General features: G+C 33.9%; 9 protein-coding genes across 16 annotated transcripts; 4 read left to right on the top strand and 5 right to left on the bottom strand.

Moving 5' to 3' along the window:
* Positions 1-5,963: 5,963 nt before the first annotated feature.
* On the top strand, positions 5,964-7,620 carry LOC114190071 (basic 7S globulin-like). Its single transcript, XM_028078836.1, has one exon. The coding sequence runs from the start codon at positions 6,050-6,052 to the stop codon at positions 7,454-7,456; it is 1,407 nt and encodes a 468-aa protein (XP_027934637.1). The 5' UTR covers positions 5,964-6,049; the 3' UTR covers positions 7,457-7,620.
* Positions 7,621-27,711: 20,091 nt separating this feature from the next.
* LOC114191594 (uncharacterized isomerase BH0283-like) lies at positions 27,712-29,968 on the bottom strand. Of its 3 annotated transcripts, none has more exons than XM_028080861.1 (6): positions 29,805-29,968; positions 29,493-29,717; positions 29,091-29,402; positions 28,705-28,866; positions 28,157-28,240; positions 27,712-28,011 (listed from the first exon to the last, which is right to left on the bottom strand). In XM_028080861.1, the coding sequence occupies exons 1-6, from the start codon at positions 29,832-29,834 to the stop codon at positions 27,904-27,906; spliced, it is 921 nt and encodes a 306-aa protein (XP_027936662.1). In that variant the 5' UTR covers positions 29,835-29,968; the 3' UTR covers positions 27,712-27,903. The 3 variants fall into 3 exon arrangements, with proteins under 3 accessions (XP_027936662.1, XP_027936661.1, XP_027936663.1); XM_028080860.1 differs by having other exon boundaries at positions 27,712-28,026; XM_028080862.1 differs by lacking the exon at positions 27,712-28,011 and having other exon boundaries at positions 28,233-28,349.
* A 1,274-nt stretch (positions 29,969-31,242) lies between these two features.
* LOC114191595 (R3H domain-containing protein 4) lies at positions 31,243-34,192 on the bottom strand. Of its 2 annotated transcripts, XM_028080864.1 has the most exons (7): positions 33,939-34,191; positions 33,718-33,785; positions 32,963-33,071; positions 32,612-32,694; positions 32,285-32,443; positions 32,029-32,130; positions 31,243-31,681 (listed from the first exon to the last, which is right to left on the bottom strand). In XM_028080864.1, exons 1-7 carry the CDS (start codon positions 33,997-33,999, stop codon positions 31,538-31,540), a joined length of 726 nt encoding a protein of 241 aa, XP_027936665.1. In that variant the 5' UTR covers positions 34,000-34,191; the 3' UTR covers positions 31,243-31,537. The 2 variants fall into 2 exon arrangements, with proteins under 2 accessions (XP_027936665.1, XP_027936666.1); XM_028080865.1 differs by lacking the exon at positions 32,029-32,130 and having other exon boundaries at positions 31,288-31,681; positions 33,939-34,192.
* Positions 34,193-49,191: 14,999 nt separating this feature from the next.
* Positions 49,192-51,529, top strand: LOC114192694 (transcription factor UNE12-like). Its single transcript, XM_028082479.1, has 8 exons — positions 49,192-49,409; positions 49,515-49,900; positions 50,023-50,103; positions 50,222-50,362; positions 50,458-50,523; positions 50,754-50,819; positions 50,963-51,022; positions 51,165-51,529. The coding sequence occupies exons 2-8, from the start codon at positions 49,517-49,519 to the stop codon at positions 51,348-51,350; spliced, it is 984 nt and encodes a 327-aa protein (XP_027938280.1). The 5' UTR covers positions 49,192-49,409; positions 49,515-49,516; the 3' UTR covers positions 51,351-51,529.
* Positions 51,530-57,838: 6,309 nt separating this feature from the next.
* Positions 57,839-59,151, top strand: LOC114192358 (adenylate isopentenyltransferase 3, chloroplastic). Its single transcript, XM_028082057.1, has one exon. The coding sequence runs from the start codon at positions 58,068-58,070 to the stop codon at positions 59,040-59,042; it is 975 nt and encodes a 324-aa protein (XP_027937858.1). The 5' UTR covers positions 57,839-58,067; the 3' UTR covers positions 59,043-59,151.
* A 6,349-nt stretch (positions 59,152-65,500) lies between these two features.
* LOC114190022 (protein WHAT'S THIS FACTOR 1 homolog, chloroplastic) lies at positions 65,501-67,266 on the bottom strand. The gene has a single exon (XM_028078770.1). The coding sequence runs from the start codon at positions 67,200-67,202 to the stop codon at positions 66,048-66,050; it is 1,155 nt and encodes a 384-aa protein (XP_027934571.1). The 5' UTR covers positions 67,203-67,266; the 3' UTR covers positions 65,501-66,047.
* Positions 67,267-88,517: 21,251 nt separating this feature from the next.
* LOC114191549 lies at positions 88,518-93,065 on the top strand. 5 transcript variants are annotated; one of them, XM_028080784.1, is made up of 11 exons: positions 88,518-88,765; positions 89,092-89,163; positions 89,666-89,990; positions 90,097-90,212; positions 90,330-90,543; positions 90,622-90,881; positions 91,119-91,292; positions 91,375-91,491; positions 91,768-91,947; positions 92,187-92,233; positions 92,553-93,065. In XM_028080784.1, the coding sequence occupies exons 2-11, from the start codon at positions 89,116-89,118 to the stop codon at positions 92,881-92,883; spliced, it is 1,812 nt and encodes a 603-aa protein (XP_027936585.1). In that variant the 5' UTR covers positions 88,518-88,765; positions 89,092-89,115; the 3' UTR covers positions 92,884-93,065. The 5 variants fall into 5 exon arrangements, with proteins under 5 accessions (XP_027936585.1, XP_027936582.1, XP_027936584.1 ...); XM_028080781.1 differs by having other exon boundaries at positions 90,097-90,543; XM_028080783.1 differs by having other exon boundaries at positions 90,330-90,881.
* Positions 93,066-98,248: 5,183 nt separating this feature from the next.
* LOC114192256 lies at positions 98,249-98,921 on the bottom strand. The gene has a single exon (XM_028081916.1). The coding sequence runs from the start codon at positions 98,619-98,621 to the stop codon at positions 98,529-98,531; it is 93 nt and encodes a 30-aa protein (XP_027937717.1). The 5' UTR covers positions 98,622-98,921; the 3' UTR covers positions 98,249-98,528.
* Positions 98,922-101,115: 2,194 nt separating this feature from the next.
* On the bottom strand, positions 101,116-120,192 carry LOC114191281 (protein HUA2-LIKE 2-like). The gene is made up of 16 exons (XM_028080452.1): positions 119,717-120,192; positions 118,545-118,621; positions 109,367-111,367; positions 108,513-108,969; positions 107,813-107,921; positions 107,594-107,706; positions 107,303-107,487; positions 106,774-107,221; positions 106,220-106,655; positions 105,927-106,094; positions 103,624-103,703; positions 103,468-103,544; positions 103,310-103,371; positions 103,117-103,235; positions 101,611-101,778; positions 101,116-101,208 (listed from the first exon to the last, which is right to left on the bottom strand). The coding sequence occupies exons 1-16, from the start codon at positions 119,837-119,839 to the stop codon at positions 101,176-101,178; spliced, it is 4,656 nt and encodes a 1,551-aa protein (XP_027936253.1). The 5' UTR covers positions 119,840-120,192; the 3' UTR covers positions 101,116-101,175.
* Between the last annotated feature and the right edge of the window lie 1,704 nt (positions 120,193-121,896).

Consider the following 121,896-nt stretch of genomic DNA (forward strand, 5'->3'; position numbering starts at 1 on the left):
AAGAAATGATGAGAAGGTATATAAGAAAACTACCACCACCTCGTTAAAAAACCCTACGGTTACCCGGAGGGAAAAAGAGTGTGGGGATTTTATTTGAAGATATAGTTCATGCCATACAAAGGAAAATGGAAACATACTTAACTAAAATAAAATCGTAAATTCGCCGCATTCCACGTTCTTGGGATTGCAATTCCATCTAAAGTCTCCATTCGATAGGCGCCACTTGGAAGAACTTCTCGTACTCGGAAAGGGCCTACCCATTTGGGGGAAAGTTTATCCCCTGATTCTACCAGGTGTGCCCGCCTCAATACCAGGTCATTCTCTTGGAAGCTTCGGGGTACGACCTTCGTCTTGTATTTGCGTTCCATTCTTTGTTTAGTTGCTTCACCAGTGATTCTTGCTAATTCTCTAACTTCTTCTAAGACGTTGAGATTTGCTCGTATACCCTGGTCATTTTCCTCTGTTATGGACCGATGTAATCTGTGGGTAGGGTTGTTGACTTCAGTTGGTAGGAGGGCATCGGTCCTATACACTAGGCTAAAAGGTGTTTCGTGTGTCGTTGTTTGTGGAGTGGTGTGATAAGCCCATAAGATTCTTGGTACTTCTTCGGGCCACATGGATTTTGTTGTAAGGACCCGACATTTAAGAGCCCTAAGGATGACCTTGTTTGCTGCCTCAGCTTGGCCATTTGTCTGTGAGTGTTCCACATAGGAGAATTGTTGTGTGATGTCTAGCTCTCGACATAGTTCTCGCACTTGAGAGCTCGTGAATTGCGTCCCATTGTCAGAGATTATATGGCGAGGTACTCCAAATAGGCATACAATGTTCTTCCAGATGAACTTTTTCACTGTCGATGCTGAGATGGAGCTAACTGGCTTTACCTCTATCCATTTTTTCAAATACTCTATCGTCACAATTAGAAACTTTAACTGACGAGTCGCTATGGGAAACAGACCTACTATGTCTATTCCCCACGAATGGAACAGCCAAGGAGGATTTATTGAGTGCAGGACCTCTGGGGGAGCGTGATGGAGATCCACATGACGTTGGCATCGATCACAATGCTTAACATGATTTAGACAGTCGGCTTTCATTGAAGGCTAAAAATAACCAGCTCGGACAACCCTCAACATGAGGACCTGACCTCCTATGTGATTGCCACAAATGCCTTCGTGTAACTCGGTCATGATCCTCTTTGATTCCGCCAAGTCTATGCAAGTCAGGATTGACCGTGAATACCCAAAATGAAAAAGATGTCCGTCGACGAGGGTATAACGAGAAGAGTATCTCTGGATTCTCTTGGCCTCCTCTGCGTTTGCTGATAGGGTTCCATCTGCTAGATATGCTTTAAAGGGGGTCATCCATGATTCCAACGTTTCACCTACCTCAATATTCATCACAACTATTCCATCTGAAGCATCTACCCTAGGTTTTACCAAAGTTTCCTTTATGACGGACTTTTGTTGACCTGGCTTTGTGCAACTAGGTAGCTTAGATAGAAGGTCGGCACGGTTGTTATGTTGCCGAGGGACATGAACTAACTCGAAGGTAAGGAATACTTTGCTTAGAGTTTTCACATAGTCCAGATATTTCGCTAGCTGATGAAGGATTATGTTGTTCCTTTTTAAGATTGTTGAATATGGTGTGAGTTGATTAAGAAAGCTAAGTGAAATCCCCACTGGACATTAAGATAGCAAGCTATCTAGATGTGAAGGTTCCTTTCACAAAGCTCAAGAGAAGAAGATGATGGATTGATTCAAAATGAAAAGGAAATGGAAAGCACATAAACCATAGAAAACCAAGAACAATTAAAGGAAGAAGAAAACATAAAATGGAAAGGAAAGAAATGGTAAAAATGTGAGAAGCACGCCACTACAAGGCTAGGCTAGAAGCCATGACAACCTTGAAGATGAGTGGATGTGTGCCGCCACTTGCTATGCAAGATAAGGCTTAAAAGTATTCACTCCTTAGGGAGGAAACTCTCACAAATGGTTGAGACACAAGAGTGTTTTAACTTCAAAATGTTCAACCATTTTACATGTCTAGGAGCACCCCTTATATAGAAGAGTTTAGGGGCCTCTAAGTAAATAAAAGATACCTAAGGATGTCTCTACAAAAACCTAACCTTAGCTTCTAGAAACTAGGTCAAATAAGGTTACAAAAAAGAGAGACAAAAGAGTTAACTATGGTGTGTGCAAGGCTAATTTCGTTCTAGCACAAAAGGAGACAAAGAATGTGTCTCACATGTCTCCAAAATGTGGCCAAAGTGTGCTAAAAACAAAGGAGACCAAAGGTACATAGGTACACTTGTTTTATGCCTTTTACTTTATGCTTTATGCCTTTGCTTTACTCTCTCCTCCACATCATTTATGCTCCCCAATCACCATGCACCACCTAGCATTGTTTTTTTACTCATAATTAACCTACAAAGCAAATAAATATAGATTAGCATGTTGGCTTAAGTCAAGTCAACTATAGTCAACAAGTCAAACCTAGTCAAAGGTCAACAAGTCAACTAAAGTTGATTCAACTAAGTCAACTTAGGGAATCAAAAATAACAAACACAAATGAAAGGGGTGAAGGATTAGTGAACTTCCTTTCTAAACATGCTTAGTCTTATTAAGCATGTGCCTCCATCCTTGGTTGAGGTCAATCCTTCATCACTAGCTGAGGATCCTTCGTAGAGAATTCACCATTGACTTGCCTTGTGATCAGCAGGGAATGACTCCTTCCTATCAAGTGTTGGACCCCCATTTCTTTGGCTAATAGCATGCTGGCTATCAGTGCTTCATATTCAGCTTGATTGTTGCTGGCTTTGAAAGAAAACTTCAGGGACTGCTTAATAAGGACGCCTTCCGGACCTTCCAACACCACTCCAGCTCCACTTCCCCGCTGGTTAGAAGCCTCATCAACGGACAGTACCCACACTCGAGGATGATCGTTCTCACCCAATGTGACTGCCTCTCCTTTAGTCTTAGGAAGCGTGAGCTTGGCTACGAAGTCGGCCAAGACTTGAGCCTTTACAGGTCCCCGAGGTTCGTACGCAATTTCATACTCTACGAGCTCCATAGCCCACTTCACTAGTCGTCCTGTCATGTCTAATGTCTTGAGGACCTATTTCACTGGGAGGTCAGTTTTCACTTTGATACTGAAACTTTGAAAGTATGGTCTCAACTTTCTAGCAGATACAACTGGGGGTCGGCCAAGATGTCCATTGGAAATGTTGTAAGGCTTCTTCGCACTCAGATTTCCATTGGAACTTTTCATTCTTCCTTAGACATTGAAAGTAAGGACAACCTTTGTCTCAACTTCTTGATAAAAACCTGGATAAAGCCGCCATCCTCCTTATAAGTTATTGAACCTCTTTGATGGAACGAGGACTGACCATGTTTAAGATAGCCGAACATTTGTCAGGATTCGCTTCAATTCCCCATTCTATCAACATAAAGCCTAGGAACTTTCCTGCCTTTACGCCAAATACGCACTTCTTAGGATTCAATCTTAACTGATACTTGTTGATCGTTCTGAATAGCTCATCTAAATCTTGGGCATGGGTCGTATTTGAGGCCGATGTTATTACCACGTCGTCCACATATGCTTCGACAGTGCGGCCGAGTAGAGGCTGGAGGATCCTATCCATCATTCTTTGGTAGGTTGTTCCTGCATTCTTAAGGCCAAATGGCATAACTTTATAACAAAAATTTGCTTTGACTCCCATAAAAGCAGTTTTGTCCTCATCTTCAGGGTGTATTCTGATCTGGTTGTATCATGAATATGCATCCATGAAACTCAACAAACCACAACTAGAAACTCGATCCACCAGGATATCGATGTTAGGCATTGGATAAGAGTCCTTTGGACATGCTGAGTTCAAATATGTAAAGTCAACGCACATCCGCCACTTACCACTAGCTTTCTTTACCATGACTATGTTGGCAAGCCATTCTGGGTATTGAATCTCCCAAATGTGACATGTTTCCCATAATTTCCTGATCTCCTCGGTTGCTGCCTTGGACTTATCCTCATTAAGCCTTCTTCATCTCTGGATTTTTGCTTTAATCTGGGGATTAACGTTGGGACGATGACAGATCACCTCAAGGTTGATCCCTGGCATATCCTTTGCCGACCAAGCAAACGATACCAAGTTTTTCCGGAGCACCTGACATATTCCATCCTATGTCTGAAGGTCGAGGTCGGCCCCTAATTTGAGCTTCCAACCTGGGGCAATCTCGAAATTTTTAAGGTCTCTTATCGGCTGAGGGCCTTGGTGATCTTGCCGAGTTCTTGGGTCGAGCTCAGTATTGTCGCCGTTGATCCCAGAGGTCGTTGATGCTTGGGCTATACTATACATACTTTGTCGCGCTCGAAGACTGTTTTCATAGCACTTTCTGGCTATTTCTTTATTTACTCTCATCGTTACAACTTTATCATCAACCGCAAACTTCATCTTCAGGTGTGTAGTGGAGACTACAGCTCCGAGCTTATTTAGAGAAGGTCTCCCTAATAGTAAGTTGTAGGCCGAGGGAGCGTTGACCATTATATAACGGATTGTGATTGTTTTAGCATAATGTTTATCGGAAAAGGTCGTTCTTAAATCCACATGCCCCCTAACTTCTACCTGCTCGCCAGAGAAACCTACCAACACTCCGTCGTAGGGACGAAGTTGGTCACGAGAGACTTGTATCCCTACAAAGGTATCCCAAAACATCACGTCCGCCGAACTTCCCTAATCATTCAACACCCGATATATGTTCCTGCCCATCATTATTACCGATAAAACAATAGGGTTGTCTTCATGTGGGCTAATGTCTTTGAGATCTTCGTCAAAGAAAGTTAACATGGGTGAGGTGGTTTCCTGTTGCACCATACTCGTCATCATCACGCTCCTGACATAACGTTTACGGGCCAACCTTGTGGTTCCACCTCCTGCGAAACCCCTAGCGATGGTATTAAAGTCGCCTAACATGGGAATTTCATGCTGATTTTCTACCCGAGGGGGCGAACTTCGACCCATGCCATCCTTATCCCTCTTACGGTCTTCCGATCTGAGATAGTTTTGTACCAGGCCTCATCTAGGTAGATCAGCAAGTTGGCTTGTTAGTAAGAAACATCCCTCTGTGTCATGCTCATGTGTTTTGTGAAATTCACACCATTCTCGGGCGTCCTTCCCTAGCAGCCTTGTGGTTTCCTGTGGGTGAAGTAAGTGGTTGGCTACCTCCTTATCTCTTAATAGGTGAGATTTGGATTTGCTGAACTGCGGAAAGGCAGGTTTCCAGGGTCTCTTTTCAGGGGATTTAAGGGATTTGTAAGGAGCGAACTTCTGGTTAGTTCGACCACGAACAGAAGACATCTCCAACACTTGTCTTCTGGATTCCCTTTCCTTGTGGTCAGAGACAGGACGCCTTTCCTCTGATCTCCCACGTGCATTTTGCATATAAATGTCTCCTTCGTCCAAATAATATCCCCAGTAATGGTTATTCATTATGCTCTCTAACTATTTCTTATTCTTTAAGGATTAACTTCAATAGATATATACTAGGATTGGACTTGAGAGTATGATTTCTTTCTTCCAAAATTAACTACTCAAACCCAAATATAAACGTGTTCTATTTCTTGCTAAATCTAATGCAGAGAGAATGAAAAAGCCAAATCTGCTCTAAGTAGATACAATCTTAAACAGCTGGCTAACTTTTGCCGGTTGTCTATCGACTATTATTGCAATAACCCGTTATAAAAAAATGTAAGGATTAGAAAATACCAATAAAAACCATTTTCACTGTAGAATTATATTAAACTTAAGTAACTTTGTAGTAATTGGAAAAAGTTTGACTGACACCCTTTCTTTTTATACACTCGTTTAATATTATTTTAATAACTTTTTACTTCTTTTAATTGCAAACATAACTCTTGGAATTTGTAATTAAATGAAGAACACACCTCTCGGGGTTATCAACATATATTATTTTGAAAAAGTTAGATAGAGCTGTCATGTTTGAAGAATCTAGTGTGTGAGTTGTCATTGGCTTACTGCACCGCATAAACCAATCAAATGTGGCAACTCCCATTCACAATTCACGTATATAAATACAGATACCGCTGCACCATTTCTTCCACTTCATTTCTATTTCAGTTCTCATACACAGCCATGGCTAAAACTCCCAACTTTCTGCGTCTCATCGCTCTCTTCCAACTTTTCTTCATTGCACCCTCTTTCGCTCAACAATCTTTCAGGCCTAAAGCCCTCGTTGTCCCCGTTACAAAACACGCATCAACTCTCCAATACGTAACTCAAATCAACCAAAGAACTCCTCTTGTCCCATTAAACCTTGTGCTTGACATTGGAGGCCAATTCCTCTGGGTCGATTGCGACACCAGCTACATTTCCTCCACTTACCGCCCTGCACGGTGCCGCTCCGCCCAGTGCTCCCTCGCCAGATCCACCGCCTGCGGGGACTGCTTTTCCGCCCCCAGACCCGGCTGCAACAACAACACCTGCGGTCTCACGCCGGACAACACTATCACCCACACCGCTACCTCCGGCGAGCTTGCTGAAGATACCGTCTCTGTCCAATCCACCAATGGCTTCAACCCGGGACGAAACGTCACCGTTTCCCGCTTCCTCTTCTCCTGCGCCCCCAGCTTCTTACTCCAAGGACTCGCCACTGGAGTCTCCGGCATGGCCGGTCTCGGTAGGACGAAAATCGCTCTTCCCTCACAGTTCTCTTCCGCGTTTAGCTTCCACAGGAAATTCGCTGTCTGCCTCTCCTCCTCAAAAGGTGTCGCTTTCTTCGGCGACGGCCCTTACGTTCTTCTCCCCAACATCGACGCCTCTCAGTTACTCACCTTCACCCCTCTCTTGCTCAACCCCGTCAGCACCGCTTCCGCTTTCTCCCAGGGAGAACCCTCCGCCGAGTATTTCATCGGCGTCAAATCCATCAGAATCGACGGCAAAGCTGTGCGCTTTAACACGACTTTGCTATCCATAAACAAACACGACGGCGTTGGCGGAACCAAGATCAGTTCCGTTAACCCTTACACTGTGTTGGAGGCTTCGATCTTCAAAGCACTGACGGAGGCTTTTGTAAAAGCGTCAGCTGCGAGGAATATAAAAAGGGTGGTCGGTGTGGCACCGTTTGAAGTGTGTTTCAGCAATGAGAACGTGGGGGCCACGCGGTTAGGGGCGGCGGTGCCAACCATTGAGCTTGTTTTGCAGAACCAGAAGACGATTTGGAGGATTTTCGGAGCGAACTCGATGGTGAGTGTGAGCGATAAGGTGCTTTGTCTCGGGTTTGTGAATGGTGGTGAGACGCCGAGGACTTCGATTGTGATTGGTGGTTATCAACTTGAGGATAATCTCTTGCAGTTCGATCTGGCCGCTTCAAGATTGGGTTTCAGTTCCTTGCTCTTTGGAATCCGAACTACATGCGCAAACTTCAACTTTACCTCCGCTGTCTAAAAGAAACCTTTGTTTTGTATTATTATCATCGTCTCATTTTCATTCCTAATAATGTTTGCTGTGGAATTTGAGTCTGCATAGTTTCGTGTATGTAGACATCTTTAAGTTTGAACATTTTATATACATATTTTTCCACTGATTAAAGTGTGAGAAACCTTCGTCCATGCCTCTATGTTTTCTGTCTGTTTATCAGCATTCATCATACGTAGTTTTGCATTTTTTAATAACTTAATACATGTTTATAGTCTCTCTTTATCTTAATTTTTTAGATTAATAGTATTAAGTATCATTAACATCTTTTATCTGATTGGAGGTTTTTTCATAACATTTTTTTTAATATTTTTAATATTCAATTTTAGGAAAAACTAATTCAAAGTACATTTATTTTAAATAAAATAAATACAATTAAATAACTTTTTTTTAACTGATGAAAATGGAAGAATAGATTTTCACAAGATTATTTTAGATATATAATGGATTTTTCATTGAATTAATAAGTATTTGTAATCATAACTTCACTGCGAACAGGATCGGATTAATCAAGGTAATATTGAAAATCTTAAAGATTTGTGTTAAATCGATTGTGAGGTTTCTTATTTTATAGATAATTTATATAATCTCTTAAATAATAAATATTTGTAATATTCTCCAATTGGGTGTGTCAACTAACTATATTTTTGTCGTAAAAGTTGACTAAAAGCACGAATAAATTTTTTTTCTAAGACATGTATATTTATTGTTTTTAAGAATTTATTCACGTGTTGCACAAGTTTTCTACAATAGATTTTCTTTTTTGAATTTTTCGAGATCTCCGAACTAGTAAAAAAATTCAAATTCTTTTAAAGAATAAGTATACTAAAAAAATTCATATTTTTTGTTAATTTTGTTTTGAGTTTTTTTTTATAGGAAATGCTTATAAGTTTTGTTATGAAAAAAAAAATTTGCAGGAAATTGCTGTCATTTTTTTACAAAATATTTGTATAAAACACTTTTCGTAACAAATTTTGTAGGAAATACTTATAAATTTATAATTTTGTAGGAAATAATTAACATTTTTAGAAAAAATAGCATGAAAAAGATTTTTCTTGCAAATTTTTTTAACGAATTTGCAAAAACATTCTCATGTAATATGAGATGTTTTAGTAGTGTACCCGATATTATAAAAGAAATATAAGAGATAAGAAACGAGAGTGTGAAAGTGTTTTTCTTAGGAGAGTAAAGCTTTATTTCTAGGTATTTTGGAGGCTTGCAATTATCATCATTGCAGCAACGTTCCACATCTCGCGACATCAAATTTATAACTTCATGCGACTCTTGCGGCTCAAGCTCAACAACTAATTTGTACCGTTTCAAAACCACAAACTAAGACAAGAAATAGCAACGTGTGCAAGGCATGAAACTGAATCAAGGAAACGAACTCTAGGTTTACTCAATATAGTGAAGGGAGCAGAGATATATTTTGCGATACTTTGTTTTCCAACAATCCCCCATATATCGCAAAAGATAGAAAAGAAAACAAGAAAAAGTCATAGGTCTCATATAAAATGTAATGCATCAAAGTTGGTATAGCAAGCTATATGAACCAAAGATACTTGAAGTGTGTTAGCGGTTTATCAATCATAGTACACCCTCCACAATTCTTGTTATTATCGTTGTGTTGCACTTACTAGGCCATGTGCGTGCTCGATATTCATGAGTGCTCTAGATATCATACCAAGATCTCATGCAAGCAGTCCCACCTAACACTCATATATGTGATTTCATCAAGCATATGCTTCAAATCATATACCACTTGTAAAGGATATGAAAATAATTAAAAACTTTTTTTAAACTAAAATTCTTACACCACAGAATTTTAATTACAAATTTTAACATCTTAATAATGCAATCTCTAGCACTTTCTCACACATCATAAGAATGAACATAATTGATTTAAAATTAATTTAGTGTTATCAAAACTAACAAGTGACTTGTTTTTAGCCATATGAACCTTATTCATAGGACCTTCAATCACAAAGGTTGGGTTACCATCACTTGTTTGTTTACATGTGGCTTAAGTCTCGTTTCGCTCAATGTTTCTAATATCATGTTTCTTCCTAAGGGTCTAGTAAGAGGATCTGCTAGATTTCGTCTTGACTTCACATACTCAATGCAAATAGTTCCACTCTTTAGCTGCTACTTCACCAAATTATGTCTCAATTGTATATGTTTGTTCTGTCCATTATAATTCTTGTTTTTAGCTATAGTTATTAACGATTAGAAATCACAATACATTGACACAGATGGAGTTTGTTTCATTCTTAGTGGAACATTTGCTAAGAAGTTTTTCATCCACTCAACTTCACTACCAGCCATTTTGAGTGCAACAAACTCAGATTCCATTGTTGATTTTGCAATAATTATTTGGTTGGCTAATCTTCATGTAACCGCACCACCCCCCAAGTGTGAATACATAATTGTCATAACCTAAATCGCGATAGGATGACGAATATAATTTAAAAGATACAAAGGAGCCGTCATCATAGTTTATTATGAAAAACTATAGAAAACCCTTAAAAAAATAATATTCTTTGAAACCAAATTTGGGTTCGAGAGTCAGTTGCATGTGGGGAAGGTATTAGCACCCCACAACATTCGTCCTAAGACGATTCCATTTAATTAAGTGTATAAAATAAAAGTAGATTTTTAATATATTTGTTTTCCCAAAAAATCAAACAAAATAATGCATAAACAAAATAATAAACAATATACCTTTTAGGTTGAAGCATATAAATTTCCTCCTCTAATTCATCATTCAGAAAAATGATTTTAACATCCATTTGATGTATCACTAGCTTATAGATAACTATTAGAGCTAACAATACTCAAATGGAGGAAATGTCAGTCACAAAGGGAGAGGTATCAAAGTAATCTATGTTGGATGTTTAAGTAAAACTTTTTGCTACTAATATCGCCTTATATTTGTTTATGGACCCATCAAGGTGATATTTTTTTTCTTGAAGATCCACTTACAACCAAAAGGTTTTACTCCTTTAGATAAATCTACTAAGGTCCAAGTATTACTTTTCTAAATTAATTCAATTTAAGTCCTAATGACCTTGTCTGACTGTTTTTGCATCAAGAGTACTAATAGCCTTATTGGGTCATTATCAAGGAGATAAATATAAAAGTCGTCTCCAAAAGAAGTTTCCTTCCTCTATCTTTTACTTCTCAAATCCTTACACATGATATTACTTTTATTATCTATAGGTTGTTTACATGTCTCGCTAACTTCAAAGAACTTAATATGTTTAGTCTCCACTATAGTATTATGCTCAATTACATCACTTTTAAGAATAAGGAACCTATAGGCAGCACTATGTTCCGCATAGCCTAAAAAATACAATCAAAGGTTTTAGACCTATTTTCCTTTTCTTAGGATCGGGTAACATTACCTTAGCCAAACACCCCCACACTCTTAGATATTTAAGATTAGGTTGATAACTTCTCCATACCTCGTAGGGAGTTTTATCAATTATCTTATGAGGTATCATGTTTTCTAAAAACCATGCAGTAAGAAGGGTTTTCCCCAAAGGTTATCAGGTGCACTAAAACTAATAAGCAAGACATTCATCATTTTCGTATGAGTTCTATTCTTTCTTTCAACTACTCCATTAGACTCAAGTGAATATGGTAGGGTTACATCATGGATAATACATTCTCTAACACAATATTCATTAAACAATACATACTCATTACTTCTATGTGATCTAATCCTCCTAATTTTATGATTCATTTGATTTTCAACTTTCTTTTTATTAGTTAAAAACACATCAAAGGCTTCATATTTATGTTTGATTAAAAACACTTTAGTGTATCTAGAATAATCCTCTATAAATGTTACAAAATAACTTTTACTACCTTTAGACATGGTTTGTTTTAAATCAGTTAGATAAGTATGAATTAGTCCTAACAATTCAGTTTGACGTTCTACAGAATGACAAGTTTTCTTTATTAATTTAGATTTTACACATATATCACATTTACTACTATGATTATCATGCATATTAATTGATCTTATTCGTTGCAATTTCATAACATATGAAGAATTCACAAATCCTAATCTAGCATGCCATACATTATTCAAATCAATAGTATACATAGAAGAATAAGATTCACTAATAATTTCATAAATGTTGAGTACAAAGAGACCTTGATCACAATATCACTCCCCCTACAAACACATTTTTCATTGTTATAACAATCTTGTCAGATTCAAATGACACTTTAACTCTAACTTTTCCCGGTAGTGCTACAAATATTAAATTAACTATGGTAGATGACACATGTATCACATCACTCAAGGCTAGAGTCTTCCTAGATGTGTGTTTTAGAAGAACTTTCCATTTTCCAAAGATAAAAGTTGTCCTAGAATCACCGAGATACACACATTCATTACCCTTAAGAACTTATTGCGCAAATCCCCTAAGATACAATAGGAACTTTTTTGGATTTTTCAAGGATCCAAATCTAGCAAGAAAAAATCTTTTAAAGAGTTAATATACCCAGAATATTATAAAAGAAATATAAGAGAGAAGAGAGTATGAGAGAACGAGAAAGAGAGGAAATTAGAGTGTGAAAATGTGTTTTTTATTGTCTAGAGGAGAACAAAGCTCTATTTTTTGTCGGTTGCGGTTACAACCTTTGCAGCAACATTCACCACATCTAGCGACATCAAATCTACAACTTCATGTGACTCTTGCGCCACAAGCTTATCAACGAATTTGTATCATTTGTATACCACAAATATCGATAAAAAAACGTGTAGGGCCTTATCGACCATCAAACACTTAGCGTGCATAGTTATCTTTACCTTTATCCTAGTGAGAATCCAGTCACAACATTGGTTTCTTCTCTTCTTGATTCCACCAATTATCATTCCTGGAGTTGATCTATGTTTATTGCTCTCAATTGAAAGAATAAGATAGAGTTTATTAATGGCACTGCACAAAAATCACCGCTTTCTGATCTGATGCATAACTCTTGGGAGTGCTTCAACAACATGGATTTGTCTTGGATCGTGCATTTGTTAGGATCTCATAGGGAGATCTCTTACGTGTTTTCGATTTGCAATATGAGGACTCTTTGATGAAACAAGGTGATCTCCCTATCATAGATATTTTCACCAAAAGCTTTGAGTTGTGAGGGAGACAAACTCGGTAATTTTTTGCCCAGATCCAATGTGTACCTATACCCATAAGTGCTCCTGCAAGGTATTGTCTCTTCTTACTCAACGAAAACTTGAAGATAGAGCAATGCAGTTCTTACGAGGGTTAAATGACCGATACAGCAATGTCCGCTCTCATGTTTTACTTATGGACCCACTCCCTCCCATCTCTCATGTTTTACATATGCTCGCTACTCTCATTATTTGTTCTACTTTTGAATATATTATTAATGTTGCTACTATTGTTTTATGCACCCATTGTAGTTGGTTTGGTCATACGGAGAAAGTTTTTTATCGCAAACATGGGTTTCCTAATTCGAGGAACACTAAATATCCTAATGCTTGTGGTGGCAAATTATGTACTCATTGTGACAAATAAGGACATATTTTTTATGTTTGCTACCGTAAGCACTATTTCCCTCCTGGACACAAATTTCATGATTCTAAACATGTGATTAACAATACTATGACTAGGGATGGCAACGGGGCGAGGCGGGGACAGGTTTCATTATTTCATACCCATCCCCGTAGAAAAAATTCATCCCCATTCCCATATCCAAATCCAACGGGTATCAAACTTTTGTCTCATCCCCATTTCCATCGGGTAACGGGGTATAATCTCGTACCTATACCCATACATGTTTTCTTACTAATTTAATATTAATTTTAATTATTTTTTATAAAATAATAAAATTTTATGGCAAAGGAAACATAATATTATCAAATATTCAATTTTGATATGAAATACTTTGAAATAAATTATAATTATTTACATTTTAGATTAGAATACCAATTTGCAAACATTAATGAAACCTAGTTGAAAAAATTTAAAAATATTTAAAAAATATATATAAAAGAAAAATAAATATTCAAATTAAAATATATTTTAAATGTTTGTTTATTTCAAATTTTTAAATTCTAATGAATCTTTTTTTATACACTAATAAAAGTGGTAATATATCACTTGATCAAAATGACGCAAACAACAAATAATAAACATAACAATAAAATCTTGACATAAATCTTGTATCTTTTAAACTCCATTATATGTTGGATGGTGATAAAAAAAATATTCATGGCAATTACATTAAATTTTTATACTGTAGTAAATAAAAGTTATTTATATAATTATAGTGAAAAAAATATAATATGATTGAAAATGAGTTAGAAAATAAAAAATAATTAGATAAAATATATCGAAATAGTATTCTACAAGATGAAAATAAACAACAAATAAAAATGTTAAAAAATTAACAAATGCGTGTCTTTGAAACAATTTGAGAGATTATTGAAAGAAATCACACAAAGAAAAAAAATGTATAATTAAGGGTATGATAAGATGAAAAATACCTTAGAGATCTAATAAAATTTTTCTAATATCAACATATATACTCAATAGTTGACAAATAACGAAAATTGTTTTAACGAAACAAAAAAGTTCTTCAAATGAAACAAAAATTAATAATAATAAATAAATACTTTTTTTGTATTACCTAATAAGTGAAAGGTTTATACTATTAAACATTTAAATTGAGAGTATTGAATATTCTCATGTGAAAGGAAAATATACAATAAATAAAATACTAAAAATAATATAAATATTCAAATGTGAGACATAATTTTTTTTTAATTGACATACATCATTTTAACATAATTACATAAAGGTTATGATAAGATAAAAAAATATATTGGAGATGCGAATGAGTTTCATGACAAACCAAATAATTAGAAGAAATAAAAAATAGAAAGTATATATATATATATATATATATATATATATATATATATATATATATATGGTTACTTAATTAATTGTAATAATTTAAATTAGAACGAAGATATGGCGGGGACGGATATTATGGCGGAGATATGTACATCTTCATACTCATCTCCATACCCAATTGAAAAAGTCGGAAAATCCAAAATGAGGACGGGTTCGGACAATATCCACATAAAGGAGTTTATTTGTCATCTCTAATTATGATCGAGAATGGTGACATAACGGGGAATGATCAACGTAAGACTCTTGAGACTCGAGATTTTTGTTTCTCTCCACAACTTATCAAGCACTACTGCATTAATCCAACAATCAAACAACACACTTCAATATTGTCTTCATCATGTCAATCTGATAGGGTCTATTTCCTCTTCGGGTAAACTTTCAATCCAATCCAAAGCTACCCTGAATATTAGATTTAGGGGCTATTGATCACGTTTTCTCTTCATTAGCTCATTTCTCTTCTTTCAAGGCTATTAAACCTATCATTGTTAACCTTCCCACTATTCAACGCGTTTATGCTACACACTCAGGAAACGTTCATTTTACCACTTCATTATATCTCACTAGTATTTTGTATATATCAACTTTCACATTCAATCTTATTTCCATTTCTAAACTTGTGACTTCTCTTCAATGTGATTAATTTTTTTTTTTTAATTCTTGCATTATACATGACACAGACAACAAACAGAAGATTGACACAGTTGATATAAACATCGGATTATACACTCTTTTTTTCCTGTTGATGTTGATAGTTTAGTTTACACTACCATAGCTCAACCCCAATGTAATAAGATGCCCATAGGTTTGTGGCATTTCGGCCTTGGTTACCTTTCCCTTGCTTGTTTACAAATTATGAAACAAACAGATTATTTGTTAAGTAGTAGCTACTGCATCTTTTGAACTATTTCATATGGACATTTAGGGTCCATGCTCTACCCCATGCATGTTTGGTCACAAATAATTTTTCTCATGCATTCCAAGGCTTAAACATGCTCTAATATTATTCATTTCATTACTAAATTGGAAAATCAATTTCACAATACTGTTAAAGTAATATGTACTGATAATGGTGTTGAAATTTCTATACATGATTATTTCTCTTCCAAGGGAATTATCCACCAAACTACATGCATTGAAACCTCTAAACAAAATGGCATTATTGAACGCAAACATCAACATCTCGTAAATGATTATCGCATAATATCTCACCATTTGTAAAAATTTACAAATACCTTTGTGATATTTCTAACCTCCACATTTTCAGTTGTCTCAGTTATGCAAGTTCCCCTTATTGATCAACGCAAGAAGCCTGACCTTTGTGCTTAACCTTCCATTTTTCTAGGCATCTGTAATGAATGAAAATGAGGTGGGACCCAAAGTAGGGGTTGACATGCCAATAAAGAATCAAAGACACGTGACACAAGATCTTCTAGAAGATAAGCGCAGGAAAAGCACACATACAAAGTTTGTTAGCTCAAAATTGCGTGAATTTGAGTGATGCAAAAGGAGGGGTATAAGTTTTCGGTTAGAGGAGAGAGGAGGGGGCTGGCAGTTTTCTTTTCTCTCTCTTTTGGAATTCTGTTTTTGCTATATTCTCTGTTTTGTTGATGGACTATGCAGACTCCACTATTCTGACTATGAGAGAATAGTTTTGTGCATGTTTATAATAATATCAGTCCCCTTGACTGATGTTTTAATAGCCTTTCTGTTCATCATTTATTGTGTGCACTGTTAGTCCTTGTTCTTTCATAACAATTGGTGCTTTCACATGGCTGAAAACATGCGTCTCAAAGACCTTGCCAATGACGTAAAGAGGATTTTGGAACTCGTGGAATCTCACAATGCTGACTACAATCTTCGTTTTCACACCCTCGAAAAGGCTATGGACGATCTTGTTTAGAAACCTAGTGATGGGTCGTCTGGTTCAACCCCTAGGGGACCCCCATTTCAGGTGCGTAATGTCAAAATCGACTTTCCACGCTTCGTTGGGTCTGATGTACTACAGTTGATCTTTAAGTCTAACCAGTTTTTTGAGTATTATAATACACCGGATGATTAGAGATTAACCATTGTGGCTATTCATTTCGATAAAGAGGTAGTCCCATGGTATCAGATGATGTCTCGAAATAACTCATTTGTATCATGGCTTGACCTGACCAGAGCTCTTGAGCTAGAATTTGGGCCATCCACATATGAATGTCCTAGATTAGATTTGTTTAAGCTGTTACAAAATAGGTTTGTTCAGGAATATTATGTTCAGTTTACTGCCTTAGCTAATCGGGTGCAGGGGGTTACTTCGGAGGCCTTGCTGGATTGTTTTATTGGCGGTTTAAAACCGGAAGTTCGTCGCGACGTTATTGCTCACAGCCCCACCACATTAATGTGATCTGTGTCTCTAGCCAAGCTGTATGAAGAACGCTATGCCTACAAAAATAAACCCTATAACCTTTCAGCCACTCCAAAAATACCCTCTACTCCATTCACTCCAGTGTCCCAAACCGTGAAATCCACTAGCCTCCCACCACTCCTTCCGACACCAACCCACTATACCTTCAAACCGAACAATGTTAAGAAACTGTCTCCAGCGGAGGTCCAACTTCGTCGGGACAAAGGCCTGTGTTTCACTTGTGATAAGAAATATTCTCCGACTCAGAAATGCCCCAATAAACACTATTTCTTCTTGCAAATTGTTGAAGATGAGAATTTACTATCTACTGAGGATAATAACATTATTGCACCTGAGCCTCCAGATCTGGTTACACAGTCTAAAATGCTTGAGCATCATTTATCTTTTAATGCCTTAAAAGGCTCTTCTACAGTGGGCACAATGCGATTTAAAGGCTTTATCAATGGTATTATCCTGCAAGTCTTGTTGGATAGTGGAAGCTCTGACAATTTTATTCAACCAAGATTAGCCAGTTGCCTTAAATTACCTGTTGAGCCAGTTCCAGATTTCCAAGTGTTGGTGGGAAATGGGCACTCTTTAATTGCTGAAGGGATAGTTCGACACTTGGACGTTTTGATTCAAGGTCACCGTCTCAAGTTATCTGCGTATCTTCTGCTATTACGGGTGCTGATTTAGTATTGGGAGCTGCATGGCTAGCCACACTTGGTCCACACATCTCTGACTACAGCACCTTAACACTAAAATTCTACTTGGACAACAAATTTGTGACTTTTCATGGTGAAACACTGCCAACAACAAGTCCTGCCCAATTCCATCATTTAAGACGAATGTCTCATACGCATGCTATTACTGAACTATTTACATTACAGGCTGAACCTTTTCCTTGCTCTCATGATGAGTTGTTGGACATACCTCGTGACATGAAACCTGCATTGGCTATTTTGTTGCATACATACCAACAAGTCTTTACTGTCCCTAAAGGTTTACCTCCTCATAGATCTCAAAACCATGTTATTCCTTTGATGAATGGAACAGGACCGGTCAAGGTGAGGCCTTATAGATACCCCCATAGTCAAAAGCTGCAAATTGAAAAAATGATTCAAGATATGTTGGAGGAGGGCCTCATTATTCCTAGCACCAGCCCATTCTCGTCTCCCATAGTTTTGGAAAAGAAAAAAGATGGCACATGGAGGTTTTGTACCGATTATCGAGCTCTAAATGCCATCACCATTAAGGATAGCTTCCCCATTCCTACTATAGATGAGTTACTTGATGAATTACATGGTGCCAAGTTTTTTTCCAAACTTGACCTCAGATCTGGCTATCATCAAATTCTGATGAAAGAGAAGGATCGGCATAAAATAGCTTTTAGAACTCACCAAGGCCATTATGAATGGCTTGTCATGCCCTTTGGGTTATCCAATGCCCCAGCCACATTTCAGTGCTTGATGAATGATGTGTTTAAGGGCTTGTTACGAAAGTTCGTACTGGTTTTTTTTTATGATATTCTCGTCTACAGTCCTTGTTGGAACTCTCACTTACAGCATCTGGAACGCGTTTTGCAGCTCCTGCTGCAACATCAACTATATGCTAAGTTTTCGAAATGCTCATTTGGGTTGCAATCGGTTGACTACTTAGGCCATTCGGTTTTTGGAAATGGGGTGTCCATGGTGCCAAACAAGATTAAAGGTGTTAATCTCAAACACCTTCGAGGATTTTTGGGCCTCATAGGCTACTACAGACGATTTGTTAGAGGATATGCGTCTATAGCTGCACCTTTAACTCAGATGTTAAAGAAAGACAATTTTCATTGGAGCACAGAGGCTTTGTCCGCATTTGATTCCCTCAAATTAGCTATCACTCAAGCCCCTATTTTGGCTTTACCTAATTTTGATAGACCTTTCACATTGGAGACTGATGCTTCGGGGTTGGGCATAGGGGCTGTGTTGAGCCAAGAAAATCATCCCATTACCTTTTTCTCAAAAAAACTAAGTCCTAGTCTCCAGAGGAAGTCCGCATATACCAGAGAGTTCTACGCTATTACGGAAGCTATTGCCAAGTTCCGCCACTATCTGCTCGGACACAAATTTTTCATAAAAACCGATCAAAAGAGTTTGCGGAGTTTAACTGACCAAGCCATTCAAACTCCGGAGTAGCAAGCTTGGCTTCACAAATTACTGGGTTATGATTTTATCATTGAATATAAACCTGGTAAAGACAACATTCCTGCTGATTCTGTGTCCCGATCATTTCACATGGCATGGTCTCATCCTCAGCTTCCTATTGTCACTAAAATTAAACAGGACATGCAGACTGATACGAAAGTCCAACACCTGCTCGAGTTATGTGTGACAAACGAATCCCAGGATCTCATTATAAGGTGAATGATGGTCTCTTATATTGGAAGGGGCGTTTGGTTATTCCTGATGATCTTGCTCTAAAGCAACTAATTGCCCATGAATGTCACAATTCTCTGGTTAGGGGCCATGCAGGATATACCAGAACTTTGGCTCGAGTTACAGCCCAATTTCACTGGCAGGGCATCCATCAATTCATCAAGGAGTATGTTCGCAATTGCTTAGTGTGCCAACAAGCAAAAACAGCCACTACATCCCCTGCAGGATTGTTGTAGCCATTACCCATTCTAAATCAGGTTTGGGAAGACATTGCTATGGACTTTATCACAAGGTTGCCCTTGTCTCACGATTACACAGTTATTCTAGTGGTTGTTGATAGGTTGTCTAAGTATGCTCACTTCTCTGGTCTCAAAACTGATTATTCCAACAAAAGTGTAGATGAAACTTTCATGAGGACAGTGGTCAAGTTACATGGAATTCCTAAGACCATTGTTTCTGACAGGGACAAAGTCTTTACTAGTCAATTTTGGCCACAGCTATTTAAACTGAGTGGTACATCCCTAAACATGTCGACAGCTTATCATCCACAATCGGATGGGCAATCTGAAGCTGTCAATAAATGCCTCGAAATGTATCTTCGTTGCTTCACGTTTGACAGCCCGAGGGATTGGTATAAATTACTGTCGTGGGCCGAATATTGGTATAACACAACGTACCACACTAGTATTGGTATGACTCCCTTTCGGGTGGTATATGGTCGAGAACATCCTCAACTGCTCCGCTACACTCCGAATAGCCAAGATGTCGCTACAGTACAAGAGCAACTTATGCTTCGAGATGCTACTCTAGCTAAATTGAAGTGTAATTTACAACGAGCCCAACAGGTCATGAAAAAATATGCGGATGAAAAGAGAATTCATAAGGAGTTTGCCATTGGTGATATGGTTTTGGTTAAACTCCAACCCTATAGGCAACACACTGTTGCTTTAAGAAAAAATCAGAAGCTCAGTTTACACTACTTTGGTCCTTTTCCTGTCGCAGAGAGAATTGGTGTAGTTGTTTACAAGTTACTGTTGCCCAATTCCACCAAGATTCACCCAGTGTTTCATGTTTCCCAGCTCAAACTCTGTCATGGAAACCATGATCAACCTTATGTTCCGTTGTCGTTCACTTTTCATGATTAATCGACAGTCATTCAACCACTAGCTATCCTACGGGATCGGGTTATTATCAGGGACCGACACAAGTGCAACAACTGTTAATTCAGTGGGAAGGTTTTGATGAGTCTCATGCAACATGGGAAGATAAGGACGCTTTCATACTAGCATATCCACTGTTCAACCTTAGGGACAAGGTTGGTTTCAAAGGGGGACGCATTGTAATGAATGAAAATGAGGTGGGACCCAAAGTAGGGGTTGACATGCCAATAAAGAATCAAAGACACGTGACACAAGATCTTCCAGAAGATAAGCGTAGGAAAAGCACACGTACAAAGTTTGTTAGCTCAAAATTGCGTGAATTTGAGTGATGCAAAAGGAGGGGTATAAGTTTTCGGTTAGAGGAGAGAGGAGGGGGCTGTCAGTTTTCTTTTCTCTCTCTTTTGGAATTCTATTTTTGTTGTATTCTCTGTTTTGTTGATGGGCTATGTAGACTCCACTATTCTGACTATGAGAGAATAGTTTTATGCATGTTTATAATAATATCAGTCCCCTTGACTGGCGTTTTAATAACCTTTCTGTTCATCATTTACTATGTGCACTGTTAGTCCTTGTTCTTTCATAACAGCATCAAACCTCGAAAAAGTAGTGGAATTTTTAAAGAGAAAGTAGTGGTGAAAAAGAATGAGTGGGGAAGGCAAGCCGTGGAGAAGACAAGAAGAAAAGGGTTTGGTGTTGTGTTGGAGAAGTAACAGTATGAAGCATTTGTATAGTAGTACGTCAGTAGAAGGAGCCATAGAGAGTGATGATTCCAAGCAAAAAGGGAGAAGATACTAATGAGACTCCTACCCCACACCCCACCCAATTGTAGTGTCACCTCCACAGAAGTTACGTTTTTTTTATATTTGTCACGTTAATGTTGTACAGTACCACCTTAACAAAAATCAAACGGTATTAAATAATATTTAACATAATGTATTAAATTGAACCCGCTTAAAAATTAAGGTATCAATTTAAATATTTCTAAAATTCAAATACTAAATTGAACAAATTCAAAAATTTGGGATACCAAATCAATAATTATATCTTAAAATAACTATTTTATTAATATTACGATTTAAATGACAATTTATTTAAAATTAATTGTTGTTTTTGATTTGATATTTTTCTTTTAAATTTAACATTTTTTTAATTAAAAAAGCACCTAGAAAATAAATTAAAACATAGAATAAAATTATAAAAATGATTTATATACTCAATTTTATAATAATAAATAATAATAATAATAATTTTATTAATTTTTATTATCATAAAAAAATAATGCATATGTTTTTTGTAGTAATAATAATGATTTTTTTTAATTTATTAAAATAATTATTGTAAATTAGTACAAATTAATAATTATAATATCATTTTATAGTTTGATTATCCAACTAATAAATATCCTAAAATAAATTATGATATTATGAAAAAAATTGTCTTGTGACATGTTATTAAATAAATTAACACATTCTAATTTTCAACATGTTAAACAATCAATAGCAATTTCTCATAATCAAAAAAATATGCTTTAAAAATTTTCACTTCTTAAAATCAAACTTAACATTAAAGAACAATTGTTTTTATGATAATTAGCAAATAAATAATGTGATGTGAGAACCTAGAAAATTGTATTTTAGGAATAACAATGTTTTAAAATAATAAGATTCTATTGTTTTAATAATAAAACGCTTAAATAGAAAATTTATAAAGGGATCTTATCACTCAAAAACACTTTATCTCTCTAAAAACTCCTCTATAAGAGTTGTCTTCCTTCTACCTAAGATATCTTATTCCTCTTTCATCCTTTTGAAGACTCGAGATCTTAGGATTGTTCCTTGCGGCGAATTTGTTAAAATTAACCAATCAATTTCTTCATTTGGTGTAAGTTAGATTTTCTCCTTTCTCATCTCCTCTGTTCGTTCTGGTTTGCATGCAGAGTTTTCTAACTCGCATGTGTCCTTATGAGATCTCTTTTGCATCCATTGACCCATGTCCTTGTTGGCGTGGTTGGATCATATTGATGTTGGTTCTAGGTGTAGAAAGGGTTACTATGTCATCTGTCATGAGGAAATTTCTCTTTTTGGGTTATTGTGAAGCTCGATCGAGGTAAGGGAAGCTAGTTACAATAAGGATTCATGAGTTTATCAAATTCATTGTATTTGAAGATTAAATTGAACTGTCTGATGAATCTAATTGGTGTGTATGTCAAGGGACCATCACAGATGCAACCTTCGGTGAATTTGTGTCAAGAGCATGTTTGGATAATTGGGTTTAGTGTCAATTGCTTTATGTGCATATACATATCTATTTGATCTATGTTGGCGTGAAATTGACAATTAAATGGGATGTTACAAATAGAATAGGGAAAAAGAAAATTGCACAAGGTATTTTTGTATTGGTTCAAATTGAAAGATCCTACATCTAGTTGTTAATCACTCTTAAAGAGGAATTAACTAAACACTAAAATAAACTAAGATTACAAATAAGAGTAAGAAAAATTTAGGAAAGACAACACCTCTCTTAAAGCCACAAGAGATAAAGACACCTCCCTTGAATCAACAAAAAATGAACACCTCCTTTGAATCAATCACACAATGGATGAACAACTTCTCCTAGCAAGTATAAAAACACTCAATCACTCAAGATCACACTTGACAAAAGTTATCGCTCTATCCACATTAGGTTTTTCAAAACCTTTGACAAAGAGTTTTCAAGTTTAATTGACTTTTCTAACTTCTATATTTTTCAAAGAGAACTTCCTACTTGATTTATAAAAGCCAATTTCATAATTAGGTTTAGGAAATGAAGATTCATATTACAACTCCCACTAATAATTGATTATTGCAAGTAATAATAGATTATTGCTGCATTGTTTTTCAAAAAGTGTTTTACTACACATTTTTGTTTCATCAATGATTGATTATTATAAAGTGATAATTGATTATTGACACGACTTTCCCAAAAGAATATTTTCTCGACAATAATTGATTCTCTTAAGTGATGATATTATCATTGATGAGCCATTATGTACCCCTATTTTCTTACCTTTTTGTACCCATCTAGAAGAATGTTTAGTGCTTAATTATCTACTATTAGTGCATTTTCATTTATTGGGCTTTATTGGGCCAATAATTCGAATTTTAATTAATTTGAATTTACTTGGGCTAATTATCATTTCTTCATTATTTCAAGTTTTGTTGTGAAGCATTTTTGGGCTTGGACATTTATTTTGTGAAGAGAAAGCGCCTCGTCAGTGCCACATCATTTGCGTCACATCAGCCCTTATTTCCACATTAGCATTTGGCCCATAATGGCAGTTTTATAATTATGTTGCCTAGAATGGTAGTTTTGTAATTAGGTACATGTTTGTTGATATGACCACGAGTTTTGTAGGGCTTTAAGGTTCATAACCATTATTTCTCGTTTTTGCACTTAGTTTTTGTGTTTTTAGAGAGCTTGAAGAGTCATTGAAGGCAGTAACTCTACTTTCACGTTTTGGTTCATTTTGGACATAACCCATGTTAGGTTTTGTAACATCCCTAGAGAATATTACTTAATTAAATAAATAAATAAAAATGAAATGGAAATTAATCGACAAAATATTATTATTCCCAAACGTGGGAAAAATTTAAAATATTTAAACACGCGCCAAAATTTATAAAATAGCGGTATTAAAAGCATTACAATTTCCAAAATTCATGTTCATAAATGAAAACATAATAGAAATCCCTAGCTCTAATCCCAGCTAGCCCTCACTCTGTCGCCTGAGCATACTCAACATCACTTGTATCATCATCTGCTCATGTGTAATGAATCACACGATCATCGCCATACACAAACAGAAATGGTGAGCTGATAAAAATAGAAATAACATATAATTACAGAAAATAATAAGACACCCATCTTATTTAACCTAATTAATTCTTGGCCAAGACCTTAATCCCCAAGGCTTTTCAACCTTCATAACACACAAGTAGTTGGCCTTGGATTCAGGGTTTATGATGCTCACACGAACATGCTCGCTCGTGGTCCTGCCTCTACAAACCTTCCCACTCGTAGTCCTGCTCTATGAACCTCCCCGCTCGTAGTCCTGCTCTACGGACATGTCCGCCCGTAGTCCAACACATGTGATCCACCAGCCACGTACCTCCCCGCACGCGGCATCTCTCAAGTGTGAGCACAGAATATACAAACCTACCTCGCTCGTATCTCCACATGAGAGTAACTGGATATGAACCTCCCCGCTATATCATTACATGTTAACCACCATCCATGAACCTACACGCTCATGGCACAGCATCTCCCCATCCAAGTATAGTATCGTTGCGTTAAAACATCACACAAACCAACCAAGAACAGTAGTGTTATCGCCTGGCGCAGCTCAAGTGCCGCTAGGCGAAATCTGCACATATAGCCTGGCGGAACACCTTTGTCGCCAGGTCACTCCCAGACCCTCTTGTTTCACGGACATCGCCTGGCGGAACCCACTTTGCCGCCAGGCACCACACGCTGCAGTGTCCATCTCTGATAGTCTATTGCCTGGCGTGTCTACCCGTGCCGCCAGGCGCTATACCAGTAGCGTAAATCCTACTGGTTTTTGCACCCAAACCAATTTATCTAACAATCCATTAACTCCTCCAAGGTATCACTACACTTTCATCCATCAAAGTCTTATTCTTGGTTCCCTAGTACTCCACAAGTAATTCCTCTACTTGCACTTCCCATTCCCAATCTCATAACCATCCTAAGATTTACCAAGTTTTTCCCATCCTTATCCAATGACTCCACCTAACTCGATTGGTTGCCACACAGCACAGTAATCATAACACATAACCTGCCCAAATCACACTACAACAGTAATACACATTCTACTCAAGTAGTGTCAAATCCATATTACACAATTCATAACAAATACTTTAACTCACTAAGACATACCATATCGTGTTCCAATTGTACACCTCCAAGCAAACCTATGCTTTCCAAACCTAGTCCTTTTAATTAGAGTTATCATCCTCCCTTTCTTTAATTAACTTTCCTACAACCACACCATAATATGATCATACCTTCAAGCCTTTTCCCAATTTGCATACTCAATTGCTATAATTCTATTGTTCCTTACAGTTTCACCAATACATTTCCATTACTAATCACTCACCTAGATTTCTCTCTCCCTTTTCCACTGCCTAAACTCACAACCTAGTAACTACACCTCGCCATCGCCTAGCGGCAAGCATAGCCCCGCCAGGCGGTACACCAGTACCCAGCCTAAACATAGGCTTCTCCATACCTGCGAGTGACTTCAGGCCTTTTCTGGAACCCATCCCTGTTACCTCACACACCAAATTTCAACAATGTATATATGATAAACTGGACTTTCTATTCTCAATTCAATTCTTAATCTTTTTACTTGGCTTATACCCTCTGGAATCAACCCCAATTCAATCCCTTCTCACACTTGAACATAGGATCACATGTTCTCTTACACGGAGATGTCCAAAACTTTGTCATACCCACAATTCTAATTAATTTCATATCAACAAGGCATCCAATAGGGGCTACAAACATCAATTCCAGAAACCACATTGATTTCCGTACAAACAACATTAAAACAACCAAAAAGAACGCGAACAGTGTCGCGCTGCCTGGCAGATATTCATCGCCGCCAGGCAGTTCATGCCAAATTCAAGAACAGAGGCAAAATCTTTTATGCCGCCTGAATACACCAGAATTTCATACAATTATCTCAAGTAGGGTCCAATACAATATGTGCGAAATTAAAACATATACAAACAACTCCCCTTACCTCGAATCCTCGCTCCAAATTCGAATTTGATGTTTGTCTCTAACCCAAAACTTCTATCAACCTTTGCTTCTTCTCCAACAATTCTAGTCTCAACTCACATCCCATTAATTACCAAGTCAAATGCACAACCAATTCAACCAATTCATATTTGAGATAATTTCTATAATTCTAGGATTACATTATCACTTCTAACATTCAAATATATCAACAAGATAATGCACAAATTAAAATAACATACAAATGGCATACATAGGACTTGAACCGAAGTCCTCACACACAATAAAGTACTCTCAACCACTTGAGCTAGTACTTTTCCACATCATAGTACTCCGCATTAAATGCTTTAAAGGCTTCTATTACCCGCATTTATTAAATAATTATTTAATTAACTACGTAATTTTCTCGGGTCGTACAGGTTTCACATTCTAGTATGATTATTTACGTTTCTAGTTCAGTTTCTCCCTTCTATGATGTATTTTCATTTTGGTTTGTGTTATAATTTAAATCCCATGGAGAACCAATTTTGATGAGAATGTAATTAAATCTTGAGATTTTGTTCATGTTTTCCACTATTTACGTTGCTTTTCATCATTTTAATTGGTACTTTATTGTTGAATACAAATTCTAGGCATGTTGTTAGGGTTTTTGTTCTTGCATTTGAAATAGACTTGAATCATGCTTAATGTTTCTAGGTTGTTGTTTCTGGATGTTCTCACTAATGCTTAATCAATGGGGGTTGATTAAATGATGTGTGCTTTGTTTAATTGTATAATGAAGTCGCGTTAATCTTTGCTTAGTGATTTAATTTCAATTTCATGAGTTATCTGGACAGAGTGTTTAATATGGTGATTTGTGATAGGAGGAATTACATTCAAATAAGAGAATCAATACCCCTTTAATCACTCTTTTATTGAATTGTTTGTTATTTTATGAATATGCCAAACCCCCTATGTTGCATCTGGAACCATTGATTGAAAACATAAGTCACTAAGAGACAATCTTGGGTTAACTCTTGAATACTACATTTAACTATTTTATTTAGTTGGGTACAACCTCGATCAATCACCATGTAGTTTAGAACAAAACAAAAATCTCTTTAAATGACTCAATGATGCTATGTTGTTGCATACTAAACTAAACTTAAGATACTTTAACAACAACTACAACATATTACAAAAGCAAATTATATCAAAAACAAAATACAAGACTTCCAATTTCTAATTCATTTGTGGGCTTGGTGTCATCATCAAAATCAACTTTCTTGAAGAAGCAAGTCCAGCAACTGCTCCTTTTGTCAACGTCTTGTGCTCAATACAATAAGACGAAGGCACATTGTCGTACATTGTCGTTCATGGATGAAGGATTTGGCCCTTATTCTTTCGTTTGCGTCTCCCATGATTGCTTCTATCAGATAATTTTGTATCATATATCATATAAGTATTATGTTTAGTAACGGATCTAACACAAATTTTAAGCTGCAAAAGTGTGATGAGATAATGCTAGATATTTAAAAAATGCTTTTAATAACCAGTGGAGCTCAAAGATCGAATACATAATTGGATTAAAACAAACATACATAGAAACGACTCAGAAGGTTACTGTGTGATAATAATAAAGTATCGCCACAGTATAGTGCTTGGTGTCATCTAAAACATTGGTGCTATTACAAACTCTGCAATGTTAACAACAGGACTAGACCAGAACACAGCCTTCCATTACAGTAACAGCCTTTCCACGCAAAATCACTCTTTGGTTCTGTTCATCAAGATGACCATTGAGAACTCCCCCTCTAGCTGATGCCTGCACGAATGTAATCTGCATGTTGTTAGTATGACGGTAACAATGACAAAGATAATCATTAGTCACAATATGCAATCTGCATGTTAGTATGACAGTAACAACAGACAAAGATAATCATTAGTCACAATGTGGCGAAGAAGAGTACCTGGTAAGCATTGAAATCACACTTCCCTAGCTTCTTGCTCCAGTAGGGTGCTAATGCACAATGAGCACCCCCACAAACAGGATCCTGAATGGAAATATTATAGTTATTTGATATTATGTCTTTAATTCTACTTTCATATATTGAGCTGGAATGTACGATTGGTCTTGCTTTCCATTGTATCCTTCGCTTTATTCTAAATGATCCAACAATGGACATGGTAAATATAGGTAGTAAAATAATATTATGTGTCTTCAATTAAAGATTTTTTTTCTAATATAATTGAAAACATTGAACTGGATGCTGTAACTAGTAAAACTTGACCCCAGATGAGCTAGAAAAGCTGATGGTTGTAAGGTAAAACAAACGAAAGGAAAGAAGAGAAGTGGCATTAATAAAAGGATTTTGCAGTTCCAAAATTGCATCCAGAATGATGAGTTCATAACCAATTTGAACCACCCATGCTTGGACCCCAAGGCAATTTTGGATGAACATTATAGACTAAATTGTCAACCACTTCTTATAAATACAAATTTTTCTCAGCCTCTAACCTCATTGACTCCATATTTTGGGCAGAAGAATCTACTACAGAAGTCAAATCCTGAGCCGGGAGGAGCAATCGCGGAAACAATTATCCCCCTTCCAGGACATTTAACTATTGCATCAAGTTGCGGCAGTAGTTCTTCGACAGCTCTTCCAGATTCGACCACAACCTAGGAAAATTTGCAACTTTCATAATGTTCAATGCACACAAATTGCTTAAAACGTATTTGCTATTTTGCAGGTAAAAGTGAAGTTACATACTAACAAGAGATACATATTGTTCTTATTTCAATAATCAAGCTGGTTAACAAACATGGAGATTCATCCAAAAATAAGATCTATGAAAGATAGTAACAATAACAGAAACCCAAAGAGAACAGACAGGAATTATTACAAATAAGTCATCTCCATCTTGTGTCTTCTTTAGATCAATTATGGAAGCACCATTCAATGCAGCAGAAATTTGGGAAGTCTCCTCAGAGTTGAATTCTATAACAGGATCAACAGGGAAATTCACTTCAATATAAAACCCATCCTTAGCTTGACCCTTTTGCAAATCTAAGTCCCGGGTGATATTGATCGCTGGGATCTTTTTTGCAGTCAATACGCCAGAAAGCGTCACAAATTCAATAACATCAGTATCCACCAAACCAGATGAAAACAGAGTGTGAGCTGAAGCTAAGGTAGCGTGGCCACAGAGCTCTATCTGCAAAAGGGTACATGAATAAGATAAAATAATTCTTAAAAAATCATAAATTTTTTATTATATCCATTCTGGTGAAGCCGGTAAATTTACCTCAGTAACAGGAGTGAACCATCGGAGGTGAAAACGAGGATTGCTAGAGGTTCCATGGAGCAAGTTAAGGTTGTGATGGGACTCGGTGATGCGAGTTACGTAAGCTGTGACAGATAAATTAAACTCAGCTGCCACTGCTCGAAACCACTCTTTATCCCTCTCCTCTTCTAAGAGACACACTGCTGCAGGGTTTCCTTTGAACACTGACTCAGTAAACGCGTCAACCTGGTTATCGACTCGAACTCAGCTCACTATGATTCATATTAAGGATGTAATGAGAAAGGGGAAAACTGAATTGGGAGAGACACATACCAGAGTGTATTTCACAGGTTTCTTTGCCATTGACGTGCCAACTGATTTTTTCAGTGCTCAAACTCATCAAAGTTCAAACCAATGAGACGTGTTTCATTTGGATTTCTCGCTTTGTAAAATCTTCAATTTTTTAACGGGTCACTTTAGTCAATCCATAAATAATGTAACCATAGATTTTGTTACCGTGCTAAATCGTAATTTTATAAAGATTTCTAATAACACCTAATTTCACTTTTAAATTAATTTATTTTCTAGTCAAAGAATTGTTAAGTATTCAGTTTTATTCTCTTTGATAAGATTATAAAATGGGTGAACGAAAAGAAAATGTCAATTAATCACACCAGCAATATACAAGTAACCAACTCAAACAGCAATCACCTGTAAAAAGTAATACACTGTGTTAAAAAGTTGAAATTTTTAATAAATTTAAATTATTTTCTAAAAATATTTTTAAAATAAAATAATTTAAAAGAGATTAATTTAAATTAAATTTATTATAAATGTTTTAGAAATTGTTGTAAAAACATAACAAATACAACATGTGAGTAATTACTTGCTACGTGAAAACGGATTTACTCACATGCAACATATCTTTCAGCAGCAGCAATTGACGTAGTCAATAAAAGTTGCCATGGATAGTGATCCAACCATGTTTTTCAATTACAAATTGAGTCTTGTACGAAAACCAATTCATGTGTAGAATTGTCATATTCAGCAGTAATAAACGACCATAGTTCTTGCTTAAAAAAATAAAAATACATTTCACATCTCTCCCAACCTTTTTTAAATTGCAATTTACGATCCCAAACCGTTTAACTATTTTAAATGTAGATTAAAAATAGTAATAATTATTATTATTATATGTACAATTATTAAAATAGTTTTACTCTTTCGATAAACACATTATATTTATTTCACTTATAATTTATACGTTACCAACTGAGAAAATGAATTATTCAGGACCAATTACAAATGTTAAATAGATCATTTCGGTTAGAGGCACTATATACTACTTCTGTAATTAATTTTAAAAAGATTCTCAGTTGTTTTAATTTATTTTTTACACTTGATTTTATAAACTTATTATCATTTTAAAATTATCTTTTCATTTTTATCTCTAAACTGAATATCAATAATTTTTAAAGGATTTATATATTTAAAATAGTATTTAATACGAATTTTAATTATACAAAAAAATAAGCATTATCCTCCTTCGTACAATTTCTAAATGAAAAATGTTCTTACACGAAAACTAATTCATACGTAGAACTTTCATAGTCAATAAAAATGGGTAATGCAAATTCTTTGACAAAATAGTTCCTTCAAATAAACTAATCTTTAAAAGAGTCAATGATCAAACTTAGATTTTACTCTTTTCAATGAATGTCAAGATAAGATACTTTTCTGACGAGATAGTAATACAAGAATTAAGTTATCATTTCCATCCTGTTGTTAAACCACTCAGAATTTGGACCCTGATTCATATCCACATAATAATAATCCAAACTTAAAATATGATATTTGTTGAAATCAGAATGATGAGCTACAACAATGAAAACCAACAATCAACAACTTGCGTTGATCGATGGTATCAGCCAATCAAAGTACAGGTGATGTCAGCAATTTACAATGATATTCTAAAGAAATACTAAATATTCTACATTGTTCATTCTGGTACAACACTATGTGATTCACCCTTTATTGTATGGACCACCACACTCTGCCTCAAGAAACTACCAACTTCCTTCCTTGGACATCTTCAGAAAATGGGACAGAGTGATATTTGGGAGCACAGGAGAACCCTTTTTCTTCTTCTTTATCTTTGTAATCTTCGAACACTTGTAATCTGTCACTGTATCCGATGCCAGATTGTAGAACTGTTCACAGAATATTTCACCAAATTAAATTAAATTTCGTCCAAATTAAGTGCACTCCCTCAAACAAAAGTCTTGGTTTGTTTAACATATCCTATGAAAAATATTATCTGATTTTTGGTTTGTAAATCATTTTCTGTTGTCCACGTAAAAAAAAATCTGACATTTGGGGTTAACATTCAAAACAAAAACATTTTCCAGGTTACAGCTCTTTGATGATTTCTTTACCTGAACAAAATGTTGTTATTTGTATTTGCAGTATTTCTCAAATCTTAATTTTCTGTGCATGAATAAAGATAATATAATAGAGTGTTTAGCTGTCACCATTAACAAATGGAGCAGCATATTACCTCACAAACTCCATGCAGAAGCAATCTATGGAAAGGATCCTGAATTTGCAATTCAAGAACATCTCCATCTGTGCTTGCTGTTATGAATGTCCGTAAACATTCCTAAAGCAAAAGGTTCCATACATGCCAAAATGCATATTTGTAATTAGTTCAAGCAAATGAAAAAATTAAGCACCAATATTGGCCCCTTTTCTGCACAACATAATGATTTGGTGATGCAGAGGGGTAAAATATCAATCATGAATAAGATTTATACCTCATAATTGTCGATGAGCTCAGAAAGAGAACTGCGGCGAAGTGCATCTCTTGTTCTACAGTCGATTCTATGCCAACCATTCAACACCGCCATCTTGTCAGCATCAATGTGACCTTTCCTTTTTTCCATGGAGTTCTCCATGGAACTAATTATATTAACCTGCCAAAGCAAACAAAATCTATCATGAGATACTTGCGAGTTGTCACCACAGCAAGTGAAGATATATGTTTGTTCAATTGCAGGTTCACCAAAATGCTTTCTTAAACAGTAAAAAATTACAAAGATGGAGTCTACAAAAGAGAGAAGTTAAAAATATAACTATATAACCTCTTTATCCATGTCTATATTCCTGAATCGGTCCCATTCCTCTATGTTAGTCATGGAAAATGTAGAAGGCGGAACTTCATCACCTGTAAAATGAATCCAATCACCTTTAACATACACAAAATTATATAGATTTCATTACAGAAAGTTCAAAGTCACTTCACTTCAACGTGTTCTATATAGATTTGATGTAATAAATTGTTTGCTAAAAAAGAAAACCATGTAATTTAGTAAGATATCTTGCATTCTGTGGAAGAGTTCAATTCTTGTTGGTCTAAATGCAATATTGCCTTATCAAGAAAAGAAACAAGGCAGCTATGAATAACACATACAGCAGATGAGTCAGATAAATACCCCATGGTGGTGGGGCAAATAAGCCTCTAATCTCATCTGCATTTAAACGCGGTACTAGTTCCATCAAGAGACGGTCATTTAACCACCTACGGGACCTTCGATTTGTGACCTAAACAGGTAACACAAGTATCAATAACATAATATAGTGAAATCAAAAAACTAATATCTTGTGATTGTTATCACTCAGAGAAGGTAAATATATGAACTCACAACAATTAGCAAAGATCAGCCCCATACAATGTAGAGAAAAAACTTTAACATTAACCTAAATGCTGTAAAAATTCTAAAACGAGAGATCCACGAAACAATAACTCATATTCCATACAAACAATAGCTCACGTTCGACTAGTCAATGATTCCTTATGCACCCTTTTAAAATACAATAATAGACAAATTATTAAACCGTCTTGACTTTAAAACATTCAAAAAGACAACATTTGTGATTAGAGTTGTTAATTTAAATTTTTGTCCTCCAAACAAGAACCACCCAGTCATAAAACACCGTGCCACTTAATGAAAATAACAATAGCTCACTGGTTTCATAATGCGATTACCAAATGTATTAAATTAAATGTTTTGCAAGTCCATATACAAAAAGAAGACAGATATTTATAGCCAAGAATCAAAAGAAAGTGATAACATTAATCAGTTTCTCAAAAACAGCCATTACATTTCCATATCAAATAGAAGATAAACACCAATAGTTACTGAAAACACAGTATACACATAATTATGAACATACACAGAATACCAACCTTTCCAGTTAAGCTCTCAAGGAACTCTATCTTCTTTTCGATGGACATGCCACTGGATTTCAACCCATCTAATCATTTCCAACAAAATTACTAATTAATTTAAGAATACGATAAACATCGATCTGGCCACGCAAGATTCAATCATTGAAATTCAATAAGCTCAAATTTTGAAAAATAAAAAAAAAATGCGTTTTTTATTTCCTAGAAAATAAAAGAGTTACCTTTGGGAGGGTCGCTGAAAGAGGATAAAAGAAGATGGTCTAGTTCTCTGTGAAGAACCATGATTAGTTGACAATGGTAGAAGCAAGCCGATCTAGGAAATGGGATCGAAGAGAAAGATTGAAAAGAAAGGGATTTAGAATAGATAGAAGACAATCAGAGATTCACAAATGCAAAGCTGGGAGATAATATAGTTGGAGAAGACGAAGGAATATTCTTGTGTTTATTGGATTCTCATATTTTATGCCTCACATGATGGCGGTGTCCTTGGACTGCAAGTAATGGACCGGATTAGACATCTCATCAATATAATTGGGCTAGATTTTGGGTCAGTACCTTCCTTGTTGCACCCTGTATTTTCGTCATACACCTCCGTCATAGTTTAATGTAATGATAAAAATCTTTTAAAATTCCGTATAATGTGTTCAAGAATTTACTCTACTGATACATTAACCCACATGTTCAAATCAACAAAACAAAACATATCATGTATTCGTTTTAAGTTGTAATCTTTTAGTTTTATTAGTAAGTAAAAGTTAATTTTGGTCATTGGGGGTATTTCCTCATGCACTCTAGTGGTTTCTTCATGAACTTCTATGGGTATGGGGTATCTAAAAGAAAAAAAAGGTCGTAATATTTTATCATCTTTTTTTTCTGGTCTCTTTTCATCTTTTTTCTAATCCTATATTATTTATCTCCCATTTTTTTTTTTTCACTTAGAAGAAGATAACATATCAGATTGCATTTTGTGGTGGCTCTTTCACTCCTTGTTTGAAAGTGACTTTTGAATTCTTTTTATACAATCCAGAATTTAGGATTTAGGATTACACAATCTAAAAATTTTCTTTTGTGAAAAAATATTTTCAAATCATGTTATCCGAAACCTTTTTCATACAAAACAAAATATTTAGATTATGTAATTTATAAGTTAAAAATAATTACTAAAATTAAGAATACTTTTCATACAATTTAAAACAATTTTTAAGAAAAATAACTTTCAAATTATTTAATCTGAAAGTCAAAAATACTCTCTAAATTACATAATCTATAAAAAAAATTCTTATACAATCACTAATTCCGAATTGTAAAATAAAAAAATATTTTTAATTCTGATTTGCATAATCTAAACATTTCCAGATTACAAATCTGAAAAAAAAAACTTTAAACTAAAAGAACAAATTAGTCATTTTCATATTTATGAAATGTATATATAAATATAAAGAAATACCTTGGTTAACGTCAGCGATAGAAAATAATTTCAAGTGGTAGAAAGATGAAATATTATGTATCGAAACAGTTTATAATAAATTTTTAAATATTAAAATCAATGTATTTTGAAAACTAAAGGATATAATGAAAAGTGTAATAGAGAATACAAATTTCAAGTGTGTATATTCCGGAACAAGTTTCTAAAAAAAAACATTTAAGAAGGTTTTAAATTTTCCTATTTTCATAATATATTTTAAAATAGTTAATCTATAATAATATATTAAGGGGATTCTCCTTGTGTCAATTTTTCAAAATATCGATTTTACCATTTAAATATAATAATTTATTAAATTTTTAAAAATTTATAACAATATATAAAGGGGATTCTCTTTTTTGTGTCCATTTTTCAAAATACTGATTTTACCCTTTAAATATAATAATTTATTAAATTTTAAAAAATTGACTGTTATTTTTACAAACTTTTTATAAAATCGGATGTTATTGCTTCTTCTCTTCTTCTTTATTTATCAATGATTATTATTTTATCTGTTCTGATATATTTTACTTTATTTTTAATAAATATAATTTTAATTTATATATTAACTTAATAACATTATAATATCACACATATTTAAAATATCATACACGGGCATGATAGCGCAATAGGAGTGTTTCAAAATTATCAATTATTTTATTTAATAATATTTTCCAAAATTCTTCTGAAATATTAAATCAATTATTTTACAATATTACATATATTAGCAATATCGATAATCAACAATTATTTTGTAAAAGCGAAAATACTGTATACTTCTGTTATGTCTTACAAATCTATAATTCTCATTTTTCATTTGAATTTTTTTATTATAACTTAATCTTTTTAAACTGCTTTGAAAAACAAAAATTGCACTCTTACTTTAATCAAAACAAATTGTTTGACTTAAAAAAATAGTATAAAATTGAAAAAAATATAATTAATTTTATTGATATAATAAATAATTTTTTATAGTAATATCTTTAAAAAATATTTTGTTAAATAATTTTTTTAAAATAATTTGATACAAAGAAATATATTTTTGAAAATATAAACGAGGCTTAAAATAAATTAAATAAATGAAAAATTTATATTTCAAAATAAGAATATATTAAAAATACATTAGTTTAAAGAATATAAAATTTAAATTAGGTATTTTTTTATTTTAATATATGAATTTATTTTAATTATATGTTTTATCATCGTATAAAAGTTACTATTAATAAAATATTAAATTAATTAATTATTTAATTTAATCTATTAATCTATTTTTTAATGTATTATAAAGAATATATATTTATATTTAGTTATAATATAAAATATTTATGGTATAATTAATAAGATGAAAAAGCTTAATTAATTATGTGGGTTAAATATTTTTATTTTATAAAATATTTATTTATTAGAATTAATGGTATAATTATTAAATACATTATCAATGTTTATAATCTGTATGTAACCAACATAGTTCACATCCATTTTCGCCTAATAAATTGTTATAAATATTTCATTGTTATTTAGTTAAATAATTGGATGTAAATTGTCTTGATAAATTATTCATTTTATTGAAGAAAATTTGTTAATTAAAACCTATATTATTTTTGGTGTTTCTAATATATTTTTCACACTTTCATTTCTAATTCATTTCCATGAACTTTATATCTTTATAAACAAACACAACATAACTGAAATAATATTTTAGTAAATAAAATTTGCAAAATCTTCATATTAAAAAATGTTGGAGGGTTGGTCTTGAATTGAGTTGTGTATTTGTTTTCTTGATATATGTTCTTTTTTTATTTCTTTATTAATTCACCTTTCCTTAACTCATCATATTATTTTAACAGTAATATAATTGATCAACAAAAGTATCTTTCTAGGATGTTTTAAAATACATATCTCAAACACAATTCATAATAGAAAAGAATTATTAAATTAACATTCTAAATTATATAAAATAAATATGTGAAACACTACATTTCAAAAAGACTCAAACTTATTGGAAATAATGATATTTTAAAATAAATAGTCGGAAATTGTATAAAAGAAACGTCATTTATATAATTTTAAGTAAGTTGTCTGGGTAATTAATATTTCTTCTATTACAAAATGGATCACCCACTTTCTTTTGATAAACAAAAAGGGTACTACACGACAAAAAGGACTGAAATGACAAAAAAAGCCGAAAAGTAATTATCTCCATTTATTTATTTTAACTGTTTAAGGTGTAAAGAATGATTTGTTTTCAATTTTTTTTTTTTGTTTTTCTTTCACACAATGGTGTAATTTAGTTTAGCAATTATTAAAGTTGTGCAGAAATTTTTTAAATTTCAGCGAAAAGTAAATTGTGCCAAAATGGCACAATTTTATAATAAAAAAGTTGTGCCAACATAAATGGATTTCAATTAAAATGAGTTGAAGTCGTGCCAACATAGAGAGACTTCTTTGTTGTTGAGAAGTCGTGCCAAATTGAGATGACTTTAATTAAGTTTCTAAGCAAAGTCGTACCAATATGGGAAGACTTCAATATTAAATTGTTAATAAATAAGTCGTACCATATTAGAGAGACTTTAGTATTATATTGATAATGAAGAAGTTGTACCATATTGAGACGACTTTGGCTAAATAAAAATTAAATATTTTTTTAGTGATATTAATTAGTTAAATAATAATGCATATAAGTATTTAAAAATTTCATAATGATGTTGGTTTCATGAGGTGCAATTTCAGTCTGTTCAAAATGAAGATTATTGGTCTACTTATACTAGTCCAAATTTAAGGTCTGACCCTCACATACGACACGACAAACCAGGAAGACGAACTATAACTCGTATCCACAACGAAATGGACTAGTCACTGCCAAATAAACCAAAGAAATGTTCTTTTTGCAGAAGTATTGGTCACAATAGAAGCAACCGTCCAAATAAATAGTGAAATTTTATTTTATGTAACTCTCATAACTTCAGTTTGCCGACTTTGTTGTTCACTTTTATTTTAATATATATCAACCAAAAAATTATTGGATCTCATATATTTGTTATTAAAAAACTCTTTTCTTTTTCTTTTCTTTACCATTGTATATCTTGTATAATTTATATATATATATATATATATATATATATATATATATATATATATATATATATATATATATATATAATAAAAAATTTAACTTCTTTATTTAATTTAATATTATCATAACCAAATCATTTTTTCTTTTTTTTTAACTTTTCTTTTTATTTTCTTTATTCACTTTTGTTTTACGTAAGTATTGTATTTGTTTTCTATATTAGCAATGAAGTCGTACCATTATGGCAAGACTTTCTTTATAGCCCAATATACTGAAATCGTGCCATTATGGCAAGACTTTCCTTATAGCCCACTACACTGAAGTTGTGTCATTATGACAATACTTTCCTTGTTAATGAAATTGTCTCATTATGGTGAGACTTTGGTTCAATGAAGTCATATCATTGAGGCACGACTTTGATTATTCTCGTAATTAATTTAAGTGAAGTCGTTTTTGCCTCTGACGACTCCTATCAAACATATTACAGTTTCTGCGATTTGGTACGACTTCAACACAACTTAATTAAAATCGTCTCATTTTCGCACGATTTCTTTAGGACAAAGTTGTGCCATTATCACACGACTTACCTCTGCAGGAAATTTAAACAAAAAGTGCACCAATTTAGGAAATAATGATTGAAATTGCACCATTCGGGGAAAAAAAACTCTTTTTGTACTAAAACTTATCTGTGTTGGTATTTGAACGAAGCATTTTAATAATTTTAAGAAATTGAAATATATAGTATTTGAAATTTTTGTAATAGAGTAATTGGAATATTTTATGAGATACAATTTTATTTTAACTGTATTTATTTTAATATATAAAATTTTTAAATTAAATTTAAAAATATTAGTGAACTTACAATATGTAAATAATATTTAATAATTTAATTTAAAAATATTAATCAACTTTCTAATATTAATTAATATTAAAAATCTTGGATCAACAATAATATACTTTTATATCAATATTGATTCACTCTATCAAAGAAAAATAATATTAATTACTAATTACTTCCTTTACAACAATAATATAATTCATTATAAAAATCACAAGCTCAATATATAACATGAAAACACAATATCATTAATGTGATATAATTAACTCACAAATATAAAATAAATCCTGAAATAGATATCACAATTAATCAAACTCATTATCCAAAGTTATGATGTCAATCATTTTACCACTAAAAAAGAAAACTAAATAACTTGTTAAAACAAGTGTTTTCTTATTTAATATGTTTTTTTTTATAATTTTTCCACATCCAACTAGCAAGTCTTTAAACACCTTATTTCAGTTCTCTTCAACATCCTATTTCAGATAAAGGTGACAAATAAACTCGTCCCCATGGGTATTGCCCGAACCCATTCTCGTTTTGACGGGAATCCCCGCATTGACTGGGTATGAATATGGGTACGGGAAATCCCGACTTTTTCAATTAGGTATGAGGATGTACATATCCCTACCATAATACTCATCCCCGCAATATCTCCATCTCCATTTAAATTATTAAAATATTAACAATTAATTAAGTAACCATATATATGTATATATATATATATATATATATATATATATATATACTTTCTATTTTTTATTTCTCCTAATTATTTGGTTTGTTGTGAATGATTGTTTCTAAGACACACATTTGTTAAATTTTTAATATTTTTATTTGTTGTTTATTTTCATCATGTAGAATACTATTTCGATATATTTTATTTTATTTTTTTTATTTTCTAACTCATTATCAATCATATTGTAATTTTTTCAATATAATTGTATAAATAATTTTTATTTACTACAATATAAAAATTTAATATAATTGGCATAAATATTTTTTTATCACCATCCAACATATATTGGAGTACAAAAGATATAAGATCTATGTCAAAATTTTATTATTATGTTTATTATTTGTTCTTTGCAACATTATTTTGATCAAGTGATGTATTATAACTTTTATTAGTGTTTATAAAAAAGATTCATTAGAATTTAAAAAATTGAAGTAAACAAACGTTTAAAATATATTTTTATTTGAATATTTGTTTTCCTTTTATATTTTCTTAAAAATATTTTTAAATTTTATCATTTAGGTTTCATTAATGTTTGCAAATTTAATAAATGTTTTAGTTCTCATGAAATTTTATTTGGTATTCTAATCTAAAATGTAAAAAATTATAATTTATTTCAAAATATTTGATATCGAATAAACAATCATCCCCCTAATATTGAATATTTAATAATATTATGTTTTCTTTACCGTAATTTTTTATTATTTTATAAAAATAATTAAAATTAATATTGAAGTAGTAAGAAAACAAGTATAGGTATGGGTACGGGATTATACCCGTTACCCGATGGGATGGGGATGGGACAAAAGTTTGATACCCATTGGATTTGGGTATGGGGATGAAGATGAATTTTTTCTACGGAGATGGTTATGAGATTATGAAATCTATCTTTGCCCCGCCCTGTTGCCATCCCTAGTTTCAGCCCTCTTCAACATCTGCTTGACCTACAAAACTGCAACAAAATTTATCAATCATAGTGTTATACAACTAATGCAAATATGCAGAAGACTTAACCAAATACCATGAAATTAATCAAACACAAGAAAATATATATTACATACCATGATTTATGTTGTAGAAATATGTACTAAAACATAATCTTCCTTCTGCTCAATTGGAAAGGCTTTCACAATAGTTAATTATTTTGGCATGTTAACTAATCATTTAACAACTTTAGCCCATTATTTCTTAGTAAGATTTGACATTAAACACACCTCATCTAGTACTTCTTTGATTTTATTTTCATCAACCTTATCACTGTATACATGTGTCAATCGCTTAAAAAACTCAACCACATATTTCATTGAAGCAACCATTAACTCTTTTTCCTTAATCTTTCTCCTTTGAGATTGTGTACTAGTAGAACTTGAAGATTGTGCTTTTCTTTCTAAGTTAGAGTTTGGTTCTTCGAAATTTATAGTAGCATTCAAGTCCTCCAAATCCACAAAATTTACTTCATTTACCTCTCTACTCATGACTTCATCAACATCTATAGCAATTTCAACTCCATGATCAGTAACTCTATCATTAGCACATAAATCCACTATATCATCCCAATTTGGAATTTCTTTGAATCAAAAATGTCTAGCCTCTTTATTCGACTTGAAAAAAAAGAAGAAGTTAATAATAACACAACTACAATTCCATACAAAGGAATTAGACTGTAACTCACTGCCTACTCAAAGATATAATGGCATATAAAAAAAAATTGCTACATGATTGCATGTAAAAGAGTACTTACATAAGCAGTAACAAGTGACATTGATCATAAGAAATCATACTTAGTAAAACAAAAAAGGTCAATTTGATTAGTAAGACAAAAAGAAGAAAGAAATCTCCAAGCCTCCCTTGTGATGTGACCAATCTGGAAGCTGGGTTGAGTGAATGTAGATGGGAACATTTTAAGAAATATTAATTAAACAACAAAATCGCTACTGAATATTCCATAAATTTGGATGATTGTGTTTGGTATGAGCTAAAGTAGAGGAAAAGCAGAGGAAAAAATGATATAGTATCTAGAGCCATTTGAACTAGCCATGGGTGAAGGACCACATATATCTAATATAAACCAACAAGGACTATCATACATAGTATCAAACCTATTAAAAGGTAGTTGATGTAGTTTTTGCTTAGAACATATATCATAAAATAGCTTACAATTTGATTTGTCATTTTAGGAATAGTCCGTGTTATCACAAAAGAGGAATATTGTAAATCAGCTAAGAATATTAGTAATAGGAATAATTATTCAATCGACTTAAAAAATTGACATTTATCACAAAAGAAACACTTGTTATCTCTTGCACACTTAAAAACACTAATTAAATTCTTTAAAATGGAAGGAACATCTAAAAGATTTCAAAACCATTTTGGCATTTGTATAAGGATATTTATAAACATGTGAGCCAATATGAGAAATGTTAATACTTGTACCATTGCCTAACTTGACAAATTCATTGCCATTGTAAATAGTTTTGGTTGTAAGGTTATTGGAACCATGTGTGATGTGATGTATGGCATCACTATCAGGATACCACAAAGGGTCAATAACAGTGGAGGGAGCTCCCAACAAAGAGGGTGTATCATCCATAGAATATGTAAGACCCGAGAAATTTAATTAATTAAATAATTAATTAATTAATAAATGCAGGTAGCGGGAGACTTTATGGCAATTAATGCTGACTTTTATAATGTGGAATAGTTCTAGCTCAAATGGTTGAGAGTACTTGTTTTTGTTAAGAGGACTTGGGTTCAAGTCTTGTGTATGCCAAATTGAGTGTATTTTAATTTATGTATTGTTTTGATATAATGATTTATCATGATGAGTGATAATACAATCCTAGATTTATAAGAATTGTCATGAAACATGAATTGGTTGAATGATTGTGCAATACTTAGGCCAGAAAACCCTAAAGCTGGTGTAAAGTGAGGGTAATAGGGAGATTAGAGAGATAGAGTGTCCTTTTTGTACAAGCACACAACTAGCATTGAAAATAGAGAGTTGGCAGAAACCGTATAGCGAGCCTTCAAAGTCGTTAGGCGACTCATGTTAAAATAACTCAATTTTTGGGTTTCTATTAAGAATCGTCTGGCGGTGAAGAGCTGCCGCCAAGCGATGTGTGTTGGTGTTCTGTTCATGAAAAATGCTATTTTTTGTGTTTTCCCGGAGCAGGTATCGCTGAGCGTTGGTTTTGTACCGCTAGGCACCAGGTCCCTGACATTTGGGTGCTAGGCGCCACAGATTTTTCTAGTCTGCGCAGTTTTCGTAAAACTATGTTTCTTGATTCGTTAATTATCTTATTTAAGTGAAATTTTGACAGGTGATCCATAACATGATGTTCTTTACTTTGAACGGTGGAGATTTTATTTGGAAATCTGTAGCTAGAGATATATGTTATGCATGATTGCTGGTTTGGAAGTCTTTAAAGTGCATGATCATGTAGGGATGATAAATTGTAGGTTTGGCATAATGCATGGGAAATTATTGTGAAATGAATAGATTGCTATTGTGAGATTCGTATGTATGAAATTATTGCCATGTGACAAGGTTAAATTTGGGTTTGTATGCGGGATTCAAAAGAATGTTACAACTAATGTTTGAGTTATTTTCTGAAGTTCATGAGTTAGGTGTATATTGGGTTCTGATTTTGAGTTCCTTATAACATGAATGGTTCGCATTAAATCAAGTATTGGCAGGGTATAAATGCATGAATCCTTGTGTAAAAATATATGTGTTTGATTCTTATGACTTGTGGAATGTGCGTTGAGTTTTGGTATATGTATCAACATATTGTGGTGTTCTGGATTGCTTGTGGGGTGAGTAGGTTCGTTAGAACCTATTTTGGAGTGCCAAAAACCAGTAGCATTGAGGCTACTAGTGTGGCGCCTGGCAGCATGGGGTAAGCTGCTAGGTGATAGTGGGTGCAAGTAAGCTCTGGAAGAAACATAACACCACGCGGTCTACGTTGGAATGTCGCCTGGTGGCGCTTAGGCAGCGCCAAGCAATAGCGCAGTGGGCAATGTATTCTTTTGGCTTGCATTTTGTGTGTTTGTGATGTTGGACTTGGACCAGGAGATGCTTGATAGTGTCATGAGCGGGTAAGTTCATAATTGGTGATGAACGCGAGATTAATATGAGCGAAGAGGTTCATATTAATGATGCTCTCGTATGAGGATACGAGCGGGGAGATTTATATGTTCCATGCTCACACTTGAGGGGTTGCTACGAGCGGGGAGGTTATTAGCTGGATGGATCACACGTGTTGGACTACGGGCGGGGAGGTCCATATAGTTGGTCTACGAGCGGGGAGGTTCGTAGAGGTTGGACCACGAGCGAACAGGTTCGTGGAAGCATGATATATCTTGGGTCCATGGTCAAGCATTTGTATGGTGTGCTTGGAATAGTAGTTTCAGGTGCATAATGAGACTTAGAGTTTTACACGACTTATGACTGATTTCTTTGGAGGTGTGTAGTCTACGAGGATTTGGGTGATACCTTAAGGATGACATTTCTTGAGTTATAGCTCGAAATGGTATCCCTTGAGTGGTGGTGGCTTGGGATAGAGGGTAAACACGTGACATTCCTTGAGTTGTGACTCGGAATGACATCCTTTGAGTTGTGGCTCAGGATGGCGGTTGGACACGAGCATTCCTTGAGTTGTGGCTCAAATTGGCGAGTGTTGTCGGTGTGAGTGTGCGAGTTGTGACTCATACAGATGGGTCCAAGAAGATTGCCCTCTTCGACGTTAGCTGACGAGTTTGGTAGTCTTGGGACAATTATGAGCTATGGTTCGTATTGAGAACTCCACTTGGCGTTACGGAGTGTGGTCCGTAGCAGGTTTCCCGCACGTGTTCTACAAGTTGTGGCTTGTAGGTGGAGGCAGCAAAAGGTATCTTGAGGTTATCATCTAAAGACGTAGAACATGGATAACATGATGGTAGTCGTGTGTTATGGAATTAAAGGATAAAGTTCCTTTGATGAGTGTATGCATATATATATATATATATATATATATATATATATATATATATATATTTGAATTGTATATATAATTTGATACTGTTAGCTCACCCTATTTGCTTGTATTTGGTGATGATCGTGTAATGCGTTACACGGGAGTAGATGATGTTGCAGGTGGTGCTGGTGAGGCATAACATCGGTGAGAGGGCTAGCTGGGAAAAGCTTTTACCGAGTTTTTAATATTTATGGATTTAAGATATTTTGCAAAAATTTACGTTTATCAGACTTGGAACTTGTAGTGATATTTAAATTTTGTGGATTTTAATTTAATATAGATTTAATAAAGGTTTTCATTTTCCCTTGTTTTGGGAAAAGGTAATTTAAATTAATGCGTATATATATATAGTCATTTTTATTCATTTTATTTTAAATTAGTAATATCCAACCGGGATGTTACAGAATACAGTTGTGACTGATTACCACTATTTTCTCATGTTACAAATACATTGTTACATGATTTTTAATATTATTAAAGTAATGTCCTAAGATAATCAATTAATAAATAGTATTGTGTATTTTGACACATTGCTTTCTAATGAAGTGTATATGTCTTAACTATTCTTTTATTTTTCCTATCAATCTCGTAGCACCAAAGTATTTGTCCTATAGGCTTGAAATTCTTTTGAGAGCTAGTCACCAAATGAAGCATAAAATAACACGTATTCATCCAAGAATGATGCAAAAATTTCAACACATTATGTTTGTGTTTGGCCAAACATTATGCACAAAGTTCACAAATTTTGATGAAAAAGAAAGAGAAAAAGGCAACAATTATAACTAATATTAAAATGGTTTCACAATTCTTCCCAACTACAACAATCTGTGACTCGAACATTTCATCAAACATGTACTAGGCAAATGGAAAAAATGATAAACATAAAATATCACTATCAGGATACATTATGTCTATAGAATACAGTTGAGACTGATTACCACTATTTTGTCATGTTACAAATACATTGTCACATGATTTTTAATATTATTTAAATAACATCCTAAGATAATCAATTAATAAATAACATTATGTATTTTGACACATTGCTTTTTGATGAAGTGTATATGTCTGAACTATTTTTATTTTTCCTATCAATCTCGTAGCACCAAAATGTTTTTCCTATAGGATTGAAATCCTTTTGAGAGCCACTCACCAAATGAAGCATAAAATAACACGTATTCATCCAAGAATGATATAAAAATTTGAACACATTATGTCTGCATTTGGCCAAACATTGTGCACAAAGTCCATAAATTTTGATGAAAGAGAAAGAGGAAAAGGCAGCAATTATAACTATTATTAAAATGGTTTCACAATTCTTCCCAACTACAACAATTTGTGACTCAAACATTTCATCAAACATGTAGTAGGCAAATGGGAAAAAAATGATAAACATAAAATATCAAACTAACACTGAAACCTAAATCCCAAAAGCAACAATAAAAAAAGCAAGAACAATGAAGATAGAATAAATAGTAGAGAAGAAAAGGGAAGAACAAGCTGAGATGGTGTGAAGGAAATCAAAGTGTAGTAGAAGAGGGAGAATGGTGTGTATCTATAAAGGAGTAGAGGAGTGTGGAATGGGCTCAAAGAGGAGCAGTGAGAGGTTGAGCCAGAGACAACACCAAGATCGTTAGCAAGGAGAGTCTAGAGTGTGAGGTGAAGAATTTCATATTTCACATATTTTGAGGTGAATAATACAATTGAGACTAATTACCACTGTTTTGTCATGTTACAAATACACTATCACATGATTTTTAATATTATTTAAATAACGTCCTAAGATAATCAATTAATAAATAGCATTGTGTATTTTGACACATTGCTTTCCGATGAAATGTATATATCTCAACTATTTTATTTTTCCTATCAATCTCGTAGCACCAAAGTGTTTGTCCTAGAGGCTTGAAATCCTTTTGAGAGTCACTCACCAAATGAAGCATAAAATAACATGTACTCATCTAAGAATGATGTAAAAATTTGAACACATTATGTCTGCACTAAGATATTGAAAAATATATTTAACATAAATTTTCTATAAAGCAAGTAAATTAGTTAAAACTTAACTTTTCATTTGATGCACTTCATTAAACATAACGATCATTAAGTGATTCCTTGATATATATATATATATATATATATATATATATATATATATATATATATATATATATATAAATCATCATTTAAATATCATCGATTAGACAATGTTTGTAAAAAGTTCCAAAAATTTTTAAAGATACAATTCAAGCCTCTCTTCTTTTATTTTTTTTCCTTGTTTTCATATCCCTTAAACTAAAACATTTAGTGTGAGTGTTTTATCATTCTATGTTTTTTCTATCCTTTATTTGTAACTTGTTTTTTTCTCCCTTGAGGTTTCAATTAGTCTCTTTAGCCAAGGTTTGTCATATATGGCTCTCCTCTTATTTCTTTAAATTTGTGATTCTTTTATTTAATATATTTATTTGATTATGTTAAAGCGGTAATCCTTTTGTGGTTTTGATATTGACACAAGATTTTAGGGTCTATTCGTTTGGATAGATTCATTGCACAGACAAATTGTGATGAGCGGATTCACGAGGTTATTAATTGTTCGTTTTCAAAGATTTTTTAGTGAGTAAATAAGAGAATTTGTGGGATGCATATCTCACCAAAATGAAAGGATTTCTAGGATTAAATTGAATTTTTATCGTAATATTCCTAATCCTAAATTCAGGTACTATAACATCCTAACTTATATTTGCTTCCAAACAATTTATTGATTAAGTAAACTAGTTCCCTATATTCAATTAGATAATCGATGAAAGTCAAATATAAATTATGTTGCCCCTTAAATATATAACTATATATATATATATATGTATATATATAATAATAATAATAATATAATATATAATAGTAATAATAATAATGTTAAATAATAAAAAATAATAATAATATTTAATAATAGAAATAGTAATAATATTAAATAATATGTTAATTTTAACTAAAGGTAAAATAGTAATCTTATATTTTAATCTATTAAAATATTTTTTTATTTATCATATCATTCATAAATTTTCATAAATTTCACCCTTAAATTCATTCACTTTACCTTCAAATTCCTTAAAAGAAACAACTAAAATTCATTCATTCTCCCATAAATGCATCCTCTCAAACAAACACAACTTATCTTAACCAAAATTAATTCGTGGCTTGAGCTTTTTAGAACCCTCAGATCACATTATTAGTGCATCAATATATGTATTATCAAAATGGCTTGTAAATAATCTATTTGTAAAAAATCTTAGAGTCTCGATAAACTATCATATATGTCAAAAATACTATATTGATATACAAAACTTTAATATTAAGTATTAAGTATGTGTAAGAAAACTCTTATATATATATATATATATATATATATATATATATATTAACTATACATAGAATAACATAGACATACACTTGTGGTAATCCTTTATTTTCATATGACCCAAAAATGTATAATAACTCAATCTATATATGCAAAGATGAAAAATATCTCTTAACTTATCTATAGATTACTAAAATATTTCATTATATAAATTTTCTAACATTATCTTTGTAAGATTATCTCAAACTCAACTTCATGTCACGTTACCTTTATACACTTTAATATATTTTCAAAATTTTGAAATTTAAAAATATATTTTTATATAACAGGATTTTATTCAAAACTCAAAGTTTCATACAGCATTTAATGATAATATCTTATGAAATTCAAATGAAGACCACTTGATTGTTATAAGTAGGACACCATTTTTGTAATTATTATAGGTGATAACATAGAAGTTATAGAAGTTATTGAAGAGTAAGACAACTTCATAATTTAACTTATTAAATGAAATCAATAAAAATCACCTTATATTTACATTTACATTTACATTAACTATAATATTGTTTTATAATTATTAAAATAACTCATATTTTTTAATAAATAGAGATAAGGAAAAAAAGATGAAGAAACAAATCACACATTTAACATAAAAATTAAATAAAAAAGATTTACAATATAACAAAATAATGTAATAAAAACTCAATTGAAAATATTAAAGTTTATAAAAACTTTGAATCTTAATTAAACCTAAAATAAAATTTCTTATCATTTTTTGTCCATAAAACATTAGTATTCTGAATGACAACTATCTTCTGTAAACAAAATAAAATGAAGGAGAAGAGCCTTCACTAAATCTATTTTTTTTTCTAGGGGTACATAAAATTGTAGAAATCCGAAATTTCAATTCAATAAATATTTAAGGGGTACTTTTGGTATTTACTGTAACAACCGTCATCAGAAGAATCACGGTACTATTGGCAGCACTGCACAATGCACATTGCGTGCGTACGCACCTAGCCGGCAATAACAGAGCATCAACAAGCAGAGCAGAAACAGAGCACGCTCCCTTTCTTACTAAAAACCCTACCGTGTTTCCCTTTATCTTCATTTTCTGCTAACATATTCGAAACCATTATCGCTTAAGCTGCGAAAACATTGCAATATCGACACGTTCTTTGCTACCCTTTTCGTTCACCGGGCTCCTTTTTAGTTGGTAGTAGTGTGAAAGTTCTTTCCTTTACCATTTTTTAAGTTCCGTAACATGTTTACTTGCGGATGATAAAATTGTATTTTTTTCCCTTTTTGTGTAACATGTTAGCAATGGAAGAGCAAAGTAATGAAGAGAATACTGTGCAACTAACATCCTGCGACACTGGGGGAACAGCCCATGATGTTTCTCACTCAGCTGAGGGTCATCTCATTCCCAACCCAAAATTTTTCATTGCAGCATCATCTGGAAGAAATGAGAGCCACTGGACTTGCTTTCCAAAACCACCCCACAACTATGTTAAGTATCTTTCAGAATCCTCAACATATCTGCCAAACACTGATTACATGATGGGGGGTAGTTATCTACCTGTTGGCAGCATCAGTGATGGTAACGTGGTTAATGGATCAGACACAAACTTCTTTTACAATGATCCAGGGAAAGTCTGTGCCTTTAAGCCTATTGGTTCTTCAAGTAATGACCTTGACATTAAGAAGGTAAGCTCTTTAAACAGAAAAAAACAAATATATGTGTCCTTGATTAAATTTGTGTGAAAACGAGTATCATAGCTTAGTGGATTTTATTGTGTCCTTGATTCTTTTATGTGGGTTTTCAACAGATGGGGTTTTGGAGAGCTGATGAAGGGGAGGAAGTGATTAAAGTTGAAACTGAAAGTAGTCAAAATTTTCTTTGTGCTGAGGTCTGTTAATGTCTTTCCAGCATAATGCATGTATAACATGAATTGTGCCTACGCATTTGTTAAATATTATGAATATTCTGAGATTAATGAAATGATTTATACTCTAATTATGTGACAGAGTCAAGCTTTATGGACAACAGATTCTCTTGGAGATAAGCATAATGCTTTGCATGATCCAACGGTAATGGTTGGTGCACCTGCTTCACTTCCCAAATCAGGATCCAGCTCCTCAAAAGAGAAAGCACGTGTCACTGACCGTGTAAGTAAAACATGTCACTGATCACACTAATGGCAATTTATCTTGTTCCATTTCTTTCATACAACTGGGTTCCTCACATTTGGTTTTCAATTTAGCAACGCAGGCAACGTATCGCTGATAATCTCAAAGCCTTACATGAATTGCTTCCAAATCCAGCAGAGGTAATCAGTTGTTTATGAATAACATTGGTCAATCAAAAGTAGGTTTGTATACTATGTTGTCAATTTATCATTAATACTGTGATATTATGATCACCTACTCAAACTGAATCACCAGAAATGGTAATGAACACTTTCATAGTGTTTAAACTATGAATAACTCGAGACAGTGTCATTAAGAAACATTGTCACATATCTTACATTTACTTGGTGAACTGAATTTTAATTTGTAGGGAAGTCAAGCGTATATACTGGACGATATTATTGACTATGTCAAATATTTACAGCTTCAAATAAAGGTACCTATTAGCTCTTACTATTCTGATTATTATTGTGGTGTTACACTTAATGTCATAAGAGACATGCATAATAGAAGTTTTCCAATAAACAACTAGGGATTAGATAGATGATCTGCTATAACTAATGAGATTGTTCTTTGCAGGAACAAAGTGGAAGTAAATTGCAAGAAGAATCAACTGGTATACCACTAGTTTTTCATGAGGTATACACTTTATAGTTCATATCAGTAAATGCACAGAATCACTGTGAATTCATGTGTTTGCCCAAATAGTGATGCAATCAAATAATTGGTCATATCAGTGTGAAATGATTGAGTGCATAGGCTAATGTGTTGAATATTGCAGGGTTACGGTCATTATATAAACCAACAGATTCTGAACGAACCCCTTGAGGAGATAATGGGGAAATTACTTGAAGAACATTCTGCAGCAGCTGGTCAGCTACTAGAGAGCAAGGGTCTTTTCCTGCTGCCTATGGCTTTGGTTGATGATTTGAGTGAGGCTATGCAAATGTTTGGGGGAGTGCTCTAGTCTGATACAAGCTTTCTTCTATTTATTTGGGTTTTCACTATGGATAATTTCTACTAGACGGTGCAGTAGTATGATTATTATCTTTGTTTGTGTTACAGTTACATCTATGACTTCCAAACTCTCAAAATTTCTGCTAACTCAATTTAGCATAGTCTGGTTATTGTATGAAAAGCTCTATGTTTAATGATTCGGGGTAAGTGTTTTCATGTCCACATAGATATCTATTATGTTCAATTTTATAACACCTAAAACTTAACTTATAACAAGGATACAAACTTAACTTATAAAGAATTTTTCTCTGTATATGACCGATACATTTTTTCTTTCTTCTTTGACCATTACATTTATTCGAGACTTCAGTCATTTTATCTTTATTCAATTAATAATAGTATTTGTTATAATAATAGTAAAGGAGTATGTGTCAGTAGTAATTATACTAGCAATAATGCTAATAAATAACAATTAAGAATACATTTTTCTTCTTTGAAATAAAAAAATTACTAAAATTTAAAAATAATATTCAAAGTAAAGATTTTTTTAATCAATATTCAATAGTTTAATTTAATTTTTTAATTTGTTGTTGGAACAAGGAGAATTATAATATTACAAGTGATAGTAATCCTTGACCGAGGATTGGAAGAAACTCATTGCATATATATTTGTTAGAGATTAAGATGGATTTTTTTAATGGATTAACAACTATTTTAATTAATTTCACTTAAAAAGTAAATTTAATTAACTTTCACATTTAAATTATTAGAACAAATTTTAATCAATTAAAAAAGTTAAAAACACTTCTTTGAATAATTTTAATGAATTAAAAATTCAAATGAATCCTTTAAAATATTCTTTTACAGTTCGAGTAACATTTTAATAGATCAAATTCAATTCAATTTTAATGGATTAATCTTGTTAGTTATATTAAAGAATATCTCATACTATTTTCATAGAATCAAATTGTGAATATTTTTAAATACTTATGGGAACTTTATAGTTTTGGAACACAAAATTTCCCGATTACTTTACAACGTTAAAAGTTCAAAGATGATTAATTAAATAATTATCTTGAATATCACCTTTTAACTTTTTCTTTTTCTTTTTCATTTCTCTTCTAAAAATATATGTCTAGGTGATCTTATTCTCGTTTAATAAATTTGTGTATGTCAATGTTTAACCAATGTAATCAATGTGGTGTTTGTAGTAGGGTTTCATAAGAATTTGTAAAAGGTTTGATGGGATTCAAAATACTAAGACGTATTATTACTCTTATATATATTTTTTCTTGAGATGATTATGTAAAAATCATTGAATGTTAATATATTGGTTTAGTTAGAGGCAGATTACAAGACGGGCAGGGGTGGCCATGCCCGTCCCCAAACACACACACCCCGCTCATTTCTTTTAAAAAAATTTAAAATATATATATATATATATATATATATATATATATATATATATATATATATATATATATATATATATATATATATATACTGAGAATATTAAAAATCGGTGAGAATTGAATTAGGTACTTTTTTATTTTTTTTATAATATAGAGCACAATGTTGATAAGTAATAAAACTTAAAATTAAATATAATTAAAAGTAAAAATAATTATTAAGATTTTTTTTATTCATAACTTTTTGAGTTTTTCATATATCGTTAGAGTTGTCAATTAAATCCAAGTTATGGGGTCAAGCCCTAACCAACGTAGGTTGGGATAAAAAAAATCTATAAGACAAAAAAGTTCTCATTAAAGAAGTTCACATAGGTAAAAGTTCCACAAAAATTCCTCTAGGCCACGACACTTTCTTTTTAAACATGAAAAATATATTATTTTTTAAAATATATGTTAAACTTTCGGTTTAGGTCTTGGACATTGACTCGTGTTGACCGTCGGCCTAGGCTATCTCGTCTCGACCATAGGTCTGAGTTGGCCCGTCTTAACCGTTTGCTCGAGCCAACCTATCTTGGCTATGGACCCGGGTTGGCCCGTATTGGTTGGCCTGGTCTGGTCATCGACTTGGGTTGGCCCCTCTCGGCCGTTGTCCCCAGCCTGTCCGTCTCGGCCATTGGCCCAGGCTGGCTTGTCTTGACCCTCTACCCAGGTTGGCCTATCTTGATTGCTAGCCTAAGCCGGCCCGTCTTGGTTATGGACCTGGGCTGGTCCGTCTCGGTCATTGGCCTAGCCCGACCTGTCTCGATCATCATTTTGGCTCGACCTATCTACACATTCGGCTCAATCTGTCTTGGTCATTGGTCAGGCTTGCCATCTCAGTCATCGGCCCAACCTACCTTGTCTTAGTCATTGGTCCAACCTGGTTTAGCATGTCTCGACAATTGGCCCGACTTGGTTAGTCCATCGGCTTGGGCCAACTCCTCTCATCCGTTAGACAGGTCGTATGTTTAATGTCACTTTACTAAAATGCACCATGAATACTCGTAAGGATTCTCCCTTCTCCTGACGAATGTTTACCAAAGCTAAGGAGGTGAGGTGTTGAGGTTTACTTGTAGAAAACAATGTTCCAAAATGTGTTGAACGTTTCAAAGAAATTGATAGATTTTAGAGGCATTTGAGTCAACCAATTTAAAGTCAACCCTTTCAGAGATGTTGGGAACAAACGACAAAAAATGGCATTGTCAAATGTGTACAAGCCCATTTGTGTCATAAATATGTCGACATGTTCATCAGGATCCACGATTCCATTATACCAGTCCCTAGTGAGACCTTTCCACCTAAGAGGAATTTCTACCTCTAGTATCCCATCTATAAAGGGATGTCGTCTCGACTTCCTTGCTCCTCCAAAGGTCTGGTTGGTCATAGTATTTGCTTGTGACCCCTTTTCTCCACGTCGTGTCTCCTTCCTCTTTAGTTTGTTGTTGATGAGATGTTTTTGCATGTCGAGATGTTTTTGCACCCCGAAATGTCTCCTCCAACTGTTCGTGCATTCTCTGATTGTCTTCTCTTAGAGCATTAATCTCTTTTGCATTCTTATGTGTTATTTTTTCTAGTTGTCTCTATATTTCCTGACACACCTCTTCTTGCTTTTCTTGAAACGTCGCATTCTGGTCTCCCATATTCCTTGTCAAGACCATCCTTTCTAGGTATGCTTCGACCCCATGATGGGCGTCAAATGTTCTTGTATGGAATCGATTTACCTTGCAAGGTATGACTCTACTCCTAATCTGCTAGCTGAAATATATCATACTCCTCGAATTAGAACGTACATGTTTGATATGGTTGTAATGAACCACGAGGGATGGCGGGTACCTGCAATACTCTAACGTTCAAGTCATGAGTGATAGAAAAATTATAGCTTTAGTGATAGTAGAAAAGATTAAGATACCCTTTACTTAGGACTAAGCTACCTTTTTATCCTGACTCTCACTAATTACCTATAGGAATGTTTATATTCCTACATAGGTCAATAAATAATCTTTTGTAACGGTCATAATGTTAAACGTGTTAATGTTAATTATTATACGAAGCTATCAAGTCATTGTCCCAAATAATCAACATGGTCGATATATACTTGATCCTATAAGAAATAACCAATATGATCAAGAAGACTCGACCTATAAAGATTTCGAGTAGTCAACCTGACCGAGACGAGATGTATTTGTCCTACATGATTTAAGATCAATGTGTTTTACTAAAATTAAAACAAAACTCATCCGTCAAACAATAAAATGAAACTTTCGGTAATTTTTATTGTCCTTAAAAATATAATAAATTAATATCAAACCAGAATACTCTATTTAAAATAAATAAAAAATAAAATTTTAAATATAATCTACGTAATATTAAGTAAAAAATAATTCTATTATATTCTTTAACCATTAAATTATTAAAAGAAAAATAATATTTATTTATCAGTATTTGGAGACAATGTCAATGAATATATACTTACATTCAATATTGACAATTTGGGAATGGAATATGTACTATATCTAAATTATGTACCGCACTAATAGACAAGAACATCAACAACGACACACACCAAACAATTCTCACCGGAACTAACTCATTTCTTGGAATTACTTGAAAATTTTAGGGTTTGGATATTTTGAACCCTTAATTTTTGTTTTGTTTGAGAATAACAGTTGCTTCAAAATATTACGTTTGTTATGAAGTGTTTTCATTGTTATTGTTATATTATAAATATTCGTTTGAAGTATTAAAAATATTATTTTTATTCCCAAAATATATACTTTGTCCTCCTTATTGATTGATTTATGTGAATATTGATATCTAGAACTAAATTAAGATGTGCATATATATAATTCGACCCTAAATCCACTTGGGTGTAAGGAATGAGAATCCGGTTTTAGGGTTTTTTGATAGGAGAAAGTACTCTCAATGATGTGTAGGACAAAATATAGGAGGATTTACGTGATCATGGATTCACAAACTATATAAGGTGATTGAAATGGAAGTTGAATTTTGGAGAATAAAATAGGGTATTTGAAATGACGCTTCATACTCATTCATTTGTATGGATCAATTCGAACACTGATCCATGTAACTATCGTGTGGGAATCTGAAGCTATATTGCCATTGCCAACCTTCGTTTTCATGCATAAAATTATAAGAGTTTGCTTAGGTCATTGTCCCATTTCACATCATTATTTCTATGCCATATATATATGAATGCAACATTGCAAGATTGCAAGATGAATATGGGGCACTAACCCATTTGATCTCTATGACAAATACAAGCATGATTTACATTTTTATGCCATCTCTAAATTTAATTTTAGGATTAAATATATTTCTAGTCCAACTTAGACGCGATATTGAAATTCATCCGGATTCCAAATTTTATAATTTTTTTATTTACAAACTTTAAAAGTAACTTGATATTATTTCTTAATCTAATTATGTTAATTTTTCATTTTTACTTGTTAAGCATATGTAAAAAAAACAATGTGAAAAATTCAAGCATCAGACCAAAATGTCATTTAACATGTCAAAGTATTTAACACATTAGGTAGGATGACTATATATATATATATATATATATATATATATATATATATATATATATATATATATATATATTTATTTATTTATTTATTTATTTATTTATTTATTTATTTTTAAAGTTTGAAAATTAAATTATATCAAAATTTGAGATATTGACAAATTTCAATTTCACATAAAAGTTTAAAGGGTAAAAACATATTTAACTAATTTTATAATGAAACTATACTAATGATTTCGTAAAATAATACATACGTTATGTTACTACACTTTTTTCATCCAATACTCAAATTTTACGACGGCTAATTACTGGAGGAGCCAAATAGGAATATTCACAAAGAAAAAAAAAAAGTAAAGTTGAAGCGAATAATGCAAAAAAAAAAATTATCATTGAAAATTTTATACATTTTGAATCTTGTAATCTTTAGTTAAATATTCTTACCCACATGACATTTTGAAAATTGATTCCAACACAAATATTTAAAGGGGGGAAATGTTCTCCCCGTCCAACATGAATGAGTACAAAACTCATTTTTTGTTGTGGTCGTGCTATTTGATTTACAAGTGTGATCATCCTGCTAAGTAAAGTTAGGCTAGTTATTTGTATAGTGCTAACTAGAAAGGAATATTCACAAAGTAAATAAAGTTGAAACGAATAAACATATTTTTCTCTTGAAATTTTTTATACATTTTGAACCTTGTAACCATATCTCTGGTTGAATTCTTATGCATTAACATTTTAAAATGCATCTTTTCATCACACGAATGTTTGAATGGAGAAAGGTGGTCGCATCGACCCAAAATGAATGAACTCGAACCTTTTCTTTTATTTATTTTCAAGTTAAAGAACATCCATGTTAGGTCAAAGTTAGTGAAATCGATACTTGTATAACTCCTACATAAAATTTCATTTTAGTACTAATATCTTTAGTTTCATACGTACCATGAAATAGTCTCTTAAAAAGTAGTGATTTCTTGAAAATATATATATACTAATCCAAATGCCCCCAATTAAAATATATGTGGAAGCAAGAACCTGATTTATAAAAGAGAAGTTTGTTTTAATGTTATGGTGTATTGTGACATGAAATATGGGTGGAAACTAAAAGATTTTGTCTTTATTGTAAAGTGAGAGAATAATAGTTTACCCTATGATGTGAGAGAAGATGAGTGGAACCACTAAAGGGTAGCTAGCTCTTAGCAGAAAAGACCCAGATACATATATAGACAAAATTGAAAAAAACAAAAAATAGGGAATAATAAGAAAGACCTTATCATAGAGATATTCTTTATGCAATTTGACGCTCCTTGCCATATAATAACCCACTAAGAACAGAACCTACCGTGCCCATTGGTTTAGCAGAAACAAGATGACTTTGAAGAGCTTCGTTGAGCCTTCGGTGGACCATTAACATTTCTATAAGGCATCAAGTTAATATAAATATTAGCAGAATATTTGACGACACCAAGTTGACAATCAATAATTCCTGTTCCACTTTATATTCATCAACAGAGAAGCACAGAGAGAGACACTTTTCACATCTTCCCATTTTGTCTAACCTATAAATACTCCACACCCTCTTTCATTCTCAACTCACTACTACTACTACTACTTCACTTCTTCTGTAGCCTTAATTTGAAAAAAAAAAAAAAAACATTTTTCATTCACCTTGTACAATCAAACATCTTGTCTTGTTCTTTCTTCATAAGTTGGTTGATCTTGGTAAGTCACGATGACCATCTCAATGTTCATGTGCAGATTAAGACAACCCATGGTAAACATTCCCTGCAGTGGGAAAAAACTGAACGTGAGACAAATTGAGAAAGAGAAAGTAGTGGTTGTAATGGGAGCCACTGGGGCAGGGAAGTCAAGGCTGTCGATTGACCTAGCCACATGTTTTCCATCAGAAATCATAAACTCCGACAAAATTCAAGTGTACCAAGGTCTCGACATAGTCACAAACAAAATCCCAAAGGAGGAGCAACGTGGGGTGCACCACCACTTACTAGGAACAATAAACCCCGACATAGACTTCACACCCTCTGATTTCATTGACACCTCATCATCGGCCATTGACGCCATCACCACAGCCCAGAAGCTTCCAATCATCGTTGGCGGCTCCAACTCCTATCTCGAGGCCTTGATCGACGACGACGATTACAAGTTCCGGTCGCGCTACGATTTTCTCTGCCTCTGGGTTGACGTCGCAATGCCCGTGCTTCAATCCTACGTGGCGGAACGGGTTGACCACATGTTCCGTAACGGAATGGTTGACGAGCTGCGACCTTTTTACAGTCCCGACGGCGATTACTCCAGAGGGATTAGAAGAGCCATTGGGGTTCCTGAATTCGACGAGTACTTTCGGAGGGAGCAGGTTGTGGACGAGGAAACCAAACAGAGGTTGTTGGAAGATGCGATTAAGGAAATAAAATTGAACACGTGGAAACTTGCCGTGAAACAGTTGGGGAAGATTCACAGGCTGAGGAACGTTAAGAGATGGGAGATTCATCGCTTGGACGCCACGCCCGTGTTTCGGAGGCGCGGGGAAGAAGCCAACGAGGCGTGGAAGAAAATGGTGGCGGAACCGAGTGCTATGGTCGTTGCGCGCTTTCTCTGTAACTCCAAAAACAATGTTAACGTTGTTTCTGGACTTACACTGTTGCCACCTTCACCTTCGGAGAATGTTATGGCTGCGGCAACGTGCTAGTTTTCTAGATGTGGTTTTATTCAGTCAAGATTTTGTTCTTTTCTGCAGTTTGAAAAAAGAAAAACACCTGTAATCACTGTGCGTATAAAGAGTTTTATGAAACTAAATTCTCTGCTACTAATTCATATACAAATTAATCACTTTTGTTTCCTTTCTACACTTATTTTGCTTGACGCGCCAACGGAATGCTAAATGTTCATATAATAAAAATACAAAACTCGAAACCGATTTTCACATGAACAAATATTTTAACTAATAAATATATTTCAAATTGTGTTGATTAAGCTCGTGAGATAAGATAATGAAGTAATAGAAAAAGTGTTATCGTAATAATAATTTGATAGTTCAAAAACTATAATAACAGACTATTAATTAACACTTTTTCCTATGGTGTTTTTCAAACATGTCATGGTCCTTAAAACAAGATTAATTTCCTTTTTGTAAATTCTGCCTTTTACCCATGCTTTTTTCTTTCTTGAAATTAATAAAGCTTCCAAATTTTACGACTTAATCAAATATATTTTCAATCGAACAAACACAATCTTAATCTTTCGTCGCTTGGTATTGAGATCTCTTATAGAAAAATAGTGAGAAAAAAAGGATTGGACCGTCCTTAACTTTGATAAGCACGACGCATAGGAATAATTTGAGATTTGTAACGCGATTGTGGAGACCATGCAGTGTTAAAAATGAAGAATAGTGTGTGCAGTGCTCACAACCTTTGAATAGATTCCATCAAATAAAAGTGTTCTATCTCAAATCATAACCCATCCGTACACTTTCTCAGCATCTTGGATTTCAGTGTCCTTCAAATCACACCAATCGCCGCTCCTTCCGTACCATTTTTATTCACTCATAAATTTTATTTTTTACTTTTAAACATTTATTGTTCAATTAAATTACTAAAATTGGAGCAACATTTTCAAGATGAAGTGAACCCTCTGTGTAATTACAAGCAAAAAAAATATGGTTCATATACTTTTGGTCCATATTTTTTTAAAAAATCTCAAATAGGTCCTAAGATTTTTTTAGTCTTAATTAGGTTCATATTTTTTCATAATGTGTAACAATTAGGCTCATTCCGTTAGTATAGAGTTAACGGTGTTAAAGATGTGCCACGTGTCAGTTCCATATTTTTTTGAATTTTTTTAAATTTTTTTAAAATTTTTTTAATTTTTTTAATTTTTTTGAATTTTTTTTAATTCTTTTTGAAAATTATTCATGCCACGTGTCATGTCAGTATTGTGCCACGTGTCAAGTCAGTAAGGTGACACATGTCAAATCATTGTCTGAATCTTAATTTGGTCCATATATTTGTTATTTTTATTACATTTCAATCCATTTTTTAAAAATTTTTTAATTATATTTATTTTAACTTTTTACAAAATTATTTTAAAATTTTATATTTAAATTTATAAAATTGTTAATTTTAAACTAACTCTAACATTTGTATATAAATTATTTAAAACAATTTTGTAACAAGTTAAAATAAATATTTAAAAATTTTAAAACAAAATATAAAATAAACTTAATATTATTAAAATGTTTAATAAAAATATCATTATAAAGTAAAAAGTAAAAAAATTAAGCCTCAGTTTTTGGTTCGAAATTTAACATCATTATTCTAAAGGAACAAAAGGACTGTGATATGATTTTCTTATTCCAAGAAAAAAAAAGGTATAGTTTATCTTTTGAAACAATATTGAATGAATAAATAGCTTTATGTTGTTCCTCCAAGCTATTGCCTTTTGTTTCACTGTTGGGGTTGGATTCTCAAATAGCTCAGCTTTTGGTCAAAACAGTAGTCCCCACTGTCACTCCAAACATTTGTTATGTTATGCAAATAAAAATTGAATGATACAGTGTTGCTACTTATTCTTTTATGTTAATAATATTTTTAAAAGGAAATTTTAAGTCTAATTTAATTTATTTATATATCATAATTTTTTCTTTATATGATATGACATATTTAATGATGTGGTACCATAATTGATTTATAAAATAAGATTTATAGATATTTATATACCGGAAATTATTCTTATTTTTAACTCTGATATATAATATTTTAACAATATGTATTCTTATATATATATCATTGGTGTTATGCATCTGTAAATCACCTTATATATGCTTCTTCTCTATATTGTGTGATATGATGGATGGACATTTTTATTCCTTAAACGAGTAATTAGACTTATGAGTGTGTATAAGAATATTTGTTGAGAACAAATTGTAGTATCACAGAAAATTAGTTGCAATAAAGAGATGTCTTGAATTAAAAAAAAATGTCTATAGAATAAAGAAAAGGCTAAAGTCGAAATTCTTATACTCAGATTTAAGACTTTAGAGATTTTAGACATCTATTTCTCTCTTTCTCAATATATAATCACATACTTTTTATTCACGCCATTCGTTTTGCTTTGTTTTAATTGTTCTAAAGAAAGTATGCAACTCATTTTTTATCATTAAATTGAAAAAAAATGAAAAATGAAAAAAAATATATTTGTAGATAATTTGATTCTTCCGCTACTCCAAATATCTTACAAGTTAAGTTATTTTTATCATCTTAAATATCATGACCTAACTTTAGTTTGAGAAATAGTGGGCCTTAAATCTATTAATTTGTACTCAATAATTATTCTTTGCTAGAAACTCTATCTCTTAAATTTATTATTGTGAAATAAAATGAAAACAGTCTTGGCAATGAAAAAAAAAACTATCATTTGCTTCTTCTTTTTTCTTAAAGAAGTAATTTTGCCGTTCTTCAATAATACTACTTTATCTTATATATATAATTATATTTTAAAGAATTTACCTTAAAACTAAATACACTCATGCTGTATAAAGATTGTAGAAAGAAAGATTGAAATGTAATACATGATGTGCAGAGAAATAGATATTGAAGACGATGATTATATCTCTAATAAAAATATTTTACGCCAAAAAGTAATAAATGTTATAATAATTACTTATGCTTAAATCAAATGCAAAACTAAAATTATGTGTATTGCACTTAAAAAATATACCCTAAAATATTTACCAACATTCCTCCACATAAATAATTTTAAAATTAAAATATTTTTAACACCCAATTTTGTATAAAAATGTTTTATTAAAAAATATATTGTACTTTAGCATACAATAAAATGCTTTAAATTTCTAAATTATAAAATATATTTAGCAACATTACTGCATTTATCTTAAAACATCAAAACTATGCAAGTGTTAAAGCAATTTACATTGTTTTTTTTTTTCACATAGATAGGTGTTATCATTCAATGAGTACCACGTAAGCTATATCCCGAATGCCCTTACTGTTTAATCAACCGTGAGAACCTTGAATTCCCTTGCATTATTTATACGTAAGACATTCATGTACCTTAGATGTTTATTTTAGTTTTCACCTTTGCACCTACTTGGCTTCGATTCAACCAAGGTGGGATGTTACTCATACTTTTTGTTTTACCTTTTTGTTATCAATCAGAAGAGTGCAAAAGAGGAAAGTGTCCACTCCTAATGGATCAAAGTGAACACCCAATTTAGGATGTAACTACCTAGCTATGAACACTGTCATATAAGTATAATTTTGTAAGCACTCCACGTTGTCTCTGTCACTCTCTGCCAATGCCTGCTCCAACCAAAGTTGTTTAAACAATGATCTATCCAAAAAAACCTCAAACTTTGGTTGAAAGCACTACCTAAATTTACACTAACCGTTTGGGTTCATTCAAAGAATTCAAAAGGGTGGTGGCTTCTTCTGTTTCATTCTGTCCTTTCCACTGTGTGGAAGGGTTAATATCGGTCGCATTATTATTGCTGTTCGGAATGTAAAATAAAAGTATCTTTACTGATTGGTAAGTTTTAGTTAAAGACATAGCAATAGATGTAATGTCCAATAGCCTTGTATCTTAGTGATATATCTATCTTTATTAGAAAGGCCTAAAACAGAAGTAGCAGTAGACTTTGTTTGTAACACACGATGCAAAAGGAAGAGAAGATTTGATTCTTGTCCACTGGTAAAATTTGTGTGGCATAAAAATTATATTGGGTCACCGCAGGAGTAAGTGACGTTACAGGATTGTCCGATGCTAATTGCGTACTGATGCGACGGTTTAGTAAGGAAGGGTGGCAATAGAACCAGGGCTTCACAAACACATTGGTTGTCAATTTCCTTAGCCCACCGGCAACAGTCTTCTTCTTGAAGAGTGGACTGTTGATTACCTCCGTGACCAGGGGAAGGTGGTGGCAGCGATGGCGGTGCTGCGGTGAGAGGCAGCATTGCACAAGCATAGTTTGCTAATGCTAATTGGGATAAACAAAGTGGATGAAGAAACGGTGTTGGCAGAGTCTGACTCATCATCTTTGCCACAATTGAGAGAAATGTCATGGCCATAGCTGTCAAATTCAAAACCTTCATCCTCTTCATTTTCTTTCTCTTCTTTCTATCTTCAGTTCAGTTAGTAAGAACCCTAAAGTGTCTTAACTTTCATATGGTCCCTTGAGAATTAGAGCTGCTTAAATACTTGCAGATTCATGAACTTGTTCCCTGTAGGTTGTTAATCAGATGAATAGCGATTTTATAAAATGTAATTACCAAGAAGAGAATGAATGGAGATCCTACTTTGCTTAGTTACTATTATTGCATTTCTCATCCATTTAGCGTGACGACTCTGTAAGTGACAACAAACTATTCTAAATGGGGGTTAGAATCACCAACCTTGTTCCTGATATCACAAAGGATGAGAAGCGTGGGCAAAGGACTAACATGAAGAATTGGTGGGCTTTTCTAGCTGAAGGTCAGAATTAAAAAAATGTCTTCAATAATTAAAGAGGTGTCGCCATAGCTTGTTAGAAAGAAAAAAAAAAAACTGCATAGTAATGAAATTAAACTGCAATTCATAAATGATTAATGAAAAAAGTTTCATTTAAAAAAATTAGATGTGTAATTGCATATCAACATTATTCCATTTTGCCCTAACTGAAGCTTCCATATGAGCTTGGCCTTGTTCAGCAGACTAAGTGACATGGCTTCTAAAGCATGATGAAGGTGTTTAGATGAAGGTAAAGCAGCTTCACTATCCAAAGAGCTAAAGGTTTGATCTTTCTTAATATTAAATGAATGAAAGTTGGTTTCATTTCCTAATCAAACCCACATTATTTGATTATTAGATTATTATTTAAAATCAAACTCAAATTCCTATTTAAGAGGTAACTAAAAGTAAAACATGAAACTGAAACTACCAATAGAAAGAAGAATGACATTGTAGACAAGGAGAATGCAAAAAATATAAAAACATAATTTTCACTGGAGTTTAATTTATGTTCATGTCTTAGCATAGTTGAATTGAGATGCAAATTATGTATCAGATAGCCTATATTTTGAATTTTGTATCATGAACAGCAAGATTCATAAACATTAAAAAATCTAAAGATTGTCATTTTCCGAAGATCATTCTTCCTTTTGCTACTTCTCTTGTGACATCCGCACAAGCATTTCTTTTTTTCTTGACTTTTCAACAGCTTCAGAAATACTTCCTTTACCTCATCTGGAACACTACTACAAGGAATAACATATTTCTTTGTTTCAGCAAGATAATGTTTCATCCTTGTTACGTCATCTGAGCATGAGAACAAAATTTACATTTTACTTATAGTCTATTTGTAGGAAGACTTTCACAATAATTTCAAATAATATCAATCTCCCATTTTGATTTATCCATTTTTGAAAAGCAATACTACACCAGAAAACTCACTCAATAACAGTAACACATGTGAAGCAAGAGAAGGATCAGCAGTAAAAGAGCAACATCACTGCACCAACATGCGTCTACTAACTCTCCTCCCACAGTCAACTCTTGCAGTTATTTCTCATGTCTTGCTCTTTTTCCCTGAGTTTTTGATAATGGTTGGAGGAGAAGCAGAGAAACCATTTCCACATATTTTTGTTCACTTTGCAGTTTAAAAGAAACAATATATAGTGCTTTTACTAAACTGGGTTGAGAGACCCAAACCGATTCACAATAAAACCCAAATACATATTTACTACAATTCAAGGCACGATACACACTAGAATTGCAATTCATAAAATTCATGTGATTATGAGAACGAATCGCACGATACAATCCCGATAGGAAAACGAGTGTTTTAGCAATTCATATTGTGAGGGAGAAGAATCGTATCATATGATTCCTACCGTGTATCGCATAATACTTACTACCATGTGTCTTAGTTTTATGATTTTGGATTGACATCAAGTTGTTCAATTCACTCAGCATGGCAGCTGTAGATGCAACTTCTCAAAATCATTTTTGGAAATGGAATCACAAATTTCCATTAGATTTGCAAGATTTTGGCAATTCAAGTGAACATCCCAACAATATTCACTAATTGGTTTGAGTCATTAATAAGTGAGGCACGTCGAATTGCACAATTCACTTCACAAATAAAAACTATTTCTATAATCATGCGCAAAAGCATCACAGCCATATATATATATATTCACAACTAAATAAGACCAAGGCACAAAAACAATAATGATTGGAGCCCAAGAGGTTCTAGTGCTCGTCAATGAATTAGCTAGAGAGGAAATAGAGAATTAACACTTTAGACTGAAAATATAATAAAAAGAGCTCAAGAGATTGATTATCTCTTAGCTTTTAATTACATCAGGAGTACCCAGAGGTACAAGAAAAGGCTATATCTAGGTAATTAATGGGTATGTATGTTACTTTCACAGCAACCTCACTCCCTGGCATATCAACAATATGAGGTAAAAAAGCATCATTTCATTCACACCCATTACAGGGTGAAGGCTTATTCCAATTTACCCTGATGCATCAAATGTTGAATTTGAATGACTCAATGCTCTGCAGCAATTCATGCACCATAAGAATAACTAACAATCATACCAAAGTGAGAAGGATTGTACTAGCCAGTAACGGTCAAGCTTTTTCCTCACAAAAACTGAAAGCTTTCCATAACAATCAACAAACCTGTTTTACACTTTCATTCACCAACTTTCGTGGCCAATAGCTCCATATCTTCATTGATCCTTTCTTGCTTCAATATCAATTGCTCCTTTCTTTGCCGCCATCCCTCCTCCAACAACTCAACAAATTTATCTTTTATCCGAAGCAACGGATCACGGTCAATCAACTCCTCACCTCGGTATGCTTCTCTCAGCAATGCCGTCTCAATCCCACCTTTCAAGGACAAATAGAATATCCCTGAATGACGGGTAAAAGTGCTGGAAAACGCATTGGAAAACCTATAGTCATCGCAAAACTTTCCAAGGATCGGAACCGGAATCCTCTTATGCAAGGAAAGAGAAAGCAATTCATGGAACACTCCAACGGATCTCTTCTCCATCTCTCTGGAAGCCTGGTCCAAATGGGACACATCCTGATAAGGGGACACATAATCAAGCTCAAGCCAATCCCTAACCCACTCTCTCATCTCCTTCTTCAACACAAACCCTGGCGGCAGCTCCACATTGAAATTAGGCCTAACCCTAATCCCCAATCGCTCACTCTCCTCCTCGGCCCTTTTCTCAATAACAGATTTTGCAAACTCGGGGTTCCAATCAACCAATTCAAGAAACGATTTCCCCTCCCCAGGAGACCCAGTTAACCTAAAATATTGCGGATACCGAGGAACCAAATCAACCAAAAAATCATTAGGGAACCCGAACTCCCTCTTCACGTGAAGCAACTTATCAGCACTGATAAACTTGTTCTTGGACATCATTAACAGTTTACACAACTTGGAGACAATGAAGGGCTCGTTCTCGGAGAAAATCCGTTGCTCTTCCTGGAGAAAGCAGTGAAGGCGGTCGGAGGGGCGTATGAAGCGAACCGGTTCGCTTTTGGGTTTGATGCGACTATAGTAGACATCGAACAGACCGGGGTTTTGGTTGATAAAGGTTTCAGCTTTGACCTTGAGGCGCATCCTTTCGCGGCGCTTCTCGAGATAGCGTAGAGGAATGACTTGGCCTGGTTCGTTGAGGACTTCTTTGACGACGCGGGCACATTGCTTGTAACGCTTGTCGTACTCTATGGCTCGGTCCAGTGCTGGGTCCTTGCGCCACACTACTTTGAGGCTTGATATAGTTCTTGCATTGTTATGGTAGAAAAGAGTGTGGGTTTTGGTTTTGCAGAACATACCTTGAACTTCAGCCAGCGGCACGGGCACACTCAGAAGCACCCTCTGCTATGAGATGAGAGCAATGGTGGAACTTGGAAGTGTTGGAAATTGACACACCGAACTAGGGCCTATTACAGTAATGCTACAGGCCTTTACTTCCTGCACCCCTTATTTTCTTTGTGCAGCCTCCAGATTTTCAAAATAATATTTTATTTTTTGGAAAAGTATTTTCTAGATTATATATTCCATAAATCTACAAAAAAAAAAACTTTTAATAATTTTTAGTGGGAAAAAGTTATCAAACGGTGTTAAACATTTTTTTTCTATTTAAAATATGATTTTTAAAATAAAAATTTTAAAATATATAAAATATATTTTAGAATATAATTTTTAAAATAAGACTTTCGGAATAGATTTTTTATCATATAGTCTTTTGGAATATTTTTCTAAAACATTCTTAAATAAAATATGTTTCAAAAATAACTTTTCAAAATATACGAAACACTTTTCAAAAAATACTTTTGTTTTCTTCTTCAACAACATTGTTTTTCACTCTTTTTTTTTAGTTAAATTATGTTTTTATCCCTATTTTTTGTAAAAAAAAATATTAATTTGGTCATTAATCATGTCCTTCCTGTTAAATTGGGTTACATGACGTTTGGAGATGCTAAGGTAGATTTCTGTAACAGATATGTGTCATTTATATTGGAAATGCAATGCAAGACAGTGTAATTTGTGTAACAGATACATGTCATTTGCCTCTCTTGGTTCAAGCCCTAAATCAGTAGTGTTGGTGTCAATCTTGATTATTTTTCTTCTTCTTCAAAGTTATGGTGTGCGTAGGTGAGTTATGTCTCTTGACCAGTCTTATTCATCTTGCACATGTAATGTATGGGGAATGTAAAACCCTAATGTGTCATGTTGTGGTGGAGGTGGGTGTAGAAGTATCGGTGTAACACCCATTTGCTATTATGGGGAGAAATTAGTGTTAAGAACTGTGAAAAACAAAGGGATTGGTGTTTTTCGAATAGAGTGGAAATGAACATTTTGATAGGTGCAATTACTTCAAATGGTTTACTAAAGATGGGATTGAAGAAAAAGGTTCTGGCACTATGAAGATTGAAGAAACTCGTGGTGACACTACAAATTCACAAAAATGGGGGGAGTTCCAAGATGGCAAAAGAAATAGATGTTGATAGAAAGAAAATATTTAATTTGGAAAAATTTATTAAGTTATTTGAAAAAAGAATATGATATAAAAATGGTTGCATGTCATAGTTTACATATGTGTCCCCTCCTTGCATTTAGCTTTGGCCTTATGATTGGTTTGTCACGTGATGGTTGGGTTGCTTATTGAGATGATTGAGTAGAATGCTTTGATGCTCTAATTACTTGTACAGATGATTGAGTATAAGGTTGTTATGCTTGGGGTTGTTGCTAGGATGATGGATTACAAGGTTGTGATGCTTGAGAAGGTTGTTGGGATGGTTTAGTAAAAGGTTGTGTTGTTTGGTTTGGTTGCTAGGATGATTCAGTAGAAGGTTGTGTTGCTTGGTTTGCTTACTATGAAGTATGTTCATCTGGTTGAATTTATGTGTTTAGTTAAAGTGTGTTTGATATGCTTGGGGGCAATTACTTATATTGTATCCAATTTACCTATGAAAGCGACATCTTTTGCATAACCTCGCTTTTCTCATTTGTGTTTAACCCTTTTTTCAACTCTCATTACTGTAATCTTCTTTTCTTCTTTGGTCTTCCTAGCAAAATTCTTTTTGTTAGGGCCAACAAATCAGGATATGATGTAATGTTCGACACTTTTTATCCATTGATAGGGAATATGATTTCGGAGTAGGTTTCTTCATATGTAGACTTTCATAAACCAACTAGAGATGAAGTTTTCTCCATTTTTATGTAAAATCTTCATTCCAGTAAAGGAATGACAACATGGAATCCCACTTATGTTCCACTTCTTGCATGTGCATGATACTTGGTCAATGTTGACCACAAACTTCTCCCCAATGTGTAAGGCATTCCTGACTTCAAATATTTTCTCTGTTGGCCAACTGTGACATTAAAACAAAAACACTAAGAACCAATTACATACCAACTATTACAAGTAGACATACAAAATTGTAACTACCTAGGAACCCAATGTCTGGTCAACTCTGATTCCTTTTAAAATTTGTTGAGAATTTAAGGACAGATGGGACGTGAATATTTTTGACACTTTAGTTTGTTTTTTGTCTATCTATTCATTATGTACAACCGAATCTCCTCCAACATTGTGATGATAGGCTTAGTCCTTGTATTTACCAGTACACTATTAAAGGCTTTAGACATGTTGTAAAGCATTGTATTAGATTAGGCAATGGTGGTGAACCTACATCGTGACCAATATCTAATCCAAAATACATCAAATATTAGACCATGGTTATGAAATGGTGCACTTCGTAATAAAAAGAATTCAATGTCATGAAGTATTCAATGCATACCTTAGAGGAATCACTATCAAGTGTATGAATATGTCATCATTGACTTCTTTTATGTTCCTTATTTATTTTTCCCATGCTTCTAGGTGTGTGGAAGATGTTACCCTCCACATTAGATGCTTCAGATTCTTACCAGGGAATTTCTTCCTAAAATTGGCATACAAGTGTCTGATGCAAAATCTTTGATCCACTACATGGAGAAGATATTTTATAGTTGGTAATAGGCCTTACGTTTTCAATTAAATACAATGAAGTAAGATTTTTGTGTTGTCATACAAAACTGAATTCAATAGAGAAACAAATATGTGGTATTACCTTATGCTGGTATAACATGAATGTACATCCTGCACACAATTTAGCCCTACCAATATCCTCAATCAAAAGCTCCAAAAACCAACTCCATGAATCCTTATTTTTAACCTCAACAACAACATAAGCAATAGGCAACATTTGGTCGTTCCCATCTTTTCATACCATTGTTGACGATTTTCCTCCATATTTGCCTTTCAAAAACCAATCATCTAATCCTATAATAGGCTCACATGACATGAAATTGTCTTTGCAAGCCTTGAAACATGCATAAAACCTTTGAAAGATTAGTTGACCTTCATTCTCTTATACCTTAAGTTTGATTGTTGAACCAAGATTTGTCTTTAGAAGCTCATATGTATAATCATACAACCTCTTATCTTATATTGTTCTCTAAAGGATCCATCAACAATGTCTCTTTCTATTGCCTTTACCCTATAAGATGTACACCTAAATACACCAATGTTCCATTTCCTGCTCACTTTATCACAAATCTCAATCCCCTTAGTTTTCGAATTATCCTGTCTTTTCCAACCTCTTACGTAGCCACTTTGCATTAATTAAACAAAGGTTAAATTCTCTACTGCAACTATGATTATCAATAATTTTCCTCAACTACTATGTTTTGACGGCTTGCATATAGCCACAATATGCATACTAGAGACATTTTCCTTTTACACAAAGACATTTCACTCTCACTCTTTTTTTATCATTTTTAACAATTTTTAAACTTCTCCCATTTTCCAATGAATAGCTTTTATAGCTTCTACAAATTTTGCCTTTTCACTCAAATAGGTTCTAACTTCCTATTTATATTGAACCATACGTTTGGGCATTGAAAATGTTGCAAACTTTCCATAACCCTCTTTATCAGTATGTGTTTTATCATTATATGCTTCATCAATATCTGCTTCATGAATATCTTCAGCCCTTCCCAACTCTTCTAATTGTCACTCATTATCTAATAATCTTATGTCTAAACCCACATACACCTCATCATTATCTTCATTTGCTCTATCATTTGCCCGGGAACTCATAGATGGTCCCACAAAGTCTTCTTCAATACTTTCCTCTTCAACTCCTGCATTACCCTTTATTCTTCATGGTCATCCTCTATATCAGCATCAATACTAATATCAACTAATCCCTCAATATTGTAACATCTCGACCGGATATTAAGAATTTAAATAATAAAATAAAGAAATAATAATTACTTGTCAATTAATAAAACTTCATTTCCCAAAAACACGGAAAATTTAGAACTTTTATTACTTTCAATAATAAACCAAAATCCATAAGTATAAATAAGATTATAATTATCCAAAAGTCTAGTAATATCCATAATTACAATTTATTTGAAATCATAAAAACTATATAAAAGCTCTGATAAAAATCTCCCAAGACTAACCCTGCTCCGGCTCTACGCCTCACCAGTTCCACCTGTAACATTATCTGCTCACGTATATCATGTATACGATCATCGCCACATACAAGCAGATAGGGTGAGCTAACAAAATAAACATATACACACACACACACACACACACATATATATATATATATATATATATATCACACATTTACATCAAAGAATTCCTTCCTTTGATTCCATATCACATGGCCACAACCATGTTAATCGTGTTCTACATCTTCTGGTAAGTACTTCAAGATGTCTTGTTGTCATACCTATCGACCATAACCGATAGAGCACGTGCGGGAAACCATGCTACGGATCACACACCGTAAGGCCAAGTGGAGTCCCAAATACGAACATAGTTCATAACGTCACAAAACTACCAAAATTTTCAGCTAACTACTGAGGATGGCAATTTATCTGGATCCATCCGTATTGGCTACAACCAACACACTCACACCGGAACCACTCGCCAACCTGAGCTCAACTCAAGGGTTCCTCATGTTCATCTGCCATCCCAAGCTCAACTTGAGGGATGCCATTCTGAGTCCCAACTCGAGGAATGCCACATGTTTAACCCTTATCCCTTGCTCAACTCAAGGGATACGTTCTGAGCCACAACTCAAGGAACACCAGCAAGCTGACCTTTAAGGTGTCATAAAAGCCTTGTAGATCACGCACACATTGCCATCAACCTAATGTCGCTACAGCACAAATCGTCTGGCGCAGGTCACGTAGCGCCAGGCGCTGCTGCTTCCAAACCGCTTGGCGGGGGACACTTATCGCTAGGTGCCAAGCGCCCCAAAGCCCATTGATCTACAGTTATCGCCGGGCGGGAAGCTCTCTGTCGTCAGGCGTCGTGCGTGAATGTTGTCCTCTGAATCATCGTTATCGCTTGACAGTTCGGATATTACCGCCAGACGTCCTATCAGTGATTGCACAATACTGGTTTCTGCTCAAGTCCAGGCATAATTGCTCGCATAATACTCACCTTGTCATTCCCCCAGAGTCCTATAACTTAGTTGGTTACTGTCAACAATGATGTTTATTTTTCAATCCTTAACTTAATAATAGTGCATATCATGCTACTACAATCACAATTACAAAGTTAAGCTTCCTCACTTCAATCATATTATTATTCTTAGAGTCCTTAACTTTAAGTTAATGATAAACCTGTTACCACTGATATAGAGTCCTCATCACAATCAAGTACAAATATTGTTGATACCATATTCCTTATTACATGATCCCATTTGTCTTAATGCCTTGTTCTATTCTATATTTACCAAACCTAAGTTTATCCAATGAACTCTTACATGCACATGTTCTTGAGCACATACTACTTGTCTCACCAATCCATTACAATTATGTTTCTGTTTCTGTATCCTCAAACTACACTTCCATCAATACCATTCTACACTCTTTTAAGTCCTGACCATTCCAATGCATCACTCTAGACTATATAAGCTTTTAACACCAATTTTCCAGTTTAGACCACTCTCGATAAAATTCCCAACCCCACAATTATATCACACATGACCCAAAATGGTTTCCCAACCACCAAGCGCACCAAAACACCTAACCTGCAACTCTGGTATGGCGTCTGGCGGTAAACTGGGTGCCGCCATGCGATTCCTGTTGTTCCAGGAACCCAACTTCTCCTATGCACCTACGAGCTTTAACCAATCTCCAACTACTCTGTTTTTCATTTATTTTTCGAATCAAAGGCTACACTCACAAGTTTAAGATCATGGTTCGTTCCTATGGCTCCCAATATACGAAAACCCCTTACCTTATTCTGCTTAACTTAGTGTCACAATAACAATCTCAACCCTAAATAATATTAATTCGATTTTCGTCCAATTTAACCATCACTCACATGTAATTCAATTACGTATGACGCCCAAACACTCAGAACCAATAAGGACTTCCCTTTTCCTCAATCAGAATCACCCCAGAACACGTTAAAATATCAAAATCAAATGAATAGGTTCGCGCTTGGTGAGTGTTCATCACCGCCAGACACTTCATCAGGAAAACCCAGAAAATGGGTTACGAGCTTGCATCGCCTGGCGGTCTGCAACATGCCGCCAGGCAGTTCCTATCAGGAACACAAAAACAACCCAAAAATGTATGTGTCGCCTGGCGACTACGAATAGCCCGCCAGGCGGTTTCTGGAAAATTCCAAGAAACACAAATTTTAATAGAACAGATGGAGGTTCATGCATAATTATCACATACTTATCATACAATTCATTTGTAAATATAAAGATTAATGTGTAGAGCTCCCCTAACCTGATTTCCTTAGCTTAAATTGGAGTTGTTGTGAATTCCATCTTGATCACCAATGATCTTCCTTTGACCTTATCCCAAAACAGCTCCTTTTTTCACTCAATCCTCACAACAACTCTCTAATTTCGTTCTCTGTTCTGCAAGCACAATGGCAGCCACCAATGTAACACCCCAGATGGATATTACTAGATACAACATAAATCATGAATTTTCTTTTGGAAATCCAAACATTATATAAAGTTCCCAAGCGCGGGAAAATTAAAAACTTTTATCGCGATAATCCAATCATAGTACTTCATTTTTATTACAAGTTCATAATAGAGAAAAACGTCATAAAATCTATTACAAAATGCATGAAATGAAAATATAGAAAAAATCTCCAATCGTAAGCCCCCGCTCCGTCGCTATGTTTCAGCATTCTCACCCAAAGTCACATCTGCTCCCACGTAACAAGTCACGTGATCATCACCAAACACAAATACACAAACAAGAAAGGGTGAGCTGAAAAAGAAAAAGAATATAAACAATAAGATAATAAGAATTGACCCTCACCCAATCCAACTTAGTTAATTTTAGTTTAGTGATCTTTTATAACATTATACCCCCAATCTCATAACCTATATGAGAAAGATCCATTCACAGCCTTGGTCCTTAGGGATTATCATGCTCCCACGAACCTACCCACTCGTGGTCCAACTCTACGGACCTCCCCGCTCGTAGTCCAACATGCGTGAACACCTACTATGAACCTCCCCGCTCATAGTAGCCTCAAGTGTGAGCACGGAACATACGAACCTCCCCGTTCGTATCCCCACACAAGAGTACAAAAGATACGAACCTCCCCGCCCGCATCAATCACGCATCAAAATCTCCATTACGAACCTCCCCGCTCGTAACTAATCCAACATATCCCTGACCAAGCCATCAGACACATCCATGCAAATCCATCTGCAATGGATCCCTGTCCCAGCACTATCGTCTGATGCTTCCTAAGCGCCACCAGGTGAAATTGTACTCTAAACCGCTTGGCGGTCTTAACATGTCGTCGAACGTCGCTCGTTACAAGAACTTCCCTGATTCACCTATCGCTTGGCAGTCTATTCCGTACCGCTAGACACTACACCAGTAGTGTGATTCTACTGGTTTAATTATTGTACAACCTGTTTTAACCCTCTCGAATCATCCTATGCACTTCTTAAAACATCCAATTGAGTATTAACTCAATTCGGTTCAAAATCATATTGCACCTCCACAAATCACAAGCATAAACATGAAGAAACACTCTTACCTTCACAAATTTTACTCATGGCACTAGAGTTTGGTTAGTAACACACATTGCACATATGAACTAAGAAGGCAACAACATCAATCTAACTCCAACAACAGTAACAACATTTAAAAATCAACTCAATTAATAAAAGAATCTTCGGTTGAAAATAATAAACCTCTTAAACACACTACTAAAGCCCCTCACAATTTCTTTTTTGTCGGTATTGTAACCCATAATAATAAAACATTGCCACTGTTATAGAAAAACAGAACTCTACTAATTCATCTAAAAAGAAATTGACTACTTATGTATATACGCAATCATTCCTTAGTACTGCATCACATGGGCACATCGTTTTAGCATCACCAATTAGAATTGTTGTCGTGTAAAAAAAAACAAGAATCGTAACTAATAATTGCAACCATTCATTTACGTAAATAAAAGAAACAACCAAAGACTTAAAATTAACACCCAAGAATCATAATCCATATATAAAATAGTCCAACCCATGACCACTGTATACTTTTAACTATTCCCATCATATTACCCATAAAATAAAGCAAGACTATCACCAACGTAACTCTAATGTTTCATACCGTGTAAAAATATCATTGATTATATATTTGATATGCAACCCACATATTATAATATATTGGTTTCAGTTTTATTTGTTTTTGTACACCAACCCGTACTGACATTTTAATGGAATATTATATAAATCATTATGAACTATAAGCTATATAATATTCTAATACTATTATAAAGTTTTATAACATACATTATATATATTATTCTAACAAAATCGGGAAACTTCCATTTCATATATTCATGCCGAAATCAAAATAACCTAATGCCACCTCTAATTCACGCTTATGAAAACACATCCACAATTGCCTAATTAATTAGACTGAAAGTCTTACACCGTCGTCTACTTGTGCTAATAAAACAAATTATCATGTTAAAATCTTTCAACCCCTTAAAATCTTCCACTACCTTTATAAGATAAAGAACTCCTATCAGCAAATAAATAACAAAATTATGTACATTGCGTAACATCACTACCCAAACGTGTCACTTGAATCTGCCTTTGCCATTGACAACCCTTAAACCAAACAATTTCATTTCATAAGAAAATGTAATGAAACCCCAGCACCCCCACAATTCTTCTGCTAAACAGTATACCAAGCCAGCACATTAAAAACCAACTTCTGCCTCACCAAATATAACACAAAATTATACAACTCCATATTATTAGTTAAACTCATGAAACCCGACAACCAAACAAAATAATTTCACCACCACACACCCCTGTATATAATATATATATATATATATATATATATATATCGGTAACAAGGAAATAGAGGCGCACTCAAAGAAACATCAACTCCAGGATATCTCCAAACAGAAAAGAGTTTTAAAAAAAACAACTCCCCTTACCTGATTTCCTTGCTCCAATTGCAATTAAATGATTTGTGCTTGCTATCCAAAGCCTCCTCTAAGGGTATCTTCTTCAACTCCCTTCACCCTCACTCTCTCCCTCTGAACCACGTAAATTTCCAGTCCCCTCTCTGTTTCTCCTGGCTGTCACACTCTCTAACCCTTTGTTTTCACACACACTCCTTTCCCTCTCACCAATTCAGCTCGAATTAAATAAAAATAAAAAGGAAAACGAAATTAATTTATATTTTTAAGTTTAATGGCCATTACTCTTCGTTATTGCACCTAACTGACGCCCCTCTGATTTCCAGGGAATTTCTATAGTTTCTAGGTTTTTTCATCACCTAACAAAACATAAAAATATAGAGGGTCCATTTCCTTCAACCCAAGGTTCAAACCCACATGCTTCCAACCCCTCAACAACATGCAAACCAACAAACCAATCACATTATTCATGTCAATTTACCCCTTTGTATGAACTTAAATCATGCTTTTACATTCATAATATAGTAGCAAAATAAAACAAAATTAAATAAATCTACTAATGACATGCTCGGGACTTGAACCCAAGCCCCTTCAACATAATTAAGTGCTCTAAACCACTTAGGTTCACATTGTTTCTTGTCTAGGATTTATCAAAGAACTCTCCTAAGGTAGTGTCAACCCCTCATCTCTTATATTCTATTAATTATTATTTTTTATGAATTTCCTGGATCTCACAACCAAAACACTCTCCCTCTCGTTTAATTGGTTACTAATTGTTGTCTTAATTGGCAATGATGATAAAAAAACGAAAATTGGTTTAATGTGGTTGCTTATTGCCATTCAAGGGTTCATTATGAGCAGTTTTTTCCAGCCCCTCTTGACTGCTAGGGTTTTCCTTGCCCTTTCCCTTTCATACCAAATGAAATTTTGGCACAAAGAAAGTTCAATTTGATCCTACCAAGGTTCGAACACACAACCAGTCAATCCAAAAGCAATTGTATAACCAATTCAACCAACTCATGTTTAATGATAATTCTTATAATTCTATTACCACTCCACATGATCAAGCATAACTATAAAAATAATTATAATTTAAATAGCACATAAATGGCATACATAGGACTTGAACCCAAGTCCTCTCAAGACAACCAAGTACTATCAACCATTTGAGCTAGTACTTTTCCACGTCATACAAGTTAGAATTTAATGTCATAAAGGCTCCCACTACCGGCATTTATTAATTAATGAATTAAATTCAACGGGTCTTACAAATATCATCAACACTTTCATCACTACTATCATTAGGTCTAGACTCATTCCAACTCTCAACATGAAAGTCTCTATCACCTACATGCTCACCCCCTCCTTTAAGTCAGGTTAGGCTTCACTCTCACACTAACCAGTAATATCTAACTCAACCCTCTTATCTAACTCAACAACAACATCTACCCCAACTTCAGCAATACACTTACACATTTCATGTAATTGACCTTGACCTTTACACCCACCACCATTATCTAACTCAGATTGAGCCATACACTCACCCCTTTATCTAATTCGCATAGACCCCCTTATCACACTCAGGTTTAGCCATAACCTCACCTCCCTTATCTAACTTAATTTGACCTTCATAACCACCCTCCTCACTATCTTTCTCATTCTCAATGTCCAAAATATTATTGTCATTGTCACCTTCAACTCATTTCCATCATGAGAAAAATATTCCAACATTTCTATTATCACGGGTTCACACACTTTATGCACTATAAAAAGATGAACCTCACCATTTTTTTGTCATTGCCACCTTCAACTCACTAGCTCAGTTAACTAAAAAAGTACAATTTTTTCTTTCTTCAATCTCAAAAAAACTAAATTATAATTATGATTAAAATCTAAATTAACTTCAATAGAATCCAAATGCAATCCAAAAGGATATTAAATACCAACTACAAACCAAAATCACAAAAATACCAATGTGTTAGCTAAAAAGACAACATAATTCGACCTAAATGCAAAACCCAATATAATAAAAACACATGTGTAATGTAACATCCCGACCGGATATTACGGATTTAATAAAAATTAAAACAAAATATTACATCAGCATCATTTATGTAAAAACTCATTCATTAATAATGCCTCAGTTCCCCAAAACACGGGAAAAATAAAAACTTCATTAAAACCACCAATAAGTCCATACATACAAAAGTGTGAGTTTAGTCAAGTAGGCCATGGGCCTTTACATCATATGTGAAAATAGAGTGACAAAAACATGAACATAAAAATCCCCATAAACAGCCTCTCTCCGCAGCTAAGCCTCACCAGCTCCACCTGCATCATCACCTGCTCACGTGTACCGCGTACACGATCATCGCCAAACACAAGCAGATAGGGTGAGCTAACAGTTAAAACATATAAAATATATGTCACATATGCATATACATGTTAACCAGTACAAATAGTATAACAACAACACATTTCTTCTTTATACTGCTTGGCCACAACCATATCAAGTATCTTTTCTCTTTCCACAAAATCTTACTCTATTTCCATCACATGGCCACCACCATGGGCACTGATGCACTTAATGGAAGTCACGTTACCTTCCCTCCACATGGCCACCACCATGTATATTAAGTACATCAGGGACCTCGTTCCATTTCTTTCACATGGCTACAACCATGTTAACAGTCTTCTACATCTCCTATTAGGTATCTTGAAGCGCCTTACTGCCACACCTATCGGCCACAACCGATAGAGCACGTGCAGAAACCATGCTACGGATCACACACCGTAACGCCAGGTGAAGTTCCCAAATACGAACATAGTCCGCAACGTCCCAGGACTACCAAACTCGTCAGTGACTCACTGAGGAGGGCAATCCATCTGGACCCATCCGTACTGGCCACAACCAGCACACTCCACCGACACACTCGCCAACCCGAGCCACAACTCAAGGTTCCTCGTGTTCATCTGCTATCCCGAGCCACCACTCAAGGAAGTCATTCCGGGCCACAACCCATAGAATGCCACGTGCTTATCCCTATCCTGAACCACAACTCAAAGATATGTTCCGGGCCACGACCCATGGAACTCCAACAAGCTCGCCATCGAGATATCTTAGGAACATTGTAGATCCCCCATCATCACTCAAACTCTAATCAATCCAATATTGCAACCATTTTGCTTCTGAACTTATCATCCATCCACCTCTGGGCTTAAACATCCATCTCTCGCCTAAGCATTCTAGTTCATCTCGCTCAGGCTAGGTTACCTCGCTTGAGCGAGCATTATACATGAAACCAACCACGAACCCTCGCTTAAGTGAGTCACACTCGCCTGGGCGAGATCACGTTTCGCCCAAGATTCTCCTCCCTCGCTTGAGCTGTGTGGTAAACCTCCATTAGAATGCTATTCGAATTCTCGCTTAGGCGAGAGGTTCTCGCCTGAGCGAGACACATCTTCGCCTAAACAACAAACCCCGCCTGCGCGAGATGTACAACCAACACACTCGAGGCACGCACAGATTTCTCGCCTGGGAGAGTCACCCTCGCCTAAGCGAGATGGTCTATCGCCCAAGACCAATTCATCTCGCCTGAGCGAACTGCTCGAGCAGAGAGAGATTTATGAGTTCCTGCACGTCTTGCCTAGGCGAGCCTGACTCGCCTGAGCGAGAATTGCAGGTTTTGGCACTGATTCACGCATGCACCCACTATTCTAGAGACCCAAAATACGACTCACACTATCCAATTCATTCAACACCAATTCATTAAACTTATGCACCTATTTGGACTCGAAATTATGCCCCAACAACACAACTTTGCACCATTGTAATACATACAGTTCATAACCCCAAACTACACGTGCATTTTAGGCCAACATTCAATATAACAGTACCCAAACCCAAACCCTTACTTCCCTCAGATGCAAAACGACAATTCAGAACCCAATTCATCACAGATCATGCAAAACAACATCATAAGCATAGAAATTCGGCTTAGCTCCCCTAACCTGAAATTTCCCCGCTTAAAGCTTGAAATTGAGGGATTCCTTTGATCACCACAGACTGACCGTACCACCACTTCCTTTTTCCCCCTCTACCTCACTCTCACTTCTCCCTTCACTCTCAATTTTCGTCCTCCCTCTAAAACCTCTCAGAAAACAGCTTTCCAAACCCTATTCTCTTCTCAAAAGTTGCCTTTTATAGGTCTTAACACTTGGTAAGGTAAAAAAACGAGATTGTCTTTAATTGATTATTTCCCAGCCCTTTAGCTACCTCTTTTCTGCTTGGTCTTTACCACCCTTTCCTATTCAGCCCACAATTCATCTTTTAACAAAAATAGTTAAATTTTGACTCACCCAGGTTCTCTTCTCAAAAGTTGCCTTTTATAGGTCTTAACACTTGGTAAGGTAAAAAAACGAGATTGTCTTTAATTGATTATTTCCCAGCCCTTTAGCTACCTCTTTTCTGCTTGGTCTTTACCACCCTTTCCTATTCAGCCCACAATTCATCTTTTAACAAAAAGAGTTAAATTTTGACTCACCCAGGTTCAATCCCATGACCTTCCCAATGCTAAGTCAAATCCAAACCACCAGGCCAACTTATGTTTCTTGCTAAAACACACAACTCAAGCATTATCTCATACAAAAACGTGGCCCAACATATTATTAAAACAATAAAAACAAATAACACACAATTGACATACTTAGGACTTGAACCCAAGTCCTCTCACACAACTAAAGTACTCTCAACCACATGAGCTAGCACTTTTCCACATCATACTTAACATAATTTAATGTCATAAATGCACTAGCCTCTCGCATTTATTAATTAATTATTTATTTAATTAATTAAATTCTGCGGGTCTTACATGTAACCCTTTATTTATGTGTTGGTGAGCCAACCCGGCTCACCACGGGATCAACCTAAGTGAGCCGGTTTCTAGGTGGGTTGAGTCAAAAATTAATCCGTATTAAAATTTGTAAAAAAATTTCAACCCAACCTGGCTCGAACCCGTAGTGGGTCGGGTTGGTTCGCGGGTTCCAAGTCATTTTGACAGTTCTAGTTTCACTCCCTACATCATTACAAAGCTTTGTGCACATTTAATGCATTTTTGTTGCACAAATTAGTACAATTGATCGAAATCACGCTTCTACTCAAATTTGGGAATTATGGTTCATGATATTGGAAATTTTGTGTGCAGTGCACCAAAGCGAGTAACTCTAATTTCTAGATATAATTGAGATCATTTATAATCATTCTACATCATTACATTTTCGATTGTATCATAAAAAAATATCTCAATCTGAGACTACCATGCACTTTGTTCATGAACATGTTCTTGACTTTTGGCATATTTCGAGTTTGATGAATTTGGACCAATTTAACCATTGCATTAGCCTAGTTTTGACCATTAAACATGTTTTGAGCATTTAAAATTAGCTTATTCATCATTCCCTACTATTTTGCATTACATGCCATGCATTCATATATAGTTTATAGCATTTTTTGCATTTGATGATTTTGAGTTTTCTGTTTTTAGGTGTTGATTTTGAATAAATTTTCTCACCACAATTCAAGTATAAACATTGCATTTGACTTTAGCCATGTCCACAGATTGATTCCCAAGGTTCTCCTTATACTGCATTTTTAAGGGGAATTTGGATTTGATTGAGTCTTTTAGGCAACAAAAAGGCTTTATCAAACCTTTAGTCCCCCACCTCTATTTATAGCATACAAAAAACCTTAATGAGTGTAACATCTCGACCGGATATTACAGGTTTAAATAAGAAAATAAAATCTCATTAATTATAAATCCATTTCCCAAAAACGCGGGAAATTTCAAATAATTTATTTCATAATAAAGATAACTCTAAATTCAACTTTCTCAAAAATTCAATAAAATACCAAAACAGTCTCACAATAGTTTACAACTTTATTCCAAAATCGTAAGTGATAAAAACTCAATAAAACCGTTCCCATGAGTTTTCCCCGCTCCACTTCTAAGTCTCACCAGATCCACCTGCAACATCATTTTCTCCCGTGTACCGCGTACACAATCATCGCCAAACACAAGCAGATAGGGTGAGCTAACAAAATAAACACACAGACACACACACACACATATATATATATACACATATATATGGCACAATTATACAATCACACAAACACGTCAAAGGAATTCCATCCTTTGATATCACATCACATGGCCACCACCATGTTAATCGTGTTCTACATCTTCTAGTGAATACCTCAAGATGTCTTGCTGTCATACCTATCGGCCACAACCAACAATAGAGCACGTGTGGGAAACCATTGCCACAGATCATACACCGTAATGTCAGGTGGAGTTCCCAAATAAGAACATAGTTCGTAACGTCCCAAGACTACCAAACTCGTCAGCTAATTATTGAGGAGGGCAATCTATTTGGACCCATCCGTACTGGCCACAACTAGCACACTCACACCGGTAACACTCGCCAACCCGAGCTCAACTCAAGGGTTCCTCGTGTTTGTCTGCCATCCTGAGCTCAACTCGAGGGATGCCATTCCGAGCTCGACTCGAGGGATGCCATTTCGAGCTCAACTCGACAAATGCCACGTGCTTAACCCCTATCCCGAGCTCAACTCAAGGAATACGTTTCGAGCTCAACTCAAGGAACACCAACAAACCCACCTTTGAAGCATCACTAAAGCCTTGTAAATTGTGCAACCAATACCAGCAAACCGAATGTTGCTGCAACAAAATCGCCTGACACTGCTGACAATGCACCAGGCACTACCCACTTCTAGACCGCCTGGCGGGAAACACGTACCGCCAGGTGCCTCTGCACACTAACTTTGCTTCTATCGTCTGGCGGGACGACCCCTACCGCCATGCGCTACAAACTCCCAATCCTCTCTACTTTGACACTATCGCCTGGCGGAGCATAGCTCGCCGCTAGGCGACATATCAGTGGTTGTGTATTACTGGTTTTCTAGTCACTTAAGTCAGATTGTCCAAGCCCTCATTGAACATCCCTAAAAAAACTATGTCAATACTAAAATATTTCTCTCGTCACCCAAAAGTGCCTATGCTACTTTAGGTTCATAATTTCAAGATTTTTTCATTCTTAGATCAACTTATATTCAACCTACCAAACCTATATCCCGCTACTGTAATTTCATAGACATATACTCTCTCCATCCCTCTGCATAGTACCTGGTCCCAAAAAAAATCTTCAATTCATAATAGCCTTTATGAGTTACTCATGTTTGCACTACCCTTCTAGCTTAGCCACTTCAAGGTATGTTGCCTTCTTAACTCACATTCTGCTTATCGGTTCAACCTCACTTTGTTTACATAAAAAGGGTTAACATTTTCAAACTTTCTTTGTATACCTCAAGGTACAACTATTTAACCAATTCTGGAAATCCAAGAATAAAACGGGTTCAGCTCCCTTAACTAATTCTGGAAATCCAAGAATAAAACGGGTTCAGCTCCCTTAACCTGGTTTCCTTAGCTTATCACATCAAGGTACAAACCCAAATCCTCTCACACAAACATGTACTCTCAACCACTTGGGCTAGTACTTTTCCACGTCACAACAATAAATATTAAATGCCATAAAGGCTCCCACTACCCGCATTTATTAATTAATTAATTATTTAATTAATTAATTTTCACGGGTCTTACAATGAGCAATGGGCTCAAAGCTTTCCCACCATCGGATCTATTCAAATCAACGGACAGAATGCCATGACTCTTTGCATGCCAATGGATGAGGTGTTGAGACTCCTTATTTGTTGTGCACTACCACACATCATACACCTTACCTAGATATTGATTACGACTTTATGGTTTTTGCAACCATATATATCCCGACCAAGCACGGTTCATGTGCACTAAATGATTGCAATTCAAAAGCACACGTTGAACCCATGTATATCTCAGCCAAGCTTGAGTATTTGCATTAAATGTAAAGGTGGCAAGCACATTTGAAAGTCATGCATGTCTTGACCAAGCATTATTATGTGCATTAAATGTTAAAGTTGAAAGGCATATTTTTGGAGCATTACATATCACAACCAACATAGACCTTGTGCATTTAATATTGAAGTTAAAGACCACAATTTGGGAACCTTGCATATCACGACCAACATGGTTCTTTTACATAAAATGTGGAAGTTAAATAACACATTTTTGAAGCCTTGCATATCTCGCCCAACCTTGTTCTTTGGCATTTAATATTGAAGTTGCAAGGCACATTGTGGGAGCCTTGAATACCTTGGCCAACATGATTTCTTTGCATTACATTCTACAGTGGAAGAGGACATATTGGGAGCCACATACATATCAACAGAAAAGGGTGAATACACCTCGGCCCATGTGTATTTTCAATGTAATCCAAGTGTTGATTCCCAATACACCCTAATTTATGGAATCTCCACCAAATCAAGACTATTTCTTCCCAATATACCTCAAGACATGGGGATTTCTAACCTATTTAATGTCATTGCTTCCCAACACATCAAGGCTTGCAAGGTTTTCAATTTAGTTAAGGCCACCATTGTCTAACATATCTCGGCCCAAAAGATGGCAATTTCATTTAACCCTTTTTTTCCCACATATCTCGCCTAAAGTTAAAACCATAAGGGATGTTACTTTCTAATACATCATGGTTTCACTTGGAGAAATTTCAAGACTCTTGTTCAATTCAATTCAACAGCGAGCCTGGGGGGCTACTTTACAGGAGGTAGGGCCAGCTAGATCTCAACATATTAAGCAAAAACCATTTTAGTTAGGCTCATCTCATAAAAATTAATGTACCTAAACAAAGTGCTACGAGATGAGAACATCCCGACCTTGGACTGAGAACATATCGACTTAAAACTATAATAGGTCTAACACAGGTAAAGATTACGATAATTAGCATTTAGGACGTTACGATTGTTACAACAAAACATTTATGAACATTTATGAAGGAATATAAACGCTCTTGAAATCCATAAATGAGAACCAAGTGTGTAAGGTGACCGGAACATTAGTAAAAGGTATCTTTAGCCCATTACTATCACTAAGATTTTCCAATATATCCTGACCACTGACTTGAGTGTTAGAGTACTTGTAGGTACCCAACCCTCATTCACATCAGGGCAAGATTGTCCAAGGCGTGTTGTTGAAGTTCATAGAGTGGAGATCAAGACCTTTCAAAGACAACTCAGATCCATATATAAATATTGGCGCCCACTGTGGGGTTGTACACATCAGATGATGTTATCTTTTGTCGTATCTTCTCGACCTCTCTGAAGGGTCCCAACACTTGCTTGGTTTACGCGACTTCATCCTAACTCTATTGACTGCTTTGAAGCACTGTCTACATGTTTTGGAATACAGTTTGCCACCACAAACCATATCACCTTACCTCTTTGGCTTTGATTAACATACGTTAGGAGAAAGGAGAATCCATGTGAGTGTTCATGGAGCATTTCAGTAAAATATTCTTGAACATCCCTAATCTGAATCATGAAGTAGTAATGCATCATCTCATCATCGTACTTAGGTCAGGACCATTTGTGGGTAACCTATGTAAAAAACTGTGATTGATTTAGATGAGCTCAAAACTCAAGCCACTAAATTTATGCACATGGAGGAAGTGAATGAATTTCATAATGCTACCAGGATATAGGTTGACGACAAGAAGAGCATATAAAGAGAAAGGATATCTTGGCCAAATCATAAGTTCCGAGAACAAAAACAGCTGAGGTATAACCATTACACCCCGTTGACTTCTAACAGAGCAAGGATCCTTGAAAAAGCCCTCAATGCTGATCTCATATCCACTCCCAAAAATGTGTTGACACCTTCCAATGTCGACGCTACAAAACATTTCAGGTACCACCATAATTATGGCCATACGACTAAAGATTGTTATACCTTAAAGGATAAGATTGTAGAATTGGTACAAGCAGGGCACCTTCGCAGATTCATCAAATGAGGTGATGGTGGATATTCTTGAAGAAATGAATGTGAGAGAAAGGATGATAGTAAGTTTCAAAGAAAATTTGGGAACAAAAAAAAACTGGGAAGAAACCTTAAAGAGGAAGGTGGATAGTAAGAAAGGGGAGCGAGAGCCTCGAGAAAGGCCTTTAAGAGGAGTTATTAACTCTATCTCAAAAGGTTTTGATGGGGGAGGAGCGACCACCTCAGCTAGGAAAAGGTATGTTTGAGCCATACAAAGTATAAATGTTATCTCCATGTACCCCATAAGATGAATGCTTCCTATCACATTCTAGGATGAATACTTTCATGCAATTGATCCAAAGCATTATGACCCTATGGTAATCTTGGTCTAAATTGAAGATTTCACAGTAAGAAATACCCTTGTACATTAGGGAAATTCAGTGGATATTCTATATTTAAGAACTTTTAAAAAGCTAAAGATTTCGGAGAAAGAAATACAAACATATTCAGAACATTGACACCATCTGTGAGGACGATAACGGAACCATCGGTTCCTTAAGCCCACCATTAGGGATGATCTACTCATTCCACTTAGACCTCGACTGGGGGCCTATGTTCCTACTGCACCCATAGTTCACATTGCTTAGAAGTCGAGGCCTAAGGTAGTTTAAATACGTTTTCCTTCTTCCACTCTCCGAGATGTCTTTTAAGGATAAAATTGTGATGGAGTTTCATGCTCCAAAGCAGACAATACCTCATGAATATGGTGGTTGGTCCTAATAATATTTTCGAACTTGCAATCGGAACATTAACACCGTACTCCTTCCTCACTTCCCACCTCAAGAAATTTAATTGATTAATATTATTTTTATTATATTAATTGTAACATACATATAAGTTTTTATTATTATTGAGATACTGAATTTTATAATCAATTTCTTAAGGATCCTGAACCATATAAATGTATGTCACTTTTCTATTATCTTTTCTTGTGTTTCCGTTATTATAAATCATGTCACTCGGATGTTGAGAACCTCTTTAAATCCTTATAAGAATTATTATTAAAAGATATTTTAATAAAAATAATATTAACGTTGGATTTTTAAAGAAAACATATATTAAAAAAATTATTATCAATAAATCATTAGTAACTTTCTGGAAAAGGGTATTGCAGAACCTTGTTTCAAAAATTTTAAGTTATAATTTATGAACTTTTATATATTATTTAATTTCGATTTTTTTTTATTGAATATGGAATTCAAACTCTTAGGAGGTATTATCAAGGATCATCTAATTAGGTTATGAAAAATTTCCAACTCACACCGGCATTTTGATTTTCCATTACCCGATGCCATAACAACCCTCCAATGTTGCTTTCCAAGAAACTTCCGGAGAAGGAAACTAAACGACTAATAGTTTAAACAGAAAATACAAACCGTACAAAAACCTTTGGAAATTGTCTTATTAATGTTTACTATTTTTCACTTCCAGATTTAATAGATTATATTTTTATTACTTCTTAAGATATACCCGTGCTCATCTTTTACTTTTTCTTAATGTATAGAAACGGTTAATGATTAAAAGTCGAGTATACAAACAAAAATAAAATGAAAATGATTTTAATTATGAAGAAAAAAAATCATATGAGATGGTTAATAACAAGAAAATCAATGGAGATAAGGGTTCAATCAAATTGTAAATTAAAAATAACAAGCACATATTAATTTTAAAGAATAGAGCAATATTAAATGTTGAATATATAATATAATAATATATAATATTAGGATAGCATATGTGGTATAATACTTTTGTTAAATAAATAAAAGAAATTCTAAATCTTTTAGGATGAGATGGTGATTATTAAAATAGAGAAGAGATAAATTAAATTTGGATAATTTAATGGAGAGAATAGAAAAAAGATATAAAAATAAAAGTTATTACTTTACTTCTATATAGTTGGATAGTGTTGTATAAGAGGAAGGATATAATGAGTACTATACTATTCGAATATTTATTTTTTAATATTTTATTTCAGTTATATCATTTAAAAAAATCTTTTTATCTATCATCTGCTTTTAATACATCAACACATTACAGTCAATATTTTTTTTCATGTAACAGTATTTTTATCTTTATAATGAAATTTTCGTGTGGATATGGTCTTATTGTATTGCGTTTGGTCTGAAAAGCCCTCCATTTGGATGAAAATCACAATAATATCCAATAGCTTAGCTTGGTCACTTTCCACATTTCCAGGAATTAGGAAATTGGTTAATTTTCATATGCTCCCCAATTCAATTCTACTTTCACACTGACTGGTCAAGATCACTCATCTCTTCTCCTTCTTCTATTCCACCCTCAATCCTTCTTCTCTTCTTCCATTTTTTTTTTCTTTCCAATTTTCCTTCTCTCATCTTAGCCCTATTCAAAATAAGGTATCTTGATGACGCTTTTGTTTTTTTTTTTGTTATCTTGAGTGATAGGGTTTTTCACTTTGGCATTAGCAAGCGATTTTCGTTTGCCAAAGGGTTTAGAAAAAAATTAATGAAAAGGGGTGTGCGGGTAGACGGAAGAAAGAGCCTTTAACTTTGCATATTCAAACATCTGGCTTAGGGTTCCACAATGTTATTTTTGGACGAATTCTATTCATAATTCACGATCCCTAATTTTCTTTCTTTTTAGGTTTTAATTGCTTACATGTTTCGGTTTTTATATAATTAAAATATCAATATTAAAAAGGAAAATCTCTTCTTTTTTGAAGTTTTGCAGACTGTCTACCTTGATCATGGGTTTCAATTCTGTCTATAGAAGCTTGCAGGAGTTATTTCCGCAGGTATAGCTATTTACTATTTTCCCCAAAAGTGTGATTGCACATTAATACATTATTATTAACTATTGGTTGCTCTGTGATCTAGTAGTTTTTCGGACTATAGTTCTGATTTGTGAAGTTCATTTGCAATTCCAATATTACACTAATGAAATAAAAATAAAGATTATTGGACTCCGTAGTTGAGCATTAAGTTCATGAACATGTACAATTTGGATGAATAGATATTGTTTCTATTGTTGCTATTAGTTCCTCTGTTTTTGGTATGGGAGACTGGATAGTGGTTGCGTTGCCTATCAGTAAAAAGGTATTCTATTCAACTGTTAAGAAATTCCTCGTGGTAGTTGACATATGCTTGAGAATGAACTTACTTACTGGTGCCAATAATTATATAAATCATCAAACATTCTGTAATCAGAGTATTTATAAAGATGTCTAATCTGGTAGCATGTCAAACTTGTTATCCATACTGAGCGCTAACTGAAGTTTATCAATTTTCTCTGAATAGGTTGATGCGAGGTTACTGAGAGCTGTGGCTATTGAACACCCAAAGGATGCTGATCTTGCTGCTGGAATTGTTCTTGCGGAAGTCATCCCGTTCGTGTCCAAAAAATTACCTCTTGCAACTCCTCCATCGGACAATGCCCATGGGGCTCCACTAAATGTTGAAGGTGGAGTTGCTCCTCCACAGGACAATGCCCATGGGGCTCCACTAAATGTTCAAGGTGGAGTTGCTCCTCCACAGGATAATGCCCATGTGGCTCCACTAAATGTTGAAGGTGGAGTTGCTCCTCCACAGGATAATGCCCATGGGGCTCCACTAAATGTTGAAGGTGGAGTTGCTTCTTTTGTCCTTTCATTTCTATTTCTATATCACTGTACCTTGTTTGCATTGGTCTGGTTTACTAATGTATCTTTTGTGACATGTTTAAAATGTAGCTGAAAGTGAGGAGGAAGGCGGTAGGTTGAGGCACCGTCAGCTTGTTCAAGACATAGATGTGGGGCCTTCTTCTGCTCCACATTCTGTATATACCAAACCAGCTGATTATTCATTGGTACCAGATTTAAATGAAGCTCTGGACAATTCTACATTGTCAAATGTCAATAATTCAAACGGTGTTACTGAAAAGTTTCTTGGAATGGATGATATGAAAGAGTTAGATGTTTTGCAGAATGTTGAAGATAACTTCGTTGAAGAGATCTCAAGCAAGATTGCTATGGAGATATCAAATTGCTTTATTCAGGGATATAATGAAAATATTGATCAGAGACGACCTCATGTTGATGCTGAATCTGAAAACTTGATTTCTTCTGGTATATGTCAAGAGACGGAACCTGAGCATAGCTACCATAGCAAGGAGGCTAAATCCACTAATAACAATGGAAGTGAGTCTGGAAACCGTTTAAATGAAGAATGGGTAGATTTTGTAGGTCCTTCAGCTGATGATTATGATGCCACTACAGGTCACATACCGGAGGATTGTGAAACTAACTTGATTGAGGTAGAAAGTTCTGAGGTTCAAGCTGTTTGTCTTGCTCAAGGGAATACACTAAATTCTATAGATAGTCTTCAATCAGAATTCAATGCTGGGTTTTCTAGTGCTGATGACAAAACTAGTGATGTTGAAGATGATGTTGGTGGAAAGAATGAAGTTAGCCAATATAGTCAAGTATGCAGAATTGATCTGCTTGAGGAAATCATCGATGACGCCAAAAGTAACAAGGTATTAGTAGTCCTAGACTTCATATTTGGATGTTAGGAATACTAGCTTTATAACAATATATCATGTGGCAGAGGTTATGAAGATGACAATGAAATCATTTCTGTTGTACTGAATGATTAAGCAATAGAGTAGATATCATAGCAATGTATAAGCCTTGTTAATATAGAATGATATGCTTATAGTTTGGTGGTAACTTTGATACTTGTGACATCTTAACATTATTGAACATTGATGCAGAAAACTTTGTTTTCATCAATGGAATCTCTTATCAACTTGATGAGGGATGTGCAACTTCAGGAGCAAGCTGCAGAGCAGGCCAGTCTGGATGCTGCTACTGGAGGGTCTAATATTCTGGCCATGGTAGAAGGATATAAAACAGTGCTGGAACAAGCTAAAGAAGCAAATGACATGGTTGTTAAAGTTCACAATCTTTTGCATTTATTGTTTAGAATTAGACGTGCAAAAAATATTTATTGTCAATTTGTTCTTGCAGCATGCAGGAGAAGTGTACGGGGAAAAAGCAATTCTGGCAACTGAACTGAAGGAACTTCAATCACGCCTACTCAGCTTGTCTGATGAAAGGGATAAGTCTCTTGCAATACTCAATGAGGTGCTTTACATTTTAGTTTAGCTTGTTCATTTGAAATTTAATCATCATACCTTTGCTGCACATATTTCTCATTTCAGAGTACCTTGAACGCATTTCTGACTGTTGTAATATTCAGTCTTCTCTACTATAACATAATGGCTAAGGAAGGCATGTGATTTAAAATTTTTGGTCGTGATTAAAAAATGTTCCTTTGTGCAATTGGATTGCTTAACTTGATGATTAAGAAGTAAAATTGCTAGCCTTTTATTTAGTTCATTTCCTTATTCTGGCTTCCAGATGCGCCAAGTTCTTGAAGCACGACTAGCTGCAGCAGAAGAATTTAAGAAAGCAGCTGAGAATGAAAAGCTGGCAAAGGAGGAATCAGCACAAAAGGCTCTTGCTGAACAGGAAAAACTGGTGGAGAAGGTACTACATGAATCAGGAAGACTACAGCAGGAGGCAGAAGAGAATTCGAAGGTTACTTGTGTTTCTCGTGCTTCTGAACCATTCCATTTATTCTACATGTAATATTTTTGTACAAGCTCCTCAAGTGAGCTTGTTTTTAAAGTGAACTACGGTTTATCCGCCCTTAAATCTTTGGTGGTTTAAGATCATAATTCACAAATTAAATTAAGGAGCGGTACACCCTTATTTATTTTAGAGAAGTTTCTTCGATGATATTTATAATTTTTATTTCCACCTCTTAATCTCTGCAGTTACGGGAGTTCCTTATGGATCGAGGGCAGGTTGTTGATATGTTGCAGTAAGTTGTTTTTTCTGAATAAACGTAGTTACATTTTTCTGCTTGTTTACTGTATTTATATCTTTTAATCCAATTCTCTAAGCTGTTGATTATTATTTCTTTTTTGAAATTACTGTAGGTTCCAGACTATTAGATTATAACCATTACGTTATATTTTTAAATGGTCATTGTCGTACTAGAGGGCATTTTGTTTGACATAATTTCCCTGAAATTGTTGTTTCGGTCTTCTGCCTTTCTTCCTTCAACATGCATATCTGTGTAGTTGTAATAATTTTGTACTTTCTATTCTAACATATTTACTTTTCATTTAACTTTGCAGAGGAGAAATTTCTGTTATTTGTCAGGATATTAGGCTTCTAAAAGAGAGATTTGATGCAAATCTTCCATTGAGTGAATCCTTCACCTCAAGTCAGACCAGTTGCAAGTTAGCTTCATCAGGTACGTCCCACAAAACCGCGGCATCTGATGTAGCTTCTGTGCATACTGATTCATCTGAAAGAAGTAAGACAAGCCAGGTAACCTCAAGTGAAAACCTTTCTCCAAAAGGTGGGCACGAGGAGGAAAAATCAAAAGCTTATCACAATGCTCTTCTTGATGATGGGTGGGATATTTTTGAGAAAGATGCAGAGCTGAATTCTGGAGTTTACTGAGTGCTTGGTTCGTGCTTATTGTTTATACAACAAAATAAACCTTAGAATCCTTGGATGTCACTGATTACTTGTGATCTGGATATTTTTGCTATATAGTACTCCGAGGTTCGGTTCTCTTTGTTTTACAAATTTTGTATATAAAACGACTCTGAGAATTACTTGATTTCTTCTGTCACCTGCAATGGTTATTGCTATGTGTTTGGATGTGTGGAAGAAAGTAAAGAAAAAATAGAAGTAAAAGTTATGCAAGTTGAAAAAAGTGAAATTAATAATATATAAATTGAGTATTGAATTGTTTGATTGAAGATAAATGTTAAAGAAATTTGAGTAATTGTTTTCTAGTAGTTTGGTTGAGTAATACCTTCTCATATTGCACCTCTATTACTTGCTTTCTGCACTCACATTTTTTTTTTCTTCATTTTACTCTTTTTTATTATACAATCTAAAAATCTTTTGTTTTTATAAAAGATTTTTGAATTATACAATTTAAAAGATAAAAATGACTTTATGTATGGTACAATATGACTTCTGAATAAATATTTTTTGAATTATTTAATTTAATTTTTTTTAGCAAAAATTGACTTTTGGATTAACTTTTAAATTACATAATCTAGAAAGTTTTAAAATTATATAATTAGAAAATTATTTTTATATTTAGATTACACAATTTTAAAAAGGACAAATATTATGTAAGTGCAGAAAGGAAGTTATGGAAGTGCATGATGAAACTGCCGAAGCATTATCAGGTCTCAGCTGTCATCAAGCTAAATTTTTGAAGGTAAAAAGATAGTTCAAAATTGTACTGGTGACAAAAGAAGTTATGTGATTTTCAGTATTTAGTTAGGAAACAGATGAAACTAGTAGGTATTCACATCTTTAATCTCTCAAGTCATCTATCCTAGTTGTAATTTTATTTTAAAATTCTTTTGTCCAAGCCAATCACTGTACATAAGTCAAATTGATGCAGAATTCACACTTTGACTATATATACATTAGTATGATAATTTCTTTTTGTACCCTATATTTTTCAACTACATTGTTGTAAATATGAAAATTTTTACTCTAATTTTAAAAATAATTTTTAAATTATGTAATCTAAAAACAAGTTTTTAATTTTATCATTATATAATGTACACATTTATTTTCTATTTTTACTCTTTAATAATTAATTTTTCTTTAAATTAAAATAATTATTTTAATAAATTTTTTTTAAAGTAAATGTGGTTTGAATTTAACCATTTTTTTATTTGATTTTTTTTATTTCACTATTTCATTTAAACTAAAATGACTATCTATAATAAAAAAAATTACATACAAAATAAATATTTATAATAAAGTTATAAAAATATTTATATTACTTTTATAATTATAATTTATTTTTAATAATAAAATAAATAAATATACATATATAATTTATGGTCATTTTTTCCCTCTGCACTTCTATAATTTTAACCTACATTTCTATAAAATTTTATATTTAGAATTGTATAGACTAAAATAATATTTTATATTTTGAATTGTACATTTTAAAATAAAAAATGAAAAATATATTACAAATTCCATGATTCTGAATAAAAAATTGGTTAAATCATTCCAAGGTCTCAATTTTTGTAGCAATATCTCAAGTAGGTCTCCCCATTATTATTTAACTCAATTGAGTTTCTATGTTGAAAAATTCGTTACAATTCTTTTCGTTAGTTGTACAGTAATAGTATTAATTATGTGTCACGTGTCAGCATGTGCTTTTTTTGATTTTTTTTTTAATTTTTATATTTTTTGAAAAAGAAATTAAAATTGTCACGTGTCAATCTGACATTGAGCTACGTGATAAAGACAGTGTGATGTGACAATGAGAGTGTCACGTGTCACTATTGGATGTAAAAAGTCTTAATGTAGTCCCTGTATTAGTTATTTTGTCTCAATTTGGTCCCAGTTTTTTTTAAATCGAATCATTTTCATCCCTATATCAAATTTATTTTTTTATATAAATTTTACAATGGTATTTTTATTGTAATTGATATTTTTAAGTAAATTAAGTTTATTTAAATGTATATTTTGCATTGGACTTTATTTAAATATTGTTTTAAATATTTATATATCAATAATTTATAGACAAATGTTAGAATTGTTATAATTGTTTTTTAAATTTTATTTTTGAATTTATAAAGTTTTTATTTTTAAAGCAACTTTAACATTTATCTATCAATTATAGATATATAAATATTTCAAACAAAATTTAAATAAATATTAGTTCAAAATATACATTTAAATAAACTTAATTTTGTTAAAAATATCAAATATAATAAAAATACCATGGTAAAATTTATATAAAAATTAAATTTGATACATGGATGAAATTGATTTAAAAAAATTGTGACCAAATTGAGACAAAATAACAAATACAGAGATTACATTGAGATTATTCACATCCAATAGTGACATGTGGCACTGCCACATCACACTATCTCTGCCACGTGATACAATGTCCGATAGACATATGACAATTTTAATTTTTTTTAAAAAAAATTAAAAATTAAAAAAAAATAAAATAAAAAAAACCACGTACTGACACACATAATTAACATCATTATGTTACTATACAACTAATGGAAAACAAAATTTTCAAGATAAGAACTCAGTTAAGTCAAATAAAAATAGAAATCTATTTAAAATTTCGCTACAAAAATCAAAACGATTTAAGCTAAAATATTTATTCGAATGCATGAAAAAATATATACAAGTGCAGAGAGCAGCTCCCTTCAACAATATTCGTAATAAACGCTGTCGGTATATGGATTTTAAACCCTCTGTTATTGTTTTTTAAACAGCATGAATGTCAAGATAATAATTATAATTAAAACAGTGAAATTTAGGAGAGAAAAAAGTATAAATATCAAATTTGTGAAAGATAGTAGTAAAAAATTTAAAAATTGCAACCAATCCAGTTTTTAACAAGCTCTGATATGAAGCCAGAAAAATCATTGATCATGCATGACCATTAGATTGTGTGGTGAAATTAAAAAATAAAAAATAAAAAAATGGGAGTAAATAATGTTGGAGGACATGTAAAAGCGCTCTTTTTTTGCGCGTTAGGTTTTTCCACTACCAGTTCACGTGTCTGACCGTGGAAAAGGTTTTCTTTTTAGAAACATTTGTGTTTTTCAGGTTTTCTGCTATTTGGCTTTGCCACTTATGTTTTTGTGTGCTATCATGTTCCATCCCATCACCAATTAATTTTGTATATATTTTATTGAAAGTTAAAGTTATGGTTGCTCCTTCTCATGTGACAAAATCACTATGCTGCCCTTATCAACTGTTCTAGATTTTTAAATCACTAAGCTCTGTAACAACTAACACTTTACAAAGGTTTAATATGAAAACAAAATAGTGTTAATAACTTTTCTATTATATGAGAGTAAATCAGATTTAACTAGAATTTTATCATGGACATTATATAATAAATGTTTGTTTTATGTAACTAACATTTATAATGAGTAGATATATCTAAATATATAAATTGTAATTTAAAAGTTGTAATAAATAAATCTTTTTGAATATATAATTAAATTTTAATTTATGATAAATACTTTATAATGCAGCATAATATTAATTTTTTAATTATTCTTTTAAATATTAAAATTCAAACTAAAACCAAAAGTATTAAAAATAATAAATAAAAGATAAAAATACTTTTATTAAAAAAACTTAAAAGGTATTATTCTTTAATTTAAATACCTTTCTATGAGATTTTTTAATAATTTTTTTTTTATCTTTAACTTATTATTTTTAAGGTAATGATGTTATGTGTTTGTGTCCAAATGTGAGGAGAAATGTGAGGAGATAAAACTTCAGATGTTTTGTTTTTGGTTGTAGGTGAAGTAAGGAGAAAGAGGGGAATTGAATAGAAAGAAGGAAAAATATACACCAAATATTAACAATTGATGTATTTATCCACATTTTTTCTGCATAATTAAATAACCATCTGAAAATATTTTTACATATGAGCACTCTGACATTGTTACAATTTTTTTTTTGTCTGTGTTTTTTTTTTCACAGAATCCATGTAGGAGTAATGGATTATGTGATTTGTTGTGTTACATTATAATCATATTGTGATGTGGTATTGCAATGATGGAGTAATGCTATGATGCTGTGCAAGGTAGTGCGACAATGATGAATGAAGCTTTCTTTATTATGTTATATAACACAATAAAATAATAATTATAAAACATTAATAATATTAAAATAATAATAATAAACATAAACTAAATAAAGAAATACTAATAAAAATAAAAATTTTAAAAATATTTAAAATAATAATAAAATAATATTAATATTAACCATAACAAATTTATAATTTACTATTTAATTAAAATTAATTCATAACAAAAAAACCAACATGATAAATTTATTAAACATATAATTTTATTTTTTAAATTTATTATATCAATTAAATTATTCACAATTTTTTACCTTTATTTCGCTTTTCACTTTCTTCTTTTTCCATTTGTCATATTTTAATTATTAGGGAAAGTAGTTAGAGATCCAACTCCATGATCAAGAGTATGAGACATTTTCCATTTGCCAATTTACATTTAATTTTATTACTTGTGTATCAGTGATATCTTTTCCTTTGTTTCCTCAAGAAAACATCTTATATATTTAATACTCACTGTTTTTATCTGCATTCATTTGATAACTACATTTGGAGAATTGTCAAGTTTAGGAGAAAAAATGAAAGTGTGAAAGGAATATGACCTTGAAAGATATATATGAACAGCCAACTAATTAGAGAGCTTACTATAGTTAGTTTCCTGAAGTGTCTAGTAACAATTACTTTCACTTAGGTTTGCTAATGACTTGACCAAAATTCCCTTCACAGGAATAAAAGTTGGTGGAAGTTGTTGGCATTTCATTTCTTCCATCATAGAAAATCATCACATCATCATCATCTCTGTATATAGCATGTGTGTTAGAAAATTTTTGTCCTTCTATGAGTTATTTTGCCATCTTCTTTTGAACACATCCTTAGTCAAAGAAGAATAGATTGAATACAGAACGAATCCAAAAGACTTTAAACAATTTCTCTAGACCAAGAAAGAACTGATTTAAGATGAGATTTTCTACAGCAGCATGATGATGAAGTGTGCCATCTCATCACCAATTGACAAAGAAGGTATCATGTTTTTTTGGCAGAGATGAAAAGGAAAAGTGGAGCTACGTTCTCTTAAATCAGCCATCATGTCATGTTAAAGTCATGCTGAACTCTCTGAATAAGTGAGCTATATAGTTTCAGAATGACATTAAAAAGGGATTAGAACTTTTTACTCCAGAAAGTTCAGTACCATTCACGCTGACACAGAAGTAATAAACCTTAAAAGCAAAGGGCAGTGTTTATATGTCAGTGTGTGTGATATCAAAAAGACTCAAACATGAGAGACTGAGTTATGTCTTCATTTTGAATTATAAACAGGCTAGTTTCTAAATTTACACGCTGAGCATATAGCCCCATTAGTTACCTACTCTACCCCCTAAACTCTCCATTTCTGGCCATACAAGTTTCACTTGATTGTGCTCAGCAAGTATGGAACCCCAACTTCTGCTCGAACATAGCTCTAGTTCTTCCATGTCTTCAATATCGAGTTTCACTCGTGCCAGCACAAGAGCAACACAGTGCATCTCCAGATTATGTAAAGTCGTGTCCTCTGCTGACGAACTTGTTTGGAACACCTCCCCATGATCGAAGCTTTGAACTCCTAACTGAGAATGCCATTTCTTCTCTCCTTCAAGGGTGTCTGAAGACTGAAGGTGAAGGTGAAGACTGAACCATATATATAGGAAAAAGGATTTGAAGATACGAAGGAAGAAAAATGTGGTAGATGACTTTTGTTTTTGTGGCCTCTGATTGCAGCTTTGGGACATGTGCCACCATCCACCTAAGATGACAAAGTTACACCCATGAGCCTGTCTCCTTTGCCGAACACGCTTGAGAGGGACTACTCATCCACTATTACTGACCAAGGGTCACCCTTGTCGCCCCATCGTCAATGCCTATCTCTTTTGTGGGATCCGTCTATATCAACTTTGTTACAATGTTTCTTATCTTCTATTTTGTTTTATTTTCTTTTTCATATTTAAATAAGACATCAGTGGAAACCCCTTCTTCTATCTATAAAAAACAAACCACACCAATCGTGATAATGTAAAATACATTCATTGTTGCAACTTGTCTCCAGATAAAGACATTCTTAATGACAGTTATACAATAGGTTATAGGCCTAACCATTCTTAATCTGCCATATTTAGGTCAAATAAAATACTAAACCAGTCGGTGGGTGGTGAAGAATTGTAGGTCTAATCATGACTCAATAATAAGGATCCTAGAGTTTTTTTAAGTCCAAGTCATGGTTGACATGATTCATTGATTATCATGGTGATGACTAAACCACCATTAATATTCTGTGCTTGAACAAGCTGACTCATGTACACCATGCTTATAGAATACGGACGAAACTGTCTTTTGTCTCTCTCTTCTCCCATTCGATATGTTTTATGTACTGTAATTAACACTGTCATGATTCAGATTCTATAACCTCGGTGAAAGACTAAAAGACACAATCAAAAACACCAGCTTTTATTAGCATACCACCCACATTATCCCCCAGAAAAAGTGAGATTTCACATAAATTTGTGGGGTGAGGAGTAAATTGAATGCAGCAGGATAGTACTGGTAAGAAATTAATGTATTCGTCCTGGGTTTGATGTTGAATACTCTTAAAATAGAACATGCCTTTCCACACGAGGCCATAACACAATCATGTGTTCAGATTTCTCAAAGGACATTTTGTTGAAGGCAATGTTGTGCCTCTAGTAGTGGCCATGATCACGTGTTCTGTGTTGCCTCAAAGCAAAACCAGGTCGTTGTCGTTGTCGACCTGACATGCCTTCCTCTTATCATTTCCGGCACCAGTCAAATTCCTTCACATTCACTCAATGTTCAAGACCTTCCTTTCCTTCTGATTTTCATCTTCATAAATCGTGCTCTCACCCTCACATTTAAAAGATTAGTCCCACATCGCTACCTCTGCTATTCTGGAAGTGGACAGCCTCAACATTATTGGCCACCCTCAATAAGGTTGATACATTTGGTCATGCACGTTCACTCTTACACGTGTGCCTCTGCCTATGGATTTTCTGTCACGGGACCCAGCGACCCTGATTTTCTGTGTAGGCAAGGAAATTGAAAACTGAGGGCAAAAATTTTTCATTGCCAAAAAGATGAAAACATTCATTCTAGATGTGAACTGTTGAAGTTAATCAAGATCTTGATCGTCTTTGTAATTAGTCCTTATTCTCTGTTTACATTGTCATGCATTGGTTTTTGTCATTTTTTTCTGATTATTGTGAAAAAACTAAGCAAATCAGTGGAAGGAATTGAAAGAGAATTTGAAAGGATAAGAAATTTGTGGTGCATTGTGATTGTGTGCCCCATTATATGCTTATCAAAACTATAACACTCCTCTTAAATTTGATAACTCACATCTCATAATAAAGTTTCTCTTCATACAACACCAAAGATTGTCTCAAAACTTTAAAAAAAAAATGCATAATAATTGAGGACACTAACTAATGCATATGAATTAAGGAAATAAAAGAAAACAAAAATGATGGGGAAAGGAATTTATCTCAAATAAAGATAAAATAGGTTGCATGTATGCTTCAACCTTCACTTACAATAATAGTATGTTATACATGGGTGTTCTCAGAATTTTTGACAAGGAAATTCTACCTACACTTTATAAATAATTCAATGCTTTCCACAATCTTCTCTTTCACTCCATTTCTTTATCTAAATAACATCACATTATAAATACTTATGACTTCTTTAAATTCAACTAATACATTACTAAGTATAATTATATATATTTATATTTAGATATTTAAATTACTAAATAATCAAAGTTTTCAAATATATAAATATTATGTGATCAAAGTCAAGGCATCCCTAATGTGGAAATAAAGTTTTTTTTTTTCACCGTAAGCTACTGTTGTACATAGGGACATATGTTTACATGGCAAAATCAAATTGAATAACAATTTCCTTGGAATAAAATTTAATAGAATAATAGAATAAAATGATACAACATCACAAGTAAAGCCATGAGACATAAATATAAGCTAAATAACGAATAGAATAAACATCAATCACATAATCTTTTCATTTCCTTTTTCTTTTGATATATGTTGAACACGAGCAATCGTTTTCGTTTGAAATAATTGTAGAGTCGTCTTTCAAGCCAACCGCAATGCTTTCTTGATGTCTTTCTGTCAAAGAAGAAAACAAAAAACTTTTTAGTTTCATACCTCAAGCAGTTTAATTTACGTTAATTAAAAACACTAGTCGATAATAGATAAGATATAAAATTAAGTGATTAAATTTTATATTTGGATAGTGTAGTACCACGTCAACTAGTCAGAAACCATGATTGATAAGTAATTAATTAAAATTTGACAAACTCAGTGAAAAGAAAAGAATATCAAAAGTTATGATAAAGTATACTAATAAATTTAACGACAGATTGTCGGTTAGCATTGGTAGGTTTTTTATGGATTTAGAATACATGGATAAACTAAGTGCAATAAATACTATAAACTAAAAAAAAGTAAAAAATTAAATATAAGCTGGTTATCTCCTTCCATGAAAGAGAGAAAATATATGTTACTTACTTCAATGGCTAATGGCTTGGTGGTTGGGCTATAACGGTTGATGACGTGGCCTTCTTCATCAACCAAAAACTTAGTGAAATTCCATTTAATTCTAGATCCCACAATTCCAGATTTCTGTGCTTTCAGAAAGTTGTACACTGGTGCACTTTTTGATCCATTCACACGTATCTACACATAATAAAAAACAAGAATTTAAAGCACTATGCATGGGTTAATATAAGTCATTGGTAAAACATCATAATTAATGTAAATCATATTCCCATACACAACCTACTATTAATATTTATATACACTGTGAGTAAACTTTATTAAATAAATTAGTAAATGTTAATTAGAGTGGTTCAACATGCATAAGTGAAATTATTGAGCTACAACATGTTTTTACTGTTTGGATAATGCAATTGGAATAACTAAGTCAAATGTGTTCAAAGGTAAAACAAACACTGTAAAAATTCACCAAAAACCACATGACTCACATGAGTGTTCAAAGACAAAAGAAAAAAAAAAATAGTTACTTTCACACGGACAATATCACCTAATCTTCCGACAAACAGCAGCATCATTGGCTCATTTTCCAATATTTGTGTCGGTCTGTTCAATTTCATATGCAATTGCACGGACGGTTGGGGATCAAAGAAAGAAGTGCGTTGGAACATGTAACAGAGATAATAGAATAGAATAATAAATTCTTAGCATAAGAAACTTCATGCTTATAACACTCAAATACCCTTACTAAGGTGGATAATAGTTCATATATATATATATATATTATCACCTAGGGAGAAATTTATCTTTTGACAATGGATCTGTTATTTATTCCCTTATGAGAAAAAAATTTGTTCTGTTAGTTATTTCAGTACCTGTTGAGTATAATGTGAAAAGAATACTTGTAAACTTTTAATTTCATAATTATCATGAATATTCTTAAATATTTTTATATTCATCTTTTTAAATTTTAACTAAAATTATTTAAAAATAAATCATTATATTATAACTTTAAATAAAAAATTAATTGGTAAGTATAATTCAAATTAAATTATTTAATAAAATATTAATACAAATAACTTTGATATTTTAAAACAAATTTTAAATAACCTAAGCCAAAATTAAATTTTAAAAAGTTAAGATTTTATTGAATGACTTTAATTTCATAAATATAAAATCAAATTTTAAACAAGTCTTCCAACTATTAATATCTATTTTACTAATAATTTTATTTTCATTACTTAAATTAATAAAAATATTAAATAAAATTCATTAGTAATTATTAACGATTAATAAATATCTGATATTTAATATTATTATATCCTCTCATCCCTCTCTGCATGTGTCCACGTGCTGTATGTCGCATAACAGTTGTGAAATGAAATATTTTTGTCATTCTTAAACTATATAACATCCTAAAAAAAAACAACCGCAGGTGAAGTTGCATCAGGATTAGAAAAATAAAAAACCAACAAATGTGTCTTATTTTCATTGACATAGAGAAGAAGAAGCAATATATACCTTCCCGAAAATTGGATACTCAGCCTTATATCTTGTACATGCAAAGTCATGTGCCTCTTGGCTAGTCCCAGGCTCTTTCTTCAAAAATTGATTACATGGAAATGCCAATATCTCAAGACCTAACATCAACAAAACACTCATCACTTTCCTTTTAGACCAACCAATGTGAATAAGTTGAAAGAGAATAGCATACCCCTGCTTTTGTATGAGGAATAAAGCTGAGTTAACTGTGTGTAATTCACATCAGCAAATCCACTGTTTGTCACAAAGGAGTAGGAAAAACTAACTTTATTTTCTTTTCATCATTAAACAACAATGCAAGAGAATGTTGTGCTAAATAATAAAACCAACCATTTTGAAGCAACATTGATTACAAGAAGAACTTTGCCCCTGTAGGCGTTTAGGTTCACATCTTTGCCCCTAGCATCCTGCAACAACCAAACTCAATAAACATGTTCATGATTTTAGACTTTTGTTTCGGTTGAAACTTATAACAAAGAAGTGTACCTTGACGGTGAATTCATGGATAGAATTTTCTGAGATTGATTGAGAAGCACCCATTTTGTCTGTGTTCTGAGATGTGGATACTCTTGTATTTCTCTTTTCTTTTCTTTTCTGATGTTGCACAATCAGAGTTCAAGCCTTTATAGCATTCTGGTTCAATAACTTGTTGGCACGAAATCTCATGCTTTTATCGGGATTCTAAATTTGCCCTTACCAATATTTTACTAATTCTTTTTCTTCTCATTCGATTACAAAAGATTTGTTTTTCATGTCAATGAATTGATGTTGCCCACCTCAATGTTTTTTAAAGTATTGAATGGTCACCTTACACCCTGGAAATATAACATGCTTTGCATGACCTTCTGCCATAGGCTGGGAACAATGAAATTCAGTTCAAAAATAATGCCCCTTTTGATTTGCATACCATTTTATCTACAATCCAAAGTTCAAAGCTAAAAACAGCACTACATAAGGTAGAATATTATACCAACTTCACAGATGAATACACTTAATTTCTATAAAAAACAAGAAAAATAATAAAACAATAAAAAATGTATACATAATTTACGTATAACCTAAAAGTATAAATTAGACTAAAATATATTTGAAATAGTTTATTAAACATTTTAAAGTAAAAGGGTTTAAATATTATATATATATATATATATATATATATATATATATATATATATATATATTTTCCTTTTACAGAAAATAATTTACTACATGCTATATTAAATGAACACAGTATTTGATATGACAGTCAACAAAATGAGAAATATAAACATATCATTAAAAATATAGTAAAATAAAATAAAATAAAATAATTGAACTGACTATAGTATTTGATATATATAATTTTTCAATTATAGTTTAACTAATAAAAGTTTTTGAGACTGCATTATTAATACAACATGTTATATATTTCTTTCTATCATAGCTTTACAGAAGCCTTCTACAGTCAGGCAATCACAGGAACCTCAATTGTTCTTCTCCCCCACTGTTTTCATAAAAATTGTATATTTGTTTTAAAATAGTTCTTGTTCTCTAAGGATTCGAAGTCTCTCGTTAGTTTTTGTTAGGATATTTCCATTTTCTTATATTTAATTTTCTATTCGAAACTAAGACAAATTTCATTTTGCTAAAACAAAAATATAAACTTTTGTTTGCTTGACTTCCCTCGTTGAACCTTTCATTTCTTTTTCAAAATACAAAGCTAGTTTATTTTCTAACTAACTCAGCACTTCTTATATTTAAAAGCATCAAAATGTAATTAAAAATTCAAATGTATATTCGTTCTCCTCTCCAATGTATCTTAATGTCATTACTATATCTTACTGTCATCAAACATTTTCTTACAAAAAAATTATTAAGATATATATACCCAAAAAACGCGTCTTTGTCCAGTTGTTCAAATACTAAACTAACTATTTTCCTAAAGAATAATGGATGAAGAGACAGTTATCCAGAAATACAAAGGCAGATAAATGGCATTGCACGATTAATTGGAAATTTAGAAATCTGAAGTTGATGATCATCAACGATGGCACTGTTGCTGATTAAGCCAAGTGGCCCAAACGACCAATTTGAAGTTGGCGGCCACTAAGATTAAGATAAGACCATAACATTTGGCAAACCACGCATTTAAGAGAGAACAATTTCAATATACTAAGAGAAGAACAATTTCAATATACTAAGGGAAGTACAATTCCAAGAAACGACCCTGAAAATTGTATGTGTGTGTATATATATTATATATATATATATATATATATATATTGATCTAACTTCTGTAAGGGCTTCCCCATGAAATAAGTTATAAAATTTGGAGCAAAAAATTTGACACATGAGAACCTAAATAGATTACCCCTCTCCAACAACTCTACACTTTTACTCATTCTGCCCTGCCCTGCATTCTGCAGAAGAGGCTAAAATACATATGTACAAAACCTAGCAGATGATCCATATGTCCTGTGCAGATTCCGCCGAACCCCTCCAAGGATTCATGCATGTACACAATGGAAAACCACCTTTTCCTAAACAACAAGACCAGATACCTAGCAATCAACGAGGGAAACATGAGTACCCACAAGAATACTGGTTGAAGGACAGGCATTATGATCTAGACGATAAATAGAAATATACCAGCCATGGTTTCTAGATATTTTCTGATCACCTAGGTTGCCAAAAGCTTGGACCTGAAACATAAATACGAAGCGTTTACTATTTTCTATAGAGAATCCAATAGGAGCAGAAGACATTATCAAATAAAATTTTGTAACTACAAAGTAATAATGTTGTGTAACCTCTGTTTGAAACTGGAATTGCGTCTTCAAATGGTGGTCTATAGGACATGGAGTTCCTCTGATTCATAGAGCGAGGAGGAAATCTCCACCCATGATCTGGTATTCTGGTTGATTCACACGGATGACAACCATAAGGAGCAGGCACACCTTTTTCCTGATATCGAGGACCTACCAAAGAAAAAAACTTGATTTCATTCCATATAAATACAACTAACCATGGTATGATCTATTAACCACTAAATATGAATATACATGACAAATATCACAAGAATCATCAGTCATCCCAATCTTACCGGGAAAAGGTGTAGGAATATTCCATCTCTCGTGGTAATCATAAGGAGGTGGTCTTATTCTCTCATGATTATTATTATAGAAGTTATCTCTTTCCATGTTCTGCATAAAGTGCTGCCTATTGGAATAAGGAGGGGGTGGTGGAACCTCCCTTCGATGTTCCACATGCCGCTCCCCATTAACAAAAGAAAACTGATTGGACGGCACATGCTGAGGTGGCCGAATAGAATACCCCTTATTACGCATAGCAACTCCATCGGTATGTCCAAAATTATCTGGAGGAGGTACAGGAAAACGGTTGAAAGAACAAGTAGATTCTGGCATGTGCATGTCTCTATATTCAGGGCCTCGATTGTGCACTCCATCATTGATAGGTTGGTTATGCCTAGGGGCAGCCATGGGCTGAACCACAGAGGGAAGTGGGTTGTCATTAAGAGTCTGCAAACCAGCTCGATTAGAAAAGACAAAGAAAGCTGAGTTCTATATTACATGGTGGCAAAATCATGCGCAGTTGAGAAGCTTACCTGTGAAACACCTTTTGAATTAACTACAGTGTTGTATGGATCAGAGGTAGATGGCATGTGGTGTACAACTGGGGGTGGGGGTGGGGTGGGGGTGGGGGTGGAGGAGGTGGTGGTGGAGGAAGGAATGAAGGTGGTGGTGGTGGTGGTGGTGGGGAAGATGAAGGCACATCCTGATGTAGAGGAGCAAAGGGCGGGGCCAGATTCTTCTCAAACAGCTTTGCAGTTTCACCACCAACATCAGAAGTCGAATTGATTTCAACTTCATTTGAGGGAGCTACATCTTCCATTTCAAGTTCACCATCAACATCTTCCAAGATATGCCTGTGTTTTTCAATTGCAGAAGTCATTTCTTGTACTTCAGAAGTATGCTCTGGCGTGACAGCCTCAAAGTTCCCACCATCAGAATCACTCCATTCACCATCATCTTCATCTTTAAGCATCCGGGGCATGCAGAATCCAGGCAGCTGAAAAGTTGAGTTGCTACAAGATCAAATGAACAATAAGTGAACAGTCCCAGAAGTATGAAAAAATAAAAGATAATTAGTAGTAACAAGCTCAAACCTTCCATATTCATCAAGCATGCCCTCCATTTCTCTAACGGGGTCATCCATTGCCCTCTCTGTTCTCATCGAACGGCGCAAAAACACACCAGCAGCAGCTGAATTGCTATATAAAGATAGTTCCCGGATATGACGTCGAATTACGTGCACTGGTAGGATTTTTCTCTCCAACCACAGCCTTAAAACCTATTGAAGTTCAAAGCAAAGGTTAAAAAAATATGATGATGCAAAACACATTCGAGGAAAGCACATTTTGTTTCACTTCAATAAATATTAGACTTGATTTACTTGCCTTGAGACACTGCCTACGGTTTTCTTGTGCAGTATTTCCAGGAGGAGCAGCAGCAGATAATAGTCGTGGAAGGACTGCATGGATAGCAGACGAATATACCCCACAAAAATCACCTGCACAGTCAGACATTTTATATTCAAATTAATTATTAAACATCTGGCTGACATTTTCATCCTTCTCTTTTAGTTAGAATAGTGTAGCAAACATCAAACACGTCACCTTTTAAGCCACGAGAAAACTGTGCAATTGAGTCAACAAGAAAAAACAAATCCACCCTCCGATGCATGCTAGACTCCATTTCCAGACAATGAGCAAGAATTTCCATCACCTGGAACACAGCCCAATACATCAAAATTGTAAATGGCACGATGTAAGCCTTTTGTAACTAAAGTTAAACAATTTTAATTAGGAAATAACGGCAGAGTCTATTGAAGGAATTTAAGTTTCATCGGTGTCCAGAAGAATTATAATACCAAATGTGCTAATTTTTAGTCAGATTCACAGTCAAATTTAATTAAACCCGAAAATTAAAAGAGTTGTCGGCATAGCTTGTAAAAAAAAAACTACATTTTTACAAAAATTAAACTGCAATTCATAAATTATAAATGAAAAAAAAAATTAAAGCTTCATTTATAAAATTGAAGATTTGTAACTGGATATAAATAAATTTTACCCTATCCTGCTTATAGTAATAAAATAACATTTAAATTTAGAGGTACAGAAAGAGAATATTAGGATGCAATTGCAAGGCTTTGAGTCATTGGAAGTACGGGATTCTAATAAGGTTCAAGGCTTTCAACTCTCCCAACACAATAACCACCCTTTGTGGTGTGGTTCTTCCCAGGTTCTTATCATATTCACAACCAACATTTCATAATAGAGGATAGGAGGATTTCTTAAATTTAAAGAAGCATATTACCTTATCTGCAATACCAAACTTTGCACAGTCAATAGCTATGCGTGTTGCTCGACCAATACTTTCCTTTGTCCTTGTCAATGTCCCAAGCATTGCTTCAAAGTACAACAAAGCAGCTCGTCCTGCTTCAGTTGGCTTCCCTATACATCTTGACTGTTGAGTTGCAACATACCCATCTTTACATCCATCAAAAGGTTCAGATAAAGTTTGCTTCTGTTGTAAATGTACATCAGGGCTACAACTTCCATTGTGAAGAATATTACTACTGTCTGATGTAGAAACGTTGCAAACAGAAGTAGTTGGAGGAGATCCTTGCGGAATGCAATCACCCCCATCTGTCAAGGATGGACTTGACCGAATATCTGAAATACCCTTGTCACCCAGACAGTCATCAGATGTTGAGACAGAATTCATATCCTCCTGTGGACCTTGACATTTTATCTCTTTCACAACCTCATGCCTAAAAGTAAAGATCGGACAGAAACATTCTTAAATTTAAAGAAATAATGCGTAAACAACTATTGTTCGACAATTGATCTCTTTCATATTGACCATCATTTAAACATGAAGCAAGAACATCATTTTACCCGGAAGATCACAACCAAACTGAACCCCACAATTAGTTTGCAGTAGAAAAAAAACACTTGCACCATGAATCATCTAAATGAGAAAAGTGTAAGTTCATCCAACCAAATTGGCAAACTCTATAACAAGTTGTCATAATAACAGAAAAAATAAGCTTTGTGTGTATAAGAACAAAAATGTTTTCTTAATTTCTTTTTCTTCTTTACTTTTTAGGATTTCAATAAAAGTGTTAAAAAGGCTAAGAACTACAACATGCCAAAACTAAATCTTACATATCATTGGCTGTGCCAATATCATCAACTGCTGGCTTGAAGCACTCTGTATCCTCACGTACAGCAACCTCATTCCGAGGCATATTAACATTATGAGGTGATAAAGCATCATTTTCATTCACACCCATCACAGGGTCAAGGCTTATTCCATTTTGCCCTGATGCATCAGATGCTGAATTTGAATGACTCAAAGTTCTAACGTGGTCTTCATGGTTCGGTAGTATTGATGGATCTGGTGAATATTGAATGCTTCCATCATCACAGCATTTTGTATCAATAGGACAATTTCCTTCATTTGACTGAAATTTTAAATCAGCTTCTTGGCAAACCATATGATCACTAAGCTCTTCAACAACTTGAGTGGTGGCACCTGGGAGAACATCATTGCTGGTTTCATGCTGTTGCTTACCCACTTGAATAGGTGATTTATTCTCAGATAAAATCATTGGATTTGAATTGGTTGAATTCACATTGATATGAGACGAATCAATGTTGAAAGTATCCAACTTTTGCAGCCCAAAATCATTACATTCTTGATTATTAATGGTAATACTCGGACATCTCTTCACAGCAGATATACAGCACATACCACTTGCTGTCATTATGGTGGATGATGAAGCTTCCATATGAGCTTGGCCTAGTTCCGCAGCATTAGCCGACATGGCTTCTAAAGCTCGATGGAGGCGTTTAGATGGAGGTAAAGCAGCTTCACCATCCACAGAGCTGAATGTTTGATCTTTCTTAGTATTACATATCTGAGTATTGGAACATGGAACTGAAAGTTTTGGAGAAACATTATCCAGAACTCCATTCAGTACATATGAGTCTCCATCAGCAGGGCTACCATTCTCACAATTTGAAGATGTGATAATCTGATGTGCTGAGTTAGTAATAGTATCTTCCTTACAGTAGTTTTCTACACATTGGAGAGTGCTATGATGTTCTGCCTCCACAGATGATTTACCCATCCTGACTCTTGCTCGTTTGACTAGGGGCAAGTGCTCATCCCCATCTTGTTCAAAGCATCTTTCTTTTGAATTTTCACAAATATTCTGTGAACTTTGACTGGCATTCTGCAAACCAGCCTCCTCCTCTGTCCTACTGGTTGGCTTAGAAGCATCATGAGTTGCCCTTTTCCTATTGGGTTTTCTTTTTTTCTTATTGACTACAGGTCTTATTTTCAGATCAAGCCCTTTGTTCAACTCAACTTCTGAACATTCAACAGCTTCCGAGAGTTCAAGTTTAAAATTTGAATCTATTGTACTGCCCTCGTTGAAGCTAAATGTATCAGAATCAGTTGTTATAATTTCAGAACTGTTGTCCTCCATGCTACCATTCGAGACAAAAGCAGATGACTCAAAATCATCACATCCAGAAAGATCAGGTGACTTCCTAACACATTTATTCCTTCGCGTACATGCAGTAGTTGATGGGTCACCAGCACCCTTTGCACCGTCATTATAATGCAACACAAAGTTTTGGGCACGAGATGGATTTCTAGACCTTCTTACTGAGGTATGTTTTTGTATTACACAACCCTGCAGGCATAAGTCAGCCATAGACCTTTTTCGAGTAGAATAAGTAACTGGCTTAGGAGATTTAACCGCAGCAACCTCATCAGCAGGCTCCTCCAACATTGCCTCCTTATTATCAGATTCATCTTTATATACACCAGCTGACTCATTCTCAGCTGCACATACTACCTCTTCATGTTTGTAGGTAATAGAATCTGAAGAATTCTTAGGTAATGTGTGTGTCAACTTGGGGGTATCTGTCTGATCCTTGGCAGATGAGATAACAGGATTTGAAATATCTACATTAGCAACATCGCCAACAAGGCCAGTTTCATCAATCTGAGACTCTTTTTTTGATTTCTCAAAACTGTCAATTATCTCCTGAACAGCACGACCAAAATCAGCACCTTTTCCATGACGTTTTCCAAGAAGAGACTGTTTTTTCTCCTCAGTAAATGCTTCTACATCAGAAGGATTGCAGAATGCTCTACAAAAAAATATCAGTTCAAAACTAACATGAGCTAAATATAAATTAGATGTAATGTGCAAGGAAACAAAATAAATGATAGGGAGTACAAAAGCTTCAATATAAGACCACAAAACAGATTAACCCAAAATAATTATAATTACTAGCAAAATTGCAGGCGTTGCAGTGCCTGTGACCACATTTGTTATCACACCGTATTATAATTTTTTGTAAATAAAAATGTGTATTATTATTTAAGTAATTTTGTCTATTTATATGAAAATAAGATAATTAAATATATACATTCTACTGAATTGCAATAAAAAAGCTAAATTATATAGAATCAAACATTTTAAGAGCTTAATTCTACAAAGAACGTGGAAGTTTCTTTTTTTAATCTATGCAGGAGTCTCTTCCTTCCCCCTATCTGGTAGATTTTTTCTTGTTTGCTTTTTATTTGCTCCACCGTGGTCCGTGTATAATTTTATTTTTGTTTTTTTCATCTTTTTACATGTGTCATATATTGTGAATTTTGCATTGCGATTTAAAATGTTATTAAGGATGAATTAAAAAAACAATTTGTGTACACCAAAATGGGGAATCACAAGTATATACTGTAAAGATATACCATTAGTACTCAAACTACCCAACATTCCACATTGCAACACAGTGCAGTAAATAAGCCTTACATAGAACCCCGAATTCAACAGTAGGTGAAGTTTATATTTATATTTGAATCAAGCCTGGGTGCATCAAAACCTTCTCACTTAAGAGGAACTAAATCTATGGTCAATAATAGGGTCAGAAGAAAAAAAAATAACAAAATCCACGTGACAGAATCTATATACCAAAACATCAGGGGTCATCAAAGCTCTATTTTCAGATCACAAGTCACAGACACTAGTATTTATGTTTTCTCCAGAGTTCGTGCAGAAAAGTGACAATCACCTTTTTCAATAATTCATTTCAAAACATTGTTATGTTTGGAACTTTCATCTGCAATGTCGTGGACCTGAGAGTAAAAATGTACCTAATTTGGTAGTATTTTAGGCTAAAAGTCAAGCATTTAAGGTAAAAGGGAGAAGTATCTTTGAAACCTGATACACAGTGGGCAGGTCAAAAGGGTAATTCAGATATGAGGGATGAAGTTACTCCAAAAGTAATTCTAAAAGTGTCGTCATTCATCCTAACCCAACATTTTCTTTTAATTTAAGAGTTAAAGGCGTGTTACGTTTAGATTAAAAGTAAAAAAAATGGGTTTGAAATGAAAAAGGCAACTGTTCGCATCCTTTATATGAAAAAGAGAAAGATGCTTAAATAGGCCATTTTACAAGACACCCATGATTACAGAAAAAAGATAGGATTGTTCATAACTTTTAGATGATCCAGATTGAAAAGTTTATATAATTAAAATCTGGTTTGCCTATCTTTCACTGGTTTCACACCATAGAAATCAGAGAACTAGTTCAGAATCAAAAGCAAAAAAATTGTGGAATAACCCTAAATACCAACTTTGTGCCAATATGGCACCAGTTTCTCCCAATTCTCCAACAGTGACAAAATGAATTCGCTGTCAAACTCTCCTAATTTATATATAATAGGCAATTATGTTTAATTTCTTTTACAATATCAATCAACCCAACTGACCTATCGAACTCCATCACTACCAGGTACCTAACCAAATCCTAATAGAAATTACATTTGACATGTCAACAAGGAAATTATACTTGATCTTCCATTACAAAAATACAAAAACTTGAAATAAGATGCATCATTGTCTTTTCTATAATCCATTCTGACATTTGGGATCTAAGTCAAGCCACATCTTTTGGGTTTCAATATTTTCTTACATTTATTGATAAATACTCTCGTTATACTTGGGTTTATTTAATGAAAGAGGGATCTGAACTAATTTCTATCTGTCTTTCCTATAAAAAATAAAAATCAATTTGGCCAAGTTATCCAAATTTTGAGTGATAATGTCAAAGAAAACTTTTCTTCTAGCTATTTTTCTCTTTTAAGTTCAAATGGCATTTTACATTAGTTTACTGGTCCTCCTAAACTTCAGAAAAATGGAATAGCAAAGGAAAAATAGACATTTTGTTGAAAATGCTCATAACTTGTTGCTAGCTTACCAGTTTGTCACTGGTGATACTGTTTTCATTGTTTGCTTCCTCAAAATAGAATGTTCTCTTCCTTTCTTGACAATCACATTCCATATATTGTTCTATTTCATACTAGTTAGAATCATAAGAATTGTACGATTCGAATTAGGATTCGTTACAAAATTCATCAATCATGATACATATCATTTGATGATTGTTTTGTTGCCCGAATTGTAACATGAATAGGATGAATCTGAATCGTACGTTATAGACGATTCATGAGGAAGGAAGAAATGAAAAATCAAGACAGAGCATAAGAAACTTGTTCTGGTAAAAAGCTGGGTGCCCTAGACCGGAGAACAAATATAGAGATTGAATAATCTAACTCAGTTAACCATGCTTCAAGCCAGAGAACCAAGTGTCTTAGCCTTGGGTGTGTCATTCTATTTATAAATAAAATGGTTACAAATCAATCTTCCAAATAAGAACATAATACTTCAGTTACAAAATACAAAGATAATAATAAAATATAAACCACTTCATTGTTTTGCTGAAATATCTCCCAACTTAAAAAATCTGATAATTAAATCAAAACTTCCTATAGACTTTAAATCGGCCTTTGGGCATTTTATCCATCTTCGAGTATCGAGTCCGACCCCGAACAACCGGAACGGTTCACAGCCCCCCAACCTTGAGCCAAAGTGTCTGAGGCGTAAAGTCTGAAAAAATTTGTCAAGCTCATTCTGGATACTTCCTTCCCAAACTTTTCCACTTGTTTTGTTTAAATTAGTGTTAGCACAAGTGATATTAGTGCATAGATTTGATGAAGCTAGTACATGTGATCATGAGAGATTGATGAAGACTTAATGAAGAATTAAAGTGATTGGTAGTTGATCAAGCTTGGGGTTTATTGAATCTAAAATTGACATGAAGACTACAAAACTTGAAGATTGGACTCAATTCGTAGACTTTATGACATAGTGTAGATGTCCTTTGTCTTTTGTTTATCTTTTCAATCAGCTAAAAAGGGTTTTGACATGTTAAAAGGCTTGCTGCATATAATTCTGGTATGAATGTATTAGATCAGTTTAATTGCTATGCAATTGGCTTATTTCACTTAAGTCAAGTGAAATCAACAGATTGTATGGACAAATCAACATGTTAAATTCACTTATGTGCAGACTATATTAGCTGGGTTTTAAGAGAGTGGGAGAAGTTATGTGATTTTTGAGCATGAAAACAGTGAAACCAATTTGGAAAACACTCTCTAGATTACACAATGAGCAACTCATGATTGAAGTTCTTAGAGCCATTTTTGCTTGGTTTTGAAGCTTGAAAGACGCGCTTTGGTTGGCTAGGGAGAGCCACCAACAAGGTCTGGTTGTTCCTTCGCTTCTAGGTGTTTCTTGGTGTGATTCCAATTCTGCAAGTGGGATCTTGCTATGTTGGGTTTGAGATTCTTGTGGGATTCAAGAATCATGGTGTTTTAGTTTAATTCAAATTGTAATCTTTGCGGGATTGTGTAAATCTTTTAAGTTAGTGCATTGTCAGGCTTAGGTTGCCCTGACAAACTAGATGTAGCTCAGATTTGAGTAAACCAGTACAAAAACCATTGTGTGATTCTCTCTCCCTTACCTTGTTCATCATTTAAACTTCAAGAAAATCAATTTAATCAATCTTTGTAAGGTTTTCATGTGATTTGATGTAATTTGGTGGTGCAACTAAGTTTGATATATCAATTGGAACCAATCTTGTTTGGTAAAGCATGCTACTTGAGTGATTTGCGTTTTTCTGCAGAATTTCCTGATATATCAATATGTTGATTTTACATTTTAATTTGTTGAATCATACTGGTTTGTTTGAGTTTTTCCTGTTTGATCAAATCAATCTATTGTTTTTGTCTTTCAATTGTCTTAAATGTGGGGTCTTGCAGCAATTAACTTCTGATTTGTTGGTCAATTTAATTCAAATAGAAAAAGTTTTAATTGAACATAATTTCGAGTTCTTAGCCATGCTGGAATCTCTTTTTCTTTAGTCAGGTGAGAACTTACTCCTAGCCGAGCTGGAACTTTAGTTGCTTTAAATGGGTGTCCTTGACCCAGCTGAGATGAAGTTAGTAGATTTGAACTGGTATTTAAATATAGCTGCAAAGGTAGATATCCACATAAAACGTACATCCATAACTCAAAATATACATAATGGTATTATTTATTGAAATAAATTTATTTATGATTTAAAATAAATAATTGTTATATACAAAAAGTTTTAGAAATACTTTACTTGTAATTAAATAACTTTCATATGTAAAAATTCATAAAAAGGTAAATAAAAATGATTTTTATTAAATATCATTGAAATATTTAAGCGGGTTAAAATAAAATATTGCTATAAATATTAAATTTGGCTAAAATAAAATAATTTTTATTTATAAAACATCATAATAAATAAAAAACAACTTTTATAAAATATCACTTAAATATTAAAGTTGGTTAAATAAAATATTACTATAAAATTTTCACGTTCATTAAAATAAGATATTACTATAAAATATTTTAGTTAAAATAAGATATTACTATAAAATATTTTAGTTAAAATAAAATATTACTATAAAATATTTTAGTTAAAATATAATATTACTATAAAATATTTAAGTTGGTTATAATGTAATGTTACCGTAAAATATTTAAGTTTGTTAGAATTAAATATCACTATAAAATATTTAAGTTGGTTAAAATATAATGCAATATTACTATAAAATGTTTAAGTTGTTAGAATAAAATATCACTATAAAAATATTTAAGTTCGTTAAAATATAATATTACTACAAAATATTTAAGTTGGTTAAAATATAATATTACTATAAAATATTTAAGCCAGTTAAAAATATAATATTACTATAGATGGCAACCAGTAGTGGCAAACAGCGACAGACTAGATTTCCATCAACAACAGATGATAGCCAACAGTGGTGGACAACGATAACTACGGCAGACAAGATTACCACGGACAAGATTACCATCAACAATGGATGGTGGTGTTATAAAGCTTAATGGATTTGGACTTATCCAGAAAATGGTGTCCTAGCGGACAAGATTACCACGGACAAGATTACCATCAACAGTGGATGGTGGTGTTATAAAGCTTAATGGATTTGGACTTATCCAGAAAATGGTGTCCCAGGACGTCTGATGATTTATCGTGTGGTGGTGGTGTTATAAAGCTTAATGGATTTGGACTCATCTAGGAAAGTGGTGATAAAATTGGACTGCCATAGTCAAGTTCCTTCACTACATTGTATTCCATCTCTGTAGAGAATGGTTCGAATGTATCAAGGACCTCAAATATGGCAATCCAATTTCATCACCATTTTCCCAGATGAGTCCAAATCCATTAAGCTTTATAACACCACCACCACACGATAAATCATCAAATGACCTGGGGACACCATTTTCCTGGATGAGTCCAAATCCTTTAAGCTTTATAACACCATCATCCATTGTTGATGGTAATCTTGTGCACCGCAGTTTATCGTTGTCTACCATTGTTTGTTGTCATACGTCTAGTCGGCCACAATCTGTTGTTGTTCGTCATTGTTGGTCGCCATCTATTGTTGATGGCAATCTTCTTTGACAAAATCATCCTAATTGAAGTTATGCAGTTGTGCACCACATTCTCATATTATTCTCCATAGTTGTTTTAGTTGTTTATCGGCCTCTGTTTTCTGCCAGCCCAGGTTTGATGTTTGTTGGCCATTGTCATATGCTAGTTACCTTCTTTGTCACTATTGTCACTAAAACATCTCTAGATATTGTCAAAGCTAGATGTCTACTTTGCAGTTTGTGCTCCAATTGTCTAATCCAAGAAAAATGTTGTCTAAAGAAGTTTGTACTATGTTTGTCAGAACAAAATGGTCAACTTGCATATATGCTGACCAAGTTCTTAAGGGACTTCAATTGAGTTTATCTATTCCAAGCTTGGGTCATCCAATTTGTATACTCCAGCTTGAGGGGGAGTGTTGAAATAAGTAATAAATAGTGCATTGGCAATCATTTATCAGCTGTAATCATGATTAGTACTTAGTCTTGTACCTAGGAGTCTAGTGCACTATCTGAGTTGTACTTAGGAATTTAAGCTAGTCTTTTGATCTTTCATCTTCCATTATATCTGTTCTATCATTATAAATAGAAGATCACAAGAGGGATCTCTTTAGTCATCCAATTTTATATTATCTTTTTATTCTCAACAGGACGGGTATACTATTGTAAATTTTAATCAACTATGAGGTAATTCAGAAAATACAATGACTTACGATAAAATGCTAAAGTGTTAAACTGCACTCGGCAACTGAACACATTTATATATAAAAAAGAGTACAATTTAAACGGAGGGGACAAGTTCAGACATGGAGAACCTGCTCTAACACAGGCTTTTCAAAATACGAAACAAAACATATTTTTATATAATCTATAAAAGACAATCCTGACAAAAGATAAATATTGTTTTTCTAACGGATAGAATAAGATTATCCTGTTTGGTTGTTAAATCCTGTTCATTAATTAAAAAGTTGAGCCAACCAGAGATGGGTTAAGAACAAATAGGATAGGAGAAAGAAAAGTCACCCCCTTCCATCACTTACGTAACTTCTTAATTCCATTCCACCATTACTATAATTGTGGACGCGGCTGCACCATCACCACTGTTGCCACAACTGCTGCAACCCATGCCACCTCTACCACCAGTACAGCAACTATGCCACGTAACTATTGACCCACTACAATCACCACCTCCATGATTACAATCCCAGCCACAAACACCACTTTTCACAGGAATAACTTCGTCATTTGCATACAATTTATATTACCAACTATCAGACTATTTGGTGGGCACCACACACACAATATTAGTCAGTCATCTTACTTTGTCCATCCTATCCTATCTACACTACCAAACAAGTGCTAGGCTTCACAATTACATTGATTATGAAATTTGAACAAAGTATATATGATTTTGAAAGTTATGCTAAGCTATACAAATCAATTGTCACAACAACCACACTTTCGTCATTCAAGCTACCAAATAGTTTGAATACTTACATTTGTTGTGTTCCAAAGAAGTAAACAAGCACCTTCTTCCAATCAGTAGAGTAACCCCATTTCTCTGGCTCACTTACCTGCCACCAGCAAAGAACTGCATAAGTTAAAGGAAGTAGCTACTATAAAAAAGAAGGCGAACAAAAGAAACAGTTTTAGAATCTAAGGCCCCTTTTTCGACCGTGATTTATTAAGGTGAGTTTGGTAAGAGTGTAAAGAAGGTTGGGGTAAGGAGTGAAATTTGAGAGAATAAATTTCAGCAAGTAAAATGCATATTCCATTAGAGTGAAAAACGAAAAGAAATGTTGCAGAAGTAACTTCTTTTTCTAAAATTAATGAAGTGTAAAACTTACACCAAGCCTGACAGGTGGATAAAATTTCCAAATCTCGCACACTCTCTCGCACTATTGACTAATATATCTAACTTTAAATCACTCACTACTACATTGTAAGGATCTCTCTTCCTCAGCCAAGCTCTCTCAACAACTAAACGGGGGCCATCAAAACCCATCTGTTATCCTCACATTGTTGGGAAACTGGGTTGAAGACAGGAGACCTTTGGTTCTCGGGTACGGTGTCAACATTCAGACTCTATATAAACATGCCTAACGAAAAGAAGAAAAAACAAGATGAAAATGGCTTAAAAATCATCTCATTGATAAGCATACCAAACCCAATGTTATAGAAGCGGTAAATATTCAAAGTTAATTTTTTCTGCGAGGAGGAGAAACAGGAAAGTCAAAGCTCCAGATGGTTTCAGCCCATGTTTACTAGCCTATGTTTACTAGTTTCCATCTTCTCCCCCCTTGCTACCAAAGAAATCAAAAGTCGCCTTTTCCGTCAGAAGCAATCAAAACTTCAGAATTCGCAATTAAATTTTGAAAACCTGCTGAACACATTCCAGTTATGCACAACATATTCATCTAAGCAAACCACGAAGCGTACAAAACGCATATAAGACATAAGTTTAAGACTTTATGGTCAATCCATCTTCTATTACGGAATTCAATACTGGATCCACAATTCTCAAGGAAAATTGTCACACTAAACCAAGAATTCTAACCCTACTCAACATGCAACCCCCGATACAACCTCAAAAAGCACATTCAAACAGCACAGTCAAAAGAAAGACAGAAATTTTCACAAAAATTCACAAAGTAAAGAGAGGAACCAACCGTGGCAGGCCATGCAGGGAAGCCCTTGACTTTGGCAAGCACAAGATCGCCCACTTTCCACTGGCGGCAGGCGGCAGCCGCCGCCGCCGCCTTACTGACCCCCTTTCTGCGGGTAGGCGCCATAGGAGGAAGCCTACAGTGAAATGAGGGGAAGAAGTGATATGAAGTGAATCGAGCAGCGAATTGGGTCGATAATGGAAGGGTTAGGCAGTGTTTGGTATTTAGTGAGGGATTTGGCAGGCATTGAAACGCAAGGGATTTGGGGTAAGCAGAGGGAGAAGGAGGGTGTTGGAAAGAGTGTGAAAACGCAAACCCTAATTGAGGGAGAAAGAGAGGGGAGGTAGAAGGGGATTTTGGGGACGCAAGTAGAGTTTTTTTCAGAGATATGAGTTGGTTAGGTGGAAGCAAGACACGGAGTATGGGCTTCTGGCAAGGGTGAAGTGGGCTAACGTGCGCTCCGTGCTGACTGTAGAAAATTGATAAAGATGAGATATGCTTTGTGATCATTCATTTTATTTTTGGTATACTTCCGTGCACGTGACTACAGCATTTCCAATATACTCCATGCCACGGCCGGTCTCCCTCTATTCAAACTTTAGACTTTTGGCATTCATGGGCCGCCCAGTTCTTCCTGCACCCCATTTTTTCTTCCTGCACCCCAAAAATTTTAATATTCCCATTTTATCCCTACAATTTTATTCTCCTTCTCCCAAGGTCAGGCTCCATCCTCATGCTCCCAGATAGCCACTCCCAGGGGACTCAAGTTTGTCGGAACCGAAAATTGAAGATGAAGTAGGTGATGTGGTGAATCCTTTTGTTGTTGCTAGTGGAAGATCGAAGATCGTTGAGTGTCTTTTAGATTGTTTAATCTTGTATACATTTGTGGTTTTTGCATTGCTCAATCTAGAATTTATTCTCGAATTCAAGAGTGTATTTTGGATTGTCCAATCGAAAACTCAAGTGTCATTTTCAGAATAAGCCATTATGTATTTGAGAGCAACTTCTTCTTCATGCAAGGAGACTCCTTTTCTCCCCCATTTTCTTCTCCTTTATCAACCAAAAAGACTCACTCCCCTCAACAGTCACGCATAGAGGGGAACACATAGCACCATCCATACACCAAGGTCATTTCGTGAACAACACCAAGGGCCATTTCCTTTTCTTCCACTAGCAGCAACGATAGGATGCATCGCATCACCCACTTCATCTTCAATCTTCAATTTCGAAAAGCGTGAGTCCTCAAGGCATGGCTATCTATGAGCATGAGGATGGAGCGTGGCCCTAAAGAAGGAGAATAAATTTGGAGGGATGAAATGGGAATATTGAAAATTATAAGGGTGCAAAAAGAAAAAATGGGGGTGCATGAAGAAATGGTCTCATAGGCTTTAATAAGGCCTTTCTTATTGAACCTTCCTTTTTTTCTTCCTACCTATAAATTAAGATATCCTAATTTCACCTTTCTTAAGTTTATAATAAAATAAGAAAAGTTTGCCTACACATTTTCCTTTTATTGTCCACTTCTATCCTCTTTTCTTCTTTATCCTTCACTTTGAAGTTCACCTTCATTTTTTTACTCTTCATTGACAATCACTCTGGTTGAAGGCTTTGGAAGGTTTGTTTCATCCTTTAGCAGCTTGTAAATTGGTTGAATAAGTATTTCTATTTTTTATTTTTTTCTTGTTGGGATGATGTTGTCTAGGTTAAGGGTGTGTTTTTTAGAATGGTTTTTGTTGATCCTACAAAATTATGAAAGCTTTTTGGGTCTGGCTAGATATTACAAAAGATTTGTAGAAGGATTCTCTAAGATCGTAGCACCTCTCACCCAATTAACTCATAAAGATCAACCTTTTATTTGGACTTATCGATGCGAGATAAGCTTTGAAGAGTTAAAAAGAAGTTTACTACTACACCAGTGTTAATTGTTTCCAACACAAATAATCATTTTGAGCTCTTTTTGAGATGCACCTCACCAAGGATTAGATTGTGTGTTGATGCAAGAGAAAATGGTGGTAGCCGCTTGTAAATTGGTTGAATAAGTATTTCTATTTTTATTTTTTTCTTGTTGGGATGATGTTGTCTAGGTTGAGGGTATGTTTTTTAGAATGGTTTTTGTGAGATCCTAGAAAATTATGAAAGCTTTTTGGGTCTAGTTAGATATTACAAAAGATTTGTAGAAGGAT

The sequence above is a fragment of the Vigna unguiculata genome, chromosome 7 (genome assembly GCF_004118075.2).
Source record: "Vigna unguiculata cultivar IT97K-499-35 chromosome 7, ASM411807v1, whole genome shotgun sequence".
NCBI lineage: Eukaryota > Viridiplantae > Streptophyta > Magnoliopsida > Fabales > Fabaceae > Vigna > Vigna unguiculata.

Bases quoted from the DNA above. Each gene is read 5' to 3' on its own strand.
- LOC114191595 (XM_028080864.1), bottom strand. From the start codon at position 33,999: ATGGTTCTTCACAGAGAACTAGACCATCTTCTTTTATCCTCTTTCAGC. The intron at 32,444-32,611 runs GTTATATAGTTA...TTGCTTTGGCAG, and splicing joins ATATAGACATGGATAAAGAG to GTTAATATAATTAGTTCCAT. The intron at 31,682-32,028 runs GTAATATGCTGC...TTCTGTGAACAG, and splicing joins TTCTGCATGGAGTTTGTGAG to TTCTACAATCTGGCATCGGA.
- LOC114190022 (XM_028078770.1), bottom strand. From the start codon at position 67,202: ATGTTCTGCAAAACCAAAACCCACACTCTTTTCTACCATAACAATGCA.
- LOC114192256 (XM_028081916.1), bottom strand. From the start codon at position 98,621: ATGGGGAGGTGTTCCAAACAAGTTCGTCAGCAGAGGACACGACTTTAC.
- LOC114192694 (XM_028082479.1), top strand. From the start codon at position 49,517: ATGGAAGAGCAAAGTAATGAAGAGAATACTGTGCAACTAACATCCTGC. The intron at 50,363-50,457 runs GTAAGTAAAACA...TTTTCAATTTAG, and splicing joins AAGCACGTGTCACTGACCGT to CAACGCAGGCAACGTATCGC. The intron at 50,820-50,962 runs GTACCTATTAGC...TGTTCTTTGCAG, and splicing joins ATTTACAGCTTCAAATAAAG to GAACAAAGTGGAAGTAAATT.
- LOC114191549 (XM_028080779.1), top strand. From the start codon at position 89,116: ATGGGTTTCAATTCTGTCTATAGAAGCTTGCAGGAGTTATTTCCGCAG. The intron at 89,164-89,665 runs GTATAGCTATTT...TTCTCTGAATAG, and splicing joins TGCAGGAGTTATTTCCGCAG to GTTGATGCGAGGTTACTGAG. The intron at 91,948-92,186 runs GTTACTTGTGTT...TAATCTCTGCAG, and splicing joins AGGCAGAAGAGAATTCGAAG to TTACGGGAGTTCCTTATGGA.
- LOC114192358 (XM_028082057.1), top strand. From the start codon at position 58,068: ATGACCATCTCAATGTTCATGTGCAGATTAAGACAACCCATGGTAAAC.
- LOC114191281 (XM_028080452.1), bottom strand. From the start codon at position 119,839: ATGGCGCCTACCCGCAGAAAGGGGGTCAGTAAGGCGGCGGCGGCGGCT. The intron at 107,922-108,512 runs GTAATATGCTTC...GCTGTGTTCCAG, and splicing joins AGTTTGGTATTGCAGATAAG to GTGATGGAAATTCTTGCTCA. The intron at 101,209-101,610 runs GTAAGTAACATA...CTTCTTTGACAG, and splicing joins CCAAGCCATTAGCCATTGAA to AAAGACATCAAGAAAGCATT.
- LOC114190071 (XM_028078836.1), top strand. From the start codon at position 6,050: ATGTGGCAACTCCCATTCACAATTCACGTATATAAATACAGATACCGC.
- LOC114191594 (XM_028080860.1), bottom strand. From the start codon at position 29,834: ATGGCAAAGAAACCTGTGAAATACACTCTG. The intron at 28,867-29,090 runs GTAATAATTCCT...AAATTTTCCTAG, and splicing joins AAGATGGAGATGACTTATTT to GTTGTGGTCGAATCTGGAAG. The intron at 28,241-28,704 runs GTTAGAGGCTGA...ATTTCCATTCAG, and splicing joins CAAAATATGGAGTCAATGAG to GATCCTGTTTGTGGGGGTGC.